Source organism: Bufo gargarizans, unplaced genomic scaffold (genome assembly GCF_014858855.1).
Source record: "Bufo gargarizans isolate SCDJY-AF-19 unplaced genomic scaffold, ASM1485885v1 original_scaffold_2195_pilon, whole genome shotgun sequence".
In the NCBI taxonomy this organism is placed as follows: Eukaryota; Metazoa; Chordata; class Amphibia; order Anura; family Bufonidae; genus Bufo; species Bufo gargarizans.
In genome coordinates, this window is record NW_025334681.1 from 139,167 (window position 1) to 283,345 (window position 144,179).

Consider the following 144,179-nt stretch of genomic DNA (forward strand, 5'->3'; position numbering starts at 1 on the left):
CCTAAATTTATGACAATGGACTGTTGCAGTGGTGGGTGACGTGAAGCCTGATTCTCTGCTATGACATGCAGACTGATTCTCTGCTGACATGAAGCCAGATTGTCTGTTACGGGACCTCTCTCCTCTGCCTGGGTGCTGGGCCTAAATATATGCCAATGGACTGTTGCAGTGGTGGCTGACGTGAAGCCTCATTCTCTGCTATGACATGCAGACTAATTCTCTGCTGACATGAAGTCAGATCCTCTGTTACGGGACCTCTCTCCTCTGCCTGGGTGCTGGGCCTAAAATTATGAAAATGGACTCTTACAGTGGTGGGTGACGTGAAGCCTCATTCTCTGCTATGACATGCAGACTAATTCTCTGCTGACATGAAGCCAGATTGTCTGTTACGGGACCTCTCTCCTCTGCCTGGGTGCTGGGCCTAAATTTATGACAATGGACTGTTGCAGTGGTGGGTGACGTGAAGCCTGATTCTCTGCTATGACATGCAGACTGATTCTCTACTGACATGAAGCCAGATTGTCTGTTACGGGACCTCTCTCCTCTGCCTGTGTGCTGGGCCTAAATATATGCCAATGGACTGTTGCAGTGGTGGCTGACGTGAAGCCTCATTCTCTGCTATGACATGCAGACTAATTCTCTGCTGACATGAAGCCAGATTGTCTGTTACGGGACCTCTCTCCTCTGCCTGTGTGCTGGGCCTAAATATATGCCAATGGACTGTTGCAGTGGTGGCTGACGTGAAGCCTCATTCTCTGCTATGACATGCAGACTGATTCTCTGCTGACATGAAGCCAGATTGTCTGTTACGGGACCTCTCTCCTCTGCCTGGGTGCTGGGCCTAAATATATGCCAATGGACTGTTGCAGTGGTGGGTGACGTGAAGCCTGATTCTCTGCTATGACATGCAGACTAATTCTCTGCTGACATGAAGCCAGATTGATCTGTTACGGGACCTCTCTCCTCTGCCTGGGTGCTGGGCCTAAACTTATGAAAATGGACTCTTACAGTGGTGGCTGACGTGAAGCCTGATTCTCTGCTATGACATGAAGACTGATTCTCTGCTGACATGAAGCCAGATCCTCTGTTACGGGACCTCTCTCCTCTGCCTGGGTGCTGGGCCTAAACTTATGAAAATGGACTCTTACAGTGGTGGGTGACGTGAAGCCTCATTCTCTGCTATGACATGCAGACTGATTCTCTGCTGACATGAAGCCAGATTGTCTGTTACGGGACCTCTCTCCTCTGCCTGTGTGCTGGGCCTAAATATATGCCAATGGACTGTTGCAGTGGTGGCTGACGTGAAGCCTCATTCTCTGCTATGACATGCAGACTAATTCTCTGCTGACATGAAGCCAGATCCTCTGTTACGGGACCTCTCTCCTCTGCCTGGGTGCTGGGCCTAAATTTATGAAAATGGACTCTTACAGTGGTGGGTGACGTGAAGCCTGATTCTCTGCTATGACATGAAGACTGATTCTCTGCTGACATGAAGCCAGATTGTCTGTTACGGGACCTCTCTCCTCTGCCTGGGTGCTGGGCCTAAATATATGCCAATGGACTGTTGCAGTGGTGGCTGACGTGAAGCCTCATTCTCTGCTATGACATGCAGACTAATTCTCTGCTGACATGAAGCCAGATTCTCTGTTACGGGACCTCTCTCCTCTGCCTGGGTTCCGGGGCCTAAATATCTGAGAATGGACTGTTCCAGTGGTGGGTGACGGGAAGCCAGATTCTCTGCTATGGGACCTCTCTCCAATTGATTTTGGTTAATTTTTATTTATTTAATTTTTATTTTAATTCATTTCCCTAGCCACATTTGTTTGCAGGGGATTTACCTACATGTTGCTGCCTTTTGCAGCCCTCTAGCCCTTTCCTGGGCTGTTTTACAGCCTTTTTAGTGCCGAAAAGTTCGGGTCCCCATTGACTTCAATGGGGTTCGGGTTCGGGACGAAGTTTGGATCGGGTTCGGATCCCGAACCCGAACATTTTCAGGAAGTTCGGCCGAACTTCTCGAACCCGAACATCCAGGTGTTCGCTCAACTCTAAACCTGAGCGATACAGGGAAATACATGGAACCTGAGCGATACAGGGACCCTGGACCTGGGTAAATGGAGGAGATACGTGGAAATTTGAGCAAAGACGGAGTCCTGTGCGGCCTGGACAACAGTATGCAGCCAGTGAAGAAAGCTATTAAACTTTTTTTTTTTTTTTTTGCAGTGCAGGGGTTAAGGGCAGCCACTGACATACAGATAGCACCAGCTGCTGGCCCGCAGTGGCTGGAAAACTTATAGCATGCTGCATGAGCCTCCTGAACAGAGGTATTGGCTGTCTGCCGTTCCCATGCCCTGGTTTCCCCAGGATCCCTGAATCCATCATAACCCCTGCACGATCCCCAGAGGGCCGGATGACACCTTCTCATGATGGGAAGAGAGTAAGGCTGCTGAAGCCCCGCCCCTGACGGACGTATCCGCCTGCCGGCCGCGATGTCCGAGCTGGCTGATCGCCAGGATACCTGGAGGGGAAGCCGTTGCCTAACGCGTCCGGCCGAGGAGCAGACGCGGCAGGAGGAGAAGCAGCAGGTGCTATTGGGAGGCCGCGGTCGGATGGATGCGCCGAAGCAGTTATTACCGCTGGCGCCACACTCTGCAGGAACGAAATGGAGGACGCTGGAACATAAAACATAAAAATATATAAATATTATAAACAAATATTATAAAAACAAATTGTTGATTGTTGCAATATATATATATATATATATATATATATATATATCAGTACCCCTTTTACTGGTTAAATGTATTCTAGCCAGTCCATAATCTCTAAAGGGTTAAAAACTCAAGTAGCAAATATTGCCCAGATCGTTCTACAATAGGTGATCTGTATAACATCAGCGATATGTCTTTTATGGTGGGTTCATAATAGGAAGATATACTGGGTTGTGTACTTACCCCCTCCCCACCCTAGAGTAGAATTTAGGACAAAACATTAAGTGATGATATGGGCAGCATTGGTTATTTTAGGTTTAGAAGCAAAATATTGATATACTAATCCATAAGGTACATATTAATAAAAATGTGTTGTTTCTGTGATGTATTTTTATTTACAGGATCATTCCAGCGTTCTGGGTTATAATAATGTGCAATAGTATGCTACTGTATCTACTGTACTCTATCAACGAACTTCACATACAGTACATGCACTCCAGAACACCCAAGATCAATTAACAAAAAAAAAAAAAAAGAGCAGCATCTCAGCTTCAAAACAAAAAGAGACTGACAGATTATATTTTTTTTTACAATCTATGTCATTATCTACTGTACAGTACTTGCGGCTGCGTTAAGCCGTATGGTCTGTCGGGTAGCCAACTTCATCACCCTCCTGTTCCCTATACTCTGTTTGACTCTGTACTGTACAGTACATGTGCTGTATTTAATTACAAAGTATGGCAATACATGAATAAAAATACAGACATGTACAGTACAGTACATACACATCCATAAATTATCGCTTACTGTATACAGCTTACTGTAATTACCGCCTGGTTGTGATCACCCTTATGGAAACACCAAGGTGGCGGAGATTACAGTAACCTGCGTAGCATTGAGGACAATATACTGTAATGTACAGTATACTGTCCCCTTCATCATGCACGTGGCCAAAAAGAAGAAATCGGGTGGTGGTGGCGGTGTGGGGGGGATGTTCACCAAAGAGCTACAGTACAGTGCTGTAGCTCCGGCTCCATGTGTTGCGCCTAGGACTGTGCAGTATGTGATTGGGCCACATCCACACACTGCACAGTCGCCTGAAGAGGCCGGAAAAAAAAAGGGGGGGGGACACTAAGTTTAGGGGAGAACAAACATTAAGGGTGATAGGCAGAGTGGGGAGGGATGACGGGAGCCGGTAAAACGGTACTTCTAGGAAAGGGAAGAATTAATAAATTAGGGCAGCTACAGTATGCTACTGTATCTACTATACTCCTTCAATGAACTTCACATACAGTACATGTACTCCAGAACACCCAAGATGAATTAACAAAAAACAAAAAAAGTCCAGTATGTGCGGCTTTAAACACTGATATACCTTATGTGATCACATAACAATCATTGACTGCTACAAGAAGCATTACTTGCACTGTTCGATATCTTAACCTGAGAAGCCATCTTTATGGATAATCTTCATCTGCTTCACAATGGTGCTCTTCCCTGATTCCCTGGCCCCCAGCAGCAGCTTGACATCCTTGGCCGCGCTGATCCCATCCTCCTTCAGGTTCCTCTCTGTTTGTTTCTCTCCAGCTCAGCTTAAATAATTATGTATGTTGATTATATCAACTTTTTATATAATAAACTATTATTGCAATTGACTTTTTCCTGTGTGACCCCAGATATTGAGCATGGGTTTAAACCTTCTTATCCATTTATTCCTTACTGACTGGGTGAATCAGACCAAACCCTATGAGAGCCAATCAGGGGCAGTCCCCAAGTAATTAAGGTTAATTGCTGATGACAGGTTGTCAAAACACTGGTTTCATATTTGTTAACAAGGCAATTAACCATAATTACCTGGGGACTGCCCCTGATTGTCTCTCATGACCGTGGGAAAATGTATCCCAATGGCTGCCTATTCAGTATCTTTGAATGAAACCTACTTTTAGTAATGCGATTGTCCAGGGAAGGGCATGTGACTCCTTCACCCAATGAAAACACGCCTCCGAGGTATATAAGGACCAGCCAGAAAATGGCAGTCCCCTTTATGTTTAAAGCCGAAATACTGTCCTTTTTTTTTATTGTATTTTTATTTACCTTTGATGTTCTGGAGCATCCCCCTGACCTCCAGTCCGACTGCATATTAACCCTCTCACCCCCTTTCCCTTTAAAATAAATATAGGGGACAGGGGAAACTGCTAATACAAGATATATATATACAGTACAGACCAAAAGTTTGGACACACCTTCTCATTCAAAGAATTTTCTTTATTTTCATGACTATGAAAATTGTAGATTCACACTAAAGGCATCAAAACTATGAATTAACACATGTGGAATTAGATACATAACAGAAAAGTGTGAAACAACTGAAAATATGTCATATTCTAGGTTCTTCAAAGTAGCCACCTTTTGCTTTGATTACTGCTTTGCACACTCTTGGCATTCTCTTGATGAGCTTCAAGAGGTAGTCACCTGAAATGATTTTCACTTCACAGGTGTGCCCTGTCAGGTTTAATAAGTGGGATTTCTTGCCTTATAAATGGGGTTGGGACCATCAGTTGCGTTGTGGAGAAGTCAGGTGGATACACAGCTGATAGTCCTACTGAATAGACTGTTAGAATTTGTATTATGGCAAGAAAAAAGCAGCTAAGTAAAGATAAACGAGTGGCCATCATTACTTTAAGAAATTAAGGTCAGTCAGTCCGAAAAATTGGGAAAACTTTGAAAGTGTCCCCAAGCGCAGTCACAAAAACCATCAAGCGCTAAAAAGAAACTGGCTCACATGCAGACTGCCCCAGGAAAGGAAGACCAAGAGTCACCTCTGCTGCGGAGGATAAGTTCATCTGAGTCACCAGCCTCAGAAATCGCAGGTTAACAGCAGCTCAGATTAGAGACCAGGTCAATGCCACACAGAGTTCTAGCAGCAGACACATCTCTAGAACAACTGTTAAGAGGAGACTGTGTGAATCAGGCCTTCGTGGTAGAATATCTGCTAGGAAAACACTGCTAAGGACAGGCAACAAGCAGAAGAGACTTGTTTGGGCTAAAGAACACAAAGAATGGACATTAGACCAGTGGAAATCTGTGCTTTGGTCTGATGAGTCCAAATTTGAGATCTTTGGTTCCAACCACCGTGTCTTTGTGCGACGCAGAAAAGGTGAACGGATGGACTATACATGGAGGAGGTGTGATGGTGTGGGGGTGCTTTGCCGGTGACACTGTTGGGGATTTATTCAAAATTGAAGGCATACTGAACCAGCATGGCTACCACAGCATCTTGCAGCGGCATGCTATTCCATCCGGTTTGCGTTTAGTTGGACCATCATTTATTTTTCAACAGGACAATGACCCCAAACACACCTCCAGGCTGTGTAAGGGCTATTTGACCATGAAGGAGAGTGATGGGGTGCTGCGCCAGATGACCTGGCCTCCACAGTCACCGGACCTGAACCCAATCGAGATGGTTTGGGGTGAGCTGGACCGCAGAATGAAGGCAAAAATGGCCAACAAGTGCTAAGCATCTCTGGGAACTCCTTCAAGACTGTTGGAAGACCATTTCAGGTGACTACCTCTTGAAGCTCATAAAGAGAATGGCAAGAGTGTGCAAAGCAGTAATCAAAGCAAAAGGTGGCTACTTTGAAGAACCTAGAATATGACATATTTTCAGTTGTTTCACACTTTTGTGTTATGTATATAATTCCACATGTGTTAATTCATAGTTTTGATGCCTTCGTGTGAATCTACAATTTTCATAGTCATGAAAATAAAGAAAACTCTTTGAATGAGAAGGTGTGTCCAAACTTTTGGTCTGTACTGTATATATATATATATATATATATATATATATATATAATTTTTTTTGTACACCACTGTCTTCCTTTTGTTTTAGCGCAGATCATGAGCTCTCATTAGCTCTTGTATTATTTGTTGAAATAAGTCGGAATCTCCTCTATTATAGAGTCTAGCTTGTTTTTCCATAAATAAATGAAACTGTTTTTCAGAGCAGTATAAATATTCTGACACAGCAAGGTGCAAGCCACCATTGACACCTAGAGCACTTCTTACGGGGAGGAACAGTACATGTCTTTCAAGTTTTTTGCGGCCCTGCCTGTAGCAGTTGGGGACACACAAAGAGTAAGTCTCATGGAGGATAGGGATGAGGAGCTATCACTGGAGGTGTAAGGGGGGGTCGCTGGTGGAGAAGCAGGAGGCTGATACTGCAACATTCAACCGTATTTATATATATTTTTTTTTTAATCAATTTTTATCAATTTTTTGTTTTTAAAACAAAGAGAAAAGAAAAAAGAATACATCACAGTACAAGAAGCAGCTGTCATATCCTGATGCAGCAGGGGAGATACATGTGCAAACAGTGTAATAGATATACAGAGAAAATGAGCAAAATTCCAGTTTAAGGGAATGGTAGTATAACCGCAAATCAGTAGATTATTAGCAATCAAGCTGGTATGAAACCTATTGGACCAAAAGCTAACAACTCATTGTTATTTTGGGAGGGACAATTTAAGAGAAGTTTCTGTGTCTCCTCCAAGCCGACCAAGTCAAGAGGAATTTCTTTCTGGTACCCAACTCCCAATTAGATAGCTCCTCAAGGCGATAAATTTGATCGACCTTGTTTGTCCATTGTTCAATGGAGGGGATTTCGTCAGAGCGCCATTTTGTGGGAATTAGGAGACGGGCCGCTGATAAAAGGTGTAAAAGTAGCCCATGACTTTTATCATATTTGGATGTATGTAGAGATAGAAGGGCGATTTCAGGCATGCATGGGGCGGAGGAACCACTTATAGAGTTACTGATGCGGAATATCTGATCCCACCAACTTAACAGGGGAGGGCAGTTCCACCAAATGTGGATGAAAGTGCCTTTATCCAAGCCACATCTCCAGCACAAGTCTGGTACGTCAGGGTACATGAGAGTTACTTTATCAGGGGTTCTGTACCATCTGGACAAAATGTTGTAACCATTCTCCTGCACCCGGACGCACCTTGAGGACTTATGAGGGGTGATCAGCAGTGAATTAACTTCCGTATCAGAAAATTGTTTGCCCAAATCTTTTTCCCATAACCCTATGTATGAGGGTTTAACTCTCGTGTGAGGCTGAATGAGCTTTTTGTAAAGGAAGGAGATTAGTTTGGGGGGGGTAAGTGGTAGAGGGAATCAAATTCTCAAACCATCCAGAGGTATGGTTCGTGGGGGTAGATTTGGAGTAACTGAGCAGCTCTTCTTTAAGATATTTAAGAGCAAGAAAATTAGCGGGCAGTATACCGCTTGTGGAGGCTAGAATAGATTCAGGGGGAACACAGCCATTGCTATCCAGTAGCTCAGATATAGGAGTAGATGAGGATCTAAGCTGGGAGGGGATGGAGGATTTTACTTCCCTAGGGGCGAGTGAATATATATCTTTGATTTGAAGGAGGGGAGACAAAGGTAATTGGTCAACGTAGTTGGAAGAGAACCACTTCCATACATTGATAGTAGACCTTATTAGAGGGTTAGTCATATGAGGAAGGGGAGATAGTGGCTTGTCTGAGAGCAAAAGGGATCTAAGAGAAGAAGTAAAGTTGGAATTATGTGTAGGAGAACGTATCCAATCAACCACTCTACAGAGGTGTATCGCCTTCATATATAATTCGGGATCAGGAAGGCCTATACCCCCTAGTTGTTTCGGTCTGACGAGGGAGGAAAGTGAGATTCTGGGCTTTTTCTTATCCCATAAGAACTGTCATATTAGTGCATTTAATTTATTGAAAAAAGAACGAGGGATCATGATAGGGAGAACCTGGAGGAGGTAAGTCAGTCTTGGGATGACCAAAGACATTACAATATTTTTCCTTCCAAACCAAGAGAGGAAATGTTTTTCTAGTGAGTCGAATTGAGCGGCCATAGACTTCAAAAGGGGGGTATAGTTCAAATGAAAAAGGTCTGGCAAGTGGGCATTAATCTTAATTCCTAAATATGTTATGAGTTGGGTCGTCCAATTAAATGGGGAATTAGTTCGGAGTTTTTTAACGGACGCAGGGGATAAACCAATATGTAAAATCTGAGACTTTTGGGGGTTGACCTTAAAGTTAGAGAATGAACTAAAGACATCTAGTGTATGGAGTATTTTAGTCATGGAGGTACTGGGGTTAGTGGTTAGGATCAAGAGATCATCCGCAAAAGCGGCTAGTTTATATTCTTGTGAACCAATCTTTAACCCTTTGATGGATTCCTCTTACCTAAGTGCTTGCATAAGAGTTTCCATAACTAGTACGAAAATAAGGGGGGAGAGAGGACAACCTTGGCGAGTACCATTTTTAATCTGGAAGTTATTCGAAATATGGTTATTCACTAGGACCGACGCGGAAGCATTAGAGTACATTGCAAAGATAGCTTGGATATAAGACTCAGGAAATCCAAATTTCTGTAGCGTAAGCTTAATATAAGACCAGTCAATGCGGTCGAATGCTTTTTCCGCGTCGGTACGTAGGAGAACTAAAGGTAGTTTTTTACTGGAGGCGTAATACAGGGCATTCCGAATCTTAGTAGTGTTGTCCTTTCCCTCCCTTCCTTTGACAAACCCCACTTGGTCAGGGTGTATCAAGACAGGAAGGATATGTTGTATTCTGGTTGCTAACATTTTTGCTAGCAATTTCAAATCTGTGTTTAGGAGGGATATTGGGCAATAATTAGCACAGTTAGTAAGGTCTTCTCCCTCCTTAGGAATGATCGAGATCACAGCTCTCGTCATGTCTGAGGAGAGGGGAAAGTTTAGGAGAGTTTGGTTACAGACTCGAAGGAGAAAGGGGGCTAATGTGTTCTGGAAAACTGAATAATAAACAGTCGGGAGCCGTCAGGGGCGGGACATTTATTCTTTGGAGAGGATTTTAGGGCCTTGGAAAGCTCCGCAAGGTCAAAGGGCTTTGAAAGGTCCTCCTTCTGGGACAAGGTCAGAGAGGGTAATTTGAGAGTGTCTAGGAAAGAGTTGGGGTGACAAAGTGATCCAGTGGCTGACATAGTGTCAGAGGGGGGGGGGTAAATTATAGAGGTCTTTGTAAAAAAGGCGGAATTGTTCCGCAATAGATTGAGGTGAATAAAGTTGGTGTCCTTGGGGGGATTTGATAGAGGCTATATATCTAGCATTTTTTCTTTTTTTAATTTGGTTCATAAGGAATCTTGAGGCTTTATTGCCGTGGGCATAGAATTTTTGTTGGGAGGAAAGGTAATATTTAGCTGATTTTTTATTTAAGATATTTTTAAGCTCAGATCTAAGAGCTGATAGCTCAGTGAGTTGTTGAGGGTCCAATGACTGTTTATGCAGGTTTTCTAAGGTATGAATGCGGTCTAAAAGGGATGAGAAGTGTTTGTCAGCTAATTTTTTTAAGTGGGAGCACTTGCTTATGAACTGTCCGCGTATGAAAGCTTTGTGGGCATCCCATAGTGTCTGTGCGGAAATTTCAGGGGAGTCATTGGACTTGAAGTATCGCTCTAAAAGGGAGGTGAAAAAGGAAACGTGGCTAGAGTCGCTCAATATGGACTCATTAAGTCTCCAACCGGAGAACTTACCAGATCCAGGTTGGGGGTGGAAGGAGCAGAAAATTGGAGAGTGGTCTGAAACTGTAATGTTTCCAATCTGGGGGTCAGAGGATTGGTGCAAGAAGTCTTTAGGCACGAAGATGTAATAGATTCTGCTGTAAGAATGAGAAGGAGCCGAATAAAAGGTGTAATCAATACCTGTCGGATTCATACATCTCCATATGTCAATCAATCCCATATCATGTAGCTTACTCTTTACTTTTTTTAGTAGTTTACCCGAAGTAGAAGACTTCTTGGACGATGTGTCTGAGATCGGATGTAAGGCTAAGTTTAGGTCCCCAGCTAGGATAACTGTTCCTTCTCTAATATTTTCTACAATGGAAAGAACTTTTAAAAGCCAAGGGACTTGGTCATAATTAGGGGCATAGATATTAACCAAAGTGAACATTTTATGTCCAATAAGACCCTTTAAAATAACATATCTTCCCTCGGTGTCCGCAATGTGGGAGGAGTATTGGAAATGGAAGTTCTTTTTTATGCCAATGCTGACTCCTCTAGAGGCCGCCCCATCAGTACCAGAATGATACCAATCAGGGAATCTAGAATAGGAGAGATCAGGGTAGTTTCCCTGTTTATAGTGGGTTTCCTGGAGAAAGATAATTGAGCACCTCTCCTTCCAGAGAAGGTAGAAGATCTGAGATCTTTTAGAGGGTGATCTTAATCCTTTCACATTGAAGGATGCGAGTTTAAAATCCGTCATAATGGATTAAATGTGAAGGTATGGGCAGGGAGGATTTTGCTATGGTTTTTTGCATCAGAGAGGGAGAAAAAGGTGTGATTGGCAGCCCCAAGAGGAGTCAGGACCCAGCACAGCACAACACCGAGAACACCTGTACAGTGTATCGATACCCCTTGACTGTGAAATAGCAGAAAAAAAAGAATTTCAAACATAAAACAAAAACTAAAACAGGGTCGCGTTTGGGCAACCAACTATCAACAATCAATTAGATACTTAACAATTAGAAGAGAGGGGGGAAAAGAGGTTATAACCCCATATAGAACGACCTGCTAAAGGACGACAGAGTATGTGATGATAAGACCATTGGTGTAAAGCGAAAAAGGAGGGGGGTGTGAGGGGGGGAAGAGGGAAAAGGGTGGGAAAAAGAGGAGACGGGAGGAAGGTGGAGAAAATAAGTGGTGATACAGGAGGATAAAGAGGGAGAGAAGAAGGAAAGGAAGGAGGACAGGAGAGGTCACGGACAAAAGTATCATGAGGATAATGACATCAATTGTCCTTCAGACATTAGGAGGTGGACCATGCAATTCTCTTAGGCGTCAGGGGGCTGTTTCTTCTCTTTGCTCTCTGCTCTTTAGGAGTGCCTTCTCTTTCCCAGGGTGCCATCTTCGGTAATTCTGGAAGAGAGGTGATATCAGAAACAGAGTCCCAGCAGGCTATATCTAGAGGAGGGACATCTGAGGATGAGAGAAATTCTTGTAGGTCTGCATAGGTCGAGATTCTGATGAATTTCCCCGAGTAACTGAACGATAGTCCAAATGGAAAAGTCCATCTATAAAGGATCCGTTTCTCACGTAGCAAATCAGTAAGGGGTTTGAGGATTTTCCTCTTCTGGAGCGTAACAGGAGCTAAATCTTGAAATATTGAGATAGGTATGTTGCTATAGGTGACGGTTTTCGCCAGTCTTGCGGCAGAGAGAATTAGTTCTTTATCGGCGAAATTCAGGAAGCGACAAATTATGTCTCTTGGAGGCTCGTTACCTTTCGGTTTGGGCCTAAGAGCCCTATGCGCTCTTTCAATTAAGATGTTTGGGGGATCTTCACAGCCTAGAAGTGAGGCTGCAATGGACAGAATCGCTGGTAAGATTTCGTCATTAGTTACATACTCTGGGAGCCCTCTAAAACGCAGATTGTTCCTGCGTCCACAATTTTCCTGGTCTTCCAGGTTGTTATAGAGGGCATTGATATGTGATTGGCACATGGTGAGAGATTGGGTGATCGCTGTACTGTGCTCAATCATAGCACCTAACCTTTCTGTTGCTTGAGGTGAAAATTGAACCCCCCCATGCCAAATTCTTAACCTAGCCCCTTCCCTTCAGCCCTACTTTTAAAGACATACTTGGAAAATATAACATATAGAGTTACAAAAACAATACAGGGTAATACAGCACCACATACCTCTTACATCCAGCGATCTCTTTCCTCATCTTCTCCATTCAGACCAGACCACCATGATGATTTATTTCAGCCATCTCTTGTCTCCACGGAGTTTTACACATAGACATCACAGTTTCCTACTTTTCCACGATCCTGCTACAATAGTGCCCAATACTGTGTCCACTGTGCTCCTCAATACTATACTGCAGAAACAGATTATAAACACAAAGAATAACCCTGTCAAAAATTGTTGGCACACAGTGCCCTAAAAAATGACTGCGCCAAGCAAATAATGTCCCTGATAGTAATAATGCAGTAAACCTAGTGTACCGCAAAAATAATTGTGCTATGCTAATACTGTGCCAGGGTGTCTCCTCACAATAATAGTGCTCGACAAAGTCCCACCAATAGTAATTATTTTCTGTCAGAGTACACTTAGTGTTAACAGTGCTCCCAATGGTAATAACACCCCCATTGTGCCCCAGAAATAATTATGCCCTCATACCACCCATACTATTAATCATGTTCTCCATAATCCCCCAGTAGTAATAAAGCCCTCCATAATGCCCCCAGTTGTAATAATTTCCCTTATAATGTGTATCAGCAAAAAAAAAAAAAGCCAGCTAATGTGTGCCAGTACAAACAATACCTTCTTATAATGTGTGTCAGTGTAAAAAATATCCTCTTATAATGTGCACCAGTAAAAACAAATACCCCTTATAATGTGCACCAATACAAACAATACCCCCTTATAGTATGTGCCAGTGCAAACAAAATCTTATAATTTGGGCGAGTACAATAATGCTCCCCTATGATGTGTCCCTATTTAAAACTACTCCCTTATAATGTGTGCCATTACAAAAAAATGTCCTTTATGTGTGCCAGTACAAAAATGCCCCTTAGAACATGTTCCAGTAGAAAAAATGTCCCCTAAAAATGTGTTACAGTACACAAAATATCCCCTTCTGTGTTCCAGTACAAAAAATACATCGCTCCCATGCCCTACTGCAGCATTTGACTGTATTGCCGTCCTGAGGATGGATATAAAGTTGAATATGGAGAGATGAGCGCTTCCATAATTGAAGCACTCACTGCCCATGGCCCTGCTGCCACCTCCCACTTTGTCATAACCAAAAAAAAATATGTTATCAATTATCAAAAAATATACCAACTTTATTTCAATAATGTATATAAAATATGGAAGAAAAAAGGCAAGTTGAAAAAGGATATACAGAGAAGCAAGGGCCAACACCTCATTGAAAAGTCATGTACCTCCGCAGAACTGTAATAACAGTCTCCGGAAACCAAGCTATACGCTGTGTCTCACAATAAATGGTCATAAATCTTCTAAAATAGAAGGATATATATATTATTACCACAGTTGTTATATATATATATCACCCACCCCAATAGGGGAATGTGTTGTACGACTACTATTGCCAATCAAGCAGTAATCACCATTCAATATAAGGCACACAGCATAAGCCCCAAGTAACTATGTAAAACAATATACACCAAGTGGGTGAGAATTATTCAACTCACAACCTCAGTATGTAATATAAGCCTAATATGGAAAATATGGCATAACGATATAATCATGGACACATACTGCGAGGGACATACCTGAAGACATGGTCTGACCAAAAGGAGGTAAGGGAGCCTCAAGCGCAAGACCTCGACGCACGTTTCACCTTAACTGCTTCGTCAGGAGGCCATCTCCCACTTGTCACTAGGTGGCACCACCTGAGGCCATCACCTCACATTGCCTTGTTGGTGCACCTCTGATTGCCAACCACTGCAAGTCTTTTATTGTGAGCATATATTTGCAGAAGGAACATCTGTCACATGGATGTGATCCTATAATTGATTTCATGTTTCCATTGTTTCTTTTTCACTCATGAAATGGCTATGCCCTAACCTTTCACAGAGTTTTTTTTTTTTTCCTGGTATGTAATACTTGGATCAGGGGCTGGTTCAGCTGCACAGGGGGTCCAGAAAGGGAGTGGGGAGGTGGCAACAGGGTAACCTGGTTATCTTGAGGGGATGGGGTAAGGGGGGGGGGGGGGGGGGCACTGATTAGGAATTACTGTGTACCCCGGGAGGAGTTAACTGATCAACACATTTATTTGGAAAAGGATCAACAATGGTGAAGAACATAGAGATAATGCAATAAAAGAAACAGAGCACAGATTACATTTCTGTCTAAGGATAACCCCTTCTGTAACAGGAAGGCATAACGGTGAGCATGCACACTCTCCTTTAAAGGGAACCCGTCACCGGGATTTTGGGTATAGAGCTGAGGACATGGGTTGCTGGATGGCCGCTAGCACATCCGCAATACCCAGTCCCCATAGCTCTGTGTGCTTTTATTGTGGAAAAAAGACGATTTGATACATATGCAAATTACCCTGAGATGAGTCCTGTCTCTGACTCATCTCATGTACAGGACTCATCTCAGGTTAATTTGCATATGTATCAAATTCTTTTTTTTCCACAATAAAGGCACACAGAGCTATGGGGATTGGGTATTGCAGATGTGCTAGCGGCCATCTAGCAACCCATGTCATCAGCTCTATACCCAAAATCCCGGTGACAGGTTCACTTTAACAGACAAATACCGTATAACTTCTACCCCTATCACTCAGATTTCTATTAACAATTAACCCAGTCAGAATTTTGGGGACCAGTTGCAGAAATGTTGGCGTGCCAATGTTGGTGCACTTACAATTGTCCTGTTCAGGAACCAGCTGGGGGCTGCAGCATGCAGAGGCTTGGATGGCTGTGGAGTTGATGGCAGGATTCTCCTGGGACGCAGTAGCTGGACTCTCTCTATGCACACAAGATCCACAGGTACTGTCTGCACTGAAGCAATGCACAGCTGTTTAGCCTTTCCTCCTGGTCCCCATGCTATTGGCTGCAGGGAGGGGCAAATGCTCATGGGATTTGTAGTCCATTTCACCTCAGGAGAATCCGCACTATTTCCTGCTGCTGTGAGTCCCTGCTTGTAATTGACAGCAACAGCATCTGCTTTCTCTGCAGGGGCTACAGAAGCTAAAAAGTTCAATCTTGGTTTCATCAGACCAGAAAACCTTATATCTCCTCTTTGGTTTTGGCTCATGTATTATTGTTGAATGTGTATTATTATTATCTTATTTAGACAGGGCCATGTCTTTCCAAATCATGTCCAATCATCTGAATTACCACAGATGGATTCCAATCAAGGTGTAGAAACATCTCAAAGATGATCAAGGGAGCAAAAATTCAAGTGTCATAGCAAAAGGTCTGAATATTTATATCCATGCTTTTCCTTTTTAATAAATTAACAAAAATGTCTAAAATGCTGTTTTTATATAGGTTATTGAGAGTAGATTGATGGGGGGAAACTAGATTTTTTTTTAAATTTTGTACAAGGTAGCAACATAACAAAATGTAAAAAAAAAAGTAAAGAGTCTGAAGTAGAGTTGAGCGAACACCTGGATGTTCGGGTTCGAGAAGTTCGGCCGAACATCCCGGAAATGTTCGGGTTCGGGATCCGAACCCGATCCGAACTTCGTCCCGAACCCGAACCCCATTGAAGTCAATGGGGACCCGAACTTTTCGGCACTAAAAAGGCTGTAAAACAGCCCAGGAAAGAGCTAGAGGGCTGCAAAAGGCAGCAACATGTAGGTAAATCCCCTGCAAACAAATGTGGATAGGGAAATGAATTAAAATAAAAATTAAATAAATAAAAATTAACCAAAATCAATTGGAGAGAGGTTCCATAGCAGAGAATCTGGCTTCCCGTCACCCACCACTGGAACAGTCCATTCTCAGATATTTAGGCCCCGGCACCCAGGCAGAGGAGAGAGGTCCCGTAACAGAGAATCTGTCTTCATGTCAGCAGAGAATTAGTCTGCATGTCATAGCAGAGAATGAGGCTTCACGTCAGCCACCACTGCAACAGTCCATTGGCATATATTTAGGCCCAGCACCCAGGCAGAGGAGGGAGGTCCCGTAACAGACAATCTGGCTTCATGTCAGCAGAGTCTGCATGTCATAGCAGAGAATGAGGCTTCACGTCAGCCACCACTGCAACAGTCCATTGGCATATATTTAGGCCCAGCACACACACAGGCAGAGGAGAGAGGTCCCGTAACAGAGAATCTGGCTTCATGTCAGCAGAGAATCAGTCTGCATGTCATAGCAGAGAATGAGGCTTCACGTCAGCCACCACTGCAACAGTCCATTGGCATATATTTAGGCCCAGCACACACACAGGCAGAGGAGAGAGGTCCCGTAACAGAGGATCTGGCTTCATGTCAGCAGAGAATCAGTCTGCATGTCATAGCAGAGAATCAGGCTTCACGTCAGCCACCACTGCAACAGTCCATTGTCAAAAATTTAGGCCCAGCACCCAGGCAGAGGAGAGAGGTCCCGTAACAGACAATCTGGCTTCATGTCAGCAGAGAATTAGTCTGCATGTCATAGCAGAGAATGAGGCTTCACGTCAGCCACCACTGCAACAGTCCATTGGCATATATTTAGGCCTAGCACACAGGCAGAGCAGAGAGGTCCCGTAACAGACAATCTGGCTTCATGACAGCAGAGAATCAGTCTGCATGTCATAGCAGAGAATGAGGCTTCACGTCACCCACCACTGCAACAGTCCATTGGCATATATTTAGGCCTAGCACACAGGCAGAGCAGAGAGGTCCCGTAACAGACGATCTGGCTTCATGTCAGCAGAGAATCAGTCTGCATGTCATAGCAGAGAATGAGGCTTCACGTCAGCCACCACTGCAACAGTCCATTGGCATATATTTAGGCCTAGCACACAGGCAGAGGAGAGAGGTCCCGTAACAGACAATCTGGCTTCATGTCAGCAGAGAATTAGTCTGCATGTCATAGCAGAGAATGAGGCTTCACGTCAGCCACCACTGCAACAGTCCATTGGCATATATTTAGGCCCAGCACCCAGGCAGAGGAGGGAGGTCCCGTAACAGAGAATCTGTCTTCATGTCAGCAGAGAATTAGTCTGCATGTCATAGCAGAGAATGAGGCTTCACGTCAGCCACCACTGCAACAGTCCATTGGCATATATTTAGGCCCAGCACCCAGGCAGAGGAGGGAGGTCCCGTAACAGACAATCTGGCTTCATGTCAGCAGAGTCTGCATGTCATAGCAGAGAATGAGGCTTCACGTCACCCACCACTGCAACAGTCCATTGGCATATATTTAGGCCTAGCACACAGGCAGAGGAGAGAGGTCCCGTAACAGACAATCTGGCTTCATGTCAGCAGAGAATTAGTCTGCATGTCATAGCAGAGAATGAGGCTTCACGTCAGCCACCACTGCAACAGTCCATTGGCATATATTTAGGCCTAGCACACAGGCAGAGGAGAGAGGTCCCGTAACAGACAATCTGGCTTCATGTCAGCAGAGAATCAGTCTGCATGTCATAGCAGAGAATGAGGCTTCACGTCAGCCACCACTGCAACAGTCCATTGGCATATATTTAGGCCCAGCACCCAGGCAGAGGAGAGAGGTCCCGTAACAGAGAATCTGTCTTCATGTCAGCAGAGAATTAGTCTGCATGTCATAGCAGAGAATGAGGCTTCACGTCAGCCACCACTGCAACAGTCCATTGGCATATATTTAGGCCCAGCACCCAGGCAGAGGAGAGAGGTCCCGTAACAGACAATCTGGCTTCATGTCAGCAGAGAATCATTCTGCATGTCATAGCAGAGAATCAGGCTTCACGTCACCCAACATTGGAACAGTCCATTGGCATATATTTAGGCCCCGGCACCCAGACACAGGATAGGTTCATTCAACTTTGGGTAGCCTCGCAATATAATGGTAAAATGAAAATAAAAATAGGATTGAATGAGGAAGTGCCCTGGAGTCAAATAATATAATGGTTAAGGGGAGATAGTTAATGTCTAATCTGGACAAGGGACGGACAGATCCTATGGGATCCATGCCTGGTTCATTTTTATGAACGTCAGCTTGTCCACATTGGCTGTAGACAGGCGGCTGCGTTTGTCTGTAATGACGCCCCCTGCCGTGCTGAATACACGTTCAGACAAAACGCTGGCCGCCGGGCAGGCCAGCACCTCCAAGGCATAAAAGGCTAGCTCTGGCCACGTGGACAATTTAGAGACCCAGAAGTTGAATGGGGCCGAACCATCAGTCAGTACGTGGAGGGGTGTGCACACGTACTGTTCCACCATGTTAGTGAAATGTTGCCTCCTGCTAACACGTTGCGTATCAGGTGGTGGTGCAGTTAGCTGTGGCGTGTTGACAAAAGTTTTCCACATCTCTGCCATGCTAACCCTGCCCTCAGAGGAGCTGGCCGTGACACAGCTGCCTTGGCGACCTCTTGCTCCTCCTCTGCCTTGGCCTTGGGCTTCCACTTGTTCCCCTGTGACATTTGGGAATGCTCTCAGTAGCGCGTCTACCAACGTGCGCTTGTACTCGCGCATCTTCCTATCACGCTCCAGTGCAGGAAGTAAGGTGGGCACATTGTCTTTGTAGCGTGGATCCAGCAGGGTGGCAACCCAGTAGTCCGCACAGGTTAAAATGTGGGCAACTCTGCTGTCGTTGCGCAGGCACTGCAGCATGTAGTCGCTCATGTGTGCCAGGCTGCCCAGGGGTAAGGACAAGCTGTCCTCTGTGGGAGGCGTATCGTCATCGTCCTGCCTTTCCCCCCAGCCACGCACCAGTGATGGACCCGAGCTGCGTTGGGTGCCACCCCGCTGTGACCATGCTTCATCCTCATCCTCCTCCACCTCCTCCTCATCCTCGTCCTCCTCGTCCTCCAGTAGTGGGCCCTGGCTGGCCACATTTGTACCTGGCCTCTGCTGTTGCCAAAAACCTCCCTCTGAGTCACTTCGAAGAGACTGGCCTGAAAGGGCTAAAAATGACCCCTCTTCCTCCTCCTCCTCCTCCTCCTCCTGGGCCACCTCCTCTTCCATCATCGCCCTAAGTGTTTTCTCAAGGAGACATAGAAGTGGTATTGTAACGCTGATAACGGTGTCATCGCCACTGGCCATGTTGGTGGAGTACTCGAAACAGCGCAACAGGGCACACAGGTCTCGCATGGAGGCCCAGTCATTGGTGGTGAAGTGGTGCTGTTCTGTAGTGCGACTGACCCGTGCGTGCTGCAGCTGAAACTCCACTATGGCCTGCTGCTGCTCGCACAGTCTGTCCAGCATGTGCAAGGTGGAGTTCCACCTGGTGGGCACGTCGCATATGAGGCGGTGAGCGGGAAGGCCGAAGTTACGCTGTAGAGCAGACAGGCGAGCAGCAGCAGGATGTGAACGCCGGAAGCGCGAACAGACGGCCCGCACTTTATGCAGCAGCTCTGACATGTCGGGGTAGTTGTGAATGAACTTCTGCACCACCAAATTCAGCACATGCGCCAAGCAAGGGATGTGCGTCAAATTGGCTAGTCCCAGAGCTGCAACGAGATTTCGCCCATTATCACACACCACCAGGCCGGGCTTGAGGCTCACCGGCAGCAACCACTCGTCGGTCTGTTGTTCTATACCCCGCCACAACTCCTGTGCGGTGTGGGGCCTGTCCCCCAAACATATGAGTTTCAGAATGGCCTGCTGACGTTTACCCCGGGCTGTGCTGAAGTTGGTGGTGAAGGTGTGTGGCTGACTGGATGAGCAGGTGGAAGAAGAGGAGGAGGAAGCCGAGAAGGAGGAGGTGGCAACAGGAGGCAAAGAATGTTGCCCTGCGATCCTTGGCGGCGGAAGGACGTGCGCCAAACAGCTCTCCGCCTGGGGCCCAGCTGCCACTACATTTACCCAGTGTGCAGTTAGGGAGATATAGCGTCCCTGGCCGTGCTTACTGGTCCACGTATCTGTGGTTAGGTGGACCTTGCCACAGATGGCGTTGCGCAGTGCACACTTGATTTTATCGGATACTTGGTTGTGCAGGGAAGGCACGGCTCTCTTGGAGAAGTAGTGCCGGCTGGGAACAACATACTGTGGGACAGCAAGCGACATGAGCTGTTTGAAGCTGTCTGTGTCCACCAGCCTAAATGACAGCATTTCATAGGCCAGTAGTTTAGAAATGCTGGCATTCAGGGCCAGGGATCGAGGGTGGCTAGGTGGGAATTTACGCTTTCTATCAAATGTTTGTGAGATGGAGAGCTGAACACTGGCGTGTGACATGGTTGAGACGCTTGGTGACGGAGGTGGTGGTGGTGGTGTTGGTGGTACATCCCCTGTTTGCTGGGCGGCAGGTGCCAACGTTCCTCCAGAGGCGGAGGAAGAGGCCGAGGCGGCAGCAGCAGAATAGGCCGAGGCGGCAGCAGCAGAAGAGGTAGCAGGGGGAGCCTGAGTGACTTCCTTGGTTTTAAGGTGTTTACTCCACTGCAGTTCATGCTTTGCATGCAGGTGCCTGGTCATGCAGGTTGTGCTCAGGTTGAGAACGTTAATGCCTCGCTTCAGGCTCTGATGGCACAGCGTGCAAACCACTCGGGTCTTGTCGTCAGCACATTGTTTGAAGAAGTGCCATGCCAGGGAACTCCTTGAAGCTGCCTTTGGGGTGCTCGGTCCCAGATGGCGGCGGTCAGTAGCAGGCGGAGTCTCTTGGCGGCGGGTGTTCTGCTTTTGCCCACTGCTCCCTCTTTTGCTACGCTGTTGGCTCGGTCTCACCACTGCCTCTTCCTCCGAACTGTGAAAGTCAGTGGTACGACCTTATTCCATGTGGGGTCTAGGACCTCATCGTCCCCTGCATCGTCTTCCACCCAGTCTTGATCCCTGACCTCCTGTTCAGTCTGCACACTGCAGAAAGACGCAGCAGTTGGCACCTGTGTTTCGTCATCATCAGAGACATGCTGAGGTGGTATTCCCATGTCCTCATCATCAGGAAACATAAGTGGTTGTGCGTCAGGGCATTCTATGTCTTTCACCGCTGGGGAAGGGCTAGGTGGATGCCCTTGGGAAACCCTGCCAGCGGAGTCTTCAAACAGCATAAGAGACTGCTGCATAACTTGAGGCTGAGACAGTTTCCCTGGTATGCATGGGGGTGATGTGACAGACTGATGGGGTTGGTTTTCAGGCGCCATCTGTGCGCTTTCTGCAGAAGACTGGGTGGGAGATAATGTGAACGTGCTGGATCCACTGTCGGCCACCCAATTGACTAATGCCTGTACCTGCTCAGGCCTTACCATCCTTAGAACGGCATTGGGCCCCACCATATATCGCTGTAAATTCTGGCGGCTACTGGGACCTGAGGTAGTTGGTACACTAGGACGTGTGGATGTGGCAGAACGGCCACGTCCTCTCCCAGCACCAGAGGGTCCACTAACACCACCACGACCATGTCCACGTCCGCGTCCCTTACTAGATGTTTTTCTCATTGTTATGGTTCACCACAACAACAAATATATTATTTGGCCCAATGTATTGTATTCAAATTCAGCGGGATATAAATTTGAGGCCTAGTATTTAGGCGCTGGGTGACCGGTATGGATTTAGTGACAGAATTAGACTTGGAAATACACAGTAGCGGGTGTGTGTGAAGTTATTCTGAATGACCCAATGTGCACCTTGAATATTATATACCCTTTTAGGGATAGATTTCAAATAGCTCTGATATAGCAGAAACGACTAAATTATGAAATTGCTAAATTGGGAATTGTATTTCAACCCAGAACAAAAAATGTGCTTTGACGGACACTAAATAACTTTCCCAGCCACAACAGGACAGCGTTAACGAGAGATTTAGCGGGATATAAATTTGAGGCCTAGTATTTAGGCGCTGGGTGACAGGTATGGGTTTAGTGCCAGAATTAGACTTGGAAATACACAGTAGCGGGTGTGTGTGAAGTTATTCTGAATGACCCAATGTGCACCTTGAATATTATATACCCTTTTAGGGATAGATTTCAAATAGCTCTGATATAGCAGAAACGACTAAATTATGAAATTGCTAAATTGGGAATTGTATTTCAACCCAGAACAAAAAATGTGCTTTGACGGACACTAAATAACTTTCCCAGCCACAACAGGACAGCGTTAACGAGAGATTTAGCGGGATATAAATTTGAGGCCTAGTATTTAGGCGCTGGGTGACAGGTATGGGTTTAGTGCCAGAATTAGACTTGGAAATACACAGTAGCGGGTGTGTGTGAAGTTATTCTGAATGACCCAATGTGCACCTTGAATATTATATACCCTTTTAGGGATAGATTTCAAATAGCTCTGATATAGCAGAAACGACTAAATTATGAAATTGCTAAATTGGGAATTGTATTTCAACCCAGAACAAGAAATGTGCTTGAACGGACACTAAATAACTCGCCCAGCTACAGCACTAAGGACAGATTTAGCGGGATATAAATTTGAGGCCTAGTATTTAGGCGCTGGGTGACAGGTATGGGTTTAGTGCCAGAATTAGACTTGGAAATACACAGTAGCGGGTGTGTGTGAAGTTATTCTGAATGACCCAATGTGCACCTTGAATATTATATACCCTTTTAGGGATAGATTTCAAATAGCTCTGATATAGCAGAAACCACTAAATTATGAAATTGCTAAATTGGGAATTGTATTTCAACCCAGAACAAGAAATGTGCTTGAACGGACACTAAATAACTCGCCCAGCTACAGCACTAAGGACAGATTTAGCGGGATATAAATTTGAGGCCTAGTATTTAGGCGCTGGGTGACAGGTATGGGTTTAGTGCCAGAATTAGACTTGGAAATACACAGTAGCGGGTGTGTGTGAAGTTATTCTGAATGACCCAATGTGCACCTTGAATATTATATACCCTTTTAGGGATAGATTTCAAATAGCTCTGATATAGCAGAAACCACTAAATTATGAAATTGCTAAATTGGGAATTGTATTTCAACCCAGAACAAGAAATGTGCTTGAACGGACACTAAATAACTCGCCCAGCTACAGCACTAGGGACAGATTTAGCGGGATATAAATTTGAGGCCTAGTATTTAGGCGCTGGGTGACAGGTATGGGTTTAGTGCCAGAATTAGACTTGGAAATACACAGTAGCAGGTGTGTGTGAAGTTATTCTGAATGACCCAATGTGCACCTTGAATATTATATACCCTTTTAGGGATAGATTTCAAATAGCTCTGATATAGCAGAAACCACTAAATTATGAAATTGCTAAATTGGGAATTGTATTTCAACCCAGAACAAGAAATGTGCTTGAACGGACACTAAATAACTCGCCCAGCTACAGCACTAGGGACAGATTTAGCGGGATATAAATTTGAGGCCTAGTATTTAGGCGCTGGGTGACAGGTATGGGTTTAGTGCCAGAATTAGACTTGGAAATACACAGTAGCGGGTGTGTGTGAAGTTATTCTGAATGACCCAATGTGCACCTTGAATATTATATACCCTTTTAGGGATAGATTTCAAATAGCTCTGATATAGCAGAAACCACTAAATTATGAAATTGCTAAATTGGGAATTGTATTTCAACCCAGAACAAGAAATGTGCTTGAACGGACACTAAATAACTCGCCCAGCTACAGCACTAAGGACAGATTTAGCGGGATATAAATTTGAGGCCTAGTATTTAGGCGCTGGGTGACCGGTATGGATTTAGTGACAGAATTAGACTGGGATATGGCCAAAAAATAAACAGACTATTGCTGGTTAAATGCACTTGGTGTGACAGCTTCACCCTGATGTAGGCTTTAGCCAAAAAACAACCACACCATTGAGGGTTAAATGCACTTGGTGACAGGCGCAGCTTGCCCCTGATTTAGTATATGGCCAAAAAATGAACAGACTATTGCTGGTTAAATGCACTTGGTGTGACAGCTTCACCCTGATGTAGGCTTTAGCCAAAAAACAACCACACCATTGAGGGTTAAATGCACTTGGTGACAGGCGCAGCTTGCCCCTGATTTAGTATATGGCCAAAAAATGAACAGACTATTGCTGGTTAAATGCACTTGGTGTGACAGCTTCACCCTGATGTAGGCTTTAGCCAAAAAACAACCACACCATTGAGGGTTAAATGCACTTGGTGACAGGCGCAGCTTGCCCCTGATTTTGTATATGGCCAAAAAATGAACAGACTATTGCTGGTTAAATGCACTTGGTGTGACAGCTTCACCCTGATGTAGGCTTTAGCCAAAAAACAACCACACCATTGAGGGTTAAATGCACTTGGTCGCAGCTTGTGCTGGCGCACCACAAGACACAAAATGGCCGCCGATCACCCCAGAAAAATGTGACTGACAAACGGTCTGGGCAGCCTAAAAACAGTGAGCAATTGAGGATCAGCAGCTCAATGATCCACAGCTGCAGATCGATCAGTTAATCAAGTCCTTTGGAGGAGTTAATCTGCCTAATCTCGCCCTACTGTCGCAGCCGCAACCTCTCCCTACGCTAATCAGAGCAGAGTGACGGGCGGCGCTATGTGACTCCAGCTTAAATAGAGGCTGGGTCACATGGTGCTCTGGCCAATCACAGCCATGCCAATAGTAGGCATGGCTGTGATGGCCTCTTGGGGCAAGTAGTATGACGCTTATTGATTGGCTGCTTTGCAGCCTTTCAAAAAGCGCCAAGAAAGCGTCACAAAAGCGCGAAGAAAGCGACGAACACCGAACCCGAACCCGGACTTTTACGAAAATGTCCGGGTTCGGGTCCGTGTCACGGACACCCCAAAATTCGGTACGAACCCGAACTATACAGTTCGAGTTCACTCATCCCTAGTCTGAAGACTTTCCCCATACATTCTAGCAAATAATATCTGATCATAGCTCTTTTTTAAACTATCTTTATTTGTGATAAACTTTGGATCTAGATAAATAGACAACTTCAATTTTCTCCAGCTCTACTTCCATACTTTTCATACTCCAATTCCAAATCAAGTGATCGGCCAATATATTTTAATTATTTTATTTTATTCAAAATTATGTTACCACTCAATTAAAAGAGTTGTCTTTTTTTTTAATTAAATCTCACCACCAGCCATCAGGACCTGAAAAGTTAAACATACTTCTGCCCTCGACTCTGGCCCTCTGGTTCGGGGTCTCTCTGTACTTCATTTCTGGTCCCCGCAAGTAATTTCCTGCTTGGATAGGGTCACATGTGCAGCTGCAGCCAATGACTGGCCTCAGAAATGACATAGCGCCTGGCAGAATATTTGACTAGGGGGGGGACATCACTGCTGAGGCCAGTCATTGGCTGCAGTGACACACCTGACCCCATCTATGCGTAATTTAACAGATGGCAACCAGAAATGCAGTGCAGAGAGTCTGGTAGCCAGGGAGTCAGAACTGAGTGCTGGTAAACAGGTGTGTTTTTTCACAGTTCTCGATGGCTGAGTTGGAAAAAAAAAAAAAACAGACATCATTTTTTTTAAATAGATGATTATGACATTGGTACGGCTTTGACTCCTTGGAACACATATTGTGGTGGTGGTTGGAGTGGTGCAATTGCTGGAGCAAACAGCTGAGAAAATCCTGTGGCTGGAACTGTAGAAGGATTCATGGATACAAGATCGTTTTGGATCAAAAATACCTACAATCAGAGAAAACAGTAAGTACAGTAAAGCATGAGTAAAGTTCAGTTAGACCTGCAGTCAAAATGTAGGACACTACTGTAGTGTGATTAGGATTCATGTAAAAAAAAAAAAATCCCCAGCACAAATCTGGAACAAGTGAATAATGGGGAGTTGGGGAGGGGTGTCATATCACAATTTTTCCTTGTGGAGCAGAAAGACTAGGTATTTACCAGCAGAAGATCTTCTGGTCGGCCTAGACTCTGGCACAATAAGTTGCAGCAAATTCCAACGGAAGACAGTCCTATTTCAAGTTGACTTTGGTAAATGTGCGTGAAATGTTAACTAAAAATGATGCAATTAAATGTGGGATATAATTGTGGCCGTGTACATGTCCTTTGGAGAGTGGGTCAGGATGGGTCATGCAGGTGGGGGATTAAATATGTTTTCAGGTTTCAGAGGAACACCCACTTGTTATCTATTAATAAGAATTATATTTGTGTGAAGCATGTACAACATTTTTATTATTTTTTCTTAAAGGAGCTATCTTGATGAAGGCAGGGGTGTAAATAAAAGTCATTGGGCCCCATAGCAAGAATCAGAATTGGGCCCCCTAACTCTGTCCATTACTTAACCCTGGCTCTGGCTCCTCCCCTGCCACACCCATTTGCTAATAAATAAAGAAATACTATGTATAAATAAACTTTTAAAACAGTTAAGGATAAATCATATTATTATTTTTTTTATTAGAGGGAACCTTCACTCAGAGGTGCCACGATCATCATTAATTGTGGTGCCTGAGGGGATAAATGATGGGGTCGATCCACTGTCCTAAGTCCTTTATTTATTAAGAGGGCTGCTGCCATCTTCCCCCCACCACCCCCATGAACCTTTTTTAAACATGTCTGTCACTCACTGCTGTGAGTGTACAACTCAGGCTCCACTTGCCGGAATTACACGCCGGATCCGTAACACTGCAAGTGAACTGAAAGCATTTGAAGACTGATCCGTCTTCAAAATGCTTTCAGTGTTACTATGGCAGCAAGGATGCTATTAAAGTCCTGGTTGCCATAGTAGTAGTGGGGAGCGGGGGAGCGGTATACTTACAGTCCGTGCGGCTCCCGGGGCGCTCCAGAATGATGTCAGAGCGCCCCATGCGCATGGATGACGTGCCATGCGATCACGTGATCCATGCTCTTGGGGAGCCTGACGTCACTCTGGAGCGCTCCGGGAGCCGCACGGACGGTAAGTATACTGCTCCCCCGCTCCCCAATTCACTTTACCATGGCTGCCAGGACTTTAGCGTCCCGGCACCCATGGTAACCATTCAGAAAAAGCTAAACGTCGGATCCGGCAATGCGCCGAAACGACGTTTAGCTTAAGGCCGGATCCGGATCAATGCCTTTCAATGGGCATTCATTCCGGATCCGGCCTTGCGGCAAGTCTTCAGGATTTTTGGCCGGAGCAAAAAGCGCAGCATGCTGCGGTATTTTCTCCGGCCAAAAAACGTTCGGTCCGGAACTGAAGACATCCTGATGCATCCTGAATGGATTTCTCTCCATCCAGAATGCATTAGGATAAAACTGATCAGGATTCTTCCGGCATAGAGCCCCGACGACGGAACTCTATGCCGGAAGAATAGAACGCAGGTGTGAAAGAGCCCTAACTTTGTCCGCGGTGGCAGCACTGTCGCACACAACAGTCCAGGCTCCAGGGACAAGCCAGCAATACTGAGCCTGGGGGCTGGTTGGAGTCGGGACTGTGTCGAACCAGACGGTGGCAGTGGCTAAATGAGGCAGCAGGTGCACTGGCAGCCGCAGTGTGTGAGGGCGGTATATACAAGACTACCGCGGCTTCCCCGTCCATCCGCCCGCTTGCACAGTTCTGCTCTGCTTCTTTCTGCTGAGACTAGACAATCAGCAGCAGGAACTTTGCACTGCTAAATGCTGATTGGCCAGTGCCTAGAAGACAGAGGAAGGAGAATGAGCGGTGCTGCAGGATGTCAGGATTCAGGTGGGACATTGCTCATCAGATGGGGGATGGGGGGGGTATTGGGGAAGCAGGGCCTGCACGAGCCCCAGATAGGGATGGAGTGCCCGGTGATGGTAAAACAATAACTGCAGAGCAGACATAGGGGGCGGTGCCTTCCATGCACTCCGCCCCCCCTCCCACTGGCCCCATAGCAGCTGCGTGGTCTCCCTATATTGGCGGTATGCCACTGAATGAAGGTATACATGTAGAGATCATCCTCTTCTGCGGTCAAACTATGTTTTACTACACTATAAAATGACATAGTAGATAGGAATTATACCATTCATCATGAAACTAATTAAGAATGTTGAATGCATTTTTCCCAACATCAGAAATTTCAATTTCTTGATTATTTTGATTTTGATAGCACAGACATACACTCATTATTTTCCATATTGGCCATATAATCAGTACAGTTAAGGGTCCATTCAGACGTCCGTTGATTGGGTCCAGATCCATTCCTCATAATTGCGGACTTAAAGGGGTTGTCCCACTTCATTAAATCGGTTTATCCTAATTTATTGTCCCCCAGTGAACATTTCTTCCTATATATGTGTTTAAAAAAAAACTTTCCTTCACCCTAAAACAGCTTATATTACTATCCTTTGTTTACTAGGATCTCCCCTGGATACGGCCGCTTTTCGCCGGCCGCATCCTTTTGCCGCGCCTGCGCACTACAGTGGAGTAAATTTATCGTCCGCCCTCTCCACTACATGAACGCGCACGACCGCGCATGCGCAGTATATCCGCCGCGTCTTGGATAAAGCTGCGCATGCGCGGGCGTCACAACAGTTCGGGCGAGTCAGCGGAGTGAGCGGACGGACGTCGGAGGAACAGGATACTGTAAGTATAATATCTGCTGACCCACTAATCGACCAACGATAATTGAATATTCTGCAATAAAGGGGTTTCATAGGAAATTCCATGGGGGCATTTTTATGTACACTGGGGGGGCAAATGTATTCTATGGACACTGGGGGCAACTATATTATATATTTGGACATTGGGGGCAACTATATTATATGTATGGACACTGGGGGCAACTGTATGAATTTTATGCAGACTGGGGGCCACTATATTATATCTATGGACACTGGGGGCAACTGTATGAATTTTATGCAGACTGGGGGCAACTATATTATATGTATGGACACTGGGGGCAACTATATGAATTTTATGCAGACTGGGGGCAACTATATTATATCTATGGACACTGGGGGCAACTATATTATATGAATGGACACTGGGGGCAACTATATGAATTTTATGCAGACTGGGGGCAACTATATTATATCTATGGACACTGGGGGCAACTATATGAATTTTATGCAGACTGGGGGCAACTATATTATATCTATGGACACTGGGGGCAACTATATATTATATGAATGGACACTGGGGGCAACTATATATTATATGAATGGACACTGGGGGCAACTATATTATATGAATGGACACTGGGGGCAACTATATGAATTTTATGCAGACTGGGGGCAACTATATTATATCTATGGACAGCAGGGATAACAGGGATATGTAGCAGAGCTAGGTCTGCGCTGGTACATTCTCAGTGATCGGTGAGGTGGGTATTATCAATATATGGCATATAAAGAATGGTGGAGAGATATTACAGGTGTAGGACTGAGATAACAGGGATATGTAGCAGAGCTAGGTATGCGCTGGTACATTCTCAGTGATTGGTGAGGTGGGGATTATCAATATATGGCATATAAAGAATGGTGGAGAGATATTACAGGTGTAGGACTGAGATAACCGGGATATGTAGCAGAGCTAGGTATGCGCTGGTACATTCTCAGTGATTGGTGAGGTGGGGATTATCAATATATGGCATATAAAGAATGGTGGAGAGATAGTACAGGTGTAGGACTGACATAAAATGGATATGTAGCAGAGCTAGGTATGCGCTGGTACATTCTCAGTGATTGGTGAGGTGGGGATTATCAATATATGTCATATAAAGAATGGTGAAGAGATAGGGTAATACACTGATATGTGGCCGAGTTCCATATAAGCTGGGTAATAGGTCAGTGATAATATCAGACACCGGGAAAGCTGGGTAATAAGTCTATAAGACTTATTACCCAGCTTTCCCGGTATCAGATATTATTACTGACTTATTACCCAGCTTTCCCGGTATCAGATATCACTGACTTATTACCCAGCTTTCCCGGTATCAGATATTATCACTGACTTGACTTATTACCCAGCTTTCCCGGTGTACAATATTATTACAGACTTATTACCCAGCTTTCCCGGTGTACAATATTATCACTGACTTATTACCCAGCTTTCCCGGTGTACAATATATTGTACACCGGGAAAGCTGGGTAATAAGTCAGTGATATTACCCAGCTTTCCGGTATCAGATATTATCACTGACTTATTACCCAGCTTTCCCGGTGTACAATAATATTGTACGGGAAAGCTGGGTAATAAGTCAGTGATAATATTGTACCGGGAAAGCTGGGTAATAAGTCAGTGATAATATTGATACCGGGAAAGCTGGGTAATAATCAAGTCAGTGATAATATTGTACACCGGGAAAGCTGGGTAATAAGTCAGTGATAATATTGTACACCGGGAAAGCTGGGTAATAAGTCAGTGATAATTCTGATACCGGGAAAGCTGGGTAATAAGTCAGTGATATATTGTACACCGGGAAAGCTGGGTAATAAGTCAGTGATAATATCTGATAACCGGGAAAGCTGGGTAATAAGTCAGTGATAATATTGTACACCGGGAAAGCTGGGTAATAAGTCAGTGATAATATTGTACACCGGGAAAGCTGGGTAATAAGTCAGTGATAATATCTGATACCGGGAAAGCTGGGTAATAAGTCAGTGATAATATTGTACACCGGGAAGCTGGGTAATAGTCAGTTATAATATCAGACATCGGGAAAGCTGGGTAATAAGTCAGTGATATATCTATCTATATCTAGCACAGATCATATGGCTACTAGCTAACATGCATTTGGGCTGTAGTGATTTATTGTTTTTGCTGCACAGAATGGGTTTGTAACACAGGTTTTATGTGTAAGTGTATTAGAATGCAGGACAGCCACAAGTTACTCCATTAGTTCACTAGCATTGGTCAGTGGTCACTGAGTGATTCCCCAGCAGGGGGATGGGCTTTACATTACTCTGCAGGCTCCATGTGGATGACTCATCCACATGAACGAGCACGGACTGAGCTCTGAGGGTGAGTCATGAGGAGGCGTGGCCTTCACTCAACTGCCTGAGAAGCAGGAAGTTATCAGGACATCTACTGCTGGTAAGATTGAAACAGCAAAGTGGGACAACCCCTTTAATCATTTTCAATGGGACAGGAAACAGTGTGCTATCCGCATCCGCATTTCCGGAAAAAAAATAAGAGGATGTCTGCGTCTTTAACGCAGGGCAAAAGGGGCAGCTGCCCTGGGCCCAGTTGCTCCTGGGGGGCCCAAGGCAGCTGCCTCTTGAGCCCTGCTGGCCACTGCCCACAAATTTAATTACATTGAGTGGATTGCCTGGGTATCAGGCCGTCCCGGGTATCAGGCTATGAGCTACACAGGGGGTGCTGCCAAGCCTGCCTGCGTGTACTCCAGAGAGAGTGAGAACTGTGCTTCTCTTAGGAGAAAGGACCTTAGATGACATCACCATCTGACCAGTAACATAGCGATATTACTAGTCACATGGCTATGAGGTAATCAAAGGTCCTTTCTTTCTACCAGGAGTGTTGCTGCAGCCTGCAGGGACTGCAGCGATCATCTCACCTAACAAGCCCTCTGAAACTCACTTTTTACCGTTTTGAACTTAACTCTCCACCCTCCATACAAATAACGACTATACACCAATGTTTTGGGTTAAGTGGGATTGGCCACGGCTTTATTAAATTTAACCATCCTTGTCTATGCCCTTTGAGCGAAATACTGAATTCCATTAATGGTCCAACAGCAAGCATGAGGCTATTCCTTTCTTTCTTCGGGCACAGACTATCACCACAGCTGTGACAATTACCTGTAGCAAATGGATGCCCTAGTGCATCAACCAGCGGCTATAGAAGTAAGTCAATGGACTTAAAAGGATTATGAGAAAATAAACAGAACATCAATTCCATATAATGAAATCTAAACATAACAAATATAAATATCATAAATAGAAAAAAGGGTGTGGGGGTGGGCGGGTGTTTCTCACGCTGACTCCCAACAAAGGTAGGCATTTACCACAACCCGGCTCTTTTATAAACTTCCCAGCTCCACTCCCCATAACCTAACATACAGGAAAAAGGGGGTACAAATCCTCCAATCCCCTTTCTTTTACTTTTCCCTGCAATCCCTGGAACTCACATTACAAGCCCTCTGAAACAAACTTCCTTTTTTCCTGCTTTTAACTCAACTCTCCACCTTCCATACAAATAACCACTATACACCAATGTTTTGGGTTAAGTGGTATTGGCCACAGCTTTATTAAATTAAACCATCCTTAAGTCTATGCCCTTAAAGCCAAATACTGAATACCATCCGAATGCAAGCTGCTGGACAGCAAGCATGAGGACATCCCTTTCTTTCTTCGGGCCCAGACTATCACCACTGAGAAAGCCAGAGTAGACCTACTTGGAATTCCGGCCAGCCCCACCCAACAAAGCCAACTCTCTTTAAGCCCCATCCTGCAATCCAGACAGAAATATATCTAGGCCAATCTGGTTTAAATGTACGCCATCCAGCAAAAGAAGAGCCTGGTTGTCCCCTTCAAGCCCCCTATGCCACAGAACAACACGTCCTTGACTTCTAACAAACTTAGAAACTCCAGGCAGAAAACTGTGAGAGTGAGAGCTGTGATTCTCTTAGGAGAAAGGACCTCAGATGACATCATCACCATGTGACCAGTAACATAGCGATATTACTGGTCACATGGCTATGAGGTAATCAAAGGTCCTTTCTCTCTACCAGGAGTGTTGCTGCAGCCTGCAGGAGAAGTTTGCCATAATTGTGGAGCTTTTTTGTGTGAAGATTACATCAGGAAAAGGTGACAAGGGCTGTTATGCTAATATACTGTAAGCTACTGTATAGTGGGGTGCTGTATAGTGTGGGGTGCTATACTGCTCTACTGTATACTATGGGGTGCTATACTGCTCTACTGTATACTGTGGGGTGCTGTATATTGTGGAGTGCTATACTGCTCTACTGTATACTGTGGGGTGCTGTATAGTGTGGGGTGCTGTATAGTGTGGCATGCTGTATAGTGTATACTGTGGGGTGCTGTATAGTGTAGAGTGATGTATACTGTATAGTGTGGGGTGCTGTATACTGTATAGTGCGGGGTGCTGTATAGTGTGGGTTACTGTATACTGTGTGGTGCTGTATACTGTATAGTGCGGGGTGCTGTATAGTGCTGTATAAAACACTACGAACATCTGAATGGACCCTAAATGAGTTGTCTCATTAAAACAAGACAACCAATTTTTGAAGCTGACTCAATCACAAGTCAGGATTCAGAAGCCCTAGTGATACCATTAAACCAGCCATAAACTGTTGCATTACTTGCCAGCCATTCAGATGGGATTGACAGAGCAAGAGCTTTCCATTCTTAGCTGCTTTTTATTCTGGCTTCTCTCTATCTACTACAGTCTGCCTCTGGCATGGTATAGTGCTGTATAAAACACTACGAACATCTGAATGGACCCTAAATGAGTTGTCTCATTAAAACAAGACAACCAATTTTTGAAGCTGACTCAATCACAAGTCAGGATTCAGAAGCCCTAGTGATACCATTAAACCAGCCATAAACTGTTGCATTACTTGCCAGCCATTCAGATGGGATTGACAGAGCAAGAGCTTTCCATTCTTAGCTGCTTTTTATTCTGGCTTCTCTCTATCTACTACAGTCTGCCTCTGGCATGGTGTAGTTGAATGAGGAAGGTCGGACCAAATTTAAACGGCGCTGATGCGGAAGAAAGACTTCGTGTTGCAATGTTACCATATAGGTAATCTTTTATTCAAAGGTCTACGCGTTTCAGGGGCGGACTGCCCCCTTCATCAGGACAATAAAAATTATAGGAATAAAACATGTGTTCTGGTGTGCTTTACTATATAAACTCTGTTTGGGCGCGATGTGCAGTGACATAGGGGGCGTGAGGGGGGCGGGTTTGTGGGTGTGGAAGAGTCTGGTGTTGCTAGGTTACTGTAACCTCCCCTACGGCCGGTATCTGTGTTCTCAGAGCAGTGAATAGGGGAGATTAACATAGAGGGCGGGGATGGGGCGGGTCACAAAGCGGGGGGAAGATGTTTGTGATGTCGTGGCACTGAAACTTAAGCGCTGATTGTACGCAGCGATGTCTGTAAGGAAAAAGTGTTGGTAGACGAGAGGTGCTGACCGGAGGTTTTTTGTGCCGATCTAAGGCATTTCGGTCCGCTAGTCGACAGTATAGTGACTGCCGGACAGACAGATTGGAGGGCGGGACATGGGAGGAGTACTGGCTAGTGACAGGGGAGAGGCTGGGTTATCTGGCTTTGTGTAGCTTTCGTTGCTAGGTACTCGTGTGACGTATAAGGGGCGTAGAGGCTGGGAATGACGTACAGGGGGCGGTGTTCATAGCCCCGATCACATGACAGTGTCCTTCAGTTGTGTGACATTAGTAACCAGCATATTTGACTGCGGGGGTAACGTACGCAAGTGTTATGGGAGGTAGATATGCAAAGGGGTATTTTTGCGTTTATAAAATATAGTAAAATATAAAAATACAGATATATATATAAATATATGGTAAAAGGAATTATGGAACAACATAAAACATAAACGTTTACCCCTATGTGCTTGTATACACATAAATATGTACGCACGTGTATGCACAGGGAATAAGAAGTAATTGGGATACATGAATTGAATGAGTTAAATGAATTGAATGAGTTAAATAAATAAATAAATAAATGGATATACGCATACGGTTGTATGTTAAATAAATAGATATATGGTGGCGGTATATGTATATGCATGTCCTAGGTGATTACGGTATAAATATGCATGTTGGTGCAGGGCGGCCGTCACGGGCATGTGTATCCGTGGACACACATATATAGTCGGTCATCTCTAGCCGCACGCGTTAGTGTTAATGATCTTACTTTGGTCACACATATTGGGGTAATACATATAGTTTCCTTATTAAAGTATGGTTTCGCTCATTTCGTTTAGTCCATATGGCCTCAGGGTATCCAATTGGTAAATCCAATAGACCTCTCTTCTTTGGAGGATGCTGAATCTATTATATGGGTTGGGTGGTATATGGTCTATAGGAGTGATTGTTAGTTGATGTCTATTTTTTTCTCGTGTGGTAGCGCAGTGTCGGGAGATGCTATGTTTGATGGATAGTTTTTGTATGTTATGCCTATGCTGGTTGACTCTGCAGTGTAGTTCCTGTGTTGTACGGCCTATATACTGGAGGCCACATTCACATTCGATTAGGTATATGACGTAACTACTTTTGCAAGTTAGATGGTATTTTATTGGGAAGCTAGTGCCGTTTTTTGTGGAACTGAAGGAGGTCTTATTGTGTGTGATGATGTCACAACACAAACATCGTTTCGTGGCGCATTTGTAGCTACCCACGCGTTCCTTTCTAGTTATGTTTTTAATTTTTGTTTGTTTTTTCTGTTTACTCGGGGCTAGAACACTTTTTATTGTAGGTGCTCTTCTGTATGTGATCGTAGGTATATTGGGGAGATATTTTTCAAGGTAAGGATCCTGCCTCAGAACGTGCCAATGTTTGGACAGTATTGCGCGAATAGTTTTATTGGATGTATTATATTGCATAATTAAGTTTAAATGTTTTAGGTTTTCTTCTTTTTGGTCTTTGGCTACACTCAGTAGGCATTCTTTTTGAGTATTTCTTAGGCTCCTTTTATATGCGTCTTTTAATAATTGACTTGGATAGCCTTTATCAGTGAATCTTTTTTGTATAATTTTTGCTTGTTCGATGAAGGTCTTGTTTTCTGTGCAATTACGTCTAATGCGCTTATACTGGCTATATGGTATATTTTGTAACCATTTTTTGTGGTGAAAGCTCTTATAATGTATATAGCTATTAGTGTCGACCTGTTTAAAAAATGTCTTTGTTGTGACGATGTTATTTGTAATATTGATGGTAATGTCTAGGAAGTCTATTTGTTGTTTCTGAAAGTTTGGAGTGAAGGTGATCCCCCAGTTTGTATTATTCAGTTTTTCGTGAAACTTTAGGGCTGAGTGTTCATCCCCGTCCCAGATAATAAAGATATCATCAATGTATCTCTTATCTGGCATGGTGTAATAACAGTAGTAGGATGGCAGGCCTGGAAGTCTTCACTAGGCCCCTCAGTTGTCATAACAACCACTCAGCACCTCATGATCACTTGTACAATACTTCCATATTGAAAAATTTTACAAGCATCCTATACACCCTCGCAGAGGCAGGATGTAATGAGTCCTAACATGGCAGGCCTGGTTGCCATGGCAACTGAATGCCAACCGATAATTGCATTGCATGCTGGAGCAGATACCGGGAGACAGTACACTCCATTCGTTACATTGTGGCAAGATAACGAATTAAAGGCATTATCTTATGATTCCAGAGAAAATGGTCCCAAGCAGATCATCTTTGTGATGTGTGTATATCCTACTAGGGCACTTGGACCAGGGCTGAGAACTCCTTCAATAAAATCAAATGTCTGTTTCTTCAGTAAGCCCAGGCTCTCAGTACAGAAAATGTTGTGAACACTTACTGGATACCCACAGATTTTATCCTGTGTGCATGCTGGACTCACCTGAGGGCTATTTGAAGATAACATGCACAGTGAACGGCATCCAAAAATTGAGACGGAGAAAGATATGCAGAATATCAGCAAATTTATCACCAGAAGAATAGATTGCAATGCGTAAGTAGCGGACTGCAAACACAAAACCATAAATTAATTGTGAAAAACTTCAAGACTGGAATCTACCATACTTCATATAACAAAGACCATTTAAATTAATAATTCTTTATTATTCATCATTCAAAACCTGATTTAGATAACCAGATACAAGCCTATACCCTCACCATACTTTCTTTAATATTTTATATTATGTACATTTGTTTATAGAGATGAGCGAATCGTAGTTGACGTAGTGTAATAGGATCCGAATTTCAGGCAAAATTCGATTTGCACCGAATTTCCTCACGCTTCGTGGTAAAGAATCAAATTTTTTCCTAAAATGGCTGCTGCACATGTGAGGACATGGAGCAAGGAACTGTGGGAAGACGGGATCACCCATAATGCCATGCATGCAGCCAATCAACAGCCAGCTAGCCCTGTGATGTCACATCCCTATAAATAGCCTCAGCCATCTTGAATTCTGCCATTTTCCAGTGTACTTAGTGCAGGGAGAGAAGTCAGCAGGTGCTAGGGACAGTGCTAGAAAAAACTTCATTGTGCTAAAAAGATTATTTACAAGTGCAGGGAAAGATTATTCAATGTGTAGGGAAAGGATAGGGAGGAATCATTCCACAGCATTTATGTTGAACAGGGTTCAGTAGGGGAGGTTAGAGCCTGGGTAATAGGAACAATCTTATTACACCTTGCTGCACTGACTGGGAACCCAAATTATTATTATAGAACTCTTTAATTCCAGCAAACTGTTCTTGTTATTGGGGTTATACAGCCATTAACAGGGTTTATTACAAGGAAATATTTATATGTCTCATTTGCCCTTGTGCGGTGCAGTTATATCTTCTAAAGCATTTTTTGGCTTGTATTAGAGGGAAAAAAAGGCTTATTAACTGTTTGTGGTGAAGTGCCAAAATTACAGCACTTTTTGTAGAGTATTAGTGGCAAAAGAAAAATATATTTGCCGTTCAGCGGTGCAGTTATATGTTCTACAGACATTTTTGTCATGTAATATTGGCAAAATAAAAATATATTTGCCCTTCAGCGGTGCAGCTATATGTTCTAAACCCTTTTGTGGCATGTATTAGTTCCAAAAAATATATATATTTGCCGTTTAACGGAATAGTTATATGTTCTAAAACCCTTTTTGCCGTGTAATAGTGGCAAAATAAAAATATATTTGCTGTTCAGTGATGCAGTTATATGTTCTAAAGCCCTCTTTAGACCACCCGCTTCGTAGGAGCCTACCTGCCTGGGAAGTAGAGGTGCACGAGTTCATGAAGGCACTGGCGGTAGCAGTCAGTCAGTGCGTAGTGTTAGGGGTAAAATCACCTACTCGGCGGTGTGGCAGTTTTTTGTTAAGCTGCCAGAGGAAGTGAAAATAGCCATATGTAGAATCTGTGGGCAGAAGGTGAAGCGTGGCCAGGGTGTCAATAATGGCACCATGGCCCTGCCTCAAAATATGTGGCGTCACCATAAATTGGCCTGAGAGAACCATGGCTCCAATGTGCTGCGTCACCCAGTGGCACGCAGCTGATTTCAGGCAGTCAAGGCTCCACCACTTCAGCCGAAGGGAGCTGTCTGTCCTTCCCATCATCTACTGGTCCTGATGCTCCTCGCCCTCTTACTCCTCATCAGTCAGTCCGTCAGCAATCGATCACCAAAGCGATTGCAAATAGAGACAACAGTATGTGTGCACTCATCCAACGGCACAGAAGCTGAATGTGCTCCTGTCCAAGTTGCTAGTGCTGCAGTCCCTTCCTTTCCAAGTGGTGGACTCTGCACCTTTCAGAGAACTGATGGCTTGTGCCTATCCGAGGTGGAGAGTCCCAAGCTGTCATTTCTTTGCCAAAAAGGCAGTGCCAGCCCTACAGACCCATGTAGAACAGAAGGTGGGCCAGTCCTTGCGCCTGTCGGTGTCTGCCAAAGTGCATGGCAGCGCTGTCGTGTGGTGCTGTAACTACGGTCAAGGACAATACATGTCCTTTAAGGCCCACTGGGTGAATGTGGTTCATGCACAGCTACACCAGCAGCTTGGCCAGCAAACTTTGCATGCACTTCAGCCACTAGAACACAGCAAAGCATACCCTCCTTGAGCTGCAGCAGCAGAACGGCATCCAACATGGGCTGATATGCGACGTTTCCAACCATTGGAAATCCACCCTCTATAAGATGGACCGACTATACGAACAGAGAAAGGCCATAAACAATTTCTTGATGATCCAAGCGGACAGGAGTACTCCGCTGTGTAACTTCGATGTCAGCCAGTGGCAGCTCATGCTGACACCTACCGTTTGCTCAGGCCCTTTGAGGAGGACACCTTATTTCAGTCACCAGGACTACAGGATGAACAATGTAATTCCACTGCTTCATATCCTGGAACAGATGCTGGTAAATCTGGCTAATCAGGGGACTGGAGACTTGGCGCCTAGATCTCAAGGCCACATGAGCCCTGTGGGGTCTGAACTGGTGGAGGAGGACATTGGAGCACAAGCAATGTGTAGCGAAATGGGTGGTTTTTATACACAGTTGACAGGAAAGGAGGAGCAGGAGCAGCCAGAGGAGCTACAGGGCGATGAGGAAGAGGAGGCAGAGGACCCAGACACACAGTGGCAGTATGCAGTGGAGATGGAGGCAGGGAGTCCGTCCGAGTCACTTGCACAAATGGCCCTATGCATGCTTACTTGCTTCCATTGTGACAGCCAAATTGTCACCATTCGGCAGAGGGAAGACTTCTGGCTCTCCACCATGTTGGACTTTCGCTACCGGTCCAAAATGGGGGCTTTTTTTTTTTTTTACACCCGCTGAGAGGGAGGACAAACTGAACTACTATAGAGACATCCTATGTAGTCAGTGCGCCATCGCCCATCCTCTCGTAAGTCTGACCGGGGGAGGGCCCTCTGTGCTCACGTTCCACTGCCATGGCTGCTGGGGAGGGATGGGGTGGCAGAAGCAATACCAGCTCCATCAGAAGCAGCCTGAGTCTATAGTCACTGATGAGCAGCTTTCTTCACCCGCACAGTGAAGAAACTACTCAACAGCAGCAGCATCTAGACCTGGAGCAGAACCTGAACCAGCAGGTGGTGGCATACTTGGATAGCACCCTGCCACCCCACATTAAAGGATCTGGACTACTAGGCAGCCAAACTGGATTTGTAGCTGCAACTGGCCAGGTTTGCCCTGGAAAACTGTCCTGCCCAGCCAGTCATGTGGCATCAGAGCGGGTGTTTAGTGCAGAGGGGGCCATAGTTACCCCAAGAAGAACTCGCCTCTTCACTTAAAATGTGGAGATACTGACCTTTGTCAAGATGAATCAGGCATGGATCAGGCAGGATTTTCTCTCACCAATGCCTGATGCATCAGACTAGATCATCCATGGTGCAACATCAACACTTTGACAAAAGAGACCTGTTTCTTCTGGCTACCTGCCTCAGCTACTATTCTGATGCTGCCACCTGCCTGATGTCACATCTGATGCCAAGTGCTCCATCTATTACCCACCATCTTCAGCTGCTACTGGTTGTGCCACCCACCTCCCCAATCTGTCACGAGTCACTCTGTGGTCTCCTGATGCTGCTGCCACCTCCACACTATGTCACCTTGCCACTCTGTGGGCTCCTTGTGCTGCTGCCACCGCCACACTATGTTACCTTGCTACTCTGTGGTCTTCTGATGCTGCTGCCACCTCCACACTATGTCACCTTGCCACTCTGTGGTCTCCTCATGTTGCTGCCACCTCCACACTATGTCACCTTGCTATTCTCTGGTCTGCTCATGCTGCTGCCACCTCCACAGTGTAACCTTGCCACTCTGTGGTCTCCTGATGCTGCTGCCACCTCCACACTATGTCACCTTGCCACTCTGTGGGCTCCTTGTGCTGCTGCCACCGCCACACTATGTTACCTTGCTACTCTGTGGTCTTCTGATGCTGCTGCCACCTCCACACTATGTCACCTTGCCACTCTGTGGTCTCCTCATGTTGCTGCCACCTCCACACTATGTCACCTTGCTATTCTCTGGTCTGCTCATGCTGCTGCCACCTCCACACTGTAACCTTGCCACTCTCTGGTCTCCTGATGCTGCTGCCACCTCCAGACTCTGACATTGGGCCAGGCGCCCTGTGCGAGCTAACCTTGTGGCGCCGCCCCCCCCCCTCAAAAAAAAAAATATATTGTGTGGCACAGTATAGAGGTATACTGTATATTGTGGGGTACAGTGTAGCGGTATACTGTATATTGTGTGGCACAGTGTATGCTATATGTGTATAACAAACATATTTCACATGAAAACTTACAGTTACTTGGCTTGGCCCTAGGGGATCTCGGACACCACTTCCATACTTTGACCGGGGGCTTGGTGGAGCTGATGTTGTGTTTTATCCTAATGAGAAAGATTTCATAATAAGTATTTGGAGAAGGGGCAGAGGGATAGCAGAGCAGGGAGAGGCTGGTGCTGCTACTAGGGGTCATACCATGGGGGAGTAATAAAGCCCACCATAATGCCCCCCCCCCCCCAGTAGTAATAATTCTCCTTATAATGTGACAGTGCAAAAAATACCCCCTTGTAATGCCCCCATTTGAGCTAATGTCCTCATAGTGCCCCCATAATGTGCCAGTATAAAATACCCCTATATAGTGCCCCTAGTAAATGAACCCATAGTGCCCAACACTCTCCTTCCTCCTAGTGCCCCCCATAATGTACCAGTATAAAATGCTCCAGTAGATGCCCTCAGTGTCCCCCATAATTTGCAAGTATAAAATACCCCTTCTTAGTGCCCCCCGTAGATGACCCCATAGTACTCCTCTCCCCCCTTCCCCATAGTACCCACCATGTGTCCCAGTATAAAATTGTACTGTACAGAGAGCCCATATAAAATACCCCTTCTTTGTGGCCTCAGTAGATGCCCCTATAGTGCCCCCAATCATGTGCAGTATTAACAGCCCCCCCGTGCCAGTAATAATAGCCCCCTATGCCAGTAATAGCAGCCCTCCTGTGCCAGTAATAGCAGGCCCCAGTAATAACAGCCCCCCTGTGCCAGTAATAAGAGCCCCTCTGTGCCAGTAATAACAGCCCCCAGTAATAAGAGCCCCTCTGTGCCAGTAATAACAGCCCCCAGTAATAACAGCCCCTTTGTTCCAGTAATAACAGCCCCCAGTAATAAGAGCCCCTCTGTGTCAGTAATAACAGCCCCCAGTAATAAGAGCCCCTCTGTGTCAGTAATAACAGCCCCCCCTTTGCCAGTAATAACAGCCCCCCTTTGCCAGTAATAACAGCCCCCACCAGTAAAAGTATTGTACATAAAAAAATAAAAAAAAACACATACTTACCTCCATGTCAGTGATGCGATGCAGGCCTCTTCTGGCCTGTGTCCCACGCTGTATGGCTCAGGCGGCGCGATGACTGCGCCGGCCTCTGAAAGGCTGCAGGCACTAGGCCGGAAGCCTATCAGAGGAAGGGAAAAGGACACGCCTCTCCCTCCCCTACCGCAGTACAGGCAGGCATCTGTATCGCTGTCCTGAGGACGGCGATACAGATGACTGGAGATGAGCGCTTCCACAATGGAAGCGCTCATCTCCCTGTGCCCAGCCGCCGCCATTACATTGCGAGCTGTTGGCCGCCCGGCGCCCCTGTTGCTATGGCGCCCTGTGCGGCCGCACAGCCCGCACACCCCAAAGGCCGGCCCTGTTCACAACTATGTCATAGGGCCACTTTGTGAACTTCTCCTGCTGTTCCCACCCTCCCCACTTCATGACTGGGCCACTATTTTGCCTTTTGGCCTGGCTGACATCATCATTTATTTGACCCTTCTTCTGATCTGTCAGAAGGAAGGAAAAATGAGCCGCACAACAGATCCCGTCTGTGTAGCAGCTGTAAGGTGTATATGGTCCCATCAGAATTGGCTTGTGATTTGGTAGCCAAAAGCAGGAATGGGTACAAAACACAGAAGACATGCAAATATTCCATTCACGAGTCATCTCCGTTTTGGATCCACTCCTGTTTTTTTTTCGGCATTGGCAATGTGGATGGATTACTGACCAAATGCTGACCGAGTGAAGGCGGATGCTCAACAGAGAGGATCAGTTTTTTGTGGGTTATTGTTCTGAGAGATCAGAGGAAGGGCAAAATAATCAGTGACGTCAACAATAACTTACTGATGACACCCTCTCTACTCTGTCAGGGGGCTCTACTTGTATAAGCATTTAATAGAGCAAGTTCTGTAGAAATTTATGTAGAATCAGCTGACGACTGTGTAAAAAGAGTGCGCTTCTTCTTGGTGCTAACATCGACCTGAGTTCATACTTAGTTTAGGCCCTGTGACTGCCCAAATAATGTCATACGGATTCACAGTATTATTTCACTACCACAGCACACTCCCTATGCGTGTTACTGCAAGGCACAGTGTTCTACACTATAAAGGCTCTCTGCTGTTTTTTAATGCCATTGTGGTGGCTCAGTGGTTAACACTGGTGCCTTGCAATGTTAGGTTTCCAATTTTATCAAGGACGACATCTGCATTGACTGTATGTTCTCTCAGTGTTTGTGTAGGTTTTCCTCCCACTCTCAAATGGAATAAAAAATATGTTGCAAATATGTCTAAATCTGTGATGTTATAGTTGTTTAAATAAAGCGGGGAAGGGAAGGTGTGACACAATGCACCACAAAAATTTCTATGAGCAACTCCCTGTGCCTAGGGCATTGTACTAGCAGAATGATACATCATTTTTATACTGGTATAGTTTTATCTAAAACATCCGTCAAATCCTGATGAAGACTGTGACAAAACAAGGCGCAAGTAGAGACAGATAAACGTGGCTCGTTGTTTGAATAAAAATTGTGTCTAGCATGTTAAAATGAAAGAAAATTGTGGCACATACACTTCATTCAGTTGGTACAGCAAGCGTGTGTCAAAAATTCTGCCATAAATTAAGACACAATCCAGGTTCAGTCGGATTGATATATCTGTCTCACTGGCTTCACATTTTCCAGCAAACATGTTTATGGACAGACCTTATAATCCACCATGTTACATTTTTTGTCTATTAGGGTATCCAACCATAGGTTTCCAATATAGAGTTTCATGATTTTAAGAATTTTTTTATATCTTGGACTAAATTTCAGAGGACTTTTTGTTTTCGTTAAAGATCTCTATTCTCTAACCTTAAAACTCATTTCAGGATGTTTGAGAATCCAGCTCTTGTCTGGTTCCTCAGAAGATATAGTAAAGAAACTTTATCATATGGAATTAATTTCAGGAAATTTGCTAGTTCTCTTAATGGTTTTATCTGCATTAAAGGTGATGAGAACTTACAAGTATTTGTTGACATCTTCTGTACTCATAATCATAGTCGTTGTAACCATAGTCATAGTAATAGCAATTGAGGGTTGCAAGATCAATAGTATTTAGGATTATAGCAGTCACACTAAAGATGGAACTGATGATGTTTAAAGCGAGGGATCCTCTTACCTGTTGAAACAAAAGTCAATGGGTAAAAACATGGATTTTGTATTTGACCTTCAATGTAGTACTGTTGTCTCATAGCTTTCAGAATTCCATAATAAGTGCAGAGGCTGAGGTAAAATACTTGCGCTTGCATATTTTTTTTGTCATTGCTAATAGTGTTTTTTTAATCACAGACATTTATGATATTTCAAAACCTCATCAATGGAGGTCTCCAGTCTACCAATCAGACAGGTGACTATGCATGTACAATCATTGCACGTCATAGTGATCTGGATCTATAGAAGCAGGTCCTGGCAGGTTTTCACAGTTATCTAGAACCATGCCAACTACAGTGCATCCCACAACTGCTGGAGGGTGCACAGGGGAGTTAACATGGTCCCACAGATGCTTAATTGGGTTCAAGTCTGGTGTATTATAGCCAGGGTAGTACTGGTAAGTCTTGCTCATGCTCTTCCAAACAATGTCACATTTCTAGCCATGTGACATGCTGATGGTCTTCCCTGGAATGGAGCAAGACAATCAGCATGTATGGTTGTATGTGATATGCAAGGATGTATTCTACAGAAATTGGTTCAGAGTGACTGCCACATGGATGAGTGGGCCCAGAAAATGCCATGAAAACATAACAGTGCCGCCTCCATCTTGTGCGCTCCCAGAAATGGTTGCAAGGTGTCTGTTCTCTCATGTTTCATGCATGACACACCAACTTCCATCCATTCGATGAGGCAGGACCCATTGTAGATAGAAATCCTATGCCAATTAGTGGGGGTCCAATTTTAATACTGCTGTGAAAATTAAAGCTTTTTTTGGCGATGCAACTATGTTAGCAGATATGCAGTGTCCATCCGTCAGTTTCAGAGCCCCATACTCAGTAAAACAGTTGTTTTAGACCAGGGGTCCTCAAACTACGGCCCGTGAGCCACATGCGGCCCGCCGAGGACACTGATCCGGCCCGCCGGGTGTTTTGACCGTTTCAGCAGTTCTGTAGGCAGCGGTGGTGGCTGCAGGGCACAGCAGGAGATGAGCGCTGCGCTTCCATTGCGCTCATGTCCATAGTGATCTGTATACTATCTCCATAGTGATCTCCATAGTGATCTTTATACCCAATGGCCTACGCATTAACATTGTTCCCACGGCACGTATAGCCTCTCCCCCCTTGTGAAACAGTGGGAAAAGGAACTAACACGTAGATCCCTTAATTTGATTAAATTACTCCTGGAGGAAGAAAAAACGATATTTGAAAAGACAACTGAAAAACTGCGTGAATTAATAGAAGCAGCCTTAAAATTTAGAACTGATCCAGAGTTTAACAAACGGGAATCTTCCCTTCAAACATCAGAGGAGAAATTTAAAAATCAGATTAAGGAGCACAAACACAGGCAATTTGTGAGAGATCTCAGCGACTTTAAGGAAAACAAGGCCTATCATTTTTTACAAAAGGGTGGGGCCCCCTCTGTGCCAGAGATCTCATCATCTGAGATTGACCTCTCGGACACAGACCAGACCTCCACAAAAGGAGGGTATAATAATAAAGGCACCACCTTTCCTAAAAAATATAATACAAAATGTCGGAGAGGGGACAGGAATCCAGGTCAACATCTGGGAAGGGGTCATCAGGGGGCAACACCATCCCCCTCCTCTTCCTCCTCAGCAAACACCAACGTGCCCTCTTTTTTAGTATAGAGCCAAATTCCTTATCAGCTAAGAGACAGGAACACAGGTGGCGAGAACCTGACACAGACGCTGATACACAGGTCATAAACCTCTTGTCACATGTACTGACTAAAGGCTCTTTCACACTTGCGCTTTTGTTTTCCGGCATAGAGTTCCGTCGTCGGGGCTCTATGCCGGAAGAATCCTGATCAGTTTTATCCTAATGCATTCAGGATGCATCAGGATGTCTTCAGTTCCAGAACAGAACGTTTTTTGGCCGGAGAAAATACCGCAGCATGCTGCTCTTTTTTGCTCCGGCCAAAAATCCTGAACACTTGCCGCAAGGCCGGATCCAGAATTAATGCCCATTGAAAGGCATTAATCCGGATCCGGCCTTAAGCTAAACGTTGTTTCGGCGCATTGCCGGATCCGACGTTTAGCTTTTTCTGAATGGTTACCATGGCTGCCGGGACGCTAAAGTCCTGGCAGCCATGGTAAAGTGTAGTGGGGAGCGGGGGAGCAGTATACTTACCGTCCGTGCGGCTCCCGGGGCGCTTCAGAGTGACGTCAGGGCGCCCCACACGCATGGATGACGTGATCGCATGGCACGTCATCCATGCGCATGGGGTGCTCTGACGTCATTCTGGAGGGCCCCGGGAGCCGCACGGACTGTAAGTATACCGCTCCCCCGCTCCCCACTACTACTATGGCAACCAGGACTTTATTAGCGTCCTGGCTGCCATAGTAACACTGAACGCATTTTGAAGACGGATTAGTCTTGAAATGCTTTCAGTTCACTTGCGTTTTTCCGGATCCGGCGTGTAATTCCGGCAAATGGAGTACACGCCGGATCCAGACAACGCAAGTGTGAAAGAGGCCTAAGTTAGAGATTGGTCTTTTAAAAATAGATCTTTCATTTGTACCCACCACTGAGTTCACAACCATCCTTCTGGGTAAAAGATTTGAACCTATTCTGTCGAAAGCTAAAATGGCATTAGTTCTTCAAGCACTCCAATAGACAATGTGAGGACTTGGGGATCTGTGAGAATGGCTTTGCGGATTTACAGGTCTTCATGGAACTTTGGGAAGAAAGCTCCCTAATCCGGGAGAAGGTCCCTTCACTGATCTCCGTCCAGGGAGTACCAAAATGCCCCCGCCCTTTAATTATGAGCATATCGATATCTTTCTTCACCTAATTATCTCCGAGCTTGAAATTAAAAAAATTAGACACCCCCTTAACTATAATCTAACAAGAAGTGAGAGGGAGGCACAAAAGTCATTGGAGAAAGATAAATCAATTATTATGAAGCCATCGGATAAAGGTGGCAATATTGTAATTCTTGAACACAAGAAATATCAGATGTGCCATGACAATCTAAAGGACGGAGGAGGCTACTGTGTAATATGGACAGACCCCATGCCCCTTTTTTTGTGGAGTTAGAAACAATCCTGAATGTCGGGATAACCAAAAAGGTCATTAACAAAGCTGAATATAAATTCATCCTTTCTATGACACTGTAGCTAGCAACCTTCTACGCACTCCCCAAAATCAACAAGGGCCTCAACTCCTTGAATGGACACCCAATTGTATTGGGGGTTAACTCTCTAACACAAAATTGCGGTCTATACCTGGACCGGGTTCTCAGGCAATTAGTTCTGGCCCTCCCGTCGTATACCCGAGATACAATGGACTTTCTCAGGAAGATTGAAACCCTAACTGTGGGCCCCTCATGCCTCTTAGCTAGCATTGATGTAGACTCCCTCTGTAGCTCAATTCCACACAATAAGAAACTGTCTTCTACTATCTAAGCATGAGGGATACACAGTTTGGGGCCAACAATCAGTTCAACCTCTCTCTATTAGAGTTTATCCTCACTCACAACTTCTTTCTGTTCAACTCCCGTTTCTACCACCAGCTCAGGGGGACTGCGATGAGACCTTGTGCAACCATGTATGCAAATCTCTTCCTGGGCTGGTGGGAGGATACTGTCGTATTTCCAGACCAACAAACATGGTGGAGTAATAAAGCCTCATTCTGGACAAGATACATTGATGACATTTTTGTAAACTAGAACAGGAATAGAGAGGATTTTAATAAATTCCTCGATACATTAAACATGAATAAAATTGGTCTAAAATTCACTCAGGAAATTCAAGACAAGCAAATTACCTTTTTGGATGTGAGGGTGCACAGAGTGAAAAATTGATGACCACACTACTGGAGACCAACAGCAACAAATTCAATTTTACATTGGGACCGTCACCATCCCCCTGCCGTAAAAAGAGGCATCCCCATGGGCCAATATTTGCGGGTTCGGAGGAACTGTTCGGACACTAGGAACTTTCATATCCCCGATTCCTCGATAGGGGATAGCCACAAGGTATCCTGAGGGATACCTTTAAGCAAGCATCCACGCAGGAGAGATCACCCCTAGAGTCCCACCTGACAAAACGGCCCAGATACGTCTAATCTCCACCTTCGATAGGGGTAATGCTGAAATTAAAAGAGTTTTGGACAAATACTGGCCCATCCTGTCCGTGGACCCAGATCTGGCAAGTGTAATCAGGACTCATCCCGGCATTACCTACCGAAGGGGAAGAATAGAGATGTCGCAAACATAACATTTTCCGTTCGCGAATGGCAAACGCAAATTTTCGCAAGTGTTCGCGAACAGGCGCGCCGCCATAGACTTCAATAGGCAGGTGAATTTTAAAACCCACAGGGACTCTTCTGGCCACAATAGTGATGGAAAAGTTGTTTCAAGGGGACTAAATCCTGGACTGTGGCAAAATCCTGGAGGGGGATCCATGGCAAAACTCCCATGGAAAATTACGTAGTTGATGCAGAGTCGGGTTTTAATCCATAAAGGGCATAAATCACCTAACATTCCTAAATTGTTTGGAATAACGTGTTTTAAAACATCCAGTGTGTGTATACGATCAGGTATGATGTTTTATCGATCAGGTAGTGCAAGGGTTACGCCCGCTTCACAGTGACAGACCAAAGTCCCCGCTTAACGCACCGCAAACAACCGCAAACAGTCCATTTGCACAAGGTTGGATACCAAGCTAGCCATGTCCCGTTCCTTGTCCTCACTGACGTCATTGAAGGTCTCTTCCTCCACCCAGCCACGTACAACAGCAAGGGTCCCGAAAGGTGACAACAAGCCCCCTGGGACGCCTGCTGTGGTTGGTCTTTCACCTCTTCAAAGCCACCTTCCTCCTCTGATTGCTCTTCTTCAGACTCCTCTCCCTGCGTTTCCGCAGGTCCAGCAATCGACGATGACAAGGCTGCTTCTGGTGGTGATGGTGACCACAACTCTTCCTCTTCATGCTCATCTATGGCCTGATCCAGCACTCTTCGCAGGGCACGCTCCAGAAAAAACGCATATGGGATGAGGTCGATTATGTTGCCTTGGGTTTGACTGACCAGGTTTGTCACCTCCGCAAAAAGACGCATGAGCCTACAGCCATTGTGCATGAGCGTTCAGTAACGCGGCCCCAAAAAAAAACATCTCCGCAGAGGCTGTCCACTTTAAAAATAAAAAAAATCTGTTTTAATCAGTTTAATCTCTGTTTTGTCCCCTATCAGGGGCCAGTGTATGGAATAGATTTTAGGAACCGGGAGATGGAAAAAGATGCTTGGTCGTTTCTCTTACTTCCAATTTGGGGCACTGCGCGTGCGCCGTGCAATGTACTGTTCAATCCCAATATGAGTGGTATGTTAAGTAGTACTATTCCTATCAGTTTAATCCCTGTTACATCCTCTATCAGGGGACGTGTATGGAATAGATTTTAGGAACCGGGAGATGGAAAAAGATGCTTGGTCGGTCCTCTTACTTCCAATTTGGGGCACTGCGCGTATGCCTTGCAATGTACTGTGCCACCAGATATGAGTGGTGTGTTAAGTAGTACTATTCCTATCAGTTTAATACCTGTTACGTCCCCTATCAGGGGCCGGTCTATGGAATAGATTTTAGGAACCGGGAGATGGAAAAAGATGCTTGGTTGGTCCTACTACTTCAAATTAGGGGCACTGCGTGTGCGCCGTGCAGTGTACTGTGCCACCAGATATGAGTGGTGTGTTAAGTAGTACTATTCCTATCAGTTTAATCCCTGTTATGTCCCCTATCAGGGGACGTGTATCGAATAGATTTTAGACAACCGCAAAGAGTTGTCAATAGTTGACACACTCATGACATAAATTTTATTCCTCTATGCGTCAATCTTGGTGTAGTGATGACTCTGCTCGTGCGCATGTTTGGGAGATTGCAGGCGATGGCAGTTTTTCAAAGCCTATGGTCGTGCTGAGGTAGTTCAGTGACAGTTAAGTGACCCATAAAACAATTATTCTGCAGTGTGGGCCCATTGTTGGCCTAAAAGGCTTTAATGATCACCTTAGATGATCACAAAGAAAATGTATGCTTATTCTATGCAACATTATCCAGCTGATCGCTTTTGGTCTGTTCAAGATGAAGCAACGACCTTATCATCTGGGGTGTGCCAACATTGCCATTGCCAACACACTCATAGAGGTGATTGCTTGTGATACGCAAGCCCCTTCACCACAACAAGGTAACGATCACGAAGGGGAATTGACACATGTACAGTTGCAAGAAAAAGTATGTGAACCCTTTGGAATGATATGGATTTCTGCACAAATTGGTCATAAAATGTGATCTGATCTTCATCTAAGTCACAACAATAGACAATCACAGTCTGCTTAAACTAATAACACACAAAGAATTTAATGTTACCATGTTTTTATTGAAAACACCATGTAAACATTTACAGTGCAGGTGGAACAAGTATGTGAACCCCTAGACTAATGACATCTCCAAGAGCTAATTGAAGTGAGGTGTCAGCCTACTGGAGTCCAATCAATGAGATGAGATTGGAGGTGTTGGTTACAGCTGCCCTGCCCTATAAAAACACACAACAGTTCTGGGTTTGATTTTCACAAGAAGCATTGCCTGATGTGAATGATGCCTTGCACAAAAGAGCTCTCAGAAGACCTACGATTAAGAATTGTTGACTTGCATAAAGCTGGAAAGGTTCATCAGTCCACGGTAAGAGAAATTCATCAGTCCACGGTAAGACAAATTGTCTACAAATGGAGAAAGTTCAGCACTGCTGCTACTCTCCCTAGGAGTGGTCGTCCTGTAAAGATGACTGCAAGAGCAAAACACAGACTACTCAATGAGGTGAAGAAGAATCCTAGAGTGTCAGCTAAAGACTTACAAAAGTCTCTGGCATACGCTAACATCCCTATTAGCGAATCTACGATACGTAAAACACTAAACAAGAATGTATTTCATAGGAGGATACCACAGAGGAAGCTACTGCTGTCCCAAAAAAAAACATTGCTGCACGTTTACAGTTTGCACAAGAGCATCTGGATGTTCCACAGCAGTACTGGCAAAATATTCTGTGGACAGATGAAACAAAAGTTGAGTTGTTTGGAAGAAACACACAACACTATGTGTGGAGGAAAAGAGGGACAGCACACCAACATCAAAACCTCATCCCAACTGTGAAGTATGGTGGTGGAGGCATCATGGTTTGGGGCTGCTTTGCTGCGCCAGGGCCTGGATGGATTGCTGTCATAGAAGGAAAAATGAATTCCCAAGTTTATCAAGACATTTTGCAGGAGAACTTAAGGCCATCTGTCCACCAGCTAAAGCTCAACAGAAGATGAGAGTTGCAACAGGGCAACGACCCAAAGCATAGAAATAAATCAACAACAGAATGGCTTAAACAGAAGAAAATACACCTTCTGGAGTGGCCCAGTCAGAGTCCTGACCTCAACTCAATTGAGATGCTGTGGCATGACCTCAAGAAAGCGATTCACACCAGACATCCCAAGAATATTGCTGAACTGAAACAGTTCTGTAAAGAGGAATGGTCGAGAATTACTCCTGACCGTTGTGCACGTCTGATCTGCAACTACAGGGAACGTTTGGTTGAAGTTATTGCTGCCAAAGGAGGTTAAACCAGTTATTAAATCCAAGGGTTCACATACTTTTTCCACCTGCACTTTGAATGTTTACATGTTTTTTTCAATAAAAACATGGTAACATTTAATTCTTTGTGTGTTATTAGTTTAAGCAGACTGTGATTGTCTATTGTTGTGACTTAGATGAAGATAAGATCAAATTTTATGACCAATTTGTGCAGAAATCCATATCATTCCAAAGGGTTAACATACTTTTTCTTGCAACTGTATGTGCCTTTTTTTTGTTTTGCTTTTGTAGCCACAGTGCAGCTCCAGAGGCCAGAAAAATTAGTCATGTACACATGCCTGAAAAATTTGATATTGTTGCAGCCGCTGCTGTAGCAGTGGCCGGAAAAATGTATGTTTTCCAGGCAGAAAGTGCACTAAAACATTGCGGCTTGAACCCTAGTTTGTGGCGGAGAAGTCACGCAAGTCATCCAGCATGCAGAGATAAAATACAGCAGTGTATGGACCATTTTTAGCCTAAGGCATCTCATCAGGCCATTTTTAGTCAAATGTATCGCCCACTGTCAATCCCTTCGGGATCTATGCCTCATTCTTCTTAATAAAGGTGAGGTAATCTAGACTTTTTTGACCTAGGCGACTTCTCTTCTCAGTGACAATACCTCCTGCTGCACTGAAGGTCCTTTCTGACAGGACAATGGAGACGGGGCAGGCCAGAAGTTCTATCGTAAATTGGGATAGCTCAGGCCACAGGTCAAGCCTGCACACTCAGTAGTCAAGGGGTTCATCGGTCCTCAGAGTGTCGATATCTGCAGTTAAGGCGAGGTAGTCTGCTACCTGTCGGTCGAGTCGTTCTCTGAGGGTGGACCCCGAAGGGCTGTGATGATTCGTAAGACTTAAAAAGCTGCGCATGTCCTCCATCAACAACACGTCTGTAAAGCGTCCTGTCCTTGCCGGCGTGGTCGTGGTAGGAGGAGGATTACTTTCACCTCATCCCCTGTTAGATTCACGTTTTGCTGTGACATCACCCTTAACTTGTTTTGGAACTGCTGCATCCTTTCCGACTTCCGGTAATTTGGTAACATTTCAGGCACTTTCTGCTTATACCGGGGGTCTAGTAGCATGGCTACCCAGTACAGGTCGTTCTCCTTCAGCCTTTTTATATGAGGGTCCCTCAACAGGCACGACAGCATGAAAGACCCCATTTGCACAAGGTTGGATGCCGAGCTACTCATGTCCCGTTCCTCGTCCTCACTGATCTCACTGAAGGTCTGTTTTTCCACCCAGCCACGTACAACACCACGGGTACCAGATAGGTGACAACGAGTACCCTGGGATGCCTGCTGTGGTTGGTCCTCCTCCTCAAAGCCACATTCCTCCTCTGACTCCTCTTCCTCAGACTCCTCTTCCAGCCATGCCGCAGGTCCAGCAAGCGATGCTGATAAGGCTGTTTCTGATGGGGATGGTGACCACAACGCTTCCTCTTCACGCTCATCTACGGCCTGATCCAGCACTCTTCACAGGGCACGCTCCAGGAAGAAAACAAATGGGATGATGTCGCTGATGGTGCCAAAGGACACATGAGCCTACAGGCATTGCGCATGAAGCGTCCATTAACGTGGCAAAAAAATACCCAGCTCCGCAGAGGCTATCCTAGCACCTTGGTCATACAAATACTCGTTGACTGCTTTTTCTTGTTGGAGCAGGCGGTCGAACATTAGGAGTGTTGAATTCCAACGTGTCGGGCTATCGCAAATCAAGCACCTCACTGGCATATTCTTTCGCCGCTAAATATCTGAAAAGTGCGCCATGGTAGTGTAGGAACACCTGAAATGGCCACACACCTTCCTGGCCTGCTTGAGGATGTCCTGTAAGCCTGGGTACTTATGCACAAAGCGTTGTACGATCAGATTCAACACATGTGCCATGCACGGCACATGTGTCAACTTGCCCAAATTCAATGCCACCAACAAATTGCTTCCGTTGTCACACACCACTTTGCCGATCTCCAGTTGGTGCGGAGTCAGCCACTGATCCACCTGTGCGTTCAGGACGGACAGGAGTGCTGGTCCGGTGTGAATCTCTGCTTTCAGGCAAGTCAACCCCAAGACGGCGTGTCACTGTTGTATCCGGGATGTGGAATAGCCCCTGGGGAGCTGGGGGGTGCAGTTGATGTGGAGCAAGACGCAGCAGCAGAAGAGGACTCATGCGAGGAGGTTAGCGAAGAGGATGGATTAGGAGGAGTAGAGGAGGTGGCAGCAGGCCTGCCTGCAAGTCGTGGCGGTGTCACCAACTCCTCTGCAGAGCCACGCATTCCATGCTTGGCAGCCGTCAGCAGATTTACCCAATGCGCAGTGTACGTGATATACCTGCCCTGACCATGCTTTCCAGACCAGGTATCAGTGGTCAGATGGACTCTTGCCCCAACACTGTGTGCCAGACATGCCATGACTTCCTTTTCCACAATAGAGTACAGGTTGGGGATTGCCTTTTGTGAAAAGAAATTCTGGCCGGGTACCTTCCACTGCGGTGTCCCAATAGCTACAAATTTTTTGAAGGCCTCAGACTCCACCAGCTTTTATGGTAAAAGCTGGCGGGCTAAGAGTTCCGACAAGTCAGCTGTCAGACGCCGGGCAAGGGGGTGACTTTGTGACATTGGCTTCTTACGCTCAAACATTTCCTTGACAGACACCTGACTGTGGGCAGATGAGCAGGAACTGCTCAAGGCGAGAGGCGGAGTGGCGGGTGGTTGAGAGGGGGCAAGGATGACAGCAGTGGTTGACGTGGCTGAAGATGCTGGACCAGGTGGCTTTGAGTTTGTGTGCTGCTTGTACTCATCATCATGTGTTGATCCCATAGACGTTTGTGATGTTAGATCATGTGCCTTTACAAAGTAGTTGTAACTAGGTGGGTGTTGGACTTCCCACGACTCTTTTTCTTTTGGCACAGGTTGCAAATGGCATCGCTGTTATCAGAGGCAGACACACAAAAAAAATTCCACACTGCTGAGCTTTGCAATGACGGCATTTTAGTGGTGGCAACAGCATGTGTTGATTGGCGTGCTGTCTGGCTGACCCCGGGTGTCGATACATGCTATCTGACTGTGCCACTAGCTCCTTGCGACGATCTCCACCTGCTTCAAACTCGTCTCCTCCTCCTCTCTGTCTCCCCATCTGAACTTTCCCCCTGTTCTTCTTCTCTTCGAGCAGGCACCCACATGACATCCACGGACACGTCATCATCAACCACTTCACTTGTATCTGACAACTCAGCAAAGGAAGCAGCAGCGGGTACAACATCATCATCATCATCATCACACCGTACGTCCTTGTGTGTAAAGCTGCCTGACTGAGACATATCTCTGTTATCTACATCCTCTGGCAATAATGGTTGCGCATCACTCATTTCTTCCAACTGATGTGTAAATAACTGCTCTGACAGATCAAATTAAGCAGATGTGGTGCTAGTGTTTGTGGTGGCGGCAGGCGGGCGAGTGGTAACTTGAGAGGTGCCCGAAGCTGAGCTGGAGGAGGATGGTGCGTCAAGGTTCTGAGCGGAAGCTTTAGAAGATTTAGTGTCCTGTGTTAGCCAGTCAAGTATGTCCTCAGAACTTTTCGAGTTCAGGGTACGGGGCCCCTGAACACTGGGCATTATTCTAGGGCCAAAGGAAATCACAGCACCACGGCCACGACGGCCCCTGCGGGGTGGCCTGCCTCTGCCTGTCATTTTTTTTAGATTAGTTGTACTATGCGTGCAAGCTACTGTGACACCAGATATGAGTGGTGGCACTGTGCACTTACAGTATTTGGCACAGTACACGCTGACGCTGTAGGCTTGACACACACGGTTGCAGGCAACTAACTGCAATTATATTACAGTCAATATTTTATTTATTTTTTTAAATGTAATCTACTGTGACACCAGATATGAGTGGTGGCACTGTGCACTGGCAGCAGTGGGCACAGTACACATGTAGGCCTGACACACACGCTTGCAGGCAACTAACTGCAATTATATTACAGTCAAAATAAATTTTTGTTTTTTTAAATGTAATCTACTGTGACACCAGATATGAGTGGTGGCACTGTGCACTGGCAGTAGTTGGCACAGTACACGTTGTAGGCCTGACACACATGCTTGCAGGCAACTAACTGCAACTATATTACAGTCAAAATTGTTTTTTTTAATTTTTTTTTATGTAATCTACAGTGACACCGGATATGAGTGGTGGCACTGTGCACTGGCAATAGTTGGCACAGTACACGCTGACGCTGTAGGCCTGACACATACGCTTGCAGGTAACTAACTGCAATTATATTACAGCCAAAATGTTATTTTATTTTTTAAATGTAATCTACTGTGACACCAGATATGAGTGGTGGCACTGTGCACTGGCAGTAGTTGGCACAGTACACGCTGCGCTGTAGGCCTGACACACACGCTTGCATGCAACTAACTGCAATTATATTACAGTCAAAATTGTAGTTTTTTTTTTATGTAATCTACTATGACACCAGATATGAGTGGCACTGGTGGCACTGTGCACTGGCAGTAGTTGGCACAGTACACTCTGTAGGCCTGACACACACGCTTGCAGGCAACTAACTGCAATTATATTACAGTCAAAAAGTTTTGTTTTTTTTTTGTTTTTTTTTAATGCAAGCTACTGTGACACCAGAGTGGTGGCATTGGGCAAGTGGGCACAGTATACGCTGTGGGCCTGACACACATGCTGGCAGGCAACTGCAATTAGATTACAGAGGGAAAAAAATGAAAAAAGCAGACTGATGTACTAGCCTTAAAAGGGCTTTTTGGGGTGCTGTCAGGACGCTGTCCTTACAGCAGATCAGATGAGTCTTTCAGGACTGGAGTGGACACTGAATACACTGGCCTAGCTATCGATTTCCCTATTAAATCAGCAGCAGCTGCACTGTCCCTCCTCTCACTAAGACTGCAGCTTCCGAATGAATCTAAGATGGATGCTGTCCTTGCTTTTTGCTAGGAGGTGGGAGGGAGGGAATGCTGCTGATTGGCTGGAATGTTTCTGCTGACTGTGATGTACAGGGCCAAAGTTTGCTTAATGATGACAAATAGGGAGAGGACCGAACATCGCATATGTTCGCCGGCGAATAGTTTGGGACATCTCTAGGGAAGAAGCCTCAAAGATCAACTAGTTCATAGTCACTATACAGCCCCGATAGGAATAGGCACGTGGCTGGACCACAAACCTTTGGGAATCTTCCTTAGCTGTAAAGCATGCGACTACATCTCCACTTCCAAAATGATCTCTTGCTCTGCTACCAACAAGATCTTTAAGATCAGGGATTTCGTGAACTGTAGGACCAGAGAAGTTGTCTATATTTGTCAATGTGCCTGCCCCAAAGATTATGTGGGCAAGACTAAGAGGGAACTGAGGAGAGGAATATGTAAATATGTTAATGACATGCGTAAGAAAAATGCATCGCCAGTAGCTAATCATGTAATCGAACATCATGCAGGAGATGCTCGTACCCTACACTTCTCAGTACTGGAAGTCATCCCCTTCCAATCACAAAAAGGTGATTGGGATAAGAGGATTCTCCAAAAGGAAGCAGAATGGATCTTCAGATTCCGCTCCCAATCACCTACTGGTCTGAATGAGAGACTAACCTTTAATTGTTTCCTATGATTTCTCTTCCGAACAATTGGCTTCAGCATTATGTACATTATCAAGTGACAGTAGTCTGGTCAGGGATACGGAAAGTATCCAATGTGATGGTGTTCATTACACCTCATATATATTTTTAGATCTTCTTTTGAACCATTTATCAAATACCAGATAGGAATGGTGCATAGTTTATTTTCCCAGACATGTTAGCTTGTGGCTCTCTTGGGGTCCTTTATCTTAAATCCCTCTAGAACGAGCGCATCTTTAAGGGTGATCTGTATACCTTAAAAAAAGGGGGGACTTTTGCAAGCTGTCACTAAAAAAAGGCCACCAATAGGGATTTTGCCTTCCCCTCCCTCTCCCTCCTTGACAACTATATGGTAGAACAAGGTCCCCACAGAGGAGGAGGGTCATGCACAGTTTCATCACAGTCACCGGCCTCCTCCCCCTGGTTTTCTGGAAGCACGGGATGCGCCTCATAGCTTGCGTTCTACAGCAGAGACCAGGACTTTCCCTCTGCGCTTCCTGCCATACGCTTCAAGATCCGGACCGGAAGTCGCATTTGCGCTCCACCAGTCTGCGTTCCACCAGTAGTTGCTCCTGCGGAAATAGGAATGTATCGGCCACATATTTAAATCTGAGCCAGAACCACAGGGGACCTATGCACCATAGGGCATCAGGACTCAGGCAGGCAACCACTGGGGACTGTCCACGTGAGTAAATAACATCATGAGTACCCACCATACCATTTGGGGTACCCTCATGACCATCTCATTGATACAGGTATAATCTTTCACTTATTGTAGGTGGGGTGCTACCCATTTTTACCTGGGAACTCCAGATGGAACTACCTTCTTCTCCTCAACATATCACTTTTTGTTTTATCTGAAAGTATCTGAACTACCCATGACTTAATGTTAACAACACATTTGACCTATGTTAGCCTTCCCATTTGACCACCTGAGGAACCTTTACTGGGGAAACGAGTCGGGGTACTTGGAAGCATTTATAAGTTTATAGGGTGTAAGAGGGAAAGTCAGCATAGGCAGGAGGACGGAGGGTCTCCACCACCAGGGGTCACCTCCGGGCTTTAGGGATAGGTAGGGTATTCATAGGGAAAGCTTTTCCCTTTAGTGAACCCCTCTCTCATAATAACCTGTACAAATTTCCCCCATGATTATAATTTTTTGTATCTACAGTATTTTGATTTACAAACCGGATTCCAAAAAAGTTGGGACACTAAACAAATTGTGAATAAAAACTGAATGCAATGATGTGGAGATGGCAAATGTCAATATTTTATTTGTAATAGAACGTAGATGACAGATCAAACGTTTAATCCGAGTAAATGTATAATTTTAAAGGAAAAATACGTTGATTCAAATTTTCACGGTGTCAACAAATCCCCAAAAAGTTGGGACAAATAGCAATAAGAGGCTGGAAAAAGTGAATTTGAGCATAACGAAGAGCTGGAAGACCAATTAACACTAATTAGGTCAATTGACAACATGATTGGTTATAGAAAGAGCTTCTCAGAGTGGCAGTGTCTCTCAGAAGCCAAGATGGGTAGAGGATCACCAATTCCCACAATGTTGCGCAGAAAGATAGTGGAGCAATATCAGAAAGGTGTTACCCAGCGAAAAGTTGCAAAGACTTTGCATCTATCATCATCAACTGTGGATAACATCATCCGAAGATTCAGAGAATCTGGAACACTCTCTGTGGGTCAAGGCTGCAAAACCATACTGGATGCCCGGGCCCTTAAACGACACTGCACCACAAACAGGAATGCTACTGTAAAGGAAATCACAGAATGGGCTCAGGAATACTTCCAGAAACCATTGTCAGTGAACACAATCCACCGTTCCATCCACCATTGCCAGCTGAAACTCTACAGTGCAAAGAAAAAGCCATTTCTAAGCAAGATCCACAGGCTCAGGCATTTTCACTGGGCCAGGGATCATTTAAAATGGAGTGTGGCAAAATGGAAGACTGTTCTGTGGTCAGACGAGTCACGATTCAAAGTTCTTTTTGGAAATCTGGGACGCCATGTCATCCGGACCAAAGAGGACAAGGACAAACCTAGTTGTTATCAACGCTCAGTTCAGAAGCCTGCATCTCTGATGGTATGGGGTTGCATGAGTACGTGTGGCATGGGCAGCTTGCATGTCTGAAAAGGCACCATCAATGCAGAAAAATATATTCAGGTTCTAGAACAACATATGCTCCCATCCAGACGTCATCTCTTTCAGGGAAGACCCTGCATTTTTCAACAAGATAATGCCAGACCACATTCTGCATCAATCACAACATCATGGCTGCGTAGGAGAAGGATCTGGGTACTGAAATGGCCAGTCTGCAGTCCAGATCTTTCACCTACAGAGAACATTTGGCACATCATAAAGAGGAAGGTGCAACAAAGAAGGCCCAAGACGATTGAACAGTTAGAGGCCTGTATTAGACAAGAATGGGAGAGCATTCCTATTTCTAAACTTGAGAAACTGGTCTCCTCAGTCCCCAGACGTCTGTTGAGTGTTGTAATAAGAAGGGGAGATGCCACACAGTGGTAAAAAAATGGCCTTGTCCCAACTTTTTGGGGATTTGTTGAAACCATGAAATTCTGATTCAACATATTTTTCCCTTAAAATGGCACATTTTCTCAGTTTAAACTTTTGTTCCGTGATTTATGTTCTATTCTGAATAAAATATTAGAAGTTGGCACCTCCACATTATTGCATTCATTTTTTTTTCACGATTTGTATAGTGTCCCAACTTTTTTGGAATCCGGTTTGTAGTTCACACAAGCTAATATTTAACTAGACCTAACTAGGAGGTCTTTTTAAGTTATATAAATACAATTTGAGCTTTTTAGGAGTCCTTTGATTAAAATCATAGTAATAAGTCTCCTCTATAGTACCCCAGTAGTTAAAATGCTCTATATAGTGCCCTGAGTAGTTATAATTCCCCCAGTAGTTATAAAGTCCCCCTGTAGTGCCCTCAATAGTTATATTGTCCCCACAATAGTTATAGTGTCCCCCTGTAGTGCCCCTAGTAGTTATAATGCCCTATGTAGTGTCTCCAGTAGTTATAGTGTCTGCAGATGAGAAGTCTGACCTTAATTGATGGCCTACACTGAGGATAGGCCATCAATATAAAAAGACAAGGATACAACACAAGGCATACATTCATGAAGTATAAACTTTTATTTATACAATCTAGAGATGGTCCAGAGTAAGGCAAACAATGCCTCTCTAAAGCCAATTTCACACAAGCGATATACAGGCACATTTCTACACCCATATTGCAGCATAAATTCTGACCTGACTAAGAGTCTAATCAGCTAAAGTAACAGCATCACAAAGACCTATGATGCTGTACTTTAGATACGTAGACCCACACAGAAGCAGGATTTGCACCCATATTACGTTCATGTTAAACTGGTCTTATGCAAAGTTCAATTTACACTTCGTTTGAAATGAGACCTTGTTTTCTTACTTTGATTATACTCACTGTGATTTCTCTACAGTATAATCTAAGGACACACACACAACTATCCTAGTTGTCCCTTCTCATATTACAATAAACCAGTTTCCTTGGGCTTGTCCAGGAGACAGTGCCAACCCCCTTCTCTCCTCATCATTTTCCCCCTCAAGTCTCTTATTTCTTCCTGCCCATCTCTCTCTAGTTACAGGTTTCTAGTGTTCTACTAGTTCTAGTAGATAGTGACGAGTGGCATACTGTAGGCAATATTCATTTTCGCAATTTTATTTTCACAATATTCGCAATAAATTTGTGAATTCTAGGATTCATGATCTCCAGTCATTATTTTGGCGATTGCACAAATCCGCACTAATGATGCGCATATTGTTTTGCGCAATACATGCAACTTCACGTTTTATCAGGTCTGAGTAGATATTACTGATTGGTGCACTAAGTATTGTTGTGACATCACAGCACTATGTCTGTAGCATGCATGTATGGACAACAGAGAAACAGTAATTCCTATCACACTACCTAACACCCTGCACTGGAACCAGCTACACTATATCACTATCTAACCTACACTGACTATCTCCCACTAACTATCTGTATTATATATATGAGCTAACTATCTAGCGATGGAAGGGGACTAGCACAAACCTGCCCATAATTGGATGTTCTCCGACAGGATTACGGTGGTCCCAGGGGGGCGGGGCTTACATGCCCGATTTTATCAGCGGAAACATTGGTAAGTATGCTAATGGTGACCAACCTCATCCAGGGATTGACTGAGCAGGCATCTTCTGCCGTTTCCTGTGTGTGAAACTGAGACCAGAGAGTGGAGACCAGCAGAAATTCAGTTAACATCGGAATGCCGGAGGAGGGCATTGGAATGCCAGAGGAGGTAGATTGGTGAGATGCGTATGCTACTATATTTCTTCTGCAGTATTCTGCTCCTCATCCAGGGACGTAACTAGAAAAGGCTGGGCTTCATAGCAAATTTTTTAACAGGACCAGTAATTTCCCCCTCCCCACCCAATTGGGCAACTTCATATCTACTCCCCTCCCGCAGCTAGTCAAGACTGCCCATGCTTATGATACAACCTTCCATGCACTCAGTTATGCCTCCTGAGTGGCCCCACATTGCCCCCTTAGGGTCCACAAACAGTAATGCTCCTCTTTAGTGGACCCACGCAGTAATACCCCCATTATTGCCCCCACTTAATAATCCTCCCCCTTACATTAGTAACTAAATGAAAAAGAATGGTGGAGCGCAAAGAGACTGGAGAAAAGGTTTAAGAATCAAGGTGCCTCTGTAGGTGTGCCAAGTGTGGTGAGAGTTAAACAGAGGACACCGAATACCAAGGGGCAGAGGATATCTACAACAAGGCAAAACTGGGTAGACCAAAGATGTAGATAATGGTTTGTAGTAAGAAAAGGGAACACAGTGGTTCCGTAGAGGAACTACTGTCTCTTCTAAAATCAAATGATGATAGAGTCTGCATCTAAAAAATATTAAAATAGTGTGGTAAAAAGGAATTAAGATTAGAAAAATAAATAATTTTTAATAAAAGATTGCATAACTAGAAGAACTGCAGATGAAGTCCACCATGTGGATTCCAGTGTAATATTTGCAAAGTTGTTGTGTCTTACTTCACCAAGGAGGGTGGCGTAAGATAAGCTCAAGAGACTTGTCGCCAAACCTTCCCTCGCCGAGAACACCCGTAAGTTGGCTGTTCGCTTGTTGTCCTCCCAATAGATGACCCGGTGGACTCCAGCATAAACACAAGATATCTTTTATTCTGGAATAAGCTTGACGCGTTTCGGGTATTTATAAACCCCTTCCTTATGAGCATAACATAATATAAACATACATTTATGTGAATTTATAGTGAAGACAAAGATGAAGCCCTCTCTCATGGTGTAGTGTCTACTTCCGGTCACGTGACCCCGGAACCGGAAGTACGCTTCACCCGTGGAATGCATAATAAAACTCATTAGGATTCCAGCCTAGATACTGGATGTTATAATTAGGGATGAGCGAACCCGAACTGTATAGTTCGGGTTCGTACTGAATTTTGGGGTGTCCGTGACATGGACCCGAACCTGGACATTTTCGTAAAAGTCCGGGTTCGGGTTCGGTGTTCATCGCTTTCTTGGCGCTTTTTGAAAGGCTGCAAAGCAGCCAATCAACAAGCATTCTACTACTTGCCCCAGGAGGCCGTCACAGCCATGCCTACTATTGGCATGGCTGTGATTGGCCAGTGCAGCATGTGACCCAGCCTCTATTTAAGCTGGAGTCACATAGCGCCGCCCGTCACTCTGCTCTGATGAGTATAGGGAGAGGTTGCAGCTGCGACGTTAGGGCGAGATTAGGCAGTGATTAACTCCTCCAAAAGACTTCATTCAGAGATCGAACTGCAGCTGTGGATGATTGAACTGCTGCTATTGAATTGCTCACAGTTTTTAGGCTGCCCAGAGCGTTTTTCAGTCACTTTATTCTGGGGTGATCGGCGGCCATTTTGCGTCTTGTGGTGCGCCAGCACAAGCTGCCAACAAGTGCATTTAACCCTCAGTAGTGTGGTTGTTTTTTGGCTAAATCCTACATCAGGGTCAAGCTGTCACACCAAGTGCATTTAACCATCAATAGTCTGGTTATTTTTTGGCCATATACTACATCAGGGGCAAGCTGAGCCTGTCACCAAGTGCATTTAACCCTCAATAGTGCGGTTGTTTTTTGGTTAAATCCTACATCAGGGTCAAGCTGTCAAACCAAGTGCATTTAACCATCAACAGTCTGGTTATTTTTTGGCCATATACTACATCAGGGGCAAGCCGAGCCTGTCACAAAGTGCATTTAACCCTCAATAGTGTGGTTGGTCAAGCTGTCACACAAAGTGCATTTAACCATCAATAGTGTGGTTATTTGTTGGCCATATCCCAGTCTAATTCTGTCCGTAAACCTATACCTGTCACCCAGCGCCTAAATAATAGGCCTCAAATTTGTAGTCAGCTAAATCTGTGGTTATTGCTGTGGCTGGGCGAGTTATTTAGTGTCCGTCAAAGCACAGTTTTTTTTCTGGGTTGAAATACAATTCCCAATTTAGCAATTCTCTAAATTAGTGGTTTCTGCTGTATCAGGCCTACTTTAAATTTATCCCTAAAAGGGTATATTAGATTCAAGGTGCAGATAGGGTCATTCTGAATAACTTCACACACATGCTACTGTGCATATCCCAGTCTAATTCTGTCTGTAAACGTATACCTGTCACCCAGCGCCTAAATAATAGGCCTCAAATTTATAGTTATCCAAATCTGTCGTTATTGCTGTAGCTGGTCAAGTTATTTAGTGTCCGTCAAAGCACAGTTTTTATTCTGGGTTGAAATACAATTCCCAATTTAGCAATTCTCTAAATTAGTGGTTTCTGCTGTATCAGACCTCCTTTAAATCTATCCCTAAAAGGGTATATAAGATTCAAGGTGCACATAGGGTCATTCTCAATAACTTCACACACACGCTACTGTGCATATCCCAGTCTAATTCTGTCTGTAAACGTATACCTGTCACCCAGCGCCTAAATAATAGGCCTCAAATTTATAGTCAGCTAAATCTGTGGTTACTGCTGTGCCTGTATTAGTGTAATACGGTACCTAAATAGATAGCCAGATAGTGTTAGTTGTCTTTAAAAAAAAGGCCGGAATTTGAATTGAATACATTGGGCCGGATAATATTTTTGTTGTTGTGGTGAACGATAACAATGAGGAAAACATCTAGTAAAGGACGCGGACATGGTCATGGTGGTGTTTGGGGACCCTCTGGTGCTGGGAGAGGACGTGGCCGTTCTGCCACAGCCACACGTCCTAGTGTACCAACTACCTCAGGTCCCAGTAGCCGCCATAATTTACAGCGATATTTGGTGGGGCCCAATGCCGTTCTAAGGATGGTAAGGCCTGAGCAGGTACAGGCATTAGTCAATTGGGTGGCCAACAGTGGATCCAGCACGTTCACATTATCTCCCACCCAGTCTTCTGCAGAAAGCACACAGATGGCGCCTGAAAACCAAGCCCATCAGTCTGTCACATCACCCCCATGCATACCAGGGAAACTGTCTGAGCCGCAAGTTATGCAGCAGTCTCTTATGCTGTTTGAAGACTCCGCTGGCAGGGTTTCCCAAGGGCATTCACCTAGCCCTTCCCCAGGGGTGGAAGACATAGAATGCACTGACGCACAACCACTTATGTTTCCTGATGATGAGGACATGAAAATACCACCTCAGTATGTCTCTGATGATGACGAAACACAGGTGCCAACTGCTGCGTCTTTCTGCAGTGTGCAGACTGAACAGGAGGTCAGGGATCAAGACTGGGTGGAAGACGATGCAGGGGACGATGAGGTCCTAGACCCCACATGGAATGAAGGTTGTGCCACTGACTTTCAGAGTTCGGAGGAAGAGGCAGTGGTGAGACCGAGCCAACAGCGTAGCTAAATCTGTGGTTATTGCTGTGGCTGGGCGAGTTATTTAGTGTCCGTCAAAGCACAGTTTTTGTTCTGGGTTGAAATACAATTCCCAATTTAGCAATTCTCTAAATTAGTGTGCAGACTGAACAGGAGGTCAGGGATCAAGACTGGGTGGAAGACGATGCAGGGGACGATGAGGTCCTAGACCCCACATGGAATGAAGGTCGTGCCACTGACTTTCAGAGTTCGGAGGAAGAGGCAGTGGTGAGACCGAGCCAAAAGCGTAGCAAAAGAGGGAGCAGTGGGTAAAAGCAGAACACACGGCGCCAAGAGACTCCGCCTGCTACTGACCGCCGCCATCTGGGACCGAGCACCCCAAAGGCATCAGAGCCTGAAGCGAGGCATTAACGTTCTGAACCTTAGCCCAACCTGCATGACCAGGCACCTGCATGCAAAGCATGAACTGCAGTGGAGTAAACACCTTAAAACCAAGGAAGTCACTCAGGCTCCCCCTGCTACCTCTTCTGCTGCTGCCGCCTCGGCCTCTTCTGCTGCTGCCGCCTCGGCCTCTTCCTCCGCCTCTGGAGGAACGTTGGCACCTGCCGCCCAGCAAACAGGGGATGTACCACCAACACCACCACCACCTCCGTCACCAAGCGTCTCAACCATGTCACACGGCAGCGTTCAGCTCTCCATCTCACAAACATTTGGAAGAAGGCGTAAATTCCCACCTAGCCACCCTCGATCCCTGGCCCTGAATGCCAGCATTTCTAAACTACTGGCCTATGAAATGCTGTCATTTAGGCTGGTGGACACAGACAGCTTCAAACAGCTCATGTCGCTTGCTGTCCCACAGTATGTTGTTCCCAGCCGCCACTACTTCTCCAAGAGAGCCGTGCCTTCCCTGCACAACCAAGTATCCGATAAAATCAAGTGTGCACTGCGCAGCGCCATCTGTAGCAAGGTCCACCTAACCACAGATACGTGGACCAGTAAGCACGGCCAGGGACGCTATATCTCCCTAACTGCACACTGGGTAAATGTAGTGGCAGCTGGGCCCCAGGCAGAGAGCTGTTTGGCGCACGTCCTTCCGCCGCCAAGGATCGCAGGGCAACATTCTTTGCCTCCTGTTGCCACCTCCTCCTTCTCGGCTTCCTCCTCCTCTTCTTCCACCTGCTCATCCAGTCAGCCACACACCTTCACCACCAACTTCAGCACAGCCCGGGGTAAACGTCAGCAGGCCATTCTGAAACTCATATGTTTGGGGGACAGGCCCCACACCGCACAGGAGTTGTGGCGGGGTATAGAACAACAGACCGACGAGTGGTTGCTGCCGGTGAGCCTCAAGCCCGGCCTGGTGGTGTGTGATAATGGGTGAAATCTCGTTGCAGCTCTGGGACTAGCCAATTTGACACACATCCCTTGCTTGGCGCATGTGCTGAATTTGGTGGTGCAGAAGTTCATTCACAACTACTCCGACATGTCAGAGCTGCTGCATAAAGTGCGGGCCGTCTGTTCGCGCTTCCGGCGTTCACATCCTGCTGCTGCTCGCCTGTCTGCGCTACAGCGTAACTTCGGCCTTCCCGCTCACCGCCTAATATGCGATGTGCCCACCAGGTGGAACTCCACCTTGCACATGCTGGACAGACTGTGCGAGCAGCAGCAGGCCATAGTGGAGTTTCAGCTGCAGCACGCACGAGTCAGTCGCACTACAGAACAGCACCACTTCACCACCAAAGACTGGGCCTCCATGCGAGACCTGTGTGCCCTGTTGCGCTGTTTCGAGTACTCCACCTACATGGCCAGTGGCGATGACGCCGTTATCAGCGTTACAATACCACTTCTATGTCTCCTTGAGAAAACACTTAGGGCGATGATGGAAGAGGAGGTGGCCCAGAAGGAGGAGGAGGAGGAGGAAGAGGGGTAATTTTTAGCACTTTCAGGCCAGTCTCTTCGAAGTGACTCAGAGGGAGGTTTTTGGCAACAGCAGAGGCCAGGTACAAATGTGGCCAGCCAGGGCCCACTACTGGAGGACGAGGAGGACGAGGATGAGGAGGAGGTGGAGGAGGATGAGGATGAAGCATGGTCACAACGGGGTGGCACCCAACGCAGCTCGGGTCCATCACTGGTGCGTGGCTGGGGGGAAAGGCAGGACGATGACGATACGCCTCCCACAGAGGACAGCTTGTCCTTACCCCTGGGCAGCCTGGCACACATGAGCGACTACATGCTGCAGTGCCTGCGCAACGACATCAGAGTTGCCCACATTTTAACCTGTGCGGACTACTGGGTTGCCACCCTGCTGGATCCACGCTACAAAGACAATGTGCCCACCTTACTTCCTGCACTGGAGCGTGATAGGAAGATGCGCGAGTACAAGCGCACGTTGGTAGACGCGCTACTGAGAGCATTCCCAAATGTCACAGGGGAACAAGTGGAAGCCCAAGGCCAAGGCAGAGGAGGAGCAAGAGGTCGCCAAGGCAGCTGTGTCACGGCCAGCTCCTCTGAGGGCAGGGTTAGCATGGCAGAGATGTGGAAAACTTTTGTCAACACGCCACAGCTAACTGCACCACCACCTGATACGCAACGTGTTAGCAGGAGGCAACATTTCACTAACATGGTGGAACAGTACGTGTGCACACCCCTCCACGTACTGACTGATGGTTCGGCCCCATTCAACTTCTGGGTCTCTAAATTGTCCACGTGGCCAGAGCTAGCCTTTTATGCCTTGGAGGTGCTGGCCTGCCCGGCGGCCAGCGTTTTGTCTGAACGTGTATTCAGCACGGCAGGGGGCGTCATTACAGACAAACACAGCCGCCTGTCTACAGCCAATGTGGACAAGCTAAAGTTCATAAAAATGAACCAGGCATGGATCCCACAGGACCTGTCCGTCCATTGTCCAGATTAGACATTAACTACCTCCCCTTAACCATATATTATTGGACTCCAGGGCACTTCCTCATTCAATCCTATTTTTATTTTCATTTTACCATTATATTGCGAGGCTACCCAAAGTTGAATGAACCTCTCCTCTGTCTGGGTGCCAGGGCCTAAATATATGCCAATGGACTGTTCCAATGTTGAGTGACGTGAAGCCTGATTCTCTGCTATGACATGCAGACTAATTCTCTGCTGACATGAAGCCAGATTGTCTGTTGCGGGACCTCTCTCCTCTGCCTGGGTGCTGGGCCTAAATTTATGACAATGGACTGTTGCAGTGGTGGCTGACGTGAAGCCTGATTCTCTGCTATGACATGCAAACTGATTCTCTGCTGACATAAAGCCAGATCCTCTGTTACGGGACCTCTCTCCTCTGCCTGGGTGCTGGGCCTAAATTTATGAAAATGGACTGTTGCAGTGGTGGCTGACGTGAAGCCTGATTCTCTGCTATGACATGCAGACTAATTCTCTGCTGACATGAAGCCAGATTGTCTGTTACGGGACCTCTCTCCTCTGCCTGGGTGCTGGGCCTAAATTTATGAAAATGGACTGTTGCAGTGGTGGGTGACGTGAAGCCTGATTCTCTGCTATGATATGAAGACTGATTCTCTGCTGACATGAAGCCAGATCCTCTGTTACGGGACCTCTCTCCTCTGCCTGGGTGCTGGGCCTAAATATCTGACAATGGACTGTTGCATTGGTGGCTGACGTGAAGCCTGATTCTCTGCTATGACATGCAGACTAATTCTCTGCTGACATGAAGCCAGATTGTCTGATACGGGACCTCTCTCCTCTGCCTGGGTGCTGGGCCTAAATTTATGAAAATGGACTGTTGCAGTGGTGGGTGACGTGAAGCCTGATTCTCTGCTATGACATGAAGACTGATTCTCTGCTGACATGAAGCCAGATTGTCTGTTACGGGACCTCTCTCCTCTGCCTGGGTGCTGGGCCTAAATTTATGAAAATGGACTCTTACAGTGGTGGGTGACGTGAAGCCTGATTCTCTGCTATGACATGAAGACTGATTCTCTGCTGACATGAAGCCAGATTGTCTGTTACGGGACCTCTCTCCTCTGCCTGGGTGCTGGGCCTAAATTTATGAAAATGGACTCTTACAGTGGTGGGTGACGTGAAGCCTGATTCTCTGCTATGACATGAAGACTGATTCTCTGCTGACATGAAGCCAGATTGTCTGTTACGGGACCTCTCTCTTCTGCCTGGGTGCTGGGCCTAAATTTATGAAAATGGACTCTTACAGTGGTGGGTGACGTGAAGCCTGATTCTCTACTATGACATGAAGACTGATTCTCTGCTGACATGAAGCCAGATTGTCTGTTACGGGACCTCTCTCCTCTGCCTGGGTGCTGGGCCTAAATTTATGAAAATGGACTCTTACAGTGGTGGGTGATGTGAAGCCTGATTCTCTGCTATGACATGAAGACTGATTCTCTGCTATGACATGCAGACTAATTCTCTGCTGACATGAAGCCAGATTGTCTGTTACGGGACCTCTCTCCTCTGCCTGGGTGCTGGGCCTAAATATCTGACAATGGACTGTTGCATTGGTGGCTGACGTGAAGCCTGATTCTCTGCTATGACATGCAGACTAATTCAATGCTGACATGAAGCCAGATTGTCTGTTACGGGACCTCTCTCCTCTGCCTGGGTGCTGGGCCTAAATTTATGACAATGGACTGTTGCTGTGGTGGCTGACGTGAAGCCTGATTCTCTGCTATGACATGCAGACTGATTCTCTGCTGACATGAAGCCAGATCCTCTGTTACGGGACCTCTCTCCTCTGCCTGGGTGCTGGGCCTAAATTTATGAAAATGGACTGTTGCAGTGGTGGGTGACGTGAAGCCTGATTCTCTGCTATGATATGAAGACTGATTCTCTGCTGACATGAAGCCAGATCCTCTGTTACGGGACCTCTCTCCTCTGCCTGGGTGCCGGGGCCTAAATATCTGAGAATGGACTGTTCCAGTGGTGGGTGACGGGAAGCCAGATTCTCTGCTATGGGACCTCTCTCCAATTGATTTTGGTTAATTTTTATTTATTAATTTTTTTTTTAAATTCATTTCCCTATCCACATTTGTTTGCAGGGGATTTACCTACATGTTGCTGCCTTTTGCAGGCCTCTAGCCCTTTCCTGGGCTGTTTTACAGCCGTTTTAGTGCCGAAAAGTTCGGGTCCCCATTGACTTCAATGGGGTTCGGGTTCGGGACGAAGTTCGGATCGGGTTCGGATCCCGAACCTGAACATTTTCGGGAAGTTCGGCCGATCTTCTCGAACCCGAACATCCAGGTGTTCGCTCAACTCTATCCATGACAATTGGGATCTATTAAAGAATGAAAGTAGCCTGGATAAATTTACAGATAAAAAACCTCTCATTGGTTTCCGAAAAACCCACACTCTTAAGGGATCAGTTAGTCAGTAGCAGCAGTGTGAACAGAACCCAGATCAATGGTTGGGCAGTAAAAAACCTGCAGGCAATCATTGCTGTGGTAATTGCTCCTTCTGTGGATATATCCTCCAGGACAAGAGCCTATGCATAGGAGGTATATCTCACAGAATCAGACATTTCTGCATGTGTAGGACCACATATGTAGTCTATGTAGTGAAGTGTAAGGCCTCTTTCAGACGGGCATTGCGGGAAAAGGTGTGGGTGCTGTGACGCGATGTCACGTCCCCATCCGGATCTTATTAAAAAAATGACTGTCAGTTTAGAAAAAATGAACCACGTCTAATCAGGGAACAGGACGTCCATAAATGGTTGTTCCTGTAGCCCTTTGGAGACCACAGACTCTAATCACCCCCTGCTGAGATCTCCTCACACCTTGGACAGCTTCTAAGGAAACCCCAGGCCATGCGTCTCCTGCCCACCTTGGAACCATGACAGTTAAACACATGCTAGTTGGCCCTTCCTTGCAGCTTGCTCAATTTACACATCAGAAGCAGAGATAGGTGAACCGTGCTCTGAGAACCCCAAAAAGCATATTGGGGCTATATGGAATTATGACCCAAAAATGTAGGTACCCTCAAAATGCACCTCTCACCCAGAGGAACCAGGAGAGTCCAAACTTGATAGCTCTGGGGTCTTCCCAGACTGGTAAATGGGTTACTAGTCACCTGGAGGGGGGAGAGGTGTGGTGTCACCCATAGAATCGTCCATAAATTCATGGGGGACCCAGCACAAGTGCCTGGTTTTTCATATTTATTACGCCAGCAAAGTTATGGGCCATTTTTGTAAAATTAGGGAAAACTGGCCTGGCCAGCAGCAGGGAAGGGCGAACAAGCCCTCCCAAACCCTCCTTTAGGAACACCCACCGTGCAGCCCTTGGCCAGCGATTAGCTGGGCCAACCCTCCTTACCCTCCCACAGAATGGGGCATAAAAGCCTGTGCGCAATGGGAGAGTGGAGCTTTTTGCCCTGTGGTCACATCGCTGATAGGCTGTCCATTGGAACGTAAGTTTGTGCCTGGATTTTGCATAGGCAAAATCCAAGATAGTATTTCTCTTTTTATCCCTGTTTATTTTCCACACGCTTCCCAGCTTGCTATTGTAATCTTTTTTCTGTAAATTTTTGTATGCATTGTTGTTTCACTTCTGTGTTACTTATAGTAAAAGATATTTTCATATCTTTTAAATTGTCTTTCTCTTATTGCTCTAAGCCCCACTGCAACAAAGTACTCGTACGCCCTGAAGAGACCTACCTATCTTATAGTAGACTGATATTAGAGAAATAACTGTTTTATGACTCGATTGGTGTTAGCTTGTAGCATGATAGTGGGGCTGATCTGTGAGTGGTCCGAACCCCTATCCCTACAATTATAGAGTCGTTCACTCACGAATGTGGTAGCAGAAAATAAGAGGGGTCCAGGATTGACTGTTTGGATAATTCGGAATCTCCCCCCTGTCACGGTCCACCCTCGGTTGGGCTTTTCTCCACGCTGGGGCGTCCTGGCGGTCAGAAGTCTGATTTGAATGGGGGTGGTCGTGACAGGTGCGTTGCGGGAACATGCACAATCCACGTGAGTGCAAAACATTGTAATACGTTTTGCACTCGCATGAGAAAAATCGGCATGTTTGGTACCCAAACCCGAACTTCTTCACAGAAGTTCGGGCTTGGGATCGCTGTTCTGTAGATTGTATTATTTTCCCTTATAACATTGGTTATAAGGAGAAATAATAGCATTCTGAATACAGAATGCATAGTAAAATAGCGCTGGAGGGGTTAAAAAAAATTAAAAATAAGTTAACGCACCTTAATCCACTTGATCGCGCAACCGGCATCTCTTCTGTCTTCTTTCTTTGCTTTGTGCAGGAACAGGACCTGTGGTGATGTCACTCCGGTCATCACATGGTCCTTCACTATGGTAAAAGATCATGTGATGATTGCCTGCAGGTCCTGTTGCTGCACAAAGCAAAGAAAGAAGACAGAAGAGATGCCGGCTGCGCGATCAAGTGGATTAAGGTGAGTTAAATTATAATTTATTTATTTTTTAACCCCTCCAGCGCTATTTTACTATGCATTTTGTATTCAGAATGCTATTATTTTCCCTTATAACCGTGTTATAAGGAAAAATAATAATGATCGGGTCTCCACCCCGATCGTCTCCTAGCAACCGTGCGTGAAAATTGCACCGCATCTGCACTTTCTTGCGGATGCTTGCGATTTTCACGCAACCCCATTCATTTCTATGGGGCTTGCGTTACGTGAAAAACGCACAAAATAGAGCATGCTGCGATTTTCACGCAACGCATAAGTGATGTGTGAAAATCACCACTCATGAGAAAAGCCCCATAGAAATTAATGGGTCGGGATTCAGTGCGGGTGCAATGCGTTCACCTCACGCATCGCATCCGCACGGAATACTCGCCCGTGTGAAAGGGGCCTAAATGTGGAGCATTTTATAAAGGCAAGACAATTAGGCTGATGTTAGAAAGATTCCGGGAACACCTTAATTCCATAAGAACGAAAAAAGGCTGCCACCGCCTTATAAATCATGTATGGCAAGTGCATGGGGGGGGATAAAAAATGCTTAGGTTTTGCTGGGAATTGAAGTGGTTCCAGTAATGACACAGGGGGGTAATAGACATCTCCTCTTACTACAAAAAGAAGCACGATGGATCATCCGTACAGATGCAATGGGTCCTTCAGGCCTGAATGACCGCAACAATCTTATAGCATTTGTTTGAGGTAAATACTCTGTTCCTATAATGTAATCTGATTGCTGTTATTTGCTTTTAACATGCACACAGGTGGTGTCTTGGTATATTTTTTGCCATACCTCTTAGGGTTAATCACACGCCCCTTTAAAAAGGCTAGCACACCTGTCTGCATCATACAGGTAGCTGGAAGAAGCACGATTGTGCGAAACGGCCGTTGCTGCCCCTTGCCGCTAATGCGGCTGTTGTTTCTGTGAAGGCTTGTCCGCCTCAGCCCTGTGATGTCTGGATGTTTTTGCAAAGCAATAAAGAAATAAAGACAACTGCAACTCGTGAGTGCCGCTGATTTTGCTACTTTAAACTCTTTTTGTGGATTGGATTCTGTTGACTGTGTACTATAGCAGGCACCACCGAAAGCTGCATATTACCACGGTTCACACAGAGGACAATTTATATGCCCATGATAGCGATTTTTGTTATGTAGTGCCGCCTGAATTTTTATTTTTGGTAAATTATATATAATTGTTGTTTGGCTGTGCAAACAGGGATAATCCACTGAATGTATAATTATAGTGGTGTACTTTTTTTTTTATTTCCACAGTGCAATAATATTTAGAATATCTCTGATGGGCTTGTGCTACTGTGTATTAGCTGTTTACACCTGTTTAAATCCAGCTTTACAATAAGTAAGTGGTGCGACTTCTTTAGCACCATCAATGGGTTAAATCCTATAGCAGGCAGGTATTGTTTAAATCGCTCCTGTGGCGTCCCTCTTTTCCCCAATGTTCGCGCGGCAAGCTCGGCGTCCCACATGGAGTTGGCGTCCCACGTGGTCTAGGTCTGCTGGTTTTACATATTGGGATAGGCTGTCGTGGATATGCGAGCTGGTATAGTTGTAGGACAGCGCTTCCTATTGATGTATAGTATCCTTTACTAGCGGGAATATCACCATACGCGTTTCAAGGTCCAAACTGACTCCTTCTTCAGAGGTAACCCGCTGTTACACTATCTGCACTTTCTGTCAACTTTTATATATTTTAACCATAAGAGGGAAAATAAATTTATCTACATTAAATACATCTCGTCTGCTCCCTACTTGTTTGCAGATACAGTGTGCCAGTCTATCACAATTGCTTAAGAAAAAACACCAAATGATCATCAATGGTCCAGAGGGAACAGAATAATAATTACTACCCTGACTTGGATCAGTTGACATTGTCTATCCACAATCTATATCAAGTTACTCACCAAGCAGACTTTAGGTTTAGATTGAGCCGCAATGGTCAAAGCTCCTGCGATAATGTACTGTAAAAAAAAAACAAAAAAAACTTCTAGTTAGAATAATTAGATACGTTTGTATCTGTTCAGTATGGCCAGAAAAAAAAGAGTATAAAGAATTATCATAAACTGGGGCCCCAATATATGCAAACTCTTAACATCAGTCCTTAAAGGGTCTGTCTCACTTCAGCAAATGGCATTTATCATGTAGAGTAAGTTAAAGGGGTTTTCTGGGTTCAGAGATTACCCAGACATAACCACATTTTCACCCAGGAAACCCTCTGATCTTAGCATTGGCGCATTTCATGCTCCAATGTCTCCCTGGTTTTGGTACTGCTAGACAGAGGCTCTTATGGGTGGGCTCTAGCATTTAGCACTATTCTAGCTGTTTAACAGGCTAGGGCAGCCCTAAAATCTGCCTATTAGTACTGGTGACGTCACTGGGCACACTGCTGGGTGGAAGCATCTGACCAGCAATCCCTATCGAGAGGCCGGTACGTCACCGGATCTCCTAAAAAAAGACTTTGCCCTGCACAATTCAGCGCAGGGTAAAGGAGAGCATAGGAGCATGAAATGCTCCGATGCTATATTCAGGGGGCTGCCTGGGTGAAAATGTGGGTATGTTGGACAACCCCTTTAATGCAAGCCACTTACTAATGTATTGTAATTGTCCATATAGTATTCTTTGCTGGCTTGATTCATTTTTCAATCACATTATATACTGCCCATTTCAAGGGGTTCAGATACATGGTGGCCAAGACCGTAGCTGCTGCATACGTGTGCCTATGTGTGCTCCCCACTATGCCAGCCAACATAAAGGTTGGCACCTTTTCCTATAGTGTGGAAGCACGCCCACCACTGCTGGATTGCAGGATGGTTATAACCCCTGGAAACAAGCTGTCACGGATCAGCGGATGTGAACCCACTGTGCCACTGACTGGCTGTACCCTGGAGGGGAGTGACTAAGCAACTACCTAGTCTTCGCTAGAGCCATGGCCGTGACTCCTCAACCGCAAGCGGTTGCCTGCGGTTTGGTTTTGCTGTTCAATCACAGGTGAGGGCCGCTGGTGTGTGGCCTCACTTGTGGTTGCCGCGGGCAACCTGTTGTATGAGTTGGTTTCTGCAGAGCAGCCTGAGCGGTGCTGGGCAGCTTGCTGCATGGCATGCGGTTGCACCTAGCAACCTTTCTGTTAGGTGTGTGTGTATGTGTACACTTGGTTTTATGTCCAGGCAGACCAGAAGATACCTGAGATTGGTGCCAGCAGTACAGTAGTGGTGGACAGTCAGGGTCGTTACCAGGAGCAACAAAGCGAGAACCGAAGGATGAGGCAGAGGCATAGTCAGACAGGCAGAAAGTCTGGGCAGGCGGCACCGGTACAGGTCAGGCAATCCAGGTTGGCAATGGGAGAGACAAAGCAAGCAGGCAGGGAACAGATGATAAGCGGACTCCCGGGACAAAGTATAGGTCAGGAACACAAGTGGTTATCAAGCTCTTCAGCAACAGACTAGGACCTTGACACTCAGGCATCTGGGAAAAGGGCTGAGACCCTTAAGTATGTGTATGAAAGCCACGAGGTCACCTGACCCAACCCGACCCAACCTAGCCCAACCCAGGTAGTTATGCGTACCGCCCTTTAAAGCAATGACACATGAAACCAGCCGAACTCATGCTGTGTCCTGTGTGCTGGAATCCTCAGAAGCAACATCACACACACAGAGTGTCCCGTACTGCAGCGGTAACTGGGAAACACTGGCCACCGATCACTGAAGAGCATGGCGCCTGGAACCGCAGCGATAAGCAGAGGAACAGCGTCGCACAGCAGTTTCTGTTACAGTACCTCCTTCCTTAGGCCCCCTCTTCTTGAGTCCATGACGAGACAGAAAGCTCTTTATCAGATCCAGAGCATGAATGTTCTCCTGCGACTCTGAAGATTTCTCCTCAGGACCAAATCCCTTCCAGTCCACAAGATAGTAGGTCTTTCTACCACGTTTCTTGATGTCCAGGATTTCCTTGACTTCAAATACTTGGTCAGCATTCTCTGATTACCAGAGTTGTAGTAGAAGGAGCCTTTGAGAAAAGATTAAGGACCACTGGTTTCAGTAAGGAGACATGGAAGGCATTGGGAATACGCAGAGAGGGAGGTAGACGTAGCTTGTATGTCACTTCGCTGATCCTCCTCAATACTTCAAAGGGTCCAAGGAACCTGGGAGCAAACTTAAAACTGGGGACCCATAAGCGTATGTTTTTGGAGAAAAGCCATACCTTATCCACAGATGAGAACTGAGGTGGTCTCCTTCTTCTTTTGTCTGCATTTGTCTTTATGCGGGTCACCACTTTGTTGATGCTGATCTTGGTGTCACGCCAAAAATCTCTAAAAAAGTAATCTGCAGCTGGTACCCCGGAAGATGCAGGAACAGGAGTATGAGGATGTTGACCTAAAACGACAAAGAATGGAGAGGATCCAGTAGACTCACTAGTGTGGTTGTTATAGGAGAACTCTGCCTAAGGTAGCAGTTGTACCCAGCTGTCATGTTGATTGGAAACAAAATGCCGAAGTTAGTTCTCCAATATATGATTGACCTGCTCTACTTGCCCGTGGATTTAAGGGTGATAACCGGAAGAGAAGTCCAGGTCAATTTCCAGCAGTTGGCAGAGAGCTTCCCAGAGCTTGGATGTAAATTGGACTCCTCAATTAGAAAGAATGTGCCCAGGTAAACCATGCAGACAGAAGATATGTTTTGGCGGGAGACATCGGGATGTCACAGAACATGTGCAGAGGCAAAGGAGCTCCTTAATTGGACGAACGCAGCCTCTGCCTCAGGAGTCCAGTCTTTGGCATTCACCCCTTTCTTATTAAGAGCGGAGATCGGAGACGTAAGGGATGAAAAATTTAGAATGAACTGCCGGTAGAAATTGGAGAATCCCAGGAAGCACTGTATAGCATGGAGACCCTGTGGGCGTGGCCAGTCTATTATTGCCTTCAGATTTTCAGAATCCACCTGTAATCTGGCATCTGAGATGATGTATCCGAGAAACTGTACAGTAGTCTTCTCAAAGGTGCATTTCTTGAGATTGGCATAGAGTTGATTCTCCCTCAACAGCTATAAGACTAAATGTACATGCTTCCAGTGAGTGATTAAATCTGGAGAATGAATCAGTATATCGTCCAGGTACATGATCACACATATATAGAGCAGGTCCCAGAAGATATAGAATACCACAGGAGCATTACACAGACTGAAGGGCATGACGAGATACTCGTAATGTCCATCACGGGTGTTGAAAGCGGTCTTCCACTTGTCGCCCTTTCGAATGCAGATAAGGTTATGTACACCGCGCAGGTCGAGTTTGGTAAAGACCTTATCCCCCCGGGTCCTGTCAAAGAGTTCGGAGATTAGCGGAAGAGGATATTGATTTTTGACCATGACCTTATTCCCATCTCGATAGTCGATACAGGGCCATAAGGATCCATCTTTTTTTCTGCACAAAGAAGAACCCGGCACCGGCAGGTGAAGTGGATTTTTGGATAAACATCCTCTCCAGATTCTCCTTGATGTAGTCAGACATCACCTGAGTCTCTGGAATAAGGTCAATCGGACAGTCATATGGACGTCCGCAAAGCTGGCATACTGCTGCGGAAGTCCAGGCAGGTCTACAGGAACAGAAGGCGTGGAAGCATGTCGGACCTCCGCTAAGCAGGTGGAGTGACAAGATGATCCCCAGCGCGGGATCAGATCGGAGTGCCAGTCCACAACTGGAGTGTGCAGACGCAGCCAGGGTAGCCCAAGGAAAACTGGATTCACGGAGGATGGCAGCACATAGAAGGAGATCAACTAAGAGTGCAGAACCCCTATCTGTAACTTAAGGGGTATAGTAACAGAGTACCGGTTCAGGGAGTGGTAATCCATTTATGGAGGCCACTGACAAAAGCCTTTCCAGATGAATGGTGGGAAGTCGATACTGATGGACCAGAGCTTGCTGAATGAAGTTACCAGCTGACCCAGAGTCCAAGAATGCAGACATAGGCAGTGTGACTCACTTGTGAGAGAGTCAGCGGAACTGAAAGTTTCAGAAAGGACTTCTCTTTGTCTAGAACCACCTCTCCAACTGATCCTAGACATTGTCGTTTCCCGGCTTCTGTGGACAATTACACACAAAGTGTCTCTTGCCTCCACAATACAGACACAGATTCTCTGCTTTGCGACATAGGCGTTCCTGGTCAGAAAGTCGAAGGTGCTCTATTTTCATGGGCTCTTCAGATGGGGTGGACACTAGAGGAATGACCGGTCTCTGGAAGGATGGAGCCAAACTAGGTGGTCTTCTGGTGCTTGCAACCTGCTTGGAACGGTCCCTGAAATGCATGTCAATCCTTGTAGCCAATGTGATCAGGTCATTCAAAGTAGACGGGCAGTCACGACTAGAGAAAATTTGGGAAAAAATTTGAGGCAAATTGCGTAAAAAAAAACTTTTTTCCTGGCTGCAGAGAGTCTTTATAGTGGTGTAGAACACTGCCTTGCATAGGGAGTCTGCTTTGGTAGTGAAAAAATACTGAGTCCGAATGACATGCAGATGACAGGCGTCGTTCTTAGAATCACAGCCTACTTCACTTATTTGGGCAGTCACAGGGCTAAAACTAGCCAAATATCAACTCAGCTTTACAGGTAGATGTTAGCGTAAAAAAGAAGCGCACTCCTTTTACACCCTCGTCAGCTGATTCCACATAGATGTCTACAGAACAAGTAGAGCCCCCCGACAGAGTGGAGAGGGTTTCAGCAGTAAGTTTGTGTTGACGTCACTGATTAATTTTCCCCATTCTCTGATCCCTCAGAACAATTACCCAGAAAAAAAAGGTTCCTGTCTGTGGAGCATATGCCTTCACTAGGTCAGCATTTGCTAAACAATCCATCAGTATTGCTAAAGGCAAAATAAAATAAAAAATGAGTATATCTAAAACAGAGATAACACGTGAATGGAATATTTTCATGTCTTCTGTGTTTTCTACCCACTCCTGCTTTTGGCTACCAAATCATAAGTCAATTCTGATAAGACCATACAGGCCTTAAAGCTGCTACACAGACAGGATCAGTTATGTGTCTTGTTTTTCCTTCCTTCTGACAGATCAGAAGTATCAAATAAATGATGATGTCAGCCAAGCTGAAAGCCAAAATAGTGGAACAGTCATGAAGTAGGGAGGGTGGGAACAACATGAGAAGTCCACAGAGCGGACCTATGACATAGTGGTGAGGTGAAAGCAGCATTAGGAGACCACAGAGTGGCCCAATGAAAGGGTGTGGAGGTGTCAGCAGCATGAGGAGACCACAGAGTGGCCCAATGACAAGGTGTGGAGGTGTCAGCAGCATGAGGAGACCACAGAGTGGCCCAATGACAGGGTGTGGAGGTGTCCAGATAGCTTGGATCTGGGCGCTCATTATTACCGAATGGCGCTCGGATCCTATACACATAGTCCAATCGCCATGGAGCCATGAAGTCTTTCACATAGTCTTTCGGTATGCACGGCTCCATGGCACAGCTATCTGAGGGCAATATCTTTCGTGTGGTACGCACCAGACGGGCCGGCATTCGTATGCAGGAACCAACCAAGAAGGGAGGCTGGCAGCTTTTAGCGGTGTTCGGGAAAAATAGTATCCATTTTGTGTTCAATAGAATCGTCGTCGAACACCGCTGGGCATTCGTGTGTCAAAGATGGCCGCAGCCTCGTGGTTGGTATGCGAACGACTACCACCCAGTTCACGTTCTAATGGGGCCAAGAGGTTAACAAGCAGCACACTTCCATGCTGGGTGGCCGGCCGTTCAGTAGTTCTTCGGTAGAAAACAAGGGAAAACATGAGGCCTGTACAGGCAAGGCAACAGCCGAACAAACGAATGGAGGGAGAATACAAGCAATCTATACAGGGAGTGCAGAATTATTAGGCAAATTGTATTTTTGAGGATTAATTTTATTATTGAACAACAACCATGTTCTCAATGAACCCAAAAAACTCATTAATATCAAAGCTGAATATTTTTGGAAGTAGTTTTTAGTTTGTTTTTAGTTTTAGCTATTTTAGGGGGATATCTGTGTGTGCAGGTGACTATTACTGTGCATAATTATTAGGCAACTTAACAAAAAACAAATATTTACCCATTTCAATTATTTATTTTTACCAGTGAAACCAATATAACATCTCAACATTCACAGATATACATTTCTGACATTCAAAAACAAAACAAAAACAAATCAGTGACCAATATAGCCACCTTTCTTTGCAAGGACACTCAAAAGCCTGCCATCCATGGATTCTGTCAGTGTTTTGATCTGTTCACCATCAACATTGCGTGCAGCAGCAACCACAGCCTCCCAGACACTGTTCAGAGAGGTGTACTGTTTTCCCTCCTTGTAAATCTCACATTTGATGATGGACCACAGGTTCTCAATGGGGTTCAGATCAGGTGAACAAGGAGGCCATGTCATTAGATTTTCTTCTTTTATACTCTTTCTTGCCAGCCACGTTGTGGAGTACTTGGACGCGTGTGATGGAGCATTGTCCTGCATGAAAATCATGTTTTTCTTACCTTGCAGACTTCTTCCTGTACCACTGCTTGAAGAAGGTGTCTTCCAGAAACTGGCAGTAGGACTGGGAGTTGAGCTTGACTCCATCCTCAACCCAAAAAGCCCCCACAAGCTCATCTTTGATGATACCAGCCCAAACCAGTACTCCACCTCCACCTTGCTGGCATCTGAGTCGGACTGGAGCTCTCTGCCCTTTACCAATCCAGCCATCTGGCCCATCAAGACTCACTCTCATTTCATCAGTCCATAAAACCTTAGAAAAATCAGTCTTGAGATATTTCTTGGCCCAGTCTTGACGTTTCAGCTTGTGTGTCTTGTTCAGTGGTGGTCGTCTTTCAGCCTTTCTTACCTTGGCCATGTCTCTGAGTATTGCACACCTTGTGCTTTTGGGCACTCCAGTGATGTTGCAGCTCTGAAATATGGCCAAACTGGTGGCAAGTGGCATCTTGGCAGCTGCACGCTTGACTTTTCTCAGTTCATGGGCAGTTATTTTGCGCCTTGGTTTTTCCACACGCTTCTTGCGACCCTGTTGACTATTTTGAATTAAACGCTTGATTGTTCGATGATCACGCTTCAGAAGCTTTGCAATTTTAAGAGTGCTGCATCCCTCTTCAAGATATCTCACTATTTTCTGAGCCTGTCAAGTCCTTCTTTTGACCCATTTTGCCAAAGGAAAAGAAGTTGCCTAATAATTATGCACACCTGATATAGGGTGTTGATGTCATTAGACCACACCCCTTTTCATTACAGAGATGCACATCACCTAATATGCTTAATTGGTAGTAGGCTTTCGAGCCTATACAGCTTGGAGTAAGACAACATGCATAAAGAGGATGATGTGGTCAAAATACTCAGACCTAGAACTGACCAACTGCAGCAACCTCAGATCATAGCACTGCCCCCACAGGCTTGTACAGTAGGCACTAAGCATGATGGGTGCATCACTTCATCTGCCTCTCTTCTTATCCTGAAGCGCCCATCACTCTGGAACAGGGTAAATCTGGACTCATCAGACCACATGACCTTCTTCCATTGCTCCAGAGTCCAATCTTTATGCTCCCTAGCAAATTGAAGCCTTTTTTTCTTGTTTGCCTCACTGATTAGTGGTTTTCTTACGGCTACACAGCTGTTCAGTCCCAATTCCTTGAGTTCCCTTCGCATTGTGCGTGTGGAAATGCTCTTACTTTCACTATTAAACATAGCCCTGAGTTCTACTATTTTTCTTCGATTTGATTTCACCAAAAGTTTGAGTGATATCCAATCACGATCATTCAGGAATTTGTTTCCGGCCACATTTCTCCCTCGAATACGATGGGTCCCCACTATCCTTCCAGTTTTTAATAATGCGTTGAACAGTTCTTAACCCAATTTTAGCAGTTTCGGCAATCTCCTTAGATGTTTTCTCTACTTGATGCATGCCAATGATTTGACCCTTCTCAAACAGACTAACATCTTTTTCACGACCACAAGATGTGTCTTTCCACATGGTTGTTTAAGAAATGAGCAGCAACTCATTGCACCAGTTGGGGTTAAAAACCTTGTTGCCAGCTGAAAGATAATCGACCATGCAGTAATTATTCAATAGGAGGCTCATAACTATTTGCTTAGTTAAATCCAGGTTGCGACTTTTTTTTGGGACAGGCAGGGTATATATTTCTTTCAAATTGAAGAGTGAAGTGCTTATATATATATTTATTGCAGTACTGAAATACACCACCATACGCTTTCACCAGAAATTACTGCAACAGTGTACGCTATATATATTTTGTTAAGGCTGATTAGTTATCCTGCATTTGTGGGAGGGGCGGAGCGGAGGCTCTTCATATACGAGCCACAGCCTCACTCACAGGCGTGTGTTCTCAGGTGCAGGGGAGGGGCGTGTTTTCATCCCTGACACAAGCAGCTCACACCAACAGCAGCTACGCTGAAGTGCGCTCGACTTGTAAGTATGCATGGGCCACCGTGCCCTGAGCCAGCCAAAGTTTCTTACAGTAAGCGCAACTCGGGCTCAAGGACAACCATCACTCTGGGTTTGTTTCTGGCTGGGCTTGCAGGTCGGGTAGGGCTCCCGCAGCTTCCAAGCACATGGATCATTCTGATCTCCCTCCCTGCCTTGAGCTTTCCTTACCTGCACTCGCAGCCACGCCATCGGCTTCCTTGCATGTGCGGCACACTCACGATCTTGCACGGTGTGGCTGTTCCGTCTGTCTGTTATTTCGCCACCCTGGTCTTCTAGTGTCGCAGTTACGGGATGTCTGCCTCCAGCGTTCTCTACCCTACTGACTATGCTCCCTTGGATCCGTTTGTCTGGCACTCAGCTGCCATGTTGTATCAGCATTGCCAGGAGGAATAATGGAGGGATAGCAACAGTTAAAGCATAGCTATTTTACTGGAGAGCGGTTCTGTCACACACAAAAAAGAGCAGTCTGTGGTGCTTGGGTGAGCTGGTTTTTGTGTTACTGTTTGTATTCATTCCTTGGTTCGCATTCACTCAGCTTGGTCTCCTTGCCTTTGCTAGCCAAACAATCTGCCTTGATTTACTTCAGCTGAAGCCAATAATGCAATAGGAGTGAGTTCCTACTAGGTATAAGGAAGTTTTACTATTCATTTTGTATGTCTTGGTGAAGGGTCATGTTTAGCAAAATTTAATTTGTCTCCTATCTGCATCTGGATTTTAGTTTAAAAAAAAAAGTGGGGAAATACAGGTAAGATGGCATTGGGCGTGATGACATCGGTCATGCACCAGACACGGATGCGTCGCGGCTTTTCCCTAGACTTCCTGATCTCTCATAGGAGCAGCCCACTACCCCCCTGCCACCGCCAAGGCCACTCTGTCACGACCATGTTTATGGCCGTGACTCCTTGGGAGCCGCATACAGTTGCCCGCGGTTTGGGTTGTTGTGTCAACCGCAGCTGGAGGCATAATGTTGTTTGCCTCAAGTGCGGTTGCCGCGGACAACAGGTATGTGTGTGGTTTCCTTGGAGTTGTGTATGTATGCACTTTTCTATGTCTGTGTGCACTCTGTTTTATGTTTGGTGTGCACTGACATCTTCCCTTCACTGTGGTTGCCCGTGGCAACGTTTGGTTGTATGTGTACATGTGGTGGCAGTGTCCCGGCCTTCGGGCTGACTTCCAGGACATGGTTGCCACCCATGTCGTTGCCTGCGGCAACAGCCACAGTGTGTTCGTGGTTTGGACACTTTCCCTTTAAGTTGTGTTTTTCCTTCTTTGGTTTTGGAAGGGTTAACTCCCTTTCTGTGTGAGTCACGAGGTGTGTCTGATTGTTGGGTGTGGCCTCTTGGCCCTATAAAACCTCAGTTGAAGGCAGTAGTCAGAGAGGGTACTTCAGCCATGCTTGCTGGAGACATCCTCCCGGTTATTAACCAACTGCCAGTGGGGGCCATCCTTCTGGTCATAAAAAATAATGTCGTTTGGTGTTTAGACGATGTGTTTGTCTTTATGCTTTTTATTGCAGCTTATGGATCTGGGTTCCTGTGCGCGGATGTGTGGTTGCTGGGTTCATCTCAGGTTGTGTGGACATCAGCTTGCCAGCACAGGGATCCAGTCAGCAAGGTTGTGGCAGGTAGGTGGAACTAGTGTTCCCCTTTTCCCTGCAGCTTGGCCAGTGAGACCCCTGTTCCTCCGTGTCCAGAAGGAACAGGCCGTCTTACCCTGACTCCTAGTCCAGGGACCGGTCGGAGGGTGAGTTAGGGATCCGAGGTTCCGGAGCATGGGTCCTCCTACCTTAAAGGTCGGCCCATGCAGCTAGGAGTTAGGGTCAGGTTAGGGACGCTTTAGGAGGTGACCAGCTCCCTAATCCTGTCATCCTGGTCAAGCAGCGACCATCTTCCATCATCGCACGGCTGAGGGTTTTCCCCATCCTCAGCCGTGACACACTCCTCTTAGAGAATATATTATTTTTATTTAATTTTTTTACACTGGGGGTTTCTGGCGAGGGTCGTCTTCTTTCCCCTCACGGTTGATCAGTTCTCATCACTTGGTAGATTCATCCGGCTCATGTTTTCAAATGATCAATGTTCCCGCCTGTTATGTTGTCAGGCTCACGCTTATCACACCGTCCAATGTCTGTTACCCAGTTGTTTATTCAGGTTTACGTTTATCTATCATTAATGTCTGGCGCCTGTTGACGTCTTTCAGGCTGTGTTCATTGGTCATTGATATCTGCTGTCTGTTTACACTATTCAGGCATACGTTTATTATTTCATGTCTGTCGCCTGTTTACGTTATTCAGGCTTACATTTATTAATTACTAATGTCTGTTGCCTGTTCGCATTATTCAGGCTTACGTTTACTAACTGCTAATGTCTGTTGCCTCTTTACATTATTCAGGCTCACGTTAATTGATTACTGCTGCCTGTTTGTTATTCAGGCTTACGTTTACTATGTCTGTTGCCTGTTTACGTTATTCAGGCTTACATTTGCCAGCTACTAATGTCTGTCGCCTGTTTACGTTATTCAGGCTTAAGTTTACTAACTATCAGTGTCTGTTGCCTGTTTACGTTATTCAGGCTTACGTTTACTAATTTCTAATGTCTGTTGCCTGTTTACGTCATTCATGCTTACGTTTACTAACTACCAATATCTGTTGCCTGTTTACGTTATTCAGGCTTACGTTTACTAACTTCTAATGTCTGTTGCCTGTTTACGTTATTCAGGCTTACATTTACTAACTTCTAATGTCTGTTGCCTGTTTACGTTATTCAGGCTTACATGTATTAATGACTAATGTCTGTTTCCTGTTTGCATTATTTAGGCTTATGTTTACTAACTTCTAATGTCTGTTGCCTATTTACATTATTCAGGCTTACGTTAATTGATTAATGTTGGCTGTTTACTTTATTCAGGCTTACGTTTACTAACTACCAATGTCTGTTACCTGTTTACGTTATTCAGGCTTACGTTTGCTAACTACTAATGTCTGTTGCCTGTTTACGTTTTTCAGGCTTACGCTTATTAATTACGAATGTCTTTTGCCTGTTTGTGTTATTCAGGCTTACGTTCACTAACTTCTAATGTCTGTTGCCTGTTAACGTTATTCAGGCTTAAGTTTATTAATTACTAATGACTGTTGCCTGTTGTGTTATTCAGGCTTACTTTAATTGGTTACTGTTGCCCGTTTACGTTATTCAGGCTTACGTTTACTAACTTCTAATGTCTGTTGCCTGTTTGCGTTATTCAGGCTTATGTTAATTATTACTGTTTCCTTGGGAGGCGGGCTGGAACGCACGTTTGCGTTCCACCCCTCCTCCTGATAAATGCGGCACCTCCATGATGTCCTCGGCGTGCATCATCGGGCACAAGCGCTCGATTAATAGGTATTAGCTGAGTTATATCAATTATTTACATATGTGTAGCTACATGAGGGGTATAAAGGGGGAGCCATGGCCACATTCTCATTAACCTCCTGACGAAGCTGAGGCGAAACGCGCGTCAGGGTTCTTGCCTGCCTTGTGTTCGGTGTCTCAGCCCTCCATCAAGTCTGTGGGTATGTTTACGTTCCCAGTGGGTACTTTTGTGTAAGAGTTTGTTATTTTGCAGCCTGATATTTATGATCTGTTGTATAGGGGCATATTTCATCTGGATTTATTAAATGGATGTTATGCGATTATGTGCTCTATAGTATTACTATTTTGGGCTGTAGTATTACACACTAACTCTCCACTGGGCTGTGCAGTGAGTTGAACATCACAGTCACTTGTAGCGGATATTTACTTGATACTTTCTACTTGTGAATCACCTCACTGCATATTGCACAGACATGTATTCCATCTGTTTGGCGGGTTTTTGAGGCACCGACGGGGGGGACTACTGCATCCAGGTTGTTTTGCTGATTATTCTCCATAGTAATTCTGTGAAAATGTCTTATGAATTTTTTGATCAATTGATGATTCAATAAAGTATTTATATTTTTATTGGGCATTCTATGGTTGTTTTTCTAGCAACATTTTTAGGTTTTTATGTTAATTATTACTAATGTCTGTTGCCTGTTTACGTTATTCAGGCTTACGTTTACTAACTACTAAGGTCTGTTGCCTGTTTACGTTACTTAAGCTTGAGTTTTTTAAATTTCTAATGTCTGTTGCCTGTTTACATTATTCAGGCTTACATATATTAATCCCGAATGTCCATTAACTGTTACGTTTATTCAAGCTTATGTTTATCAAATGTCTGTTGCCTGTCACGTTCTTCAGGTTCACCTTTTTAAATCGCTAATGTCTGTCGGTCTACAAGTGTTTCAGAACTCAATGTCCCGGTCGCCCCTTCCATCCAGGGTCCAAGAAGTTAAAAAAAAAATTGTATTTATCCTAACCTCAGACTCCCTACAACCACGTTGAATCGGGTTTTGGACAAGGTCCAGCATTTCCTCATGGTAGAAGATTCAGATAGTAGGTTGGTCTTCACGTTTCAAGCGTTAAAACAATTCTCAGGGGCACACAGTAGAACAACGCGCAGACTACGGCTAGCACATAGCTGTTGTCTGGGGAACTATTCAAGAATTATCTTCCTATCTACATGGTTCTTTGTCCCTCATTCCTGCATAGTCTAGGCAGTTAGGTTTCGGTCCCACGATCTCCTCAGGCTAGGGCATTGCCAGTACTCGCACTAGAACCAAAACTTTACAAGGTTCAGTTGGTTTTCATGATCCATTTCACACCGTGTTCCCGATACTCCATTCCGCTTTGGGGCAGTATCCGCAATATTGAGCATCATGTCTCTGGCCTTGTCATTCACAAGATGGGTTGTAAGGTCTCCTTCTGGTCTTGCCTCATACACCCCGAATTTTCGCTCTAGAAGTGACCTGAGAATATATATTTCTTGTTGGGCTGAAATAGGCCACTATAAGCTTTAACCAGAAAACAATTAAATTGTGAAGTGTGTATATATCTTTCTAGTGGTACTGAAATATGCCCCTATACGCTTTCACCAGAAATAACTGCAACAGTGCAGTGCGTATATATTTTTCTTTGTTACTGAAATACGCCCCAATACACTTTTAACAGAAATAACTGCAGAAGTGAAATGCGTATATATTTTTCTTGTAGTACTGAATAAGATATTAAGATATAAGCCTCTGGACCTCCATGTTCCCAAATAGGATTTGCCCAGGCAAGGGCCTTATCAGACTGCAGGGACACAATGTAGGCAACCTTGGACCGCTCAGTAGGAAACCTCTGCCCATGTAACTCAAAGTGGATCAGGCAATGATTTAGGAATCCACGACAGGTCTTTGGATCACCACCATAGCGGGTTGACCCTGCAGTGGCTGGAGAAGAGATGGCATTCAGATGAGCAGCAACATTTTGCATGAACTGCATCAAGACATCCTGCCGTTCGCTCTGGCACTTTAATACCTGTAACAGATCATGAACGACATTCTTAGGATGACCAGCGGGGTCCATGGCCTGAGTGTAATGTCATGAATTAACGGATGTGAACCCACTGTGCTACTGACTGGCTGTACCCTGGAGGGGCGTGACTAAGAAACTACCTGGTGTTCACTAGAGCCTTTGATGGTGAGGATAGACTTGGGCCGTTAGGATAGTTGCCAGGGGCCACCCCAGAGCAGTCCCAAAGTCAGTAGCAGCTGGTCCAGGCAGACCAGAAGATACCTGAGATAGGTACCAGCAGTACAGGCGTGGTGGACAGGCAGGGTTGTTACAAGAAGCAACAAAGCGGGAACCGAAGCCTGAGGCATAGGCGTAGTCAGACAGGCAGAAGATCAGGGCAGGCGGCAAAGGTACAAGTCAGGCAATCTGGGTCAGCAATGGGAGAGACAAAGCAAGCAGGCAGGGATCAGACGATAAGCAGAGTCCAGGGACAAAGTATAGGTCAGGAACACAAGTGGTTTTTAAGCCCTTTAGAAACAGACTAGGATCTTCACACTCAGGCATCTGACAAAAGGGCTGAGCCCCTTAAGTATGTGTAGGAGAGCCAGGGTTTGTCAACGAGAAAAAAATAATCAAACCTGTAAAGGAGGCAATATGGACAATCACAATATGTTAGTAAGTTCCTTGTATTACTGCTGTCTACATGATAAAGGTCATTTGCTGAAGTAAGACACCCCCTTTAAGTCACAGTCAAGTATCAATTGCCACCATAAGGTCAGACTAATAAAGGAGTTGTCCTGAACCTAAATATTGATAACCTTTCCTCAGTTAATTGAATTGGTGGGGGTTCGACTCCAAGGATCTCTGATGATCAGCTGTTGAAAGGGACTGTGACACTCAGGGAAGTGCTGAGGCCTCTTCCCTGGGCCTGTGATATGACATGCATTAGTCATCCATGGTTTTTCTGCAGGTCAGCACCATTATAGTGAAAGATTGAACTGCAATACCAAGTACAGCTGCTACACATTGTATGGTGCTGTGTTTGGTATAGAATAAAAAGGTTGCAACACTTCCCCAAGTGCCACAGGTCAACAACTGATCAGCAGGGGCGATGGGAGTCAGAATTGGATGAATCTGATATTGATGACCTATCCTAAGGATAGGTCATGAATATTTAAACCCTGAAAAACTCTTTAAAATGTGCCATTTCCATATTAAAGAGGTTGTTCACCTTTTGATAACTGTTTCTTCAGACCCCTTAGCAAGTCCAGACTACCAATGGTAATCATATTTACGTAATCCCTGCCACTGAGTTCCGACTCCATCACTGCCCAGGCACTTGAACAAGGCCTGGATTTTCCATGTCAACATCTGGCTTGTCATGGTTCACGTGACCTCTGCAGCAAATGACTGGCCGCAGCGGTCACGTCTCATCCATGTGGCATGTCACTGAGTCACATGCAGCCATAGGCTGAAGCAGTCACATAACCCATGAGATGCTGACCCAAGACAACCAGGGACCTGAAGAGCTGGTTGTGCAACGTTGGAGCCAGAACCCAGTGGTGGGGTCAAGTAAGAATATTTACAGTCACAGGTCCGGTCACGCTGGGGCTCTGAACAAACAGTCCCCAAGAGTGTATAACTCCTTGAAGGAGGTCATAAAGGTGGTTGCCAACTTGGGATACCTCTCTATTTGCCAGAACATAAAGCTTCCAACAAAGAACAGATCTTACTCTGGTGAAATTGGCCTAGTAAGGCATTACTGTACATGGTCCATATACACTGGTGGCTGGTTCATGCAGTTTTATATCTACCACTTTATTTTGTTAAGATGGCCGGACCATTGTACAAACAAGATTGCAAGCTCTTGTGAGCAGGGCCCTCACTGTTCTTTTTTTAATTGTTGACTTGTTTGTTGCTAATGTATGATTCTGTTTTTACATGAACCCCTGGATTATAAATATGTTGGTGCTATATAAATAAAGATTATTATATTCATGTGAATGGGCACTGTGAAATACTACAGCTTCTATTGATATATAAGTAAAATCACCTAGATAATCTCATAGCAATTAATTCATTTCCAGGCTGATTTTACTTAAAAAACGGGTTATCATAGTGAGACTGCTTCACTTAGAGGAGGTCAGTTCTTCTGACATGTTTATTTTAGTAAATACTTTTGCATCTTCAAGGAGTTATACTCCACCTTCATTATGAGAGGTTCTCTTCATACCGAATAATACAGCAGTAAATAACAAAGAGTAATAGTCCACTATGGTACAATAAAAAGAACTATAGAATTTTACTGTTCTTACTCAACTGAAGATTCAGCATGAATTGGTACTAAGAAAGTTACACTTTGCAATCTATTGCTAAGGAGCAATTGCTGATGATTCATTGCGCAAAATAACTATTCATAAAGTTTATAATAATCGTCTAGCTCAATATTCAATTAATTATTTAGTCCTATCTGTGAGGACTCTTTTGCATCTGTGATAACTTTAGGACACACCCTAGAATGTTCATGAAGTCCCTGATATATATATTTGTATTACTTGTAAGTACAGTTAACAGGTAATGCTGTCTTACAACAGTACCTCCAGGTTCACAAGGTAAGGACTACTATAACCTGAGTCACCTAAAATTAAAGCTATTTATAACTGTACCAAACCTTTGGCTAAATCATATGACCATGGAGCAATAATACCCACCTGCTGTAGATTTACTTTGATATAATACATTACAGTATAGAAATGAAGGTACTTACAAAAACTGTCCCCCAAAAAGGAATACCACTTGGTAATGTTATGGTGAAACTTGTGAAGCACAAACCAATTCCCAAGCCAATCTCCAAGATGGAGGAAACAATCAATACAATCTAAAAAAAAAAAAGAAGGAAAAAAAAAGATGTTAAACTTTAGCCAACACCACCTATTTTTGCATATAATAAGCCAAGACTTTCTCCGGCCAAACCACTATGCATTGCTGTGCTGAGAGGATTGCTATGCCGACCAGCCAAGGGCCAGCTGGTCAACTTATCAGTGTGACAGAAAGCCGAGCCAAACCCAGAGCTAGGCAGGGGATTTAAGACTGCTAATTCCTGATTAACTCAACTTTAATTTTGTTTATATCAGGACTTTATATTGTGTGATATCCTATTGACTTTCCTTGCGAACTGACTACTGACTTGTTTCTGAATTAACCCTGTGGCTGCTGCTCCTTCTTATATTGACTCTCCTGGTAACTGATCTTCTCCTGTCTTTGGATTAACTGCTTGTTTACTGCATTGGCTGTGACTGTCTCTCCTGCTTTTAGCCTGCTTGCTGACTTCTCTGTGTACCTCCTTTGTCATTCTGGAAGGGCTGGCACTACTGTGCCTGCACCAGGCTTCTATTACCGACTCCCCAAATAGTGGGAGTACAGATTCACTTTATCCAATCAGTACTGCCATTTTTACACTGTAGGTACACCCCCCCCCCCTCCCAACTGGTTACCACAACTCTATACCCTTACTGCAGACTGCTAGCAGTCCATTTATAACTTCTAGTAGAAATAATAAAGGAATGGCATGACATAGAGCCAGGGGCGTTGCTAGGGTCTCAAAAGATCCGGGGCCGAAGCCCCAATGCATATCGACCAACCGACCCCAACACGGCAAACACTAGCACTGAAGACATCTAGTGCCTCCCAGGTGATGTCTCCTCTGATGTAGATCTTATGTCATCATCTTCTCCATTCGGTCCGGACAACTTCTCTCAGCCGCCTCGTCTCTGCAGAGTATGACACACGGACATCTTAGGTTCCTCACTTTTCTGTACCCCCAAATACTATTCTGAAGAAAAATGAGTGCCATACAGACAATGTTCCCCATAGCAATAGTGCTCCCCAAGAATGCCTCCATTAGTAGAAGAGCACACCAGTATTAATAATGTCAGAACAGAAAGGTATAGGACGGCTCACCCCTGTGTTGGTGATGTATAGGTGCTCCAAACTAGTGCGACACCCTACTCACCAGGTTAGACAAATGTGTATAAAGTGAATGGGCACTCTGATAGATGGAGTCACATACAGAATCAAATACCAAATTTAACCAATTTATTAACACAATAAAGCACTATAAGTATAAAAAATCCTAGCATGAATTACCATATGGCATAAAATAAAATATTATAAAATATTAAAATATTGGCACTGTATGATACAGTAATACAATAATTAATGTTGACTGATGTTGATCCGACAATTGATATCGTCACAATTGTTCAATGGGTTTATAAAATGTTCATGTAGAAAAAAGGCAAGAAAAAAGAGAATCCAAAGTTCCTCAACGTGAATATGAATATAGATTGTTATGCAGACTCACATTAATCTGGCAGAAAATGATGATGATAGTAATTGATATTGTTATTCTCAATATACGATGGTATATGTTGGTGATACCGCACACAGACGGTTTCTATATTAAATCTTTCCAAGAGTGAATTTTTGATAGATGACAGCAAGCAGTGATTGCACAGATTTTACTCAGCTCTCGGTATGAGCAGCTATTACTCACAGTTAGCAGCTTCAATTCGTGGCGTCCCACGAGCTGTCTTTATGTAGTGAGGTTGTTTCTTTGTTAAAGATTTTTCATACGGTTGGTATACCGAATCTTTATTCTTTCTGTTAGAACACGGCTGTGTGGAGCTGTAACACACGCGGTCCCAATATTCGAGCTGATTTCCTTTGGCGTTCCACGTGTCTCCAAATGTGCGGAGCTTCAGTGTTTGCTGAAATACCTGCTATGAACCAGTTATTTGCAGGCTGTGGATTCCGCCGGTGGATTTCTTTAGTGAAGCACTTCACTTATGGGCCATCTAGTCGATGTTGTCCAACATATGCCCGGCTATTTAAGTCTGATGACCGAAGGTTACCGCCAGACGCGTTTCGGGGACTATACTCGTCTCCTTCCTCAGTGGCTGTCGAGTATAGTCCCCGAAACGCGTCTGGCGGTAGTCTCTGACTCATTCGATTCTTTTAACTAATAGACTCAGCCGATTCTCTGAGTCCCTGCGACTCCCCCTGTGCTGTGAGTCAGTGCTGGACTGCTGGCTGCCTCTGATTGGTTGGAGGGCGGGGAGGGGCGGGGCTAGCTTCCACTGTCGGCTCCTATTACACTGCCTGCTGCTGCCTCTATGCTACCGAGTTTGTGAGTACAGAGAGCTCAGTGGGAGAGGATCGCAGGGGATTTCAAGTTGTTCACATAGGAATATTACTATTACAGTGAGCGGGGCCCGGTGTTATGTTATTCTGCGGCGGGCCCCCATCCCGGCCAGGCCCTTGGACCATGTCTGAAGTGCCCGACCGGTCAGTCTGCCCCTGACCATCACACGACCTCTCCAGCCCCCTCCAATATACAGTCCCAAGTAAATAACATCCCTCTCTATCTACAGCCCCCTCCAAAATCCAGTTCCATATAAATAACATAGAAATAACATCACACCATCTCCCCTGCCCCCTCCAATATACAGTCCCACGTAAATAGCATCACCCCCTTCCGAACAGCCTTCAACATACAGTCCCATGTACAGAACATCACTCCCTACCCAGCCGCCTTCAACATACATCCCCATGTAAATAACATTACCCCTCAACATTCAGTCCCGTGTAAATAATATCACTCCCTTCCACAGCCGCCTTTAACATGCATTCCCATAAATAATATCACCCCCTTAATTTTCAGTCCCATGTAAATAACTTACCTCCCTTCAGCCCTAACATACAGTCCCAGTTTAAAGAAAAACACAACTCCCAGCATTGCTCTGCCTCTCCCTTCACTTACCTGTCCTCATGTAGCAGACCTCACCACAGCTTATTCCCAGGACTTCTGTTCACTGCTGAGGCGTCCTCTCCTGCACTGGTCACATGATGTGACATCATCGCAGGTCCTTTTCAGCTACTACATTTAGCACTGATCACATATCCTATTATTGTCCGCATTACGGACAAGGATAGTACTGTTCTATGAAGCTCCAGCTGTTCCGTTACGCAAAATACGGAATGCACACGGATGTCATCCGTATTTTTTGCGGATCCATTTTTTACAGACCGCAAAATACATACGGTCGTGTGCATAAGCCCTTACTCAGATGTCAGAGTGAGTTTGTCACCATCCACTTGCACCCCTTACACACCCACAAAGCTGTATGAGGGCTTTATTTCTGGGATGAGCTAATGTTTCATTAGTACCACCTTGGAGTATATATGACTTTTGGGTCACTTTTTATTACGTTTATATGGGTTGATAGTTTTAATAGTTGAGATCATTTCAGATCTGCTGAAACTAATTGTACATACTTTTTTACTCACAGGTAAATGTTGGGTGGTGACCCACAGCATACCCTGTCTCAATGACGCAGTACTGTGCATGATGTCCACTGCTCCGCTCACTTCTATGGGACTGATGTAGACATCTCTCAATCAGGGATCTCAGGATTGCTGGGAGTCCCAGTGGTCAGATCCCCAGCAATCCAACACTGATCACCTACCTTGACCCCCAAGGTATTATATGGCTAGAACCAGGGCCGTCTTTGCCACAGGGCAAAAGGGGCAGCTGCCCCGGGCCCAGTTGCTCCTGGGGGCCCAAGGGAGCTCTGTTTCCTGACTCCTATTCACTAGTCCAGGGGCGTTGCTAGGTTAAAACATTCGGGGCCTGGGATGTTTTGTCCCAGGCCCCGAATGTCCTGCCTGCCTGCTAGATACAACTGCATTGCCGTACACAGAACGGCAATACAATTGAATCTTACACTGGGAAGAGCTGAAGGACCTGCGGTGACATCACAGGTCATGTGATCAGCAAAACAGGCTGTGATAGGATGACCTGGATGATGTCACCATCATGTGACCAGTGCAGGATTGGACGGAGTGAAGAGGAGAAGGAGCCTAATGGTGATGTCTGTACATGAGAAAAGGTAAGTGAAGGGAGAGGCAGATGCTGGGAGTTGTAGTTATTTAACTGGGATGTATGTTAGGGCTGAAGGGAGGGATGTTATTGACATAGGACTGTATGCTTGAGGTGGCTGGGTGAGGGAGTGATGTTATTTACATGGGACTGTATGTTGAAAGTGGATTGTGGGGGGGGGGAATGATGTTTATGTACATGGGAATTAATGTTTAGGCTACGGTCACACTTGCGTTTGGTAATCCGCTTGTGAGATCCGTTTCAAGGCTCTCACAAGCAGCCCCAAATGCATCAGTTTAACCCCAATGCATTCTGAATGGATGCGGATCCATTCATAATGCATTTGTTCGGCTCCGTACGGCCCCCTGTTCCATTATGGAGGCGGACCCCAAAATGCTGCAAGCAGCGTTTTTGTGTCCGCATGGCCTTGCGCAGCCAAACGGATCCGTCCTGACTTACAATGTAAGTCAATGGGGACGGATCCCATTGCATTGACATAAAATGGTGCAATTGTAAACAGATCCGTCCCCCATTGACTTTTAATGTAAGTCAGGACAGATCCGTATTGGGACTTAGAAATTCAAATCTAATACAAATCGGTCCTGAACGGATGCATTCGTTTGTATTATCGGTGCGGATCCGTCCTGTACAAGTGCAGGACAGATCTGCAGGAACGCAAGTGTGAAAGTAGCCGTAGGGCGTGATGTTTACATGGGATTGTGCGTTGGAGGCGGCTGGGGAGGAGGTGATGTTATTTACATGGGACTGTATGGTGGAGGGAGGATTATAACTGCAGGGGGCACTGCAAATCCAGGGGACATTATAGGCAGGTCCTATTACTACTAGGGGCTGCTACCTCTGCACCCCCTATAGCTACACCCCTGGGGGGGGGGGGGCACAGCAAGCAGCAGGATAACACTGTGGGGACTCCAGTTGGGGGATAATGATAGAATGTGAGCTAAGATGTCTGTGTGTCACACTCTGCAGAGACGAGGCGGCTGAGAGAAGTTGTCCAGACCGAGTGGAGAAGATGATGACAGAGAGGAGACGTCATCTGGAGGCCCTGGATGTGACAGGTAAGTGATGCTGTATAGCAAGTACAGCAAAGTGCAGGTGGGGGGGGGGGGGGATCCAGGGGGCCCAAGTAAATTCTTGCCCAGGGTCCAATCAATATTAAAGACGGCCCTGGCTAGAACTGGAATTATCTCTGATCCAGGCTGTAACAACAAGACTCCAGCTGTCAATATTGCCGGACTCCAGGGGAGATTGTGAGGGCACAACTTTTGACGTGATCATTGTGAGGTACTTCAAGGTGCGTAAAATAACCTACCTTTTGACACAACTATAGTTATGTAAAGATATGGGAAGAAGTTAAGGGTAAGAAACATTCTAATTGGCATTTATCTAATTATTCAGCATTATTATTAATGGTGTCCGCATTATCAAATGTTGAAGGGGCTTAGTATACTGTATGTATTCATATTTCTTTTACAGCCATACTATGCACATATATTGTTAGTGGTGCTACGCATGTGTACAATTTAAGCTCTGTTCACACCATATTAAGGTCCTACGAATCTCCTAACATACAGCTCTGATGGAAGATGGTGACATACTCCACTGTACAGGCAAATGGTTGGATATGTCACTAGTAGACTCCCATTTTTTGCTATATACTTTTGTATGGAATAGCATTGTCTACTAAACTATTCCATGCTACAACAAAAAGGTCAACTGACTTATACAGGCCCAATGGAAGCTGAAGAAACACTGTCTCTATGGTTGTTTGGTGTGGCAACATTATTTATATTTACAATGTATAGCTGTATTATCTGGGTGTATGTTTTTCTGGCACTGCAGGTTTGGTACTGTTACACTTTGCGAGACTTCAGGTAATAACTTCATAAATTAATTTGTACTGTAAAAAAAAAAACATTTCCCGGTTTGTTTCCAAGGTGCCAGCTGTCCCAGTGCTGCAGACCGCAAATTGCAGTCCATAATACACTGACTGACTATGCGGCCGCCATCTGTGGATGCGGAACCATTCACTTGAATGGGGTCCACAATCCACATCCAACGGTCTGCACCACAAAAAAAGTAGTGCATGACTAATGTTTTGTGGTACGAAGGCATGAACAGAGAACCCATGCCTCCGTATCACACCGCAACTTCTGGACCTATTCTAGCTTCCATTCACTTGAATTTTTTACATCTGCTTCCAGCTCCATTCAAACTGCTAGTTCCAATGCTGAACATTGCAGGGAAAAGCTGATCAGTGGGTGTGCAGGGTGTTGGACCCCCACAGATCGAATATTAGGTCAACAATATCAGAAGTCCAGAAAACACTTTTAAAGGAAATGTGTCACAGATTTTTTTTTTCTACCAGTTAAAACCAGATTGTAAAACATTTCCTTTTTTACTTATCTGTTTTCATTTTCTGATTGCAGATTTATTTATTCTATTTCCTGAACATGTCTGCAATCTTCCCTGAGCTGTTCTTTAGAAAGCATAAGAAAAATGGTTTCTAAAGAATGGTCAGGAGGGGACCTCATGGATTTCCATGGGAGAGTTTTCTAGGCATGGTCTGTGACCTATACTGAGGTCAGGAGGGAGTAGATAAGCGGTAATATCACCTATTGTGGAGGGTGGATCCTGTGTTGTCTGTACACAGAGGTGATATAATGAGGCTGCAGTGATAAAGAAATAACCCCAGTAAAGTGATGCAGACCAAGAAATGGCGCCTATTATTAGGCTTAGTGGCCAGTGTGAAACTGGAGGGTTTTATGGTTTTTGTTTAAATAACATCATCAAAAATTCTTAAAAAATGTGTTTAGCAAAAAATGTGCTTCAAACAATAGGTAATTTTCTGATGAAACATTTCCTGTAACTATTCACTAGGTACAGTAAACACACAGCTGGATAAAGTAGACCACATTGCTCTTTGTCACAGTGTGGCCAAGGCTGCCGAGGGAGTCTAAGTCCTGGTAAGTGCAGTTCCTGACAAATTCCTTCTGACAGTGGGTGGCATCTTCTAGGAAACATGTATGCACATTTAGCTACTTTTCTATATTTTCTATTAAACACCTTTAAATAAATATAACAAATGAATCAGTTAAAGGGATATTCTAGGATTTTATTATTGATGACCATCAATATCTTTTTTTTTAAACCAACCCAATTTTATTAAGGTATTTATAAAGAACATATACAGTATAGTCAAAATACCAATACAAACAGATCAGTACAAAAAGTACAACCCCAAATACAAATATTACCCCTTCTTCCCTCCCCCACCACGCTCCATATAGTTTTCTAAAAATGTAGGACCCCCGGGTAATCAGTTCGTATTTCATCCTGCTATTCAAGATTCACAGCCTTACCCTACATCCCTCAGCCCATGTATCCAGTTAATGGTTTAGACCTCGTTAATGTGTAGCACAAGTATTTCACTGCTGCCTACAGTGTCTGATTCAGTCCTGGTTTCTCTAATTTCTTGAGATTACCTCTCTTCATATAAACTCCTCTTTCCAATGGCCATCAATATCTGATCAGCAGGGGGTAAATCATCAAGGGATGGAGTTATGGTGCCAGAACTACACATCTCTATCCATTGTGGATGGAGCTGGTTAGTGCATCACTGCTCTCATTGAATGAATGAGAACTGCTGAATTAACCAGCTTCGTCAACTACACAATGGATGGAGTTGTAGTTCCAGCGCCAACTTCTGGCACCAGAGCTAACATGAAACAGAGGATAGGCCATCAATAATAAAATCCTGCAATAACCCTTAAAGAATCTAAACATACTATAGGTGCTTACTGTTTTTAACTGCTACTTACCCCTAAGGCTCTTGGTTTGCTTTTCAGGAATGTTAGATAAAAAGGAGATGATGGATCTGTATTTGGTGTCACTACATTAGCCACTCTCCATTGTGGTACCACAGTGGATGCATTCCACACCTGGGTTGAAGGAAGACCATTATATGGAGGGGGTTGTTGAGGAACATTTTGCAGGTAGGTTGGAACTGGTGTATTCCAATAAGCAATAGCTGAAGGAGCTTGGTCTGCTAAACTCTCATATATATTAGGTGGATTTTCAGTGTTAATTGCAGACATCGTGGACACTGGCACTGAAATTAGAAATGTAAAATGAGTTAATTAACTACCGTACTAGAACATCAACTGTAAGACGGTCTCAGCTTTTAATCCCTTAAAGGGGTTGTGCAGTGGTATAACACTGATGAATTATACTCAGGATAGGTCATCAATATCAGCTTGGTGGATGTATGCCCCTGCCGATCAGCTATTTGAAGAGGTCATGGTGCTTGAAAGTGCTGCGTCCTCTTCAAAGTTTCACTGCACTTTCACAAGTCTTCCATACAGCGGCGGTGAGGGGAATTACAACTGCTTGTCCCATTAATGCTGCTTAGCTCATTTTTCTCTATAACATGCTGACTGCAGGATGCCTTTTTATGGTTGCAAGTTATTTACTATCCACAGAAAAGGGTATAGCTAATCGATCAGTGAGACGCCACTGATCATGATAACTGGGATCCCGTACCTTTTGTTCCGCACTGTTCATCTCTATTGGAGGTCTGGAGCTAGATGTGTTCTGGAGCTAGATGTGTACAGTACACAGCTGCTTCAAGAATTCCCATAAAAATAAAAGGAACAATGGTGCACATGCTCCACCTGTTGCACCTTTCATTTAGGGGGCAACGCAGAGTACAGGGTCCCAATTCTGGTGATCATTAGGCGTCAAACAGATTTTGCCTATTTTGTGGATAGGGAATAACTTGCTTCAACTGTAATATCCCCTTTAAAGGGAACCTGTCATCACATTTATGCTGCCCATACTAACAGCAGAATAAAGTAGAGACAGAGGAGTTGATTTAAGCGGTCTGTCATTTATAAGTTAAAAGTAAGTGGTTGCTGAGAACCAACATCACAATCATTGCAGACTAGGCCTGGAGAAGAGTCAAATCTACCTAAGAGTCTTGGTTATTCAGGAATTCCTGCTCTCCCTGCCCACCTACTGATGACTGACAGTCTTCTACCTAGTTTTCTCCCTTTCTCTCCAGGAGAGAACTGCCAATCATCAGCAGATGGGTGAGAGTGCAGGAGATAATGAATAACCGTGACTCTTCTCAAGTAGATTTGACTCTTTTCAAGGCCTGGGCTGCAATGATTATGATGCTGGTTCTCGGCAGCCACTTACTATTAGCTCATGAGTGACAGACCACTAAAATCAGCATTTCTGTCACTACTAAAATCTTTTACAGGGTCAGCTCACCTGAAGGCCTTTGCATATAATTTTTTAGAGAGTCAGCTCACCTGCAAGCCCTCACCTACAACCTTTTAGTGGGTCAGCTCACCAGCAGGCCTTCACCTACAATCTTTTACAGAGTCAGCTCACCAGCAGGCCCGCACTATAAATATTTTACAGGGTCAGCTCACCAGCAGGCCCTCGCATATAATGTTTTAGAGGGTCAGCTCCCTTGCAGGCCCTCACCTACAACCTTTTAGAAGGTCAGCTCACCAGCAGGCCCTCGCATATAATTTTTTACAGGGTCAGCTCACTTGCAGGACCGCACCTAAAATCTTTTACAGGGTCATATCACCTGCAGGCCCGCACCTAAAATCTTTTACAGGGTCAGCTCACCTGCAGGCCCTCACCTAATTATACCTAATAGGAAATTTGCGCGCATGCTGCCTTGCTTGGATGTGGTAGCCGTAGCCTTTTCTCAGGCTCAGTGCTCAAGACAAAAAAAAAATACCTAGTAGCCATTGGCTCCTGAACTGAAACTGATTTAGGAGCCAAATTAAATTTTTAGTTGCCAAATCGAAACTGAATCAAAATTTTGGTATTGTGACAACACTACGCCGATCAGATAAGTGTAGGGTTGTTTCGATACCAAAATTTTGATTCGCTTTCATCACCATAAAAAAGTATTGCAATACTCAATACCACGCAATTTAAAAAAAAAACAAAAACAAAAAAAGCTGCGTGCATTCCGCATTTTATGAAACTTCAGCCCATAATAGAACAGTCCTATCCTATTTTTTGGGGGTGACTAAAAAAATGGCGAATTGCATGGTTTTTATTTATTTATTTCTGTTACGGCGCTCACCGCATAGGAGATAGTTTTTAATAATTTTATAGTTTGGACTTTTCAGAAGCAGCGTTATGTGATATGTTTATTTATTTATTGTTTATATATTTTATATGTAAAATTGGGAAAGGGGGGATTTAAACTTAATATTTTAGGGTACTTTTACACTAGCGTTTTTCTTTTCCATCACAGGGGCTCTATACCGGAAAAGAACAGATCAGGCATATCCCAATGCATTCTCAATGGAGAGTAATCCGTTCAGGATGCATCAGGATGTCTTCAGTTCAGTCATTTTGACTGACCAGGCAAAAGACAAAACCCCAGCATGCTACGGTTTTATCTCAGGCGAAAAAAACTGATGACTTGCCTGAATGCCGGATACGGCATTTTTCCCCATAGGGATGTATTAGTGCCAGATCCTGCATTCAAAATACCGGAATGCCGGATCCGTCCTAAAAATGTGTAAAAAGATACAAGACGGATCCGTCTGTCCGCCATGACAAGCAGAGAGATGGATTCGTTCTTGCAATGCATTTGTGCTTTCAGTCACATCGGCGGATACCGACTACGGAACTGCCCGCCGGATCACACTGCCGCAAGTGTGAAAATAGCCTTAGTGTTTTGTTTTGTTTTTTACTTACTATTAGCCCCCTTAGGGTCTGGAACCCTTGTCCTAGACCCTAAGGGCGATATTTCTGCGCGGGTTCAATGCTTGAGATGAACGCATTGCACCCGCACCGAATCCGGACCCATTCACTTCTAAGTGGCTGTGCGTATGAGCGGTGATTTTCATGCATTACTTGTGTGTTGCGTGAAAATCGTAGCATGCTCTATGTTGTGCGTTTTTCACGCAACGCAGGCCCCTTAGAAGTTAATGGGGTTGCGTGAAAATCGCAAGCATCCGCAAGCAAGTGCGGATGCGGTGCGATTTTCACACATGGTTGCTAGGATGAAAGTCTATTCACTGTATTATTTTCCTTAATAACATGGTTATAAGGGAAAATAATAGCATTCTTTAATACAGAATGCTTAGTAGAAAGTCAATTGAGGGTTAAAAAATGTAAAAAAAATTAACTCACCTCCTCCAATTGATCGAGTAGCTGTCGGTCTCCTGTTCTTTCTTCAGGACCTGCCAAAGGACCTCTGGTGACATCACTGTGCTTATCACATGATACATCACATGATCTATCACCATGGTAATGGACCATGTGATGAGCTCAGTGACATCACTACAGGTCCTTTGACAGGTCCTGAAGAAAACAGGAGACCTGTAGCTACGCGATCAATTGGAGGAGGTTAGTTAATTTTTATTTTATTTTTTAACCCTCGTTGGCACTGCGCTAATGTTTATTATACTGGGGTGTTGGGGGGGCACACTGCGCCACCAATGTTAATTATACTGGGGTGGGGGGCGCACTGCGCCCCCAATGTTTATTATACTGGGGAGGGGGGGTGCACTGCGCCACCAATGAAGATAACTGACCTGTTAATACAAATACAGGAGGCGGGTTCTGGAATCAAATAGCCGGCATCCGACCTCATAGCACATCACTGCCCCTGCTTGTATCAGTGCTGCTCTGCTAAAGCCTGGCACAGATGGGCTATGTCAGGCTTTAGAAGAGTGGGCACAGGCAGAGGACTGATATGCATAGGTGCAGGCTTTTAGCTGACATAGGCTGATAAAGGTGATAAAGGCTGACATAGCCTATTTATGCCAGCCTTTAGTAGAGCAGCATTGGTACAAGCAGGAGCAGCGATAAATCGTCCCTATTGACTTGCATTGCATCCCATGATGGAAAGAAACCCGCGCGGTTTGCTCTCCTTGGGATCGCAACCAAATGGAACGGAATGCCTTTTGGAGCATTTCGTTCCGTTCAGCTATGTTTTGTCCATACTGAAGTGTTTTTCTCCAGTATTAAGATCCTATGATGGCTAGTGTGAAAGTAGCCTAAATTACAAAAATGTATTTAATCACATTTAGAAAATGTTTTAATAAAGTTGCAGTGTCCCACTCTGTGATTGTCGTGGGGCCCTGTATAACTTTGGGCATATGCATTATACCATGTCAATGTATTTCTTACCATGTATATCTTAGGGTATGCCAAGGCAAAGGGAAGAAGTTAGTAGAGGAGTGAGGAGCAGAACCAGATAAGTCCAGTATGTAGCTGCCATTTTTTGCCCCTTGGCCTTGGCCAAGCTGAGGGGGTAGGGAGAACATCCTTACAGCTTCCTGGCACAGACCAGAGAGAATTCAAGGATATAGAAAAAGTCTAATGAAGATAGAAGCAGCATTAGCTTATGGACTCCACAGCACCAGTGACCGAGAGAAGCCTAAAAGCACCTGGACACAGGCGGACGACTAGGCTCAAGGTTGTCCATTACCACATTCCTCCATGGATATTGTGGACCAGTGTTTTTGAAAGCAACCAGTGCAATGGAGCAGAGAATTCATGCCTGCTGTTAGGGAGACCGCCCTGTGGATTGCTAGTTACAAGTAAGAATTTATTATATCCAGTACCTGGCTGCTAGAGTGTGGACATAGTGTAGACAGAAATAAGAAGGAATCTCTCCTGCCTGCTACAGGAAAATCTTATGAACTTATTGTCAAGCCTGCTACAAGGAGTACAGTTGAGCGGATATTTGGATTATAACTTTTGCTATATAGATGAACTGTACTGACTACTCTGAGATAATCAGATGATCAGTTAAAAAGTTCCATTGTTTACAACCATTGACTCCTCATCCTTTCTACCACCTTCCTTTGCACCTAACTGTGCTGGCATCACGAACACCAGAGACCCTGCCTCCACGGCACCTTAAACCATTCGATCAAGGGCACCTCAACCACCATCTGGCGGGAGTCCCTGGACAAAAGAGTGTGCCCTGAAGAAACTAGTGCTGTACTTCCATTCACTACACATCAGCCCAGCGAGCCCTACAAAACAGTGAGTAAACAACTAGTACCCCTATCGGCCCACCAACACTCACATATTGCCCCTGCGGCCCGATCACTGCAAAGTTCATATGTAAGTTTAGGTACACTTTACGAGTGTAGGAAAAACGATATAAAGCACACTGGTCTTTACCGTTTAAACCTTTGTGCATGAATGCGTATGTAGGGTGATATATCTATAGTGTTGAACAGAGTCAGTCACTTACAGTATAGACCCCAAAAAACAGGAGAGAAAGAAAACAAGCGCTAATCCCCGTTAGGACACAAAGTCATGGAAAAAAAATATAATAAAGGGAAGCTAGGGGTGGAAAATGAGACGTAGGACTGGATAGCTCTATCACATGATTTAAGAATAGTACGTGGTACTATAAGTGAACACAGCTATATAAAGGAGGGATATAGATAAATGGATAGTATAATTGAAAAATTAAAAATGAATAATAATAGAAATTAATAATAGAAATGGTGAAATGCCCCTCAGGGCAGCTTCACACAAATGGCATAAACTTACACTAATATAAATGGTGAAAATATAATAAATGAATGAATGAAATGCCCCTCAGGACAATTTCACACTAGTCACACTCACTTCACTAGGGGGTAGTCATCAGGATAAGCACATATCTGAGTGCTCAGCTGGCAGGCCTGTATCCGCCCCAGCCTGCTGTTACTTTGTACTTGTCTTTCCTGGATTAAAGACATCTTTTTGCTACACCCGGGTGAGTGCCGCTATCATTTCTTCTCCATTTTTATATAATATACATATAACAATTAGGTTATGATTAAGAACCAAGTAGGTTCGAAACATGTAAACCTGTCCAGGGGTGTGGGGAGGTGATATCCATGTTTGGAGTCATTTTTTGATGGATGTTCAATAAAGACAGACTATGCAAGATTATCCAGTGCTGGAGCGCTTTATTTTTTGCATTCACTACAGGAGTCGACCTTGACTTACTTTGTGCACTGAGTTCAACTGGGTGAGCTGGATTTATCTTTTTTATGTGACACAGCAGCATATGTAGTACAGATTCCATATACTTTTTATAGATCCATACTCTGTATGTTGTAAAAGCAGAGCAGAGCCAATGTGGGGCAAAGGTATAGAGAAGCGCTGCTACACATTCTGGGCTCTGAGTGAAGGTTCAAATACCCTTTGATGGTTAATAATATACATATAACAATTTCCTGTTTCTCCACCTTTAGGATCTTACCTGTGTATATTTCAAAACAGAAGTGAATATATATGCTGACAGCCATGAACCGTCTTTAAAAAAAATGTATGAAGGTCACTCTCACACGACAGTATTTTGCATTAGTATTTGTACCCCAAAACGAGGAGTGGGTCCTCTATAGGTTCTTAATTTTGACCAAAAAATAAATAAAACTGATGCAGAATACTGATCCAGTAATCTAAGGGTGGTGTCAAGGTACACACATGAATTTCGCTGTGGCAATTTTTTGCCAATAAATAAATAACAGAATAAAAAGAAACATTTTTGCCACCTTTGCATTTTTTGCACACAGTGTGACTTAGCACTAGCATTAGCTACATGCAATGTTTCTCCTATAAAGAAGGTATTGACAAAATGCCTGAAAGAACACCAAAAACTACAGCACGCTGCATTTTTTAAAAGATGCAAGAAAGACTAAAAACGCAATCTAATGAACAAAAACATCAGGAGCAAAAAAAAAAAGCAAAATCCTCAGATGCAAAAAACACTACAAAAAAACTCACGAAATACATGTAGTGATGGGGCAATATAAAAAAAAAAGTGGGCCAATTTTTTTTATTAATAACCTTTTACCTATTGAAATGATTCAGTAGCTAATGGACAATAATATATATACCTCCCTTTTCTAGACCTATCAAGGTGTAATTTATGCTCAGGGCGAGGAATGTAAATATGAGTTTTGTCTGTGATCCTTAACCTCCTCGCGACCTCTAACATAATAATAGATCACCAGGGACCAAGAGGTGTATGGAGCGAAATCATAAGCTGATCATGTTCTATATGCAGCAGGTGCCAGTTGTATAATGCAGCTGACACCTGGCTGCAATGACCGGGATCAGCAATAATTCCAATTCCTGTCATTTAACCCCTCAGATGTTGTAGCATTTGAGTGGGAAGACAGATGTTGGATGCGATCTCTGCCCTTTGGCTGCACCCTACGTGGTGAAAAATGCCTTGTCAAAGCTCCCAGGTCTGTCATACAGAGCAGTGGCAAAAACTGTGGCTGATGGCATACAGAAGTAATCCATTTTAAAGAACAAATACATTTTGTGGAAAACGTGAATCTGCGCCACATTTACCACAACTAAGTGGTACGGCAGCAATTACACCAGTTTCTTGCATGTAAGCTAATAACTGGTCCCAAAAAGTTTTCTCAAGGCCACACACTCTGTTATGAACTGAACTGATTAAGAACTGTTATGAAATACAGTAAATGAGGAGAATATAGGAAAGAAAAAAGGAGGAGAGGAGGGGGGAAGAGAGAAGGGGAAAAGAAGAAAAATAAATAAATCATGGCCCCCAAGCAAAACAGGCGCTCAATAGATCTCTTGTTGTCCAAACCAGGACAGAAACCGTCAGAGTCTGCTTAAATTGAGCAATTTCTAAAGTCTCCAAATGTAAATACTAGGGCTAGAAAAAAAAGGGAAGCAGGACATAAGTATGAAAAAGAACATCCTTGAACCCAGAGACGAGGAGGTATCAGATGAACACCAGCAGAATAGAGAAGGGGAGAGGGCAGGGTAGGTGGATATTTCAATGGGGAAGCTCTCTCCATTAGATGAGATTTTAGCAACGGTCAAAAACAACGGAAGGGCAATACACAATGTCTCTCTGCAATTAGGGACTGTTCAGACTGATGTATCCATTATTAAAGACGACTTAACAAAGATAAGAGATAGATTTGGCAAAATAGAAAAAAACTGCGAGTTCCATGGAATCCGAAGTAAAAGTATTAAAATCTGATATTGCTACTTTAAAAACAGACTATAGTAATTTGAAAAAAATAGTTGTCGACCTGGAAGACAGGTCGAGAAGATGAAACATGAGAATCCTGGGACTCTGAGGGCTTAGAGGGGAAAAACCCAGCTGAAATGTTACAAGCCTTAATCTTGGAGAAATTTGGGAAGAAACACTTTTCGCCTCCGTTTTTAGTGGAGAGGGCCCATCGGATTCCCGGGGGTAAACCGATCCTTGGAAGGCAGCCAAGGTTATTACTGGCAAAGATGCTTACATCCCAGGATAGAGACACTAATTTAAAGCGGGCACGGGAATGCTCCCCTATTCTATATAACGGCAACAAACTCTATTTTTTCCCGTACTTCTCGAGGTTCTAGATATGAGACGTTCCTTCTGGGCTGTAAAAAAAAATTCTTCAGGGCAAAGACATTAAATATTCCATTATATATCCAGCCAAACTGCGGATAATATTTAATGAAGTAACGCACTTTTTTGATACTCCTGTCCTTGCTAGACCGGAATAACGTTTGAACTGTGGCATATACTCTTTCAGCTGTTTGGTGGAGGCGGGATCAGTGGGGAGGGGGAGGGATGGTCTCAGTAGAGAAATCTTTCTTTAGTAGCGAATCATGGGGGGCCTGGGTGGACTGTGGGGAGGTCAGGGTCCTTGGGGGGGGGAGGGGGGGTAGGGATGCGTCTCTAACGATGGATAACAGGGCGAAGGAGTCTATAGGGGACTGCTATTGATAGTTGATTATATGTCTGTCACAATTCTAACCTGGAATGTTCTGGGACTTGGGGATAAGTTTAAAAGACAGGCCATGTTCGATTTAGTCCAGAGACACCAGAGATTTAGTCTGCCTATTGGAAACCCCCTTTATTGAAGAGGCTATGATGCGGATCACTAGGGGATGGATCTCGCAGGCATATCATTCTAACTTCACCAGTCACTCTAGTGGAGTTAGTGTTTTTTACATAAAAGGATTGACTTTCCCTGCGAGGGATCCTCTATTGATAAACAGGGGAGATTTCTTTTTCTTTTTGGGAAATATTTCTGTATATTATGTATTTTGGATTTTATTTATATTCCTCCTCAGTTTTCTTCTGATGTACTTAATTGTTTATTAATGTTTATGGAGAAGTGGCCAGATTGCACTACCCTAGTAATCAGGGATTTCAATTGTGCAATTAACCCTAAGATTGACCAGACCACTATGGATGGAGACATCTACACCTCCATATCTAATCAGGGATCTCCATTGACTCGATTCTGTCAGGAGTCGGGCCTTATAGACGTTTGGAGTGTTATAGGACTGGAAAAAGAGTCTATTCCTGTGTGACCAGATCTGGAAACTGTATGTCCAGGATAGACCTCACATTAGTAAATTAAAAATATCTGAGATACATTACATTAAGCATATAAAATATAAAGCCAGATCACTTTCAGATCATGTCCCGGTATCTCTTTAACTTACCCTGGATGATGACAAGAAAGGGGCAGTCCCTTTAGATTAAACCCCTACTGGCTTTCTGTAATAGATCATCATAACCAGATAAAACAGGAGATGGTACACTACTGGGAGACTAATTATAAATCAGCCAAAATCCAAGTAGTATGGGACGCGTTTAAGGCATTTGTAAGGGGGTTACTTGTTAGCAATATTTCTCATTTAAGAAAGGGGTTCCGGGAGCCGGGAGGAAGGAGAGGGCTCTTAAAGAGGCCGCTTTTCATGGGATAAAACAGTTCTCTAAGTAAAAAACAGAGGAAAACAGGAGAGTGATGCAAAATACAAGTAAGGAGTACTCTGAGTTTCTCTTGGACAAGGCCCAACAAAGGTTATTTTTCAGGGGTCAAAAACATTTCTGTGAATCAGGCGTCCCGGCTAAGATAATATCTAATCAAGACCCCAAAAAAGAAATATGCAGTATTCGATTAATTGAGGGTACTATTACGGAAAACCAGGAAAGAATAAAGGAAACGTTTATAAAATATTTTTGGGAAATATACAGATCTAGTAAAAACAGTTTGGATGAAAAGATGGACTCTTACTCCATCAACTTCCTGTCTCTCACAGAAACACAGAGAAAATTTACAGGAACTAGAGGCCGCATTAAAGACCTGCTCTGAAAAATCCTTCCCTGGCTCAGATGGTCTTCCCTATAAGTTTTATCGTAAATATGGAGATGTTATTCTTCCATATTTGCTTAGGCTTATTCATGAGTCTCTGAAGGAGGGTACTTTATCGGAATCATGGTGGAGCGGTAATTGTATTAATATTAAAAAAGGGAAAGGATCCCTTAGAAATGGAGTCCTAGAGACCTATATCACTATTAAATGCAGACGTTAAGCTTTTCTCTAAAATGTTGGCTATCAGGCTTTCCAGAGTTATTTCCTCAATAGTACACCCTGATCAGAACGGATTTGTTCCCAATAAAGGCACTCATCACAACCTTCACCACCTGTTTGCGAACATCCAGTCCACCCAAGGGGATTCCTGCTTGGTCCTGTCTTTGGATGCCTCTAAAACGTTCAACAGGGTTGAGTGGAAATTTCTCTGGAAGGTGTTAAAAATCTAGGTACAAATCCCATCCTTTCTAACTATGGTCAGGCTTTTGTATAATTCCGCTTGTGCGAGACTGAACCTTAATGGTGGTTTGACCCCTTGCTTCACCCTGACTAGAGGTACTCGTCAAGGTTGCCCATTGTTTGATATACAGTACAGACCAAAAGTTTGGACACACCTTCTCATTTAAAGAGTTTTCTTTATTTTCATGACTATGAAATTGTAGATTCACACTGAAGGCATCAAAACTATGAATTAACACATGTGGAATTATATGCATATCAAAAAAGTGTGAAACAACTGAAAATATGTCATATTCTAGGTTCTTCAACATAGCCACATTTTGCTTTGATTACTGCTTTGCACACTCTTGGCATTCTCTTGATGAGCTTCAAGAGGTAGTCACCTGAAATGGTTTTCACTTCACAGGTGTGCCCTGTCAGGTTTAATACGTGGGATTTCTTGCCTTATACAGTGGGATGCGTAAGTTTGGGCAACCTTGTTAATCGTCATGATTTTCATGTATAAATCGTTGGTTGTTACGATAAAAAATGTCAGTTAAATATATCATATAGGAAACACACACAGTGATATTTGAGAAGTGAAATTAAGTTTATTGGATTTACAGAAAGTGTGCTATAATTGTTTAAACAAAATTAGGCAGGTGCATAAATTTGGGCACCACAAAAAAGAAATGAAATCAATATTTAGTAGATCCTCCTTTTGCAGAAATTACAGCCTCTAAACGCTTCCTGTAGGTTCCAATGAGAGTCTGGATGCTGGTTGAAGGTATTTTGGACCATTCCTCTTTACAAAACATCTTTAGTTCATTCAGGTTTGATGGCTTCCGAGCATGGACAGCTCTCTTTAAGTCACACCACAGATTTTCTATTATATTCAGGTCTGGGGACTGAGATGGCCATTCCAGAACGTTGTACTTGTTCCTCTGCATAAATGACTTAGTGGATTTTGAGCAGTGTTTAGGGTCGTTGTTTTGTTGAAAGATCCAGCCCCGGCGCAGCTTCAGCTTTGTCACTGATTCCTGGACATTGGTCTCCAGAATCTGCTGATACTGAGTGGAATCCATGCATCCCTCAACTTTGCCAAGATTCCCAGTCCCTGCACTGGCCACACAGCCCCACAGCATGATGGAACCACCACCATATTTTACTGTAGGTAGCAGGTGTTTTTCTTGGAATGCTGTGTTCTTTTTCCTCCATGCATAACGCCCCTTGTTATGGCCAAATAACTCAATTTTAGTTTCATCAGTCCACAGCACCTTATTCCAAAATGAAGCTGGCTTCTCCAAATGTGCTTTAGCCCACCTCAAGCGGCACTTTTTGTGCATCACTCTCGCATACAGCATCTCCTTTTGTAAAGTGTGCCAAATGGTTGAACAATGCACAGTGACTCCATATGCAGCAAGATGATGTTGTAGGTCTTGGGTGCTGGCCTGTGGGTTGACTCTGACTGTTCTCACCATTCGTCGCTTCTGTCTATCCGAGATTTTTCTTGGTCTGCCACTTCGAGCCTTAACTTGAACTAAGCCTGTGGTCCTCCATTTCCTCAATATGTTCCTAACTGTGGAAACAGACAGCTGAAGTCTCTGAGACAGCTTTCTGTATTCTTCCCCTAAACCATGATGGTGAACAATCTTTGACTTCAGGTAATTTGAGAGTTGTTTTGAGACCCCCATGTTGCTACTAGTAACATAGTAACATAGAAACATAGTACATAAGGCCGAAAAAAGACATTTGTCCATCCAGTTCGGCCTGTTATCCCGCAAGTTGATCCAGAGGAAGACCCCTCTCTAGTAGCTATAGCCTGTAATATTATTAAGCTCCAGAAATACGTCCATGGCCCTCTTGAATTCCTTTATTGTACTCACCATCACCACCTCCTCAGGCAGAGAGTTCCATATTCTCACTGCTCTTACCGTAAAGAATCCTTTTCTATGTTTGTGTACAAACCTTCTTTCCTCCAGACGCAGAGGATGTCCCCTCGTCACAGTCACAGTCCTGGGAATGAATAGATGATGGGATAGATCGCTGTACTGACCACTGATATATTTATACATAGTAATTAGATCTCCCCTCAGTCGTCTTTTTTCTAAAGTGAATAACCCTAATTTTGATAATCTTTCAGGGTACTGTAGGTGCCCCATTCCAGTTATTACTTTAGTTGCCCTCCTCTGGACCTTCTCCAGCTCTGCTATGTCTGCCTTGTTTACAGGAGCCCGGAACTGTACACAGTACTCCATGTGTGGTCTGACTAGTGATTTGTAAAGTGGTAGGACTATGTTCTTATCACGGGAATCTATGCCCCTTCTGATGCAACCCATTATCTTGTTGGCCTTGGCAGCAGATGCCTGACACTGGTTTTTGCAGCTTAGTTTGCTGTTTATTAAAATTCCTAGATCCTTTTCCATGTCAGTGTTACCGAGTGTTTTACCATTTAGTATGTAAGGTTGACTTGCATTTTCCCTTCCCATGTGCATAACTTTACATTTATCAGTGTTAAACCCCATCTGCCACTTATCTGCCCAAGCCTCCAGTCTATCCAGATCCCTCTGTAGTAGTATACTCTTCAGAGAAAATTAAAAGAGGAGGGAAACTTACAATTGACCCTCTTAAATACTCTTTCTCATAATTTGATTCACCTGTGTATGTAGGTCAGGGGTCACTGAGCTTACCAAGCCAATTTGAGTTCCAATAATTAGTTTGAAAGGTTTTGGAATCAATAAAATGACAACAGTGCCCAAATTTATGCACCTGCCTAATTTTGTTTAAACAATTATAGCACACTTTCTGTAAATCCAATAAACTTAATTTCACTTCTCAAATATCACTGTGTGTGTCTCCTATATGATATATTTAACCCAAATTTTTTTTTGTAACAACCAATGATTTATACAGGAAAATCGTGACGATTAACGAGGTAGCCCAAACTTTCACATCTCACTGTAAATGGGGTGGGGACCATCAGTTGCGTTGTGGAGAAGTCAGGTGGATACACAGCTGATAGTCCTACTGAATAGACTGTTAGAATATGTATTATGGCAAGAAAAAAGCAGCTAAGTAAAGAAAAACGAGTGGCCATCATTACTTTAAGAAATGAAGGTCAGTCAGTCCGAAAAATTGGGAAAACTTTGAAAGTGTCCCCAAGTGCAGTCATAAAAACCATCAAGCGCTACAAAGAAACTGGCTCACATGCGGACCATCCCAGGAAAGGAAGACCAAGAGTCACCTCTGCTGCGGAGGATAAGTTCAGCCTCAGAAATCGCAGGTTAACAGCAGCTCAGATTAGAGACCAGGTCAATGCCACACAGAGTTCTAGCAGCACAGACATCTCTAGAACAACTGTTAAGAGGAGACTGTGTGAATCACGCCTTCATGGTAGAATATCTGCTAGGAAACCACTGCTAAGGACAGGCAACAAGCAGAAGAGACTTGTTTGGGCTAAAGAACACAAGGAATGGAGATTAGACCAGTGGAAATCTGTGCTTTGGTCTGATGAGTCCAGATTTGAGATCTTTGGTCCCAACCACCGTGTCTTTGTGCGATGCAGAAAGGTGAACGGATGGACTCTACATGCCTGGTTCCCAACGTGAAGCATGGAGGAGGAGGTGTGATGGCATGGGGGTGCTTTGCTGGTGACACTGTTGGGGATTTATTTAAAATTGAAGGCATACTGAACCAGCATGGCTACCACAGCATCATGCAGCAGCATGCTATTCCATCCGGTTTGCGTTTAGTTGGATCATCATTTATTTTTCAACAGGACAATGACCCCAAACACACCTCCAGGCTGTGTAAGTGCTATTTGACCATGAAGGAGAGTGATGGGGTGCTGCGCCAGATGACCTGGCCTCCACAGTCACCGGACCTGAACCCAATCGAGATGGTTTGGGGTGAACTGGACCGCAGAGTGAAGGCAAAAGGGCCAACAAGTGCTAAGCATCTCTGGGAACTCCTTCAAGACTGTTGGATAACTATTTCAGGTGACTACCTCTTGAAGCTCATCAAGAGAATGCCAAGAGTGTGCAAAGCAGTAATCAAAGCAAAAGGTGGCTACTTTGAAGAACCTGGAATATGACATATTTTCAGTTGTTTCACACTTTTTTGTTATGTGTATAATTCCACATGTGTTAATTCATAGTTTTGATGCCTTCACTGTGAATCTACAATTTTCATAGTCATGAAAATAAAGAAAACTCTTTGAATGAGAAGGTGTGTCCAAACTTTTGGTCTGTACTGTATATCCTGTTCATTATCACTGTATTTACATGGCTCTGTGGAAAGGGTTAATGAATACTGAGAGACTGTTAGGGCTTTGATTAAGAAGCTGGTAATTTTCCACAGCTCCCATAGGGTTTAACCCCTTCCTAACACATGATGTACTATTACGTCACGGAAGCCACTGCGTTCCCGCAATTTGACGTAATAGTACGTCATGGTGATCGGGCAGGCAGCGGAGCGGTGCGTGCGCGATCACTGCAGGGGCCCGGCAGTCCCTGGTAGCCGGGCCCCTGCTGTATCCGCCAGCATCGCTGTAAAAGCCGATGCTGGTGGATTAACCAGAAGGAGTTTGTGTTGGGTGAGGGAGCACATTGAGTCCCTGCGCTGCTGTGGCATGGACTCGATGTGTCAGAAGTCAGCCTGATGCCATGCAGAGGCTTCCCAATGCCTTGAATGGCATTGGGACCTGCCTCCTATGGGTGCCGAGGAGATTCAGCCTCAGGCTGTGTCTCCTAGGCAACCTGTTAGTGTACTACTCACTGTAGTACACAAACAGGCAATGCATTACAATACAGATGTATTGTAATGCATTGCAGAGGGGATCAGACCCACAAATGTGAACATCAGAAATAAAGTAAAGAAAAAAAGTAAAAAAAAAGTGTTTTTAATAAAATTTATAAAGTAATAACATTTATAAAGTAAAAAAAAGATAAAAAAAAGGCCCCTTTCACCTTATTTTTTAATTAAAAAACAGAAAAAAAACCAAAAACAAACGACACCTATTAGGTATCGCCGTGTCCATAATGACCGGCTCTATAAATATATCACATGATCCACCCTGTACGATAAACATCATAAAAAATAATAAATAAAAACAATGTAAAAAAAGCCATTTTATGGGACCCACCATAGCGTTGGGGCCACTACACATGCAAGGCGCATGGCTCAACCCTCCTGGATGCATCATCAACACTATGTTCTTCCCATTGTCGGTCACAATGGTTCCAATTTTGAGTTGTCACAGAGAAAGCCAGGAATAGATTTTTTGATGAAGGACATGGAGAAGTGTGTGACTCCGTTCACCCAGGCAAATGAGGTAGGAACAGCGTGACACCGCCGTTCCCTGCACATATGGTATTCTGGAAGGGCACTGTGAATTGTCCCCTGAGTGGAGGCTGAGGACACGGTGGAGGATGAGGAGGCAGAGGTGGACATAGTCGCAGGACGTGAGAACGTGGAGGCAGAAGAGATGTCACCTGGCCAAGTTGCTTGTGTGGCTGTGGAAGAACCACAATCACCCAGTGGGCCATAAAGGACATGTATTATACCTGACCATAGGTAAAGCTCCACACATTGGCTCTGCAGTGCACTTTGGCAGACACCGACAGGCTTAAGGACTGGCCCACCTTCTGTTCTACATATGTGTGCAGGGATGGTACTGCCCTTTTGGAAAATAAATGATGGCTTAGAACTCTCCACCTCGGCTTAGCACAAACCATTAGTTCTCTGAAATGTGCAGAGTCCACCACTTGGAAAGGGAGGGGTACCAGCAACTTGGCCAGGAGCATGTTCAGCTTTGCGCCATAGGATGACCACTTGTGTATTGCTGTCTCTTGGCAATCGCTTTGGTGATCGATGGCTGATGAAATGCGTAATGAGTAAGGAGTAGGAGGACGAGGAGCATCAGGACCAGTAGATGATGGGAAGGCCAGACTGCTCCCTTCGGCTGAAGTGGTGGAACCTTGAACGCCTGAAATCGGGTGCATGCCCCTGGGTTATGCAGCGGTTGCTGCAGCAGGCTGGACCACCACATCGGAGCCATGGTTCTCCCAGGCCACTTTTTCTGGTGAATATGTTGCTGCATATGTTGACGCAGGGCCGTGGTGCCAACATTGGCGCTATAGCTACGCTTTACCTTCTGCCCACAGATTTGGCAAATGGCCATGTTCACCTCCTCCGGTGGCATAATAAAAAAACTGCCACACCGCTGAGTAGGTTTATCCCCAACACTCCGCACTGACTGACTTCTATGGCAGCTGCCTCCATGAACCCCTGCACTACTACTTTCCGAGCTGGTATGCTCCTATGAAGTGGATGGCTGCTGCCACCTTGCTGACTTCCGGCCACGCTAGCGACTTGCTGGCTCCGCAGCTGCCTCGTGCGCAACCAGACCCCTCTTCTCCCGATGATGATGAAGCCCCTTCATCACCTGGCTCCCAATTGCGATCGGCTACATCATCATCGAGTACTGTACGTCACTGATGTCTGCCTCAACAGTCTGAGCCAGGAGCCTAACCGCTTGCAACACCAGCTCCCACGCCACTCTCCTCATCACTACTTGCCAGCCTACTGGAGGAAGCGGGAGATGTCTCCTCCACATCTTGGCTGGCCAGTAGCTGCTGACTGTCCTCTTGTAGCTCGTCCTCGCTGTATAGTGGAGCTGAGCCCACAGCATATAAAACTTGTCTGGGTTAGATGACACTGGGAGCTCAGGCCTCTCACTGCGACTCCTGCTTCCACGCCCCCCTTACTCTGGTGCGACCTGTGCCAGAAACATTTAGGCCGTATCCACTCCCCTGTGCAGGGCCTGATACTTCTGTCTGACATACTGTTAGATCAAATAAATAAATAAATAGGAAATTAAAACACCCCAAAAAAGTCAGTAATTTTCTCACTTCACCACACAACAGCTAATAAGCCCTTTTTTTTCACTAATGCACAACAAAAATGGCTTTACAACATATAACTGCACCGCTGAACGGCAAATAAACCCTTACTTTTTTCCTCTTATACATGCCACAAAAGGCTTTAGAACATGTAACTGCACCACAGAACGGCAAACCATATATATATTTTTTTTACACTAATACACGCCGAATAGGGCTGTAATTTTCTCACTTCACCGCACAATGGCAAATACTTTTTTTTTGTGCCACTAATACATGCCAAAAAGGGCTTTAGAAAATACAACTGCACCGCTGAACGGCATATAATATAATTTTTTTTGCCACTAATACACGCCAAATAGGGATTTAATTTTCTCACTTCACCACACAACGGCAAATACTTTTTTTGTGCCACTAATACACTTTAAAAAGGGCTTTAGAACATGTAACTGCACCGGAGAACGGCAAATAATATATATTTTTTTGCCTCTAATACACGCCAAAAAGGGCTTTAGAACATATACTTGCACTGCTGAAAGGCAAATCGTACATTTTTTTGCCACTAATACATGCCAAAAAGGGCTTTAGAACATATAACTGCACCACAGAACGGCAAATATTATATATATTTTTTTGCCACTAATACACGCCAAAAAGGGCTGTAATTTTCTTACTTCACCACACAACAGCAAATACTTTTTTTGTGCCACTAATATATGTTCTAAAGCCCTTCTTGGCATGTAACTGCACTGCTGAACTGCATATAATATATATTTGTTCCCAGTAATACACACCAAATAGGGATTTAGAACATATAACTGCACCACTGAACGGCAGATATATGTATTTTTTTGTCACCAATTCACGGCATAAAGGGCTGTCATTTTCTCACTTCACCACAGAACGGCAAATACTTTTTTTGTGCCACTAATACACTTCAAAATGGGCTTTAGAACATATAACTGCACCGCTGATTGGCAAATATATATTTTTTGCCACTAATACACACCAAAAAGGGCTGCTATTTTCTCACTTCGCCACACAACGGCTAATAAGCCCTTTTTCCCCCACTAATACAAGACAAAAAATGCTTTAGAACATATAACTGCCCCGCACAAGGGAAAATAATTTCCTTGTAATAAACCCTTTTAATGGCTGTATCAAACAGCACTTGCACCCCAATAACAAGAACGGTTTGCTGGAATTACAGAGCTGTATAAAGGCAATTTGGATCCCCAGTCAGTGCTGAAAGGTTTAATATAATTGTTTCTTTTACCCAGGCTGTACACTCCCCTACTAAACACTGTTCTGCTTCAGTACTGTGAAATGATTCCTCCCTATCCTTTCCCTGAACAGAATACAGGAAAACTAAAGTTTGAAAGTCTTTTCTATCACTCTCCCTAGCGCCTGCTGACATTTCTCCCTGCTCTAAGAACACTGGAAAATGGCTGCATCCAAGAAGGCTGAGGCTATTTATAGGGCTGTGACATCACAGTGCTGGCTGGCTGCTGATTTGCTGCATGCATGGCATTGTGGGTGATCCCTCGTTCCCAGAGTTCCTTGCTCCATGTCCTAACACATGCAGCAGCCATCTTAGGAAAAAATGCTAATCATTACCATGAAACGTGATAAATGCCGGATTCGGTGTGAATCTAATTTTTCCTGAAATTCGGATTGAATTCCACTTTGTCAACTTCGATTCGCTCATCTCTAGTAATAATATTACAGGCTATAGCTACTAGAGATAGGTTGTTATCCAGGGAGTTATTCTGATTGCCTGATTGGAGTCGGGAAGGAATTTTTTTCCCCCCTAAAGTGAGGAAAATTGGATTCTATCTCACAGGGGTCTTTTTTGCCTTCCTCTGTATCAACTTGCAGGATAACAGGCTGAACTGGATGGACAGATATATATTTTTTTTAACTCAAAAAAGTTGCTATGTTATATCTTGTATATATTATAGGCTGTAATCAAGAACTGGGACCCACTGATATACTACAATTATCATAACTGGAGCTCTGAATAAAAGAAACTTGCATCCTTTCTCTGTATGTGCCGTGGTTTAATTGTGTATGAAGAGCAGCCTTGGACTTACTATCTACTTCCTTACACTTCTTCACCCTTTCCCCATTTACTTTGTTGTAAAATTTTTGTTTTACTCCTTACTGTCTTATAATGGGACAGTGTTTCCTGATGTGTTGGACTGTTCCTGGCTGCTGTCCCAGCTTCCTGTACAACCTTTTCTAGGTTACATGGCCTTGAACATTTTTTTAGCCTCCTTATTGTACAACTCTTTGTCTATATCCACTTAAACTTTTGTCTTTATCATGGCAGAATACTCAATTTTGGCTTGTGGGTTGGAGCACGAGACATGCAAACTTTATATCAGATTTGTAATTTTATTGATGGTTTGTTAAAAATTGTTAAACATAAAAAAAAATTAAAAAAATTTAAAAAGTAGGGAAGGTGTTAAAATAACAAAATAATGCATACTCACTGGTTTAACCAGCCTCCTCCATTCTGATGCTGCTTCTTCTGTCCTCCTAGCTGAAATTTATTTACATGGCTGGAGTGGTGGCATTCCCCTTATACCGCATTTGACTGCTGCAGCCGGTAACTGGTCTCAGCAGTCATGTGCCGTATACCATTAAAGCCAGTGATTGGCTGCAGTGGTCACTAGTTTTAAGCCAATCAAAGTTGAGGAAGTGACATTCGATCCGAATTTCAGGAAAAAATTGATTTGTCACAGATCCCAATTTCCTCGTCTTTATTGGTAATGAATCTGATTTTTTCTATATTGGCTGTTGCACATGTTACAAAGTGAAAGAAGCCAAGGAATGAGGGATCACCCATAATGCCGTGCAGCCAGCCATCAGCAGATAGCCAGCCCCTGTGATGTCACAGCTCTATAAAAAGCCTCATCCTGCCCGATCTCCACCATTTTAATGTGAACTTGAGTGCAGGGAGAGACTTGACAGGTGCTAGGGTCAGTGATTAAGAAATATGTTAATTGTAAAACAAAATTGGATAGGAAGAGTTCAGGGACAGCACAGGGACAATGTAGAGTGTTCCCCTTGGTTAATAGATAAGCAATGCTATTACACCTTGATACACTAATTGGGGTAAAAAAAGCTGTCTAATACTACTGCTATCGTGGGGTCCTTAGTGCAGGGAGAGATGTGACAGGCTCTAGGGACAGTGATTAGGAATGACTTTTAATACTGAATATTAGTTTTGAGCAGTTCAGGGACAGCTTAGAGATAGTGTAGTGATGTAATAGGGGAGCTTTCTCCACACTATAGGGATAGTGCAGGGGCTAATTGAACAGTGTAAAGCTTGGCTAATAGAAAATCAAGTCTCTCACACCCTGCTGCACTAATTGGGGTTAAAAGCATTCTAATACTACTGATTTTAGGTTGTTCACTTTCTTTTATACATAAGTAATTCCATAAATCCTTGATTCTGTAATTGGGGTGAAATTGTGGCCTGATACTACTGATTTTGAGGTGTTCACTAGATTCGGCCGGTTCACCAAAATTTTCAGAATTTATTCATGGCGAATCGAGTTAAAAAAACCTGGCTATTTCCGTGCTGCAGAGAGGGGTGTAGAACACTGTGCCTTGCAGTAACACGCATAGGGAGTCTGCTGTGGTAGTGAAACAATACTGTGAGTCAGTATGACATGCAGATGACAGGCGTCGCTCTTAGAATCACTGCATACTTCACTTATTTAGGCATGGGCAGCGTCAAGAAGAAGAACACTCATGTTACGCCGTCGTCAGCTGATTCCACATAGATGTCTACAGAACCTGTTCTATTATAACGCATATAAAAGTAGAGCCCCCCCTGACAGAGTGGAGAGGGTGTCAGCAGTAAGTTTGTGTTGAAGTCACTGATTATTTTGCCCTTCCTCTGATCCGTCACAGCAATAACCCCTCAAAAAACGGATCCTGTCTGTTGAGCATTTGCCTTCACTAGGTCAGCATTTGGTCAGTAATCCATCAGTATTGCTAATGCCAAATAAAACAAGGAGTAGATCTAAAACAGAGATGAAAAGTGAACCGAATATTTGCATGTCATCTGTTTTTTCTACCCACTCCTGCTTTTGGCTACTGAATCATAATCAAAATCCAATTCTGATGGGACCATACAGGCCATTAAGCAGCTAGACAGACAGGATCCGTTGTGGATCTAATTTTTACTTCCTTCTGACAGATCAGAAGACGTGTCAATTAAATTATGATGTCAGCCAGGCCGAAAGCCAAAATAGTGAACCAGTCATGGAGTGGGGGAAGGGTGGGAACAGCATGAGAAGTCCACAGAGTGGACCTATGACATAGTGGTGAGGTGGAAGCTGTATGAGGAGACCACAGAGTGGCTCAATGACAGGGTCTGGAGGTGGCAGCAGCATGAGTAGGCCACAGAGTGGCACAATGACCGAGTCTGGAGGTGTCGGCAGCAGCAGCATCAGGAGGAGGCCACAGAGTGACCGAGTCTGGAGGTGGCAGCAGTATGAGGAAGCCACAGAATGGCACAATCACAGAGTGTGGAGGTGGCAGCAGCATGAGGAAGCCATAGAATGGCACAATCACAGAGTGTCGATCGACCAAGATACTTCTGGGCAGGGGCGTTGCTAGGGTCTCAAAAGATCCGGGGCACAAGCCCCAATAAATATGTTGCCCCCCCCCCCGCACTTTGCTGTACTTACTATACAGCAGCACTTACCTGTCACATCCAGGGCCTCCAGGTGACGTCTCCTCTCTGTCATCATCTTCTCTGTAGATATTCTCCACTCGGTCCGGACACTTCTCTCAGCCGCCTCGTCTCTGCAGAGTGTGACACACAGACATCTTAGCTTCCTCACATTCTATCATTATCCCCCAACTGGAGTCCCCACAGTCTTATCCTGCTGCTTGCTGTGCCCCCCCCCCCCCCCCCAGGGGTGTAGCTATAGGAGGTGCAGAGCTAGCAGTCGATTACCGGGCCCAGGAGCCTGAAGGGGCCCAAAGACACTTGTGCCACATAAGAAGACACACAAAGCACTGAGGGAAGGGGAACCCAAGCTGAACTCTTGCACCAGGGCCCATGAGCCTTTAGTTACGCCCCTGCCCCCCCAATACCCCCAAATACTATCCTGAAGAAACATTACTGCCCCCCATAGTAATAGTGCTTCTCATAGTCCCACCAATAGTAATTCCCTTCTAGAATGCCTTCATTAGTAACACTGCCCCAACCGTGATAATGCTCCTCAACAATGCCCCCATTGTTAGAAGAGCCCTCCCATATTAATAATACCCTCACAGAGTCCCCAGTAGAAATAAGGCCCCTATTGTTCCCCCAGTGTTAATAAAGCTCCCTACAGACCCCTCAGTAGTAATAAGGCCACCATAGTACAGTTAGTAGAAATAAGGCGGATCTATAGGACCCTCCTATAGAGCCCCCAGTAATAATAAGACCGCCTATAATGTCCCCTGGATCTGCAGTGCCCCCTGCAGTTATACTCCACTCTCCACCATACAGTCCCATGTAAATAACATCACCTCCTTCCCAGCCGCCTCCAACGCACAATCCAACATCACCCCCTAAAGCTACTTTCACACTTGCGTTCGTGTGGATCTGTCCTGTACTTGTACAGGACGGATCCGCACCGATAATACAAACAAATGCATCCGTTCAGGACCGATTCGTTTGTATTAGATTTGAATTTCTAAGTCTCAATACGGATCCGTCCTGACTTACATTAAAAGTCAATGGGGGACGGAGCCGTTTACAATTGCACCATTTTGTGTCAATGCAAAGGGATCCGTCCCCATTGACTTACATTGTAAGTCAGGACGGATACGTTTGGCTCCGCAAGGCCATGCAGACACAAAAACGCTGCGTGCAGCCGTTTTGGAGGCGGACCCCAAAATGCTGCACGCAGCGTTTTTGTGTCCGCATGGCCTTTCAGGGCCAAATGTATCCGTCCTGACTTGCAATGTAAGTCAATGGGGACAGATCCCTTTGCATTGACACAAAATGGTGCAATTGTAAACGGTTCCCTTTCCCCATTAACTTTCAATGTAAGTCAGGACGGATCCGTATTGAGACTTAGAAATTCAAATCTAATACAAACAAATCGGTCCTGAATGGATGCATTCTGAACGGATCCGCATCCATTCTGAATGCATTGGGGTTAAACTAATGCATTTGGGGCTGCTTGTGAGAGCCTTGAAACGGATCAAACGCAAGTGTGAACGTAGCCTAAACAATAATTCCCATGTATATAAACATAATTCTCCCCCACCATCCACTTTCAACATACAGTCCCATGTAAATAACATCACTCCCTTCCCCAGCCACCTCAAGCACACAGTTCCATGTCAATAACATCCCTCCCTTCAGCCCTAACATACATCCCAGTTAAATAACTACAACTCCCAGTATCTGCCTCTCCCTTAACTTACCTCTCCTCATGTACAGATATCACATCACCATTAGGCTCCTTCTCCTCTTCATTCTGGTCCAATCCTGCACTGGTCACATGATGGTGGCATCATCCAGGTCATCCTATGAGGTCATCCTATCACAGCCTGTTTTGCTGATCACATGACCTGTTATGTAACCACAGGTCCTTTGCCTGTTCCCAGTGTAAGATTCAATTGTATTGCCGTTCTGTGTACGGCAATACAGTTGTATCTAGCAGGCAGGCAGGACATACGGGGCATGGGAAAAAACATCCGGGGCCCAGGCCCTGAATGTTTTAACCTAGCGATGCCCCTGCTTCTGGGGGAACCTGCCTGAACAGGCCTCTAGTAGCTACAAACAATGAGAAGACAAAGCATAAAGGTAGCTTTGAGCACAGAAGAGTCGCGAAGTTCATCAAGATACATCACTGAAGATTTTACCGCATATAACCCCAGCGCTGACCACAGAATTAATTTTGTTTTTCCACCGAAATAAGTCACAAAAGATTTTACCACATATTACTACAGCACTGAACGCTGAATAAAATTTGTTTTCCACCGAAATAAGTCACAAAAGATTTTACTGCATATAACTGCAGCGCTAAACAAAATGTGTTTTCCACCGAAATACGTCACAAAAGAATTAACAGCATGTAACTGCAGCGCTGAACGCTGATTGCAATTAGTTTTACCACCTAAATACATCACAAAAGATTTTACCAAATATTATTATAGCGCTGAATAAGATTTGTTTTTCCACTGAAATACGTCACAAAAGATTTTACAGCATATTATTATAGCGCTGAATCAAATTTGTTTTTCCACCAAAATAAGTCACAAAAGATTTTACCGCATATAACGGAGCACGGAAATGGAGAGGGTCTTTGGATTCCCCCTGCACTATATGGACGTCTCAGAAATGAACTGCTTCTCCCGACAGCAGCTCCTGGGAAGGTCATGGAGCGTCCCGGTCATCCGGCATCTATTTGCTCCGCTGAAGGATTATTTTGAAAGTGTGTAGAAGCCACACGGGGCCTCCAAGCTGCAAATTTATTATGGAGACATCATGGAGATTTTACCACATATACTGAAATACGTCATTAAAGATTTTACCACAAATATGACTGCAGCACTGAACGCTGAATATATTTTGTTTTTCAACCGAAATATGTCACTAAAGGTTTTACCACATATAACTGCAAAAGTGAATGCTGAATATATTTTGTTTTTGTACTGAAATAATAACTGCAGAAGTGAAATGCATATATATTTTTCCTTTTTGGACTGAAATAGGCCACTAAATCGCTTTCAACACAAAAAAACACTAAAGTGAACTGAGAATATATTTTTATTTTTGTACTGAAATACAACATAACACATATAACCGCCACACTGACTGACTGCTACCGCCGCTACTTCTGTGAACCCCTGCACCACTACTTCCCGGGCAGGTAGGCTGCTGCGAAGCAGGTGGTCTACTCCGGGCACGTTTGGCTCCCAACCTCCCACTGCTGCCACCCTGCTGACTCCCAGCCATGCTTTCAACACATATAACCACCGACATGAACTGAGAATATATTATTGTTTTTGTACTGAAATAGGCCAGTAAACACTTTCAGCAGAAATAAATGCACCTGTGAAGTGTGTACATATTTTTCTTTCTGTACTGAAATAGGCCACTAAACCCTATTGCCACAAATAAATGCACCAGTGAAGTCCGTATATTTTTTGCTTTCTATACTGAAACAGGGCACTAAACCCTTTTGCCACAAATAAGGGTACTTTCAGACTTGCGTTGTGAAGATCCGGCAGGCAGTTCCGTCCGGAAATCCGTGTGCAAACAGATAGCATTTGTAGACTGATCCGGATGCGGTTCCGTCTAACAAATGCATTGAAACACTGGATCCGTCCCTCCGGTATCATATTTGTTTTTGCATTTTTAAAGGTCTGCGTGTTTTGTTCGAACACTTGCCGGCATTAATGCATTTCAATGGAAAATAATGCCGGCATCCCGGCCAGTGTTCTGGAATTTTGGACGGATAAAATACTGCAGCATGCTGCTGTATTTTCTCCGGCCAAATACCGTAAGAGTGACTGAACTGAAGACATCCTGATGCATACTGAACGGATTGCTCTTCGTTCAGAATGTATTAGGATCAATGGCAGATTATAATTGGGGCGTTTGGGGCGGTTGCCCCAGGCCCGGCATCGCTGGGGGGCCCAACACCGACCCAAACGCCCACAAACTATGGCGTGGCACGGGAGCTCATAGTTCGCTGCTCCTCCACCATCTGCCGATCACCGCCATAGTAGGCCTGAAGTCTATGCGGTAGTAAAATCCCGGTGCAGTCGGGCGTAATGACGTTGTCATTACTATGTGGGGACAGTGTGGGGGAAATTACTATATGGGGGCAGTGTGGGGGAAATTACTATATGGGGGCAGTGTGGGGGAAATTACTATATGGGGGCAGTGTGGGGGAAATTACTATATGGGGGCAGTGTGGGGGAAATTACTATATGGGGGCAGTGTGGGGGAAACTACTATATGGGGCAGTGTGGGGGAAACTACTATATGGGGCAGTGTGGGGGAAACTACTATATGGGGCAGTGTGGGGGCAGTGTGGGGGCATTTCTATTAGGGGACACTATACAGGCATTATTATAAGGTGTTATTATTACTGGGGGCACTCTAGGGGACATTATAATTGCTGTAGACACTATAGGGACCTTTGGGGTAATTTATCAAACTGGGATAAAGTAGAACTAGGTTAGTTAGCCATTGCAACAGATTTCACCTTTCATTTTTGACAGCTCCTTTGTAAAATGAAAGGTGGAATCTGATTGGTTTCTATGGGCAACTAAGCCAGTTGTACTTTACACCAGTTTGATAAATGACCCCAATTATGAGAAATCTAACGTGTCTGTGTAGCAAACTCTGTAGAGAGAGGTTGCGGCTGAAAGAATTTGTCATGGCGGTTTGGGTCAAATGGAGGAGAAGAGGAAAGAGAAGATCTACATGACAGGATAAGTCACTGGATGTAACCAGTATGTGGTGCTGTATTCCCCTACATGTAGAGCTGGCTTACCACTGTGACCTGCGTCTCATCTTCTCCTCCAAGTCTTTTTTTATCATATTCATATGTATTTTAAATTTGGCAACAAAAATTTGAATTTGTCACCTGCAGTCCTATGTAACAGCCCAGATAACAATGCTAACGTTCTGTGTACAGATAATGTAGTAGATGTTCCATGCAGTCCTATGTAACACCCCACATAACATAATAGTTCACTGTGTTAAGTGGGGTGTTACATAGGACTGCAGGTAACATCTATCAAATCTGTACTCAGAGAGTTATGAGATGGTATAGGTCTGACTCATGGCACCCCCGACAATCAGCTGTTTGAGAAGACCACAATGCTCCAGTGAACGCCGCAGCCTCTTTGCTCCTTACCAAGCACCACACTGTCCATTTGATAGCACTTTGCTTGGTATTACAGCTCAGCCCCAATCACTCAGATGGGACAGAGCTGCACCTAGACCATGTGAACAATGTCATATAGCCTAGCCTCTTCATACAGAAACATAAATAAAACTAAAGTGAAGGGGATGGGGGCCCGAGTTGGGAAGACAGCCCAGGGCCTATCATGCACTTAATCAGCCCCTGATTGGGATAAAACTGATCAGTTTTTTTCCGGTATTGAGCCCCTGTGATGGAACTCAATATCAGAAAACGTTGATGCTAGTGTGAAAGTACCCTTAGTGCACTAGTGAAGTGCGTATATTTTTTTCTTTCTGTACGCTTTCAACACATATAACCGCCGACTTGATCTGAGAATATATTTTTCTTTTTGTACTGAAATAGGCCAGTAAATGCTTTCACCAGAATTAACTGCAGAAATGCACTGAGAGAATATATTTTTCTTGTTGTACTGAAACACGACCCTATACGCTTTCACCAGAAATAACTGCAACAGTGCAGTGTGTATATATTTTTTATTTTATTACTGAAATATGCCCCTATACACTTTCAACAGAAATAACTGTAGAAGGGAACAGAGAATATATTTTTCTTGTTGGACCGAAATAGGCCACTATACGCTTTCACCAGAATTAACTGCAGAAATGCACTAAGAATAGATTTGTGTTGGTGTACTGAAACACGACCCTATACGCTTTGATCCAAAAAAACTTAGAGTGAAGTGCGTATATATTTTTCTTGTAGTACTGAAATACGCCCCTATACACTTTCACCAGAAATAACTGCAACAGTACAGTGCATATATATTTTTCTTTTTTTACTGAAATATGCCCCTATATGCTTTAACCAAAAATAACTGCAACAGTGCAGTGCGTATATTTTTTTAAACTTTTTTTTACTGTAATACACCCCTATACGCTTTCTACAGAAATAACTGCAGAAGTAAAATGCATATATATTTTTCTTGTAGTACTGATATAATATACTAAAGATACTAAGATATAAGCCACTAAAGACTTTTCAACATAGCACTTGCAGTCCAAATAGCTGGAATGACAGAGCTGTCTTATGGCTATCTTTCCCTGCACTTGTAAATTGCTTTCCTAGCAATGTCCCTAGCGCCTTCTGCCGTCTTTCCCTGCACTAAGATGTGGCAAAATGATTCTTCCCTATCTTTTCCCTGCACTTATATTATATATTCTTTTTTTTCCACAATGAGGTGTGAGGCTATGAGCTGTGCGCTACGATTGGCCAGCGCTGCAGCAAGGGACAACCCTAATACAAAAACTCTGCCCAGTACAACGGAGGGAGCTGCAGACACCGGAGCCTATACCGGGCGAACGGAGCGGCGCCCAGACATACTAGTAAGTGCAGGGGGACCCCTGGGCGCCGCTCTGCCCACTGATATAGTTAGTTTTTAGTTTTTAAACTAGTGAAAGGTCCTCTTTAATTCTATAATTGGAGTGAAGTTGCGACCTGATACTAATGATTTTGGGGTGTTCACATTTTTATTCATAAGTACTGTATTTTTCGCCCTATAAGGCGCAAATAGGTTTTTGAGGAGGAAAGTAAGAAAAAAAATATTTTTAACCAAAAGGTGTGCTTTTGGTGGGTTTTGAACTAATGGTGGTCTGTGTATGACACTATTATGGGGGATCTGTGGATGACGCACTGTCATGTGAGGCATCTGTGGATGGCACTGTTATGGGGGGATCTGTGGATGGCACTGTTATGGGGGATATGTGGATGGCACTGTTATGGGGGATATGTGGATGGCACTGTTATGGGGGATATGTGGATGGCACTGTTATGGGGGATATGTGGATGGCACTGATATGGGGAGCGGGATATGTGGATGGCACTGTTATGGGGAGGGGGATCTGTGGATGGCACTGTTATGGGGAGGGGGATCTGTGGATGACACTGCTATGGGGTGGGGGATCTGTGGATGACACTGCTATATATGTGGCATCCACAGATCCCCCTCATAACAGTGTCCCCCAATACACCTGCCTGCCGCACACCGCAGTATTTATAAATATTAATCCTTAACCTGTTAATAAGTTTAATTAAAGCTGCGCTCTCCCCTGTATAAGTACTGTGCTTACTAACAAGCTTCCATAGCAGGCAGAGCCGACGGCAGCAGTAACGTCACTCACTGACGTCATGCGCCTGCTCCGCCTGCAAAGTGGGAGGAGCAGGCATGCGACGTCAGTGAGTAACGTTACTGCTGCCGTCTGCTCTGCCTGCTATGGAAGCTTGTTAGTAAGTACAGTACTTATACAGGGGAGAGAACATCTTTAATTAAACTTAGTAACAGGTTAAGGAGTAATCTTTAGAAATACTGTGGTGAGTGCGGGGCCAGGTGTAAGATTGCAGTGACTGCACCGGGCCCCACCCCAAGTTCCAGACTCCAGCCCCTCCTCTCTCCCCGCTCATACATCGCAGGCTGCGATGTAAAATGGAAGCATTCGCCCCATAAGATGCAGGGGCATTTCCCCCCCACACACATTTTTTTTGGGGGGGGGGGGGAAAGTGCGTCTTATGGGGCGAAAAATATGGTAATTCCAGAAATCCTTGATTCTGTAATTGGGGTGAAATTAAAGCCGGATACTACTAATTTAAAGGGATTCTGTCACCTCCCCTAACCCAAAAAACGATTTTAAAGCAGCCATGAAGCACAGCTTACCTGGATTAGGCTGTGCTCTTTTATCTTGTAATCCGTCCAGCAGTTTCTGCAAAAAACGACTTTGATTGATATGCAAATGTGTCCTGAATGTGCCCAGAAGGGTGTTTTGTTCCCCTTAGAGAGCCCAGTACCGCCCCTCTTACAGTGCCCAGCCCGCCTTCCTTGCACTGCCTAACCGCCGCCCCCAGCCTGCCACAGCCTCTCCTTCCTCTCCTCCCCCTCCCTCACGCCGAACGAACTCTCGCACAGGCGCAGTACCCACTGAGGGCTGCGCCTGTGCGATCAGCAGGAGACTGAGGGCAGGAGCTTCATCCTCGTCACTGGGCATGCGCCGAGCCCAGTGACGTCCGATGCTCGCTCTTCCCTGCTGACTGAGGGAAGAGCGAGCATCGGACGTCACTGGGCTCGGCGCATGCCCAGTGACGAAGATGAAGCTGCTGCCCTCAGTCTCCTGCTGATCGCACAGGCGCAGCCCTCAGTGGGTACTGCGCCTGTGCGAGAGTTCGTTCGGCTTGAGGGAGGGGGAGGAGAGGCTGTGGCAGGCTGGGGGCAGTTAGAAAATACAAGGAAGGCGGGCTGGGCACTGTAAGAGGGGCGGTACTGGGCTCTCTAAGGGGAACAAAACACCCTTCTGGGCACATTCAGGACACATTTGCATATCAATCAAAGTCGTTTTTTGCAGAAACTGCTGGACGGATTACAAGATAAAAGAGCACAGCCTAATCCAGGTAAGCTGTGCTTCATGGCTGCTTTAAAATCGTTTTTTGGGTTAGGGGAGGTGACAGAATCCCTTTAAGTTGGTCACATTCTATTATACATAAGTAATTCCATTCATCCTTGATTGTGTGGTGAAATTGAGGCCTGATTCTACAGATTTTTGGGGTGTTCATGTTCTTTTATACATACAGTTGCAAGAAAAAGTATGTGAAGTCACAACAATAGCCAATCACAGTCTGCTTAAACTAATAACACACAAAGAATTAAATGTTACCATGTTTTTATTGAAAACGCCGTGTAAACAGTCACAGTGCAGGTGGAAAAAGTATTGTTGTGACTTAGATGAAGATCAGATCACATTTTATGACCAATTTGTGCAGAAATCCATATCATTCCAAAGGGTTCACATACTTTTTCTTGCAACTGAACATGTGGAATCAGCAGACAGTGTAAAAGGAGAGCGCTCCTTCACTCTATATTAGAATCTTGGGCCATTGCACAGTTCTTTATACCTGATGCTAACATTGACCTGTAAGGCTGAGTTTACACTTCAGCTATTTGATCAGTTTTGGACCTGTAACTGATGTGTGAACTGATTCTAAGAGTGATGCCTGTCAACAGCCTGTCAAAGTGAGGCACCGTAACTGTTTCACTTCCACGGTGTACTAGCTATGCATCTTTCTGCGCTGCATAGTAATGCACAAGATACACGCTGCCAGGAAATAGCAGATTTTTAAAGACCTTTGTTATGAATTAATTCGTATGAAATCAAATTTTGGGGGAAAATTAGTTGATGCGTCCAAATAAAATTTTTGACAACTTTGCTCATCCCCAATGGTTACATGTGGTATACAAGTATGTCATCGCTGCAGCAAAGAAGATGACATCTTAGCTGAGTCGTCGGGGAGGATTTGAGCAGCGGTTAGGGGGGGTTGAACCAAATAGTATGCGTCCTTTTGTTAGTTTAACACATTTCCTGACTTTTATTTTACTTAAATGTTTATGTTATTTATTCTGCCCACGACTGAATGTTATTAGCGCTGTATAATTTTTAATAGTCTGCAGCATGATAATACTCTGCAAAGCACCTGTATGGGCCTAGGCCCATTATATTGTATGGTCAATGTATGGTGGCATCATAGGTTACATTACTGCTGTGTAGTGGCAGCATACACTTATCCCTGACTGAAAAAGTTAGTGCATATGTTCTCCTGACCACATTATTAGGTTTTCACTGGATAGGGGATAACCTACAGATGGGTTGGGTCCAACTGCTGAGACCTCCACCAATCCCGGGTCTTGTACCCCCATCCTAATGGAGCAGCATACACCACAATGCTCCATTCACTCTCTAGTGGATAAACGGTCTAAAGTTATTTTCCTATGCTAAATTCTGGCTTATAGTATTAGCTGACTGCCTTGATTGCCCCAATATTAAGCAGGTTTGAGTATGGTAACATAACTTGCCATCTTTAATATAAAGGTAACTGTTCTGGGCAAGAGTATTCCGTTTCTGATGTCCAGTTTTTCTTATGCCCTAATGCTGTTGTAGAATTTTCTAATGTCCCCGTCTTTGGTGTCTGTTTTTGTAATACCCTTGGTCTTTGCTGCCCTGTTTTCTAGTGACTCAATCTCTGGTGTCTGGTTTTCTAATGCCTTAGTCTCTGGTGAGCAGTTGTCCAATGCCCCAGTATCTGGTGTCCAGTTTTCTAACACCCTAGTCTTTGTTGTTCAGTTTTCTGGAGCCTAATGCAGTTGCTTATTGCAGTCACTGGTGTCTAGTGATGGACGAACATCGGCCGGGACGGTTCGCTAACGATCAAATGTTCGCAAACTGCAAATTCACGGCAAGCCCTATTCACTTTATTGGCAGGCTAATATTTGCAGCTAGCAAACAATTACTAGAAGTACACAAATAGTCCCAAAACATGGACAGTGATATACTGGAGGGGGATAATTGGCAAAAATTCCCACAAAAAATATGCATTTTAATCATGGGCCATTTTTATGCGTCTTAAAGGGAAACTCTCAAAAATGTGCCCTGCTGGAGTCTAGAAATTATTTATTTCCTATCGCTATACAAATGTGCAGCACTCCACGTTTTTGCATCCTGCAGAGTCTATAAAAAAAATGCAGACGTTAACGTAATTTTTTTTCTACCATGGAACTGTATGGTGAACGGACGCCACTGTACGGCGTCAGTCTGAGGCATCTGTTAACGCATACATTTTTGTTATGCATTAAATGGATGGCAAACCCAGCCCTAGTGTCAGAATAAGCACAAGTACACAGCGGAGCAGCGTGGCGGAGACTGACAGAGCGCTACCTGGTCCTGGTGGTCAGTGGTGAGGACTGTGCTTCCCAAGGATCATTTTCTACTGGGAAATACAGGGCACAGTATAATACACTAGAATCTTTATAATATAAAGATATTATCCCTACCCCCAAATGATAATACAATTAGGTGATCATTTATTATATAGAAATACATCTATGTTAGAAATGTATTTCTGACACAGATTGTGGCGCAAAGGTCCTTAGCACCGTAATCTGCATATTTTTCTCACTCATGCCAGGTCTAAAAAAGGATGGCGTGGGCAGGGAAAGGGATACAGTTATGGCCATCCAGATATTGGATACCACCGCCATACATTGACCGGATAACACCGCCATACCGTGACCGGATAAAAGGGTATAAGAGTGCACAGTACAGGGAATGACTAGGGGCACTGCACAGGGTGTGGTAAGAGGGCACAATGCAGGGTATAAGGGGCAGAGTAAAGGGTGGGGGCATAGTCACATGACCCTGTGACATTAGAAGGTCCTTATGGTGAATGCGGTTCATACGCTACTATAATGAGAGGCAGAGGAGTGAGACAGGCTGTGATTATGTGGCTAGAGATAAAAAATGTAACTGTCGGCCAGTACAGGCCCAAAAAATTAGGCAATAGGCATTCGCCTGACATCAAAGAACTTATGATTTCGTGGCTGGAGGTACATTAGCCAGTCACAGGATAAAAATGTAACTGTCGGCCACTACGGGCCCCAAAAATTAGGCGATAGGCATTCACCTGACAGCAAAGAACTTTGGATTCTGTGGCTGGAGGTACATTAGGTGATCACAGGATAAAAATGTAACTGTCGGCCAGTACAGACCCCAAAAATTAGCCAATAGGCATTCACCTGACAGCAAAGAACTTTGGATTAGAAGCGGAGGGGATATGGTGGTGGTGATGGTGTCTTTGGGGGTGCACACAGCAGAGAGTGAAGAGGGTGCAGATAGAGAGGATGAGGAAGTTGCAGAAGCGGAAGGCTGAGTGAGCCACTCAACTAAGTCTAGTGCGTCTTTTGAAGTAATCGCACGCACCTTCTGCAACTTCCCACTTACGCTCCGGCCTGGTGCACCTGCCAGACACCTGCCAGACCCCTACCACCCCTGCGGAATGACATGCCTCTTCCTCTGCCTGTCATTTTCAAAAATGACCCTGTGACAAAGTCCCTATAGAAGAGCAGTATTTGTGGAAGAAGGTATATCACACTCCTGCCTCAATCAGTTTTTTGGGGGGGCAACTGGTATATCACACCAGTAGAAATTATCTGTTCCAATAGCATTTGGCACTATGTGTAGCTGCAGTATGGCAGCAGAACCGCCCACAACTGCTGCACAATACAATTGCACTATAATATACTTTCTATGTTAGAAAGTATATTATAAGAATACTACACCCCTCAGTATGTCACAGCTATCGATGGCACACCTATACCAGTCCTTAAAAGGACATTTGTGGCCCTATTAGCTAGCGTTTTGTGTCCCTAACAGTCTGTCCCTGCTCCACACAACAACCTCTCCCTACACTGGCAAAAACTGAATGTAAAATGGCCCCCAGATCAGGTTTATTTATAAGGTAGGGGTTATGTCCATGTGCTGAAACGTCTCAATTGGTTGTCCTGTACCACCTGATGGATGTGTCATGGGTCAAAGTTCTTCATAATGTAAAAGAATATGACGGGCGTGAATATCGCCATATGTTCGTCCATTCTGCGAACGAGCAAAGTTTGCCGCGAAACGAACGCCGGGTGAACCGCAAGGCCATCTCTACTGGTGTCTAACAATGTAGTGCCTCTTAATGTAGCTCTCTATTTCCGTTGTTATTAATCATTGTCTATTTTTTACTTGTTGCTATAAAATGGTCTTTTTTACATTGATGACCCCCTAAAAGCATTGTTGCAGTAGAGTGAAGGAGTGGCTCCTGGTTACTTACAGCTAAGGCTCTTAACACAGTCTCCTGCTCTACAGCTAGAGTCGAAGGAATCTGTTAACCCTTGGATTTCCATGGTCCTAAACCCGTTGGCTTGTTTAAAGGGGACTCTCCTCCTGGATCAGGTCATCTGGTTACTAGTGAGTGCAGTCAGCCCTGGGCTACAAAGGACACACTAGTGTTACTCTAAAAGCAGCTTATGTCATAGTGACACAGAATATTATGTATCAGGGCTTGTTCACAAGACCATGTGAAGCCCGTGCCCGTGCTGTGGACCGCACATTGCAGTCTGCAATCCACGGGCACCATCTGTGGGACAGCCGTATGGGGATTGCAGACCCATTCACTTGTATGGGTCCGCGATCCATCCTTTCTGCAAAAAGATAGAGCAAGTTTTATCTTTTTGCAGTGCGGAGGCACGGAACGGAACCCCAGAAAGCACTCCATAGTGTTTCTGTAGTGTTCCGTTCCGTGCTTCCGTTCCGCACCATTCCACATCTCCGGATTTGCGGACTAAATGAAGTGAATGGCAAATGTGGTCCGCAATACGACAATGGGCAGCACACGTTTGTGTGAATGAGCCCTTAGTCTACAGGAGTACGCTAATACATTATAAGCTTAAAATAAAGTGAAAAAAGAATACATAAAAAAGCTATTATTTCATATTAAATATATTTTCTTGTACACAAATTAAATAAATAATAAAGTCATCTGGTATTTTGCCTGAAATAACATAAATGGTATAAAAAAAATAGACAAATAATGCCAAAAATCGCCTTTTTGTATATTTCCTCACAAAAAATGTATATAATTAGTCATCATAATCTATATATATATATACATATATATATATATATATATATATATATATATATATCCCTGTCCAACAGCAAAAGATAATACTGTACAATTTCACTTCAATCCAAAAAAGGTATAACTGCTGAAATGCAGAGAGACAAAAATGAAAAAGTTTGCAGGTCATTAAGGCCTTTTCAGGGCTGGTCATTAAGGGGGTTAAGGTGACATTAAGGCTACTTTCACACCAGCGTTTTGGCTGAATCCATCATGGATCAGCAAAAATACTTCGGTTGTGATGATACAACTGTCTGAATCCATTATGAACAGATACGGTTGTATTATCTTTAACATAGCCAAAACGGATCTGTTATGAACTTCATTGAAATTCTGTCTTGCTCCGCACCACATCACGGACAGAAAACCATGCTTGCAGCGTTATTCTTTCCACGTTGGGTACGCAACCAAATGGAACGGAATGCATTCTGGTGCACTCCGTTTTGTTCAGTTCAGTTTTGACCTCATTGACAATGAATGGGGACAAAACAGAAACGTTTTCCTTCACTATTGAGAGCCTAACTTGGGAAGGGGCATACACCAAATAATTCACCCCATCACACCTACCTTTTCAAGTATTTGAGTCTGCAACTGACCTGAGCTTAGCTCATCTTTTACTGTTATACAAGCACCAGCCAATTATTAACTTTGTTATTGGTTAATTGTTAATGAAGAGTCATAGTTCACATTTATAAATTATGGATATGAAAAGTCCACAATGTGTGATACACAAGGAGGAAATAATTAGAGAATCTAAACCTGCTGTTACTAGGGTGGGGACACTAAGGCCTGGTTCACATGACATTTTATGCCTCCGTTTGACATGTGACACTGACATGGAAATGTGAACGAGAAACGAGATCTAAGACATGTTTGTCAGTTGAGACAACCCATTAAAGTATTACTATGGTTTTGAACAGAGATGCTCATGTATTTGGATACCTAATGTACTTGTTCCCCATGCTTTTTTGGGGGGACTTTCCAGACCCATTTTCACCATAGAAACAAATCACTCTGGTATATTATACCCTGTGTGTAGCACTTCCTAATGTGGTATCCAACCAAACCCATGTTACACTTCAACAGCTCTAGCACCACCCCTAACAACACTAAGCTTGTTTATAGCTCCTCCCACACAGCTAGTTACATAGACACTCCCCTATCAGTGCCACTAACAACACCCAGCTAGTTACATAGTCATTCCCCTATCACTGCCCCTGTTGCTGTTTGATATATGTATTGATATATTGCAGGAATCAAGAAAGAGATGCATGGACATGGTCATGTGACCACAGTTAAGAACAGAAGATAGCAGCAATAAAGGCAAAAGAAATACATTTCAAAATTGTGGCTACCTTTACAAAAAAAAATTAAGCATGTTCACACTTGTCTAATTTTTTTCACAGCACTTGAACTCGGTTACTGAATTTACATTAACAGACATAAGACGCAGATTGTAATAGGATCTGAGTCAGATTTCATCACAGAATATGTTCCGATATCCGTATCAAGTCTGATGCATATGAACAAACCCTTAAAATATGTTCATGTGTAAAATGGTCAGTTTATCGTTCAGCCACGGGGTCTTTAGTCCCACTGTACATCAGCATCTCCTCCTGACAGTTTTCCACACCAAATGTTGTAAGGCAGTGAATTGAAGGGTGGTAGTCTATGTAAGTCCACCTAAATAAGTTCCTCACCCAAAGGTTTACGTTAAATGAAGTAGGAGAAAAATAATTTACAAGTTTCTCTCCTTGTTTCGTAACCCATTACCACTGCAGCCAGTTTTGGTGTTTTTGACGTCATCATCGTAACCAAATGAGGGCTTCATTTTTGCATTTTTAATAGAATAATTTTGGAGTATTTACAGTTGTAGCAGCCAAAAACATTACTACCATGCTGCTCTACTGTCTAAAAGTAGCATATCTATGCTATTTATGTAGCACCTCATTGTCACGACGGGGAGTGGGGGACTCCCCCACCGTGTGGCGTCAAAGGGGATCAGCCAGGCCAAAAAGGAGTAATAAGGGAGCAGGTCACCTCCTACAACATCCCTAATCCTCTCCCTGACTCCTCACCATATGAACAGACTCCGATGGTGGGAAGGCTCATACCCTGGATACCTAATATCCTGAGTCGCCCTAAAAATCCCTCACTTAGGAGCAGGGGAGAGACGACCTGTTCATCCCAGTCATGGAGGAACAGAAGTCTCTATCTAAGGCCAGGCTGCAAGGAGAAGGGAACACATGCAGGTAAGTGAAAACAGTAACACACTTACCTGCCACAGCCACACTGACTGGAACCCGTGCACAAATGCTGGTGTCCACACCAATATTAAAGGACACAGCAAACACCACAAACCACCCATAGCTGCAATAGACGTGAGACACCATAAGAACATCTATGACCATAAGGGTGGCCCTCACTGGACAGATGGAACAAGCCAGGAACTGGCCAACACCCTTCCAACACCAGACAAGGGAAGGAAGCCACTTAAAGGGGAAGTGCACACACAAGCAAACTAAGCCACACGTAACCACCATGCGTGGTAACCATGTCACGGCAATCACCCAGAAGGCCGAGACACTGCCACCGCATGCTCTAACAGCAACACGTTGCCGTGGGCAACCACATGTGTGGCAACAGTGTCACAGCGCAAACCAAAGGCCGTGACACTCCTACCTCTCAAAGCCCCCCCCCCCTAAAAAAAGGGGAACTAAACAGAACACCCAAAAAACAGAAAGTAACAGGATCAGTGTCAGTACACAGATGTCTCTCTAAGACTGCCGCCAGCCCCTGGAACAACAAACAGGAACCAGGGCACCAGCCACCAAACAGCCCACACCCAAATAAACCCAGTGTTCACAAAACACTAGGAAGGGAGTTAACCCTTCCAAAACCATACAAGGGAAGGAAGCCACTTAAAGGGGAAGTGCACACACAAGCTAACTAAGCCACAAGTAACCACCGGCAACAGCATGCATGGCAACCATGTCACGGCAATCAGCTAGAAGGCCGAGACACTGCCACTGCATGCTCTCACAGCAACACATTGCCGTTGGCAACCACAAGTGTGGCAACAGTGTCACAACGCAAACCAAAGGCCGTGACATTCATTGTGAACAAGAATGGCTGCTACTTTGCACGTTCTATGCATTTTTAAACAAAAACATATTTTTTTGCCATATTCTGACAGCCACACACATTTCATTTCTTCAGTATGAGGGCAAATTTTTCACTGGATCTAACAGATCTCCTGGCACCCCGACCGGGTACCTCCGTCGATGGATGCTCCTAGTGCTTCCCGAGGACTCCAAGCACTCCACTTGACACCGTAAGCACTGCAGACCCCACGAACCGCCGAAGCTTGGTTGAGGTCTCACTGTCTCCTACCCACCCTGGACCTACGACAAGGCTCCAGGCTCCAGTGGGTGAACCTCTCCTAAATCCAGAGAGCAGGAACAGCTCTTACAAGAGCTAGAAGTAATAGCCAGGGGAGTATACACGTGTAGCAATCCCCACACACATGATATGTAAAACAGCAACTCTTTAATGGGTTATTTTTCAGCCTTTTATGCAGGTATCCTAGCAAGGGACACCCCCCTGGGCCCTTGTAGAAGACTGTGACAGTTTATATTTTAGCCAATCACATGCATTTACAGTATTGAAACCTTCCCAGCAATTGTACACAAAACCCCTTTTCCCTCTGTCTGTAACGCAATCAACAAAATACAATGAGCATTGTCTTTGACGCAATTAACTAACACACTGGCATTGTCTGAGACGCAATTAACTAACACACTGGCATTATCTGAGACGCAATCAACAAAATACAATTACCAAACGTAATGGGCTAACTTAATCACTCACAGGCAGAAAACACACATTTTTCCCGACACACAGAAACCTCAAAACCCCACACATCCCCATAATGTATACATCCATGGATAGCTCTGATCTGGGTGAACAGCATATCCAAAAATCACCCAGATCCGGGCAGGGGTTCCCGAATTCCATGGAAGTCACATTTGGCCGGCTGCAAGCATGGCTTTCCTGCCTAACAGTTCCACAGATTTAGGCCTCTTTCACACTACCGTTTTTTTTTTCCGTTTTGCGGTCCGTTTTTTGCGGTCCGTATACGGTCCGTATACAGAACCATTCATTTCAATGGTTCCGCAAAAAAACGGAATGTGTTCCGTATGCATTCCGTTTCCGTATTTCCGTTTTTCCGTTCCGTTGAAAAGATAGAACATGTCCTATATTTGGCCGCAAATCACAGTCCGTGGCTCCATTCAAGTCAATGGGTCCGCAAAAAAAACGGAACACATACGGAAATGCATCCGTATGTCTTCCGTATCCGTTCCGTTTTTTGCGGAACCATCAATTGAAAATGTTATGCCCAGCCCAATTTTTTCTATGTAATTACTGTATACTGTATATGCCATACGGAAAAACGGAACGGAACAACGGAACGGAAACTGAACCACAATGGAAGCAAAAAACGGAACAACGGATCCGTGAAAAACGGAACGCAAAACACTGAATTCAACATACTGTAGTGTGAAAGAGGCCTTAAGCTGTGTGGCCGGTCTGTCTTCTCCTTCAAAATTTGTATGGGCCATAATCCTGGGGCAAGAGGCTGGTAGCCAGGCCGCTCCAAAACCCAGTGGCGAGGTTGGTTTCGCCACACTGGATAAGTTAGTTTTTTTAATTGGTACCATTTGAGGTACGTATGATCATTTAATCCTTTTGACTGTACTTTTTGTGGAGTTAGGTGAACAAATTTTAATATTTTTTAGCTTAGGTAATTTCATAGTTTGTTATTATGGATGTTGTGATACCATACACCGCGCAACAATGATTTTGCTACGGAGAGAAAAACGTGATTTATACTAAAATGAGCGAGCTGATTCCAAATATGAACTCGGAATTTGCCTAACACATGTAGATTTTAAGTACATGCAAAGCCTATTCAGTTATAATATTGCATTATATTGGAGATATTCCAATGTACATGTTCAGACTTTTTTGGACGCACTCAGGCTGATTTCCGCAGTAAGTATAAGGCAAGCTGGACAGATTTTGATGAAGTGATCTGTTATAGTGCTATCAGTTTTGAAACTTAAGATGGATAAATGCAAATGTGTTAACGATCCAGATAATTTCTGCTACATATATGGCAAATACACTACTTATGATCAGTGCAAGAATCTGGCAAAGCGAGTGCGTCTTGCAACTTGGGATGCATTTGTGCTAGTAGAGCGGTTCCATAAAGATAATTCTACAATGAAGAACAGGTATCAAGGCTGCAGGAATCCCAACATGATGGGGGACTACTGTTTATTTTTTGCAACGGAAACATATGACCGTTCACAAATGCAAAAGCAGATGCCTGAAGCACTTTTAACAGTACTGGGCCTTGCTCAAGTAAGACTTTTAAACTGAAAAACAAGACTTTTTGAAATTTTGTTATTCCATTACATTTTCATACACTGTTTACTACGCAAACTTTGATGTAGATCAGGTAATTGTTGGAGTAAAACTCGTTCTGTTCAAAATTATTTAATGCTTTCCAAGTGCTTAATTCATTTAGCATGACTTCGAATTTGTAATCCGCACACTCTATTTAGTATAGGACAAATGGTTTTTGCCCAGTAGCAGACGAATAGTTTTTTTTTTTTGTTGTTGTGCAGAGTTATGTAAAGTTTTTCCCCCCTCCAATAATAATGGACTTGATAAGGGAAAATAAATCAATGGTGTGTCAAAAGAAGTCCCCTCCCTCCATTTAACCCCAGTTGACCATATAATATTCGTAATATTCTAAAACAAGAATATATAGCAATATAGTGAATATAAAAAAAAAATGAATATAGAGCAATTTAGCTAATATAGTGCTATAATCATTTTCTCTAATAGTTGTAATTTTTTTCTAATCTGAACTTCAGATGGGGAAAAAAATGACCACTATTAAACAAAGAAGATTGTAGCACTATATTAACTAAATTGCTCTACATTTCTTTGTTTTTTTCGAATATTCGCTATATTGCTATATTATCTTGTTTTAGAATATTACGAATATTCTAAAAAACAAATATATTCGTTTTTTAGAATATTCGTTATATTCTAAAACAAGAATATATAGCAATATAGCGAATATTCAAAAAAACGAATGTAGAGCAATTTAGCTAATATAGTGCTACAATCTTCTTTATCTAATAGTTGTAATTTTTTTCTCATCTGAAGTTTAGATTGAAAAAAAATGACAACTATAAAAAAAAAGATTATAGCACTATATTAGCTAAATTGCTCTATATTAGTTATTGTCGAATATTCGCTATATTGCTATATATTCTTATTTTAGAATATTACGAATATTCTAAAAAATGAAAAAAAATGAATATATTCGATATAGTGCTATATATTCGTTTTTTAGAATATTCGTCATTTTGCCCATCTAAAGTCATGAATCCTCCCTGCTTAAGTTGCTTGTGGGCCAATGACTCATTGGCCCACAAGCAAAAAGCAGGGAGGAATCATGTTTTCAGATGTAAAAAAATGACGAATATTCGATATAGCGAATATATAGCACTATATTCGAAACATTTGCGAATACTTGAAGTTGCGATATTCAAGATAAATATTCGTAATTCGAATATTCGCGCTCAACACTAGTGGTGGTGTCTTTGGAGGTGCACACAGCAGAGAGTGAGGAGGGTGCAGATACAGAGTATAAAAAGGGTGCAGAAGCGGAAGGCTGAGTGAGCCACTCAACCAACTCTAGTGCGTCCTTTGATATAATCGCACGCACCTTCTCCAACTTAGGCTCCGGCCTGATGCACCTGCCCGACCCCTACCACCCCTGCGGAATGGCCTGCCTCTTCCTCTGCATGTAATTTTCAAAATGACCCTGTGACAAAGTCCCTATAGAAGAGCAGTATTTGTGGAAGCAGGTATATAGAACCCCTTAATCAGTTTTTTTTTTTGGGGGGGGGGGGCAACTGTTATATCACATCAGTTGCAATTAGTTGTTCAAATGGCGTTTAACCTTTTGTATAGCTGGGGTATCTCAGCAGAACCGCACACAAATTCTGCACTATACAAAAATTATATTCTAGGTATATCGCACCCCTCTCTCAATCAGATTTTTTGGGGGACAACTGTTATATCACACCAATTGCAATTAGTTGTTCCAATGACGTTTGTCCCTCTGTATAGCTGCAGTATCGCAGCAGAACTGCACACAACCGCTGCACAATACAAATGCACTATAATATACTTTCTATGTTAGAAGGTATATAATAAGTATATTACACCCCTCAGTATGTCACACCTATTGATAGAACACCTATACCAGTCCTTATAAGGACTTTTGTTCCCCTATTAGCTAGCGTAACCTCTCCCTACACTGGCAAAAGACTGAATGCAAAATGGCGGCCAGATCTGTTTTTTTTATAACGTAGAGTGTGTTTCCATGTGCTGAAACATCTCAGTTGGCTGTCCTGTCCCACCTGATGGATGTGATAAGACAAACGCCAGCAAAATTTGCTTGGGTGTTCTTCGATATTTATTGTATGCGGCAAAATAACACTATGTGTGACGTTTCGACGCAATCACCTTTTTCAAACTGTGTAAGTACAGAAAAATACAGAAAATTACAATCAGTGGTTGTATGGTAAAACAACAAAATGACATGATTACAGACAGTGAGTATACATAAAAAATACATATCAACAGGGTGAACATAAAAAAAAGGGGGGGGATTCTCAGGATCTTGATAAGAAGTCCAGGTGTGGGCTGAGGAACAGCTACTAATAGAACATAATTAAGGAAAAATGTAATATGCCACAGATATAGAACTCTTTGTTATAATACCGTCACAGATATAGCACTCTTTGTCATAATACTGTCACAGATATAGCAATCTTAGTCCTCTACTACAGCCGGATATCAGATAAATGAAACAAAGGTCCATAAAACTGAAGACAATGAAAGAAAAAATGAAAGAGAAATATGAATGAAAAAAACCTAATGGAAAAAACTAAAAAAGTCCAAGAGCATGCCCCTAGCATGTGTCCTTAGACATGAAAGTCAAAAGTATCCTTGTAAGTATGCAGAGGGAGGTACAGGGGGAGCATCAAAGGGGTGAAGCACAATCCATATACTGACAGACGAAGGTGAGATCTGGGGACAACACTTACCACCTGCCGCTCTTGAGGAGGGAGCCAGATAGTGCTGCGCTGCAGAAGGATATTGCATGCATGTGCATGCACTGGATTTAAGCGCGCCATATTGCCGTAGGAGCAATGCCTATATAGCCCCATAGATCGGGGAACGGCACTTCCAGTATCGCGAAACCGGAAGTGGTGCGTTCCAACTGCGGTCCACAGGCAGGAAATGGCGTTAATATGTGTGATGCGATTCATATGCGTTCCAAGGGCAGGAAGTGTGTTCCATATGCGTTCCACCGACAGGAAGTTGGTGATTTTAGAGCACTAGGAATTAT

General features: G+C 44.4%; 1 protein-coding gene across 1 annotated transcript; it reads right to left on the bottom strand.

Annotated features, from left to right (window-relative positions):
• Positions 1-25,409: 25,409 nt before the first annotated feature.
• LOC122924064 (membrane-spanning 4-domains subfamily A member 4A-like) lies at positions 25,410-99,849 on the bottom strand. The gene is made up of 6 exons (XM_044274983.1): positions 99,574-99,849; positions 91,562-91,672; positions 74,843-74,899; positions 44,136-44,291; positions 36,725-36,847; positions 25,410-25,919 (listed from the first exon to the last, which is right to left on the bottom strand). The coding sequence occupies exons 1-6, from the start codon at positions 99,847-99,849 to the stop codon at positions 25,770-25,772; spliced, it is 873 nt and encodes a 290-aa protein (XP_044130918.1). The 3' UTR covers positions 25,410-25,769.
• Positions 99,850-144,179: the final 44,330 nt, after the last annotated feature.

Excerpts from the sequence above, each read along its gene's own strand:
- LOC122924064 (XM_044274983.1), bottom strand. The coding sequence starts at position 99,849 with ATGTCTGCAATTAACACTGAAAATCCACCTAATATATATGAGAGTTTA. Across the intron at positions 91,673-99,573 it reads GCAAACCAAGAGCCTTAGGG|ATTGTATTGATTGTTTCCTC; the intron begins GTAAGTAGCAGT and ends TTTTTTTTTTAG. Across the intron at positions 44,292-74,842 it reads CTAAACCTAAAGTCTGCTTG|GTAAGAGGATCCCTCGCTTT; the intron begins GTGAGTAACTTG and ends TTGTTTCAACAG.